Raw genomic sequence first — 121896 nt, forward strand, 5'->3', positions numbered from 1 at the left:
ACAAGACTCTGTGAGGCAGATGGGATAGATGCTCTTATTTCCATATTAACAAAGGAGAGAGGGACACCTGGGTGGCTCAGCGGTTGGGCATCTGCCTTTGGCTCAAGGCGTGATCCTGGGGTCCCGGGATCAAATCCCACATCGGGCTCCCTGCATGGAACCTGCTTCCCCTTCTGTCTATATCTCTCTCTACCATTCTTTCTGTGTCTCTCATCAGTAAATAAATAAAATCTTAAAAAAAAAATAAAGGAGAGAAATCAAAATTCAGTAACTCCTACAAGGTCACAAAGTGAGTCAACAGGTCTCTTGACTAACATTTTGCCCACCCTCCGCTGCATTCCCCCATCCTTCCGGTTTCTACCAGCTCCTAGGTGGCACCTGTAGGTCAATAGGTGGAGGGATGGCTGTGAGCAGATAAAACCTTCCAAGAATACCAACGGACATCAGGGCTCACATCCTGGAGATTACATGGTCCCACATGAGCCCATGTTCTTCCTGTCTCTCCCTCTTCCATTTGGCACAAACCAGCTCTTCACTTTAGGGTTACTGTTTAGTGTTATTTCCCAGAGATCGAGTTTCTATAGTTATTTTTAGCTGGAGTTTTAGTGCATACCTGGGACAGGTGAGGCATGAAAAGGAATGTGGGTGTGGATAACCCTTGAATCTCTAGTGCCAAGGTCTGGATCTCTTGTCATTCCAACTGAAGAGATGACTCACACCTTGATTTATTATCTGCCCTGAGGCTAGATTTCACTTTAAAAACTATATGGATCAAAACTTTTTGTATATTCTCTAATTTTGTATTCAAGTTCTTGGAACATACTTTCTGGATGTTATTTTGATACCTGCTTTTGATAACTTGGATGCCTTCATTTTCTGTGACCAATGCCACAGCCTGTAGTTCTTTCTGGTCCCCTTTCCCAGGCTTTGGAGGAGCTGGGGTAGACAGTCTCTGATTTACCTTTTTGGATATCTGCAGGTAGGAAGCTACCCAGAAAACACTTTGGCTGTAAGCCAGATGTTTTTATAGAGTCAGCCAAGTTCTAGGATATTCAGCACATCTTTAAGGGACTAAGAGTAATTGTAAACTAGTTGAATTGAGACCCCTCCTGGCAACTGCTGGAGTATGTTCAGAGTACCCTTAAGTTCCAGAGTACATGGATTTCTGGGCCTGCTTTAAGCCTGCAATGGTCGACCCAACTAAAACCCTATCACTAGGATCCCTGGACCCCTTCATGAGGTAGAGATATTTTCATCTCACTTCAGCTCTGGACAGAGGAAGTAAAACCAGGCTAGCTAGCATCATGAAGCCATGATACAATGACTATATAAAGTGGCTTCGTGACTCAGATGAGAAATAAGGGGAAAACCTTCTCTGGGCCAGCATTACATGACTATTATAAGCTACTTCCTTTATGAAGTCATGCAAGTTAGGTGTGGGAACTGTTTGCCATTGGGGGAAAGGGTGAGGTTGATTGGTTTTTCTTTTTTTGAGAGAGCAATGAGTGTGGGAGTGGTGGGGGGCAGGGAACACAGAGGTGGAGCGGGTGGTGTGCAGAGGGAGACAGAGTCTTAAAAAGGCTCACACCCCAGCGCGGAGTCCGACATGGGGCTCAATCTTACAAGATATCGTGAGATCATGACCTGAGCCAAAATCAAGAGTCAGATGCTCAACCAACCGAGCCACCAAGGTGCCCCAAAGCTCTGTTTCTTAAATCAGGAAAGCAGAACTAAGGAATTACACCAAGAAGGAAACAGAAGAAAGGCCAGTAACACCCTCCCTTCTCCTGAAACTAGTGCCTTTGGTACCTTGACTGCAAAGATAATTTATATTTCATTTAAGAGAATTATCATTTTAAGCTTCCTTAAGATTTTAAATAATCTCTACACCCAACATGGGGTTCAAACTTACAACCCTGAGATCAGGAGTTGCATGCTCTACCAACTGAGCCAGCCAGGTATCCTTCATTTTAAACTAGGCTTCTACCCATACTAGCCATTTCTAAATACCTACATTCTGTCTTTTCTCTACTTTCTTTGTTTTAAGATTTTTATTTTTATTTATTCATGAGAGACACAGAGAGAGAGGCAGAGACATAGGGAGAAGCAGGCTCCCTGCAGGGAGCCCAATTCGGGGACCCAATCCCAGGACCCTGGGATCAAGACCTGAGCCAAAGGCAGACACTCAACCACTGAGCCACCCAGGTGCCCTCTACTTTCTTTGTAATCAACTCTATCTCTACCACTTCTATTCCACAAGACAGTCTTAAATCCCAAACAACACAGTAGTTTAAAAAGATGGGTCTGTACTGAATTGAATAATCTCTCCCCAAAATTCATGTCTACCTGGAACTCCAGAATGTGACCTTATTTGGAAATAGAATCTTTGCAGATATAATTAGTTACGACGAGGTCATACTGGATTAGGATGCATCCTAAGTCCAATGACTAGAATCCTTAGAGGAAGGCTAGGTGAAGCCACAGACACATGAAGAAGTTATCTTTATGTAACTAAAGATGAAGGCAGAGGTTAGTTAAATAGCCACAAGCCAAGGAACACCAAGGATTGCTGGCAATCACCAGAAGCTAGGAAGAGGCAAGGAAGGAGACTTCTCTAGAGGTTTCAGATGGTGCCAGGCCCTGCTGACACCTTCATCTAAGACTTCTAGCTTCCAGAACCATGAGCCAATAAATTTGTTTTAAGCCACCCAATGTGTAGTACTTGGTTACGGCAGCCCTAGGAAACTCACACACACCTTGATTGGGGTTTTAGCGGCAAGATCTCCCAAGACCTTGCCTCAGAGGATAAGGGAACAAGGACACATCTGATTAATGGTACAAACCCACTGGTCTGTCCTTATTCACTAACAAATGACAATTATTTATTTCTGTGCCTCCTGTCCTTCACGGTAACATCTTTACTCATCCTATGTGGGACTCTAGCTTATGGTCCGGACCTACTAATATGCTTAAAGACACATCATTCATGTCTTTGCTTAGTGTCCTATCATCCCATCCTAGCAGAGCATAATTACCTATATGCTTTAGAGACAACGGCTAAACTTTAGAGCACTAGTTTTTAACCCTTGGTTTCCCCAGAAATAGGCATCACATAGGGGTCTACAGATCCTATGTGAGAGACCTATTTAGAAAGTTCAGACTCCTTCAGGATAATTCTAATCTCTCTTCCTTACCCACCACTCACCCTCCAATTCAATGTCAGCTTGTTTCTGAAGTCCTCCAATGAACTGAAACAGCAACCACCCATTCACTTTTATCCAAAGGCTCAGAGAGAGACAGTTGCTATTATCCTAAGCTACCCTGGAGAGTTTCATCAGGAAAAATACAACATTCAGGAAGAATTAGCTCCAGTGGTACACACAACTCAAAGTCACAACCATGGCCCCACTCATCTACTTTCCTCTCCTTTCCTTATTTCTTTGTGACTCCTGACTTCTCTAACTTAACCTTCGCTCCAATGTACCATAAGAAGAGCAATGAAACATGGAGCAAACTAAACAACAAAATAAGCCATGTGTTTATACAATTAATTACAAATGCCTTATTCACAGGCATTCCTCTTGGATGCATTTGTGGCAGAATGTACCCCTCACCTTATGTTTATAAAGATCTTCCTGCAGTCCACACCTGACTACCACAGAGAATTGTACTGATGGTTATTATTCACTTCTCACCACTCCGACTTAAGAAACACAATCATTGAAAAATGTGCTTTTCATTAAGATATATACAGAAAGTTTCTCTTCTGCCAAACTCATTCTCAATCTTTTTTTTTTTTTTTTTTTTTTTTATTTCTTGGGCAGCCTGGGTGGCTCAGCGGTTTAGCGCTCCCTTCGGTTCAGTGCGTGATCCTGGAGACCCGGGATCAGGCCCGTCAGACTCCCTGTGTGGAGCCTGCTTCTCCCTCTGCCTGTGTCTCTGCTTCTCTCTCTCTCTCTCTCTGTGTCTCTCTCATGAATAAATAAATAAAATCTTTAAAAAAAAAAAAGATTTTATTTCTTTGAGAGAAAGCACATGCATGATCAAGGGGAGGGGCAGAGGGAGAAGCAGGTTACCCCCCTGAGCAGGGAGCCTGACTCAACTTGGGGCTCAATCCCAGAACCCTGATATCATGACCTGAGCTAAAGGCAGATGCTTAACAAACTGAGCCACCCAGGCACCCCCTCATTCTCAATCTTGGATCACTAAATCTCTTCACCCTGGTTCTGCCACTGTTACATTTGACAAAAATGATTAGGTATCTTCTAGGAGTTAAAAGAACACAAGACTGTTCACAACCATGAAGCTCAGTTATTTCTGAATTCCGTCAACTCTCCCCTATCCCACCCAGTCCCTATAGAGCCATGCATGGTCTATTTTCTCTCCAGGAGCTGATGGTCCAGCTTTACTTCTTCTGAGTAGATGGAAATGAAAGAAAGGATATTAGCCAATGAGCTAATATTCTAGCTTCCAGAACCATGAGCCAATAAATTGGAAATGAAAGAAAGGATATTAGTCAATGAGCACTGATGACAATGTGGTGAAATTGGGTCTTGGAAATACCCTATATTTCTGATGCTTCTTGATTTTACTCTAGCTACTTGGGGATAAGTCTGTATAAGAAACCAGTCTTCCTACCTAAGTGCTTAGTCCAAGAAGCCAGGGGAGTAAATCTATTCAGTAATTTATCAGACTCTACAGTCCTACTTACGAACTTTGGTCCATCACCAAGAAAAACACAACCTCCTTTTAAGCAGGACTTCTCTTTCAAAACCATCCATCATCTTGTTCCTTTGTGGATTTTTTGAAACCATAAATAATGTTTATCTTAATTTAGGACAAGCAATGAATTTGCCACATAACTTGCAACTGCCAGTTTTTTATCTATCAGCAAGATCTCACTTAAATCCATAAAGTCCCTCAACCTATAAAGGTCTTCAAGGAGCCTGAATCTTTTAAAAATAGTATTTATTATTTCACATTAGATCTAATGAAGCATAAGCTGAGATTCTTTAAAGTACCACCATTTTACAGACATAATAGCTTCTTTTCTTTACAATAACAGGCCCAGTACTTCATCAACCTAGTCCTTGACTTACAGCTGAAAAATCAAAAGGTCTGTGTGAGCTGATAGAAGAGCACATCCTAGTCATGCCATGACCAAGGAACTAAAGCTGACATCAGCACTGTAAAAGCCAGTCTGCAGGAATGCTACTCTAAAGAAGGGGAATGAGTACTAAGTTAGAGGAGGTTCTGGCTTCATTCTGCCAGATTTCAGTCTAAGAAACTCTGCTGAAGAGGTTCATTCTCTTCTACAATCCCCTTTTATGGAACAGAAGGCTGAAATTGAATCTTTATAAAAGAAATTAACGGCCTTTTCGTTTTTTCTTCATTTTTCCTCCAGCCACCTTGTTCCTGACACCAATAGCACCCTCCGTGTCATCGTTGTCCCCAGCGTCCTCCCGCGTACGTTTCTTCTTTTCTCCATGCTCCCTTAACTCCTGCAAGAAAAGAAAAGGATGGGAGTGAACATTACTCTCACTGCAAGTAACAAACACATCCTGGTCTCCTCTCCTTAAAATCAAACTCTAAGTAACTCTCTAATACTTCATATTAGCAAAGGGCTAAGACCAAAATTCCAATACACAAAAATGTTTATATGAAAATTAAAACAATAAGCTATTATTTTCACATGACAGGCCAGCAAAAATTTAAGAGGATGGTAACACCTCATATTGGTCAAGGTATGGAGACATCCCCATATATTGTTGTTCACAGGGCAAACTGCTATATCTTTTCCGAGGGGAAGGGCAGGAAATCTGGCATTCTATATGAATTTGAATTTTAACTGTATTTACTCCTCTGTCCAACAATTCTACTTCAAGGAATTTATTCTAAAGAAACAAAAAGCTGTGCATGCTAGAATGCCCAACATGGTACCAGTTAAAATACAAAACACGTGAAAAAGTATAAATATGCACTAAGGTAAAATCATGTTATATATTCATAACGGAATTCTCTGTAGCCACTAAGAAGTGATCACATGACTCTCTATTTGTTAAAATAGAAAAATGTTAATCATATACAACTACGTAAAGATCTAAGTATGGCTGAAAAAAGAAAAATAGCCAAATGTTCTCTGTGCTGGGTGGCTTATATGCTTCATTTGTTATTTTAATCTTTTCTGTATTTTCTGAAATTCTTTCCAATGTACATGGAATACTTTTATAAACCAAAATACCAAAGAATTCCATGTGAGCAGAAAAATAAAACAAGCTCACACACCAGCTACTCAGAAAGCATCTCAGGGGCAGAGCTGCCTTATCCCTCAAACTGGAACTCTAGAGAACAGACAGTACTTGCTAGGGTTCTCTTCAGAATCTTCCCATCCATCCTACAACTATTATGACTACTACTTATTATTAGTAACTATGTAGTTCACATTAGCTTTATCTGGTGCCAAGAAAAAAACCCTTTTACAGTATCAATGTAATTATTATTCCCAATTTTCAGGCAAATAACTGATTCTGAGAGGTAGATGCATTGCCCAAACCTGCAATGTCCAATTCACAGTTGGGTCTTCTGATCTCAACTCCAAAGGTTTTCTTGCCACATGTGAAACATGAAGAGTGGCTAAGCATGTGGTCACTGTGGTCAGACTGAGTCCAAACCTTGACTCAAATTACCTACCATCTCCATATTTTAGTATGCTCATCCTAATTTTAGAATAAAATAATACTCAGTTCCTATGGTTCCTTCTGAGGATTAATACAACAGTGTCTAGGACACAGTTAACGTCATTTGCATTTAAGTTGATGAGAAAATAGGTTGCATACCATTCGGGCAAATCTCTGGGCTTCAGTCACACGTTCTGTCAGCATCATAACCTCATCATCCTGTGTTGGAAAGACAGGCAGTTTCTTCCCAATTAAGTGTTCTATGCGCTGAAAGAGTTCCACATCATACCTGAGGAAGGAAATGGCATGGCTTTGGTTGGCTGACAACGCAAATGTCTGTCCATTCCAAAAGTATACATTATGTGATATGATGCAACAAGAGCCAGTTTTAAACACTACTGAATTCATTATTACTCTTCAGAATACTGATTAGATGCAATCTTCTGTACACAGCCCACTAGATAATCACCCATCATATTCTTAGTCCCAGAAAAGTCCTGGTTACATAAAAATTTGTTCCTTTAGAAACAAAACCAAAATAATTACTCTAATACTTTTGAGTTGAGGGAAAGGTCACTGAGCTCCAGCTTCAGCAGCTGAAAGAAACAGCAGGGGGCTTCTTCCTCTGTTTCTATAATGCCAAATACTATACTAGATCCTTTACATATGGATCACCAATCTTCATTAAAACCCTGCTAGGTAGGTATTATTATTTCCATTTTACAAAAGATGAAAACAGCATGAAGGAGGTTAAATGTCTAGTAGAGATAATGGCAAAGTCAGGTGCCAAGTCAGAAGGCTCCAAAGCTGTTCTTTTCTCTCCATTGTTCTGCCCCTGAAGTCAACTCACTTACTGTGTGACAAAGGTGATAGCTTTTCCTGATCGCCCAGCTCGAGCAGTTCGACCCACTCGATGGATGTAATCCTGAAACAAAAAGCATAAATAAGTGTGAGTTATATAAAATACAAACAAAAAACTATGAACATAAAGTCTTATTGCAAACCTTTGAAAGAAAACAGATTCATGTTGAAACATGGAAAAATGGATTAGGCAATAGGTTGAGATAAATCTACTTCCTCTTCTCCTTGCAGCACCAAATTGGTTCTTTTTTCTTTTCTTTTACAAAAAGGCAAATCTAACGTGTATCTACATGGTCTAGAGAAAAACAGCAGTGGATCTAGAGGCAGACTTGGATCATGGCTCTGTCCTACTGTCTACACAACTGTCTGCAAGTCACACAGAGTCTCTGAACTGGTTTCTCTCTATAAAACAGGGCTAGAAATCCATGCCCAAACTCAGAGTCATTGTGAAAATCAAATGAGTTAAATACAAAGCCAATAGATATTAGTTGTTCTGAGGGCAATTCTGTCCTCCCCATGGAATATTTAGAAATGTCAACAAACCTACCTGGTTGACACAATGTCACCTGTGGGGAGAGGCCAGGAATGCCACTAAGCATTCTAAAATGCAAAAGACAGCCCAGCAAAGAATCTGCTGGCCCAAAATGTTAATGGTGCCAAGGCTGAAAAACCCTGAGATATGCTAAGAACCATAAGCTGATCATTCTAAAGAAATGAGACTGACAAAGAATAGCATATGCTGCACCTACCCCTTTGGCTATAAGCCCCCAATACCTCTCTTTGGCTACCTTCATTCACATTAATATCACATTCTCAGGCATGTGCAAGATAATGAGAATGAATAAATCAAGAATTTTCCCAGTTTTTGATAATTAATTGAGGGCAAAAATAAAATAAAATAATGTTGCAACTAAGGAGATATAAAAACATTCCATTAAGAAATACACTTTGGGGGTGCCCGGGTGGGTCAGTCGATTAAGCATCTGCCTTCAGCTCAGGTCATGATCCCAGAGTTCCCAGACTGAGCCCTGTGTCAGGCTCTCTGCTAAGTGGTGAATCTGCTTCTCCCTCTCCCTCTGCTCCTCTCCCAACTCACTCACTCTCTTTCAAATAAATAAATCTTTAAAAAAAAAAAAAAAAAAGAAAAAAGAAATACACTTTAGATACAATGGAGTATTATTCAGCTATAAAAAAAGAACTGAATCTTGCCATCTGCAACAAAAGATGGAGCCTATGGATATTATGCTAAGTGAAATAAGTCCAAGAAAGACAAATACTGCATGAGCTAATTTGTATGTACAATCTAAAAAGAAAACAACAACAAACTGAGCTCATGATACAGAGACTATATCTGATAGCTGCCAAAGGTGGGAATAATGGGGGTAGGGGATATAAAACTGGATGAAGGAAATCAAAAAACACAAACCTCAAGTGACAAAATAAGTCAGTCATGGGGCTGTAATGTATAGCATGGTGACTATAGTTAGTAACAGTCTATCACACACTTGAAAGCCACTAAGAGAGTACAGTTTAAAAGTTGTCATTCCGAGGGAAAAACAATTCGTACCCAAGTATAGTGACAGATATTAACTAAATTTGTAGCAATCAGTTTATGATATGTGCATATATCATATCATTATGGTATACAACTGAAACTAATGTTATATGTCAATTATACCTCAATTTAAGAAAAAGAAAGAAATACACTGAGACTAGAATGTCAGGTCAGCGACAGGACTCACCTTGGAATGGGTAGGAATGTCAAAGTTAACAACTACATCCACATGAGGTATGTCCAAACCTCGGCTTGCAACATCAGTTGCTAGAAGGATAGAACGAGCCTTTGCCTTAAACTTATTAAGGGATCCTAGGCGTTTGCTCTGAGATGATGAAAAGAAATGAAAAGAATTTTAATCTTGGAAAGTTAAGGAATCTTAGAATCTAAGTCATACACTCTAGGAACAATAAATTTAAGAACAGAGACACATTCACAGGTCAAAAGAAAACATAGAAGCAACAAAAAAATATTTAAGACTAAGGCTAGAAAAATACTAACATGAAATAATGAAAATTTAACATGATAAAGAGTAGAAACACCTGGGTGGCTCAGCAGTTGAGCAACTGCCTTTGGCTCAGGGTGTGATCCTGGGGTTCCAGAATTGAGTCCCACATCGGGCTACCTGCATGGAGCCTGCTTCTACCCCTGCCTATGTCTCTGCCTCTCTCTATGTATGTGTCTTTCATGAATAAATAAAATCTTAAAAAAAAAAAAAAGAAAAAAAAGCATGATAAAGAGTAAAAAATAATTTATTAAAAATCTTTTGAGACCAAAGAATCACTTATTACCACTAGGGCTGAATAAATCAACTCAAGAGCTTCCATATCAGACAAATAACTATGAAATCTTCTAATCTGGACCTTCTGCCGTCCTGAAAGGAGGAAGTGACCATCCAGAGCAACACTTTAAGGCCCATAAATCAAAATAATTCTAGGAGGATGCATTGACGTTGTTATTGTACAGACTTACTGCTCTATGTTTACTTTTCTCATGCCACCAGTCCACCACTAATGATGCCAAAGAATCTTTACCTGACTCATCTGTCCATGCAGGGGGATGGCAGTGAATCCAAGGTTTCGGAGTAGCAAAGCTGTTCTCTGAGTATTGTTACAGGTACTGCAGAATATCATAAAGGAGTTTCCAGCCAATTCATTAAGAATATAAACCAGGTAGGTATCCTAAGTTACAAAACAATGTGAGTGATTGAACCTGGAGGTCCTGGGCATATAAATTATGTAAGAGCCTAAGCCTATAGTTGTTTCCCAATTATCCAGACCCTAGCTGCCCATTTTGCATTCCTGAAGCAGTGTTATCATCTTTGTGAACCATGAATTTCACTTATAGCCTAAAGCCAAGCACAACTCCCTGTACCCAGCAACCAGGAAAAGCCTTTCCATCAAAGCACAAAACTAGGGTCCCAGGCCTATAAAAAAGGCACATCAGCAGCAGACAAAAGAAAAGCTACTTCAAGAATGGGTTGGAAAGGAATTACATCATTATTGTGGTTTAGCATGCTGTGAATTCCCGGAATGTTTGACTTTATCAGTGATAAATATAAGCACAGTATGTGCTCTAAAACAAACAGTAGCACAGCTCTTAGCTAATCATAAGTGGACACACTTTCAGATGCTTTGCTGAGGAAGGAGAGGGAGAGGCAGGAATGATCAAAGTAAACACTTCACCTTGAATTTAGAGGGAATAAAAAGATAATATTGCTGTAATTTCTCAACTGTCTGGTATTTGGAGGAAACAGCACACTTCACAGGATTCTTCAGTGCTGCTCGCTGAAGTTTTTGCACCTACAGAAAGAAAGCTTGGAATAGTACACAGATTCCTAAATGCTCTATTTTTATTATTGTTATTGTTTTTATTACTTAATAAAGAAGAAAATGTTAAGTCCTAGAAAATTTCACCTTCTTGGTCATGGTAGCAGAGAAGAGAAATGTTTTCCGATCTCGGGGAATCACCTTGAGGATCTTGTCAACCTAAGACACAAAGAGGAAAAGGACAGCAATGTAACATTTACACTGGACACTGGCAAATGCTCTTTGTGAAGGAGACTGAGTACAAAACTAAAAGTATCCCTGTGGGAACTCAAAAATTCAATTCAATTCAGCTAAAATTTACTGAATATTACTTAAGATAATAAGTACTTATATTAAGTACTTTTTGATACCATCCCAGATGCTATCTTTAAAAATGTTATTCAGAGAAAAGAAGTTTAAATTAGAGTAGAGCCAATCTAAAGGAAAAGTGAAGAATAAATGTTCATCAACTAAGACATGATGACTGGGTCAGCTATGACAGAAAATAAAGACTTTTCATGAGAAAGATATACATCAAATCAAATGGAAAGGAAATCTGTTGAAATTTCTCATGTCTGAAATCAAAATCAAACTACATTCTAGAGAGGATGCTGAGGCACTGACAATGTGAGGAGCACCAAGAATGAGAAAAGGTGGCAGAGATGTTTAGCTGATGCTGATACAGGATTCCAGATAAAGTAGGTGTGCAATGAACCAAATTTTGAAACAGGGCACTTGAGATGCCCAAAGAGGAAAAAAGAAATTGAATGCTCACTTCTGTCTCAAAATCCATATTCAATATTCGGTCTGCTTCATCCATGACCAAGTATTTGAGAGCTCTTAAGTTGAAACCTTTTGTATTTTCCAAGTGGTCAATCAATCGACCAGGAGTTGCTATCAAGAAATGTTGGGGAAAAAAAAAAAAGAAAGAAACGTTGGGGGAAAAGGTCAATATTTAAGGACAAGGACAAGAACAAAAAGAAAGTTACCAACCACCGCACTCCCCCAAACCCCAATTTTCAGAAATTAAAAAAATTAAACAGAATCGCAAAAATCCTTTCTTCAAAGTCTTTCCGCACAAATAAGTTACGCCCAACATCAGTAGATTTCCTCCAATTTATTATCACCAGTGCCTTTAACCTTTGTCAATTACTCACCTATTACTATGTGTGGTTTTTTGGCCAGGGCCAGAGACTGGGACATTGAATCAATTCCACCTACAATTACAGCTACAAAAACAAAAAAAAATTTATAGAAGAGAGATCCTTTATTTTTTCCATAGTTCACTGAACATCTTTTAAAGTCAGTGCTAGATTTCTACTTAAATTTTTCTTCCTATATAACTTTCCCCAAAGTTAAAATACCAAATTGGCTCTTAAGGTCAATGAACTCATGTTAATGATACTTCCTTCTATTCTCCTTTAACACTCATTCTAAACTTGTAAAGAAACTGTGATTCTTCTCCTCTTAGTCACTTACCACTTTGCACACCAATAGAAGACCCCAGGGCTTCAAATTGCTCTGAAATCTGAAAGGCCAACTCTCGAGTGGGCGTGAGAACTAAGGCAAACAGACGCTGGGGCGTCTCCAGCAGTGCATTCAGAATGGGCAAAGCAAAAGCCCCTGTTTTTCCGGATCCAGTTTCTGCCAGCCCGATGATATCACGACCTAGGAAGAAAAAGAAAACATCTAACAGCAAAGATATACTCTTTGCATTATTTCCATATTTTCTACAATGACCCAATGTGGGCACAAATAGACAACGAATAAACATTTGATGAAGTGGAGGGAGAGAGAGGCTGAGCAGGAAGAAGACATGGTCTCTGTCCTAGATAAGCTCAAAATCTGGGAGTGACATATACAAAGACTGTATGATGTGATAAGGGCTTTAAGATAAGCCCCTACAAAACAGAGTTAAAACACAAAGGAAGGAATAACTTAGAGCCCAGAGGAGTCAGGAAAGGCTAACAGAGGTGATGGGTAAATCAAATCTGGAAGTAAGCAAAGGAAAGGAAGGACATTCCTATACCAGGACAGGGGACGGAGGCTTTGAAGAACACAGCAGGTGCAGGGAGAGTGAGAAGTACAATGTAACCAGAACACAGAAGTGTTAAGGAGGGAAAGGGAGAAGAATGACTCTAGAAAGGAAACTCATAAGCCATGCTAGGGAGTTCTGATGTCTTCCTTTAAGAGGGAGGAACTGAAGAATTTTAAGCAGGGAACATCAAGATCAATGTTACTCCTCTGGAAGATAAACCCTAGGCCTGATGGCATAAGGAGCCAAGGAGCTCAACAGTACAGGCCATTTCCACTGCTTCTTCTGAGGGAAGAATGCCATAAGTAATCCCTTAAAAAGAGGTCCCTGGGGTTTGTTATCACCAATCAAGCTACAACTATAAAATTTGGAAATTAACTCCCAAAACAAGGCCCCCATATCTAGGCTGGTGGGCTGCAGCTCAAAACATAGTTGTGCACTGTAACAGCACCCACTGGGAATGCTTCCTACTGAAAATGCCCTCTCGTTGATGCTCACATTATTCCTTGATTGTATATAACTGCTTGGATTTCCTTACCTAGAGATTAATCCTAAAATAAACTCCTTCTCTCTGAGATTAGCTGAACATGACTCTTCCTTAAGATCTAAAATGACCTAAACAAACAGAAGGGGAAACACACAGGAAAATGAGAGCTCAGTTAGGATACTGGGGAGTTATGATGGTGGTCTGAACTAAGGGAAGGCCATGAGGACAGAAATAAGTGAGATGTAGAAAGTAATGCAAGAAAATGTAGTTGACACATGGGCTTCTAGATTGGGGAACTCAAAGGCCATAAATTGACATCAGGGATAAGGGCTTACAGAAAATTAGTTCTGGTGAGGAAAACAATGACTCTGGTCTGAACATAGGGAACTTGAGGTTTATGCAACAGGCTCAGAGAGAAATATCTAAAAACGAGTTGGACATACTTGTTTGGAGCACAGCAGAGAAGGTAGGCTAGAAACACAGACATGGGAGCCATGAGCATCCTAACAGTGGTACTACCCTAAGGGCAGATGCATTAGAATCATCTATAAGACTTTTATATGTATACACGCCAGGGTCACACATGTAGAAACTGTTTCAGTGGGTCTAGAAATCTCTATTGTTTTATTGTTTTACAAGTTCCACAGGTGATTCTGGTGACCACTGACTGAGATTCACTGATGCAGACAGTGTTAAAGATTCAGGATTGGATGAGAAATCTTACTAGTGTTTTAGAATGAGAAAAAGAGTAACGATAGAATTAACATTGCAAAGAAAAAGGAACCAGAAGAAACTGAGAACGAATAGTTAGAAAGACAAAGATACAGAGACAAAGACATAGAGACCTGTGTCTCTGCCTCTCTCTCTCTTTTTGTCTCTCATGAATAAATAAAATCTTTAAAAAAAAAAAGAAGAAGAAAATACTGACTTGATATTGAAAAGAGAGGAGAGTGAGTGATATCAAATAGAACAGACTCCTCAATATCCGTCTCTTAGACATTAATGACTTAAACTGGGATCAGTCACGCCAGATCAGTCACTGCATATTCTAGTGAATGCCACCCTTCACCCTTCTAAACAGCAACATCAATGCTTTCCATATAAAAGTACGGGTGTAGAGACACCTGGGTGGCTCAACAGTTGAGCATCTGCCTTTGGCTCAGGGCATGATCCCCGTCCAAGGACAGAGTCCTGCACTGGGCTCCCTGTGAGGAGCCTGTTTCTCCCTCTGCCTATGTCTCTGTCTCTCTCTGTGTCTCTCCTGAATAAATAAATAAAATCTTAAAAAAAAAATTACAGGTGTAGAGGTGAATTATAAGTCAGACCAGACAATCGAATAACTTTGTAAAGGTCACAGAAACAAATGACAATATAGGGATAAAATTTCTCCTTCATTTACTAACTTTAAGGTTCCTCTTGGTTGTAGGGTAAGTGACAATGGACTACAATAGCATACACCTACTTGTGAGCTAAGGGCTTCCAAAGCTTTTTATTCCCCAACTCTGGGGTTTCTGCCCTCCCTGCTGGGGTACAACAAGCCTTCTGGAACAGGGGGAAAAAAAAGAAAGAAAAAAAAATTAGAGGGATCTCTCCTCCTTTTCTGTCAAAAGAAATCTTAAAATTTCAGAAGAAAGGAGTATACAAGAAAGATTTAGGGAAGTAAGGGAGTTTAAGTCTCTCAATTCACATGGCTCTGAGCAATGCCCACTGCCAGCAGGTAAGGCCTGCACCTGTACTGCTTTTAGTTCTCTATAATCTCTTCAAAACAATATTCACTTTGTTGAGACTAATTTTTCTCTATTATTTCCTTTCTTCCTCTCACAACCCCTAAGCCTTTCCAGTGGTACTATCTGTGTAGAATACACACCCCATAAGGGCACAATAAATCCATTCACCTCGGCCACATTGCCAACGCCTAGCACACTGCATGGCATGTGGCAGCTTTTCAAAAAACTGTCTGAAATTCCTAGAGGACTGTGAATGATCTCTGAATTAGAAATAAACTTAATACATGAAACGGATGGGAAGAAAAGCATCCTCAAAAACAATCAAAAGGGGCACCTAGGTGGCTCAATCGGTTAAGCATCTGCCTTTGGCTCAGGTCATGATCTCGGGGTCCTAAGATCCAGCCCCACATGGGGCTCCCTGCTCAGCGGAGAGCCTGCTTCTCCCTCTCCCTCTGCCTGCCACTCCCCCCTCTCTCTCTCAAATAAATAAATAAATAAATAAATAAATAAATAAATAAATCTTGTTTAAAAAAAAATCAAAAGACTTTGTTCTCTCCATTGTAACACCGTGTTACAGGGCCAAGAACGCAAGCTTTTCTGCTAGGACATCCTATATTCAAATTCTAGCTCCACAAAATAGTTATGTGACTCTAGTCAAGGTACTTAATCTGCTGACCTTCAATTTCACCAATAAAATAATCATTCCTGCCTTTCAGAATCATTACAAGGCTTAAGAACAATGGATATACCCAGGACTCTGTAACTTTGTGGAAAGGGACACCTTTAATAGTACTCAAACTAAAATTTTAAAGCTCATTTAATAGAGAAAAGAAAAACTTTGTTAGATTATTTAAACCTCTTGCTTAGGGCCAGTGTGTATAGGTGTTTTTATTTATTTTTTTTAATTTTTATTTATTTATGATAGTCACATAGAGAGAGAGAGAGAGAGAGAGGCAGAGACATAGGCAGAGGGAGAAGCAGGCTCCATGCACCGGGAGCCCGACGTGGGACTCAATCCCGGGTCTCCAGGATCAGGCCCTGGGCCAAAGGCAGGCACTAAACCACTGCACCACCCAGGGATCCCTGTATAGGTGTTTTTAATGAAGCATTTGTAAATTGCTCATTAGAATGAGATAAGCTCAAGAATAAGAATAATGACATTTTGCATGATGATTATGTCAATCACAGTACTCAGTTCCTAGTAATCTTTCACTGACTCCTATCTTCTCTGCATTCAATACAAACTTTTTACTGAAAACATTATGAATAATTTCAGAATTACCACCACCTAATTTGGGTTCCTTCTGCAAACACATTCTATAGAGTAAGCAAGAAAATGCCAGAATGCGCCAACCCTTCTTTTTGCTCTTTGAAAGCAACTCCAGCAGTGCTGACAGCCAAAACATCTTCCTCGTTCGTGGCCCTTGTAGTCCTTATTCTCCTAGCTTCTCTAAACAAGTTCAAAGTGTTTACTATCACCTCCCTGAAACACTCTCCCTTACCTAATTTGTATGAAATTGTACTCTCACGATTTTCAACCCTCTACTGATCATCCACTTCTCCCCTCTCTCATCTCTTGACCTTACCTGGCAACCTCACCCATGTCCAGTTTCAGCTACAACTTCCCTTTGGACATGGTCTGTAGCCAGTTCTGGCCTCTTAAGCAAGCTCTAATCCCTAGATTCCAACTGTGCATTAGTCAATTCTATCTCTTTGATGCCTGAAATCAATTATTTCCAACCGAAATCTTCTTCCCTAAAATTATTCTTCCTCCTATGTTCCTTTTTACACCAGTAATATGTCCTAAACACACAGGCAATAATCTTAGATTTCCCTACCTCTTGCTTTCCATTAACAAATTCGTTATAAAACCATGATGATTCTTTTTCTATCATTTTCTCTTTTTCATTCTCACTACCACTATCCTATCCTTTATTTGTTGCCAAAACTACTGCAAGGCCATCCTAACTGGTCTCCCAGCCTCTGGTGCCTCATCTCTAAACTACCTTTCAAAGCTATGAGATTAATATTCCAAGAATACAACTCTAAGGATTTCATTCCCCTGCTAAAAAATAATCTCCCAAGGCACTCCACGGCCCATGGAACAAAGACCAAATTCCTTTACTCTGCATTTAAGTCTGGCATAATCTGGCCCCAATGATCTACTAATCTTTCTCTCCATTCTCTGTTAAGTACGCGCAGGCCTGCACATATGCCCATGTTTTCCAGCCTCCTTAGTTTTTTTTTTTTTTCCATGCTGTTCTCTATGCCTAGAAACTCCTCCCTGCCATCATACATGAATGTCTAAATTGTATCCAGTCTTCACAGTTCAGCTCAAATGTCTTTCCAACCCTCCCAGCCAAAAACTAAAGTTTTCTCTAATCCATTCCAATGAGTAATAAACTATTCTCCCTCAGTGCACTTGGAATATAACTTTATGTCCCTTGTAATAGATTTATAATTACCTCCTTACTAGTCTCCAAGTTCTTGGAGAGGGCTGAATCTTAACTTCTGTGCCTTACATTTACAACAGATACACACTATTTATGGAAGGACCAAGTGGAATTTCACAGAGTAAGTTTAATTACTTTTCCACATGACAGCTCTTCAAATCCTGAAGCCAATTATCAGATCCCACCCAGCTCCACTCTTCAGAACGCACTCAGCTCCTTTAGCTATTTAGGACTATTCTTTTTTTCTTTTTTAAGACTTCATTTATTTGAGAGAGACAGAGAGCATGCAAGCCCAATATCCAAAGGAGACACAACTACAAATGCCAGGCACTGCTTAAACATTCTACTGTCAATTTAAAAATTGAACAAGTCTTGTTGGTTTTATTTCCATGTTTCTCAAATCTGCAGTCACCTCTCCCTAGCTAAAATCCAAAACCTCTCTATCCCAGATTACAGGGAGATAAGTAAGATAAGTGGAGAACAGCAAAGGGAGAGAAAGAATCTGAAGCTGACTCTGCACTAAGCATGGAGTCACACAGGGCATGTAGTCCTACTTGGAGCTCAATCCCAGGACCACAGGATCATGACATGAGACAAAATCAAGAGTAGTAAGCTCAACCAACTGCCCCGTTTAGAACTATTCCTTTTTTCTTCTTCTTTTTTTTTTTTAAGATTTTATTTATCTAGTTGACAGAGGAAGAGAGAGAAGACAAGCAGGCAGAGTGGCAGGCAGAGGGAGAGGGAGAAGCAGGCTCCCCACTGGGCAGGGAGTCTGATGTGGGGCTCAATCCTAGGACCCTGAGATCATGACCTCAACCAAAGGCAGACACTTAACTGACTGAGCCACCCAAGCAACCCAGGACTATTCTTGATACTATACCACATCCAGTACCACTCAGTTGGTCCCTCAAAACTGATCCCCAGAACTAAGCATAATATTCTAGGTGTGTTCTAATCAGCACAAGGCACTTTTCTCTCTCTAGAGCTAGTTCAGAAGTTCCTAACATGGGATATGCGGGAGAGGAATTCAGGGTGAGGGGGTAAATTCTATGTAAAGATACATTTATACATTTTTTCCTGGGGAAAAAAACCTTAATGTAGCTATGATTATACTCATTTTCTCTAAGGATCTTAATGAATTTCAGTTAACACTGCTGGGCCTCTTTTACCACCAATCCTAATCCTGTGAAGCTGGACTTCGGGAATATAAAAGCAGCACTTTACCCTTACTCCTAGAAAGTTTATCCTGTTTCGATCCCACTAGTCATCAACCAATGTTAGCCATTCTTCTGAAAATTTGATAAATATGTCTCACAAAGCAAGATCTCTCAACTCCTCTAGATACCAACAGATATTCCAGGCACTCTTATGTAAATCTGCATTTATTAACTTATAATATCTTTTTTTTTTTAAGATTTTATGTATTTATTCATGAAACACACAGAGAGAGAAGCAGAGACATAGGCAGAGGGAAGCCCGGTGTGGGACTCCATTCCAGGACCCTGGGATCACAACCTGAGCCAAAGGCAGATGCTCAACCACTGAGCCTTCCAGGTTGCCCCTTGACTCATAATTTCTAACAGGTTTCTTGTTAGTACACTTTAATCCAGTGCTTCCTTAAAGTCAGCATCTATTGCAAACAACAAATCGCCTTGTAGAAAGTAACCTTAGAAGATAGAAGAGCATTACTTTTCCAAAGCCAATAAGCCACAAATTTTGTATCTTTAGAGATCATGTCTTTGTTTTTAATATTTTATTTATTTATTCACGAGACACACACAGAGAGAGAGAGAGAGAGACACAGGCAGGAGGAGGAGAAGTAGGCTTCCACGCAGGAGCCTGATGTGGGAATCGATCCTGAAATTCCAGAGACAAAGGCAGACGCTCAACTGCTGAGCCACCCAGGAGTCCCTAGTGATCATGTTTTTATATCACTTGAGCTACACAAGAATAGCTTTCAAAAGTAGTAAAGGATTTAATTGAGTGCAATTTCTTATTATACCTGTAGTAAGCCACATATTTCATTTCAGCCTACCTTGTAAGGCCAAAGGAATAGCTTCAATCTGGATCTTTGTGGGCTTTGTCCATCCCAACTGGTCACAAGCTTCACACAACACATCTGTCACACCCTTAGAATTCAGAAAAACACACTTAGGCAAAGAAGAACACACACACTTGCCTCCCTGCTAATTAAACGACTGTCAGAACCACCTTGCGGGTGACGTGGGCATCCCTTACCCTTTGATTCAAAGAGTACTGAGCCTGCTCGGTCTCCTCCTTTATTACGCGCACTAGGAGATCGCGCCTCAAGACGTGGCACTTTCCAGAGAAAAGCCAAGTTCTTCACATGTATTATTAGTTCATGCAATCCTTACAATTCTGTGAAGCACTTATTATTACCCCCAATCTACAGATGTGCAAAGTGAGGCACGGCGAGGTAACATCCCCTAGTAAGTGACTGGGTCGGAATCCAAACCCGTTTCATCTCACTCCGAAGCCCAAGACTTTGGCAGGAGTACAAGCTCCTCCGGGCAAATACAGACGTCGCCACAGCCAGATGGAGACAGACGCAAAGGGGGACCCTCAGGGATGGGCAGCCTCCCACCGTTCAAACCCGGGGGCCTAGGGGCAGCGTCCGAAACCCAAGCCAGGCCCAGCTGCTTTTGTACACCACCAGCCGGGATGCGAGGCAGCTGGACTCCGCCTGAGCCTGCTGCCAGCAAAACAAAGAGAAGCCGGCGCCATCCACGCTCACCAGATCTTTGAACGTTTTCGTTTCCTCCTCCTGCACCGCGGGCTGAGGCTCTTCAGCCGGAGAATCGTGCTCCTCGGGCGCCGCCATGTCTACCGCGGACTCCGGAAGTGCGTCGGCGGCGCGCGGGATGCTGGGAAATGTAGTTTTAGTCTCCCCGGCCAGCATGTTCTGGGCGCCCCCCTGCGGGCTCTCTGGGATTTGCCGGCCCGGGGTGGGGGGCGGGGCGGGGTGTGGCTTAGCGGAAACTTGTTTTTTGTTTTTTGTTTTAAAAAAGGGGACGGAGGGATCCCTGGGTGGCGCAGCGGTTTGGCGCCTGCCTTTGGCGCAGGGCGCGATCCTGGAGACCCTGGATTGAATCCCACGTCGGGCACCCGGTGCATGGAGCCTGCTTCTCCCTCTGCCTGTGTCTCTGTCTCTCTCTCTCTCTCTCTGTGTGACTATCATAAATAAAAAAAAATTAAAAAGGGGACGGGATAGCTATAAACGTGTGGACTTGTAAAATGTAGCCGAGTGCAGAAGGGGCTGATGCCGTGGGCCTCCTATCTGTCGTTTAGGACCCTTTATAGAAACTTTCTCCACCTCTCACACCTGTTATGTTCCTTGCTTTTCTAACCATAGAGCTTTGAACAGGTTGATACCACAATACTATTTATTATAATTGTTTCATTCATTTATTCAATAATATTTCTTTAGAGCCTACCATAGGCTAGGGCTACATTAGATGTCAAGTGAACAAGACAGCATCCCCTGCTGTCATGGAGAAGACAGACAATAAAATGATCACAGATAATGTCAAATGGTGAAAAATGCTATGATGTAACAAATAGAAATAAGAATGGTAGAGCGTAATGGGGAGAGTGGGTTGTGGGAATAACTGTGAGATCCAGCAAGGCCTCTGACAGGCAGTGATAGTTGAGCTGAGACCTCAGTGATGAGAAGAAGAAAGTCCCTTCAAGAGCCCAGGGGACAATATTTCAGACTTAAGGAATAGCAAGTGCAAAGGCCCTGAGGGAATATAGCCAATGAGGCTGTTCTGGAAAGCAATCTGCCACTACTAATGCAAATTAATTTATTTTATGTTGCATGCCCTATGTCCAGCAAGCACACTCTTATGGTCCAGCATGCAGGTTCACATGGGATCATGGTATTCACTGAATCATTATTCTGGAGGTGGGGAGTTGGAGGCAACTGGTGTCCATCCTTGCAAGAGTGGACAGTTAAAATGTGTTCACATGGGGCACCTGGGTGGCTCAGTCAGTAAAGCATCTGCCTTTGGCTCAGATCATGATCTCAGGGTCCTGGGATGCAGCCCCACATTAGGCTCCTTGCTTCTCCCTCTCCCTCTGTGCTCTCATTCTCTCTCAAATAAGTTAAAAAAAAAACTTTAATAAAAATAAAATATTAATTAATTAATTAATTAATTTAATAAAAATAAAATGTGCTCGCGGTATGACCAAATGTGCCTACAACAATATGGCTGGATCTCAAAAACCTAGTGCAGAGTGAGAAAAGCATAAAATATGTCATGTACTTTTATTTTAAGGATTTTATTTACTAATTCATGAGACACACAGAGAGAGAGGCAGAGATATAAGCAGAAGGAGAAGCAGGCTTCCTATGGGAAGTCCGATGCAGGACTTGATCCTAGGACCCCAGGATCATGACCTGAGTCAAAGTCAGATGTTCAACCACTGAGCCACCCAGGCGCCCCGTCATGTACATTTAAAATACATGCCCACAAAATATCACTTTCTGCTGCAGCACATACACAGGGAAAAATACACTTTAGACATTTGAGATTGGTGATCTGTGGAGCAAGCAGAATTGGAATAAAATTGGGAACTGGGGAACAGGGAATAAAGGAGAATACATATACAAAGCAAAAGAAGGGACTTCTGATGACAATGTGTCTCTATCTGAGAATTGTCAGCTCAATCCCCTGTGCCTGAGGTCCTTTCCACTGCCACGCTGCAAAAAGGTCCCAATTTAGGAATCATGTTGGTGTCTGCAACCACAAAAAGTCAGAAGGGTACAGTCAGAGGAGTAGGATTGGTAAGACCCTGCAGGGGCCCTGTAATAAATAAAATCTTGGGGTTGGATGTTATCCTGAATACAAAACGAAGCCACTGGAGGGTGCTGAGCAGAGAAGCAACATGATCTAACATATTTAAAATATCACTCTGACTCTTTATGAAGATAGATTGTAGAGAGGAAAGGATGGAAAGAAACTTTCTAAGAAGCCAGAGGTGATCTTCTTACCCTCAGCTCTAAGCATACTCCATGAATGCTACCTGGATGAATTATAGCTTAGCAAAGCATTGAGGTTGAGTATGATGGCAGATCAAAAAGGACTTCACTGGTTGTTTGCTGAGGAAGTGAAGTTGTTTCTAGCTTTGAAATTACATCCTGCAGAATATACTGGGGCCTTCAGTCTTTTTAGGAGAGAAGGAAAAAAATAGAGAAGACACACACTGCATAAAACAACAGGTCACCCTGAAATTGGTTCCATTTGCATGTGCTTGTGCCAACAGTCTGAGGCACTCCAGCTCTCCGTTCAGCTCCCTACTCCTGCATGCTCTCTGTTTTCCCAGGACTGGGGATTAGGCCACTCTAGGTGATTTCCCAAGTGGGTAATACTCTTTGGGATGAGAAGAAGTTTACTTATCCCAGAGAAAGTCTCCCAAACTGCTCTGGCTCTTCCTCTCTCTGTACTGTGCTCTGTAGACTTGCTAGAAATGTTGGATGCTTTGTTTGACAAATGAGAAACCCAAGTCCAGAGGGTGAAGAGAAATGTCACACAGCAAGGTAACAAGAAACAAAGAGTAGAACCCAGGCCTCCAGGACCCAGCCAGTGCTTTTACTGCAGAGAACATTGTCTTCCATGATCACAACAGCTTTCTCCTGTGGGGTCACGCTCAGAATTCCTCTGCCACCCCGAGTTTTCTGTAAGAACAACAACAGAGCAGCTAAGTACTTATTCAGCTTCCCTTAGACACATTTTCTGATTTCATTTAGGAGGGGAATAGGGAATGAAAAGTGCTGAGGGAAGCCGGAAGCACCCACTGGAAAAGAAGTGAAGCTAGAGGCCTGGAAAGGGACCCAGATGGGAACAATTGGAAGCACTATAAAATTGTATATCATATAGGGTCTAGAGTTACCCAAGTTTTGTTCAAATGTCTTACAGGAAAGAAAAAAAAATCACACAGAAGATTTCTGGGGATCTGGTGCTGCTCTGAAGGAGAATGGATTAAAACTACTATAAAATAAACTGTCCTCTTCAGCCAAGCAAAAACCTTTTCTGTTTGTTTTTGGATAACTCAGACATCAGCTATTTTTAAAACTTCTTCCCATGCCAGTGTCCCCAAGGTGCAAAGGGATGCCAAGAGGCCACTGCACAGTGGCGGTGGCAGCGACCTGGTGGCACCATTCCATGGTCCAGGGTGTGCCGGCAAGCTTTGGGCCTCAACCAGCACCCATCTCAGTGACAGGATTCATGTCACACTGGCAGGATGACCACAGAGGTTCCCACAGAGGAGAGCCTGCATCAGCTGCGAGAATCAGCTGCTTTTGACAATTCCTACCAGGTCTGGTGTCATTTGGGTATTTATATTCTAGTCGTAGATATAATAGAATCCATTCTAGTAACCGAGCAGTGTCATATCCTCTACTTTAGAACAATGAGGAAGGTTGAAGAGGAAATCTAAATAAACTCTCAAAATGATGAGAGGGAAAAGCAAGTCTGAAACAATATACTGGGTCCAGAAGGAGAGAGGGCAAAGTGACTGGCCCCACCTTACTCTCAAAGGTCTTCACAGGCCCTAGGCACTCCTGCCTTCATAGGCCTCTTTTTTCTGCACACAAAAAAGTTACTAAAAATTACATTTCAAGGCTGTGTTAGTATAAGGACAAATATATAAATATTACCATATTAAGATAGTTTCTTCGATGTGAAAGTTCTTTTTTTTTCCTTTTTTTTTTAAGATTTTATTTATTTATTCATGAGAGGCACAGAGAGAGAGGCAGAGACATAGGCAGCGGGAGAAGCAGGCTCCCTGTGGGGAGCCCAGTGCAGGGCTTGATCCCAGGACCCTGGGATCATGACGTGAGCCAAAGGCAGATGCTCAACCACTGAGCCACCCAGGTGCTCCCTTTATTTTCCTTTTGATTTTAGAAGAAGGTAAAACCTTTTTTAGGTGGGCCGCTGAAAGTATTGTTGGCTCCAGGCACGGTGGCCACTGCACTTGGCAGATAAGGGAAGTGGTGGTGACAAAGCTTTCAGCAGGTCAGGGACACTGGGCTGCTCTGGGATAGGAGCAAGTCAGGACAGCAGTGGATCCTGGACGAAATGTGAAGTGAGTCCCCAAACTTAGAAATAAGACTTCTGCAGAAGACACAACAGAGAATCCATTGTTCATCAGTTTCAGCTGAGAATCCTCCCAGAAGTCGCATTCCCTGTAGTCTATTGTGGAGAAAGCTCCCTTTCTGTTCTGAACTTGTCCTGTATTCATCAAGAAGGAACCAGTGCCACATTTAATCAGTCAGAAAATTATCTTTGGGGCCCCTGAGTGACTCAGTTGGCTAAGCGCCTGCCTTCGGCTCAGGTCCTGATCCTGGGGTCCTGATATCAAGCCCCATATCAGGCTCCCTGCTTGGTAAAGCCTGCTTCTCCCTCTGTGTGCTCTATCAAATAAAGAAATAAAATCTAGAAAGAAAGAAAAAAGAAAGAAAGAAAGAAAGAAAGAAAGAAAGAAAGAAAGAAAGAAAGAGAGAAAGGAGAAAGAAAATTATCTTTTAACTTACAAATCAAAATCTGCTATGAATGTATATGTTCAAGAGAAGAGGCACACAGATGATTGCTACAATGAGAGAAACAGAAGAGAACCATGTGTACCCAGCATCCAGAAGACAGAGAGTTAACAAATTAGTTACATAACCAATCCAAGCCTAGAGGAAGAAAGAAAGCTAGTCCCAGTTGTTTGCTAATGTCTTCTTTTTGCTTTGGTTTGAAAAGCTTCTTAAAATACAAAGGAATCTGTATTTGTTTTTGTTTGTTTGTTTGTTTAGTAAATAGTCTCAAACATTATGTCAGGATCCAGACATCAGGATCCAGGAGTAAGCACAAAACCTGTGCTCCAGTTGAGGAGACAGCCTGTTTAAAAAATAAGAAGAAAGAGGGGCTCCTGGGGGGGATCAGTCAGTTAAGCGTCCAACTCTTGATTTCAGCTCAGTACATGAGGTGAGTCCTGGGATGGAGCCCAGCGTCAGGCTCTGCTGGAGATTCCTCTCCCTCTGCCCCTCTCTCTTGCTCACTCACAAGCATGCTGTCTCTCTCAAATAAATAAATAAATCTTAAAAAAAAAATAAAAGAGAGAGAAAAAGAAGAAGAAAGAAAGAAGAAAGAAAGAAAGAAAGAAAGAAAGAAAGAAAGAAGAGAGAAAAAGAAAGAAAGAAAGAAAGAAAGAAAGAAGAAAGAAAGAAAGAAAGAAAGAAAGAAAGAGAAAAAGAAAGAAAGAAAGAAAGAAAGAAAGAAAGAAAGAAAGAAAGAAAGAAAGAAAGAAAGAAAGAAAGAAAGAAAGAAAGAAAGAAAGAGGGATCCCTGGGTGGCGCAGCGGTTTGGCGCCTGCCTTTGGCCCAGGGCGCGATCCTGGAGACCCAGGATCGAATCCCACGTCGGGCTCCCGGTGCATGGAGCCTGCTTCTCCCTCTGCCTATGTCTCTGCCTCTCTCTCTCTCTGTGTGACTATCATAAATAAATGGAAAAAAAAAAAAAGAAAGAAAGAATCCTCACAGTCAGGTGGGACTTGAAAACAGAACAGTTTTCACACAGTTTTAGACACAAAAAAGTAATCACAAGTGAGATGAATGGTTCTAAGGAGAAAAGCAAGGGGATGACTTAACCTTTATCTGTGAATCATGGATGTTTTCCCTGCAGAAGTGACTTTTAAACTGAGACCTGGAATTGACTAGTTGTGTGGGAATAAGGAATGGCTTTATTTATTTCTTTTTAAGATTTTATTTATTCATGAAAGACCCAGAGAGAGAGAGAGAGAGAGAGAGGCAGAGACACAGGCAGAGGGAGAAGCAGTCTCCAAGCAGGGAGACTGAGGTGGGACTCAATCCCGGGCTCCCTGCATGGAGCCTGCTTTTCCCTCCGCCTGTGCCTCTGCCTCTCTCTCTGTCTCCTCTCTGTGTATTCTCATGAATAAATAATAAAATAAAAAAAAGATGATGATTTAGGATAAAGCTGGCAGTATAGAGAGGGATCTGAATATCTGGGACCCTATAGGCCATGAAAAGGATCTGAGGATTTGAGACTTTATTCCAAGGGCAACAGGAAGCCTTTGAAGAGATTTGGGCAGAGTTGTATTTGAAAAAATGGCTCAGTCTCCTGCAATGGAGAACAGATCGGGTCAGAGGGAAGAGTAATATCACTTACTAGGTATTCAAGCTAAAGATGATGGTATTTTGGACCAGAGAAGAGCAGTGGAGGTGGAGAGAAATGGACAAAATCAAAGGGTGTGGAAAAACTGGATAAATCCTCATGAATGATTTAACATGGAGGAGGAAGGCCGGGGATGTGTTGATGATTCCCAGTGTCTGGCTTGAGCAAGAAGAAACCAGCTGGAACCTTTATATAGCTAGGAGACACTGGAAGAGAGGCAAATATGTGGGCAGATAAAGTGAGTGAGGTCATGGTCAGAAGAGAATGGTTATTGTAGGAACTGGGCCTTTAACCCAACCCAGATTGGCTCCAGAGCTCCAACTCTTACCACCATACTGAATTATGTATGTGTTATCCCTAGTACAGCTACAGGAGATAGGAATATAAATAATATGCCCTGAAATTTTTCAATTAGGGGGCAAGCCGGGTGGCTCGGCAGTTTAGTGTCGCTTTCAGCCCAGGCGTGATCCTAGAGACCCAGGATCGAGTCCCACATCGGGCTTCCTGCATGGAGCCTGCTTCTCCCTCTGCCTGTGTCTCTGCCTCTGTGTGTGTGTGTGTGTGTGTGTGTGTGTGTGTGTGTGTGTCTGTCTGTCTGTCATGAATAAATAAATAAAATATTTTTTTTAAAAAAGGACTTTCTAATTGTGTGATTTCCCACCCGACTATATGCTCTACAAGGGCAGTGATCACAACTGTGCTATGCCTCATTGCAATGCCCAGTGCCTATCATAGAATAAGCATTTAGCAAATAGTTGCCCAGTGAATAAATGAGACTGATTTGTAGATTAGGCTCCTATGAGTGAGGTTAGCATGAATAAATCCCCAGAGCCTACTTATTTACTAATTATATGGATCATAGGAGTTTCTGAAATTCAATTTAATAAGACTGCAAGCAGCCACTCCCATAATGGGCACCACCCCATAAGCAGTGGCTAGGAGCAGCTCACTCAGTGTGGCAGTAAAGCCAGCTGCTCAGCCAACCCTGCCATTTGGCCCCTTGGACGTTAGCCAGAACCCCTCGGTCTACTACCATCCTTGGGTCTTTCAGATAAGAGAATCCTATGTCCGGGACCTGAAAAAAAACTGGTGTCTCAGACTGAGAGTTACAGTGCAGAGGACAATATTCTAAGATGTAAATAAAATATATAAAGAATAGAATTGACCTGAAGTCAACAACAAGCAGGAAATTCAAATGTTATGCTATAATCCTTATGTAGAAAACCACAAAGGCTAAAGTTTCAAGGTCAGTTCACTCATACTATGGGATGGGTGATAAAGGAAAGGCAGCTATGTCTCATTTCCTGGTTTCCTGGTTGTTTCCTATGCCTTTTACATAAGTGTTTTATTTTTAATCATGCACAATTTTACTTTTTTTTTTAAAGTAGGCTCCACACTCTACATGGGGTTTGAACTCATAACCCTGAGATCAAGAGTCTCATGCTCTACTGATTGAGCCAGCCAGGCACCCCTGCATACACAATTTTTTAAAATTGTTAGAAATGGAGGTGTTTTTGTAATTCCTGGCAATCCAGGTACCATTGCCACGATGAATAGTAACACAGCAGCTTCCAGCCACACTTTCGAATAGAGGCCTGTTAATTTAAGTATAATGAGTTTGATGTCGAAATGTTTAAAATAAATAAACATAAAATAAAACATTAACTATTATCTGGGGCATTTCTCGTCCTTCATGATTGTCGAACTACTTTTCGACAACTGTCTGATGACTGACAATGTTCCCCCAGTACGATTTCTTTTCCTTAAGTAGAAACCAGAAACTCACTTGCCCACCCTCCCTTACACCTAAGGCACAAGTCTCTATCAAACAGAGACACCCATGCCAGGGCTTAGTTCAGAACAAAGTGATGTAAGGATGTGGATCGTGGCATTGGCAGAGGTGTCCAGCTACAGAGGGCAGCAGTGGCAAAGGTTCTGGTGTCCAGAGCCTGTATTGAACTTATAGATGCCACCTAAGGTGTCCTAGCTTAGTGACAGCAGCAGTGGAGTTTCTGCTGGTGTAGTGATGTCACAGAGTTTGGGTGTTGTTCCCAGCTGCATTACCCACAAGCCTTACTTGTACCTTCTTGGAGATTCTCTGATCTTCCTAAAATACTTTAATAAACTTCTCTGTTAAATTAGTTGGAAGAGCTTCTGTTGTTAGCATCTAGGAACTCTGTAGCAGAACTGCTAAGGAGAAGAAACCATGCTTCCCCGATTCTACATAATTAAAACACACTCTTCAGCTGCCCCTCTGTAAGTGACGCTGCACGCTGCCTGGTGAGCCTAACACATTTCCTGTGTCTGTCTGCTGTCTCCCCTGCTGCCCTAAACATCCTCTCAACCACCCAGTGCCGCCCCTCTCCCATTGTCATTCTTAACCCATGACCTTGCTTTCTATTTTGGGGAAAAATGAAGAGGACTTCCACAAGTTCCCACGCCAAATTTAACACTTGCCTGCCCCACTTCCCCTCTTGTTCTGAGGATCTACTTTCAGTGTCCCAGCAAGTGAAGGGCAACCCCCAACTTCTTACTTTCTCAAGAACACTCTTCCAAAGCCTCCATTTCCTGTCCCGCACCATCACCTTTTTCCCTCTCTCCTGGATCATATCCACTGCTGGACAAGATGAAGAGATGATTTCTCTTCATCTTATAGAATATTTTTCATGATCCTGTACACCACCCCCCCCCGCCGCTGCAGCTAGTGCCCACTTTTTTGTTCCCCTTGACAGCAAAACCCTTCAAGAGAGTTGTCTATACAGGCTGTCTCCAATCCTGTCTCTTAAAACCACTTCAGTAAAGTCCCCATTGTTTCTACAGATATTTCTCTTGTCAAGGTCATGGCCTTGCTCTTAAACCAAATGGCCAATTCTCATTCTTCATTTTACTTGATTCTCCAGCAGCCTTTGGCTCTCTCCTCTTTCAGAAATCCTTTTCATTGCCCTCCAAGTCACTGCAGACTCATGGTTTCTCTCCTGCTCTGTTGGCCACTCCTGCCTTCCTAGTTAGCTTCCCCTTATCCCCACCCACTCCTCACTCTGAATGTTGGCAGACCCAGGGCTGAGTCCTTGGAGCTATTCCCTGCCTTCTCTATGTCTACTCACTCCCAAAGTGTCATACCCAATTTCATGCCTCAAATACCACCCATTTGCTAAGAACCCTCACATTCACAACTCTTTTCTGACCCCTCATCAAGCTCCAGACTTATTTATTCAACCATCTACTCATCTTTCCTCCTGAATGTCTCTCGTGTATCAAACTCAATGTCTCTAAAATGGAACACTCCTGATTCCACTCCTCCCCAATTCGTGCCACCCACAGCTGTCCCCAGGTGAGGAAATGGCAATGTCCTCCATCTCAACCACTGAAGCCCGAAGTCCTCTCTTTCTCCCACCTCCCACAACCAACCCATAAGCAAATCCTGTTGGTCTACCTTCACAGTATATCTGTTATCTCATTTCTTTTCTCTACTGCCAGCTACCAACATCTCTCCCCTGCAGTATTGCAATAGCCTCCTAATTGGTCTTCTTGCCTCTACTCTCACCTCTCTGTAGAGAATTCTCCATGTAGCAGCAAAGGGATTCTTATAGAACATAAATCTGATCAGATCAGACTTATGATCAGACTCTGCTTGAAACCTTCCAATGACTCCATTTCACTCAGGGCAAAAGGCAAAGTCCTTATAACAGTCCACAAAGTCCAACCCATGTGGGCCCCACTGCCCTCTGAACTCATCTCCTGCCCAGCTCCCCTTACTTGCTCTGCTGCAGTCCTGCTGAGCTTCCAAGCTCTCTAAATCACATCCAGTATGCTTCTGCCTCAGAGACTTTGTCCTTTCTGGTCCCTCATCCTGGCATGTTCTTTCCTTGGGTACCTGCATGGCTCTCTCCCCCACACCAGCTTTAAGTCTTCACTCAAATGTCTCCTTGTCATTGAGGCCTTGCAACCCCTCTCTGCCTACACTCTCTCTCCTGTCCCTGCTTTGTTTTTCTCCATGGCACTTATTACCATAAGCAGAATAATGGCCCCCACAGATGTGCACATTTCTAATCTCCAGAATCTGTGCACACCTTCTGTTCAGGGGAACAAGGGGAATCAAATTGCAGATGGAGTTAAGGTTGCTAATCAGCTGATTTTAAAATAGGCAGATGATGGTAGATTGTCCAGGTGGGCCCAATGTAATCATAATGGTCCAGAAAAGTAGAAGAAAAGGCAGAAGAGGCCAGAATGATGCAATGGGAGAAGGACTCAACCCATCATTGCAGGCTTTGAAGAGGGAAGAAGAGTTTAAGAACACAGCTTAAGAACATAGCAGCCTCTAGAAGACAGAAAAGGCACGAAAACCATTCTCCCTTAGAGCCTCCAGAAAGGATCATAGCCCCATCAGCTACTTTATTTTAGTCCAGTGAGGCCCGTGTCAGACTTCTGACTGTAAGAAAATAAATGTGTGTCATTTTAAGCCACTGAGCTTTCAGTAATTTGTTACAGCAGCAATAGGAAACAAATACTATTTCACAAACTAGATATTTACTTCTTTACTTAGGTCTGTATTCCCTATCATCACAATCCATGATAGTAGAGATATTTGGCTATTTTGTCTACTACTCTGTGCTCACTGCCAGAAAAATACCTAGTATATAGTGGGTATTCAATAAATACTTTGTTGAATGAATGAATATCTACATATCTGTAGGTGTCTGATGTGTATGAGAGGGAATAAGGAAGAGGAAAGACAGAGCAGTGAATGTCACATGGAAAGGTTATATGCTCGTATGCAAAAGGAATAGTAAACTAGACTGAGATTCTGGAAACTGGGCCCAGATTGGTCATCCCTGGTAAAGAGAAGAGAAGCTCAACAGCTTTCCACATATAAGACAGGAGTGTGGGGACAAAGTCCAACTTGACTATGGTACACAAAGGAAAACTTTTTCCCTTACTAGCTCCTGTACACCAAAGGGAATGGTGTCTTCCCATCCTGTCCTGGGAGGGAAATGCAGATCACCAACTACATGAGAAACCTTACAGAGCTGGTCATGCTAGAGAGATAGAAAATGATAACCCAGACTTCCCCTCTTAGAAGATATCTCTTATTTAAAAAAAAAAAAAAAAGATACCTCTAATTAAGGAGGCCACTCTGGGGAGGAAAGCTTTCAGAGATCAGGAAGTTCACTGTCAGCATGACAGATTTATGATTCAGTGCTGACCTAGGGCTGGGTTTAGGTTTTTGATGCCAGAGCCTACGGAGATGAGGCATCAGGTTCAACATAGAACTGCCTTTTCTCTCTGCTCCTGCTTTTCATCACTAAAGGACTTGCAAACATTTGCACTGGTGGCACACAGTGATTCTTCTGATTCTTCTGCCCAGCTCATTCAAAACCACCAGGCCCAATGGATAAAGAAAATGTACTACATACATTTACAGTAGAATACTATTCACCCATAAAAAAGAAATCTGGCAATTTGTGACAGCATGGATGGATATTGAGAACATTATGATACGTGAAATAAGTCAGACAGTGGACCACAAATCCTGTATGATCTCACTTCCATGTGAAATTAAAAAAAAAAAAACTCATAGAAAAAAAGATCAGTTAGATTTGTGACCCCCACAGGCAGGGGCAGGAGAAGGGGGATTGGACTAAAGTAATCAAAGGGTACAAATGTCCAGTTATAAGAGAAATAAGTAGCAGGTCTAATGCACAACATGACAGCATGACAGCTAGAGCTAATACTGCTGTATAGTGGAAAAGTTGCTAAAAGAGTAGATCCTTAAAGTTCTCATCGCAATGAAAAAAATCTTTTTTCTTTTTCTTTTCTTTCTCTCTCTCTCTCTCTTTTTTTTTTTGCATCTATATGAGATGATGGAGGTTAACTAAACTTATTGTGGTAAGAATTTTGCGATATATTCAAGTCAGGTCATTAAACAGTGCTGTATGTCAATTCTATCTCAATAAAAGAAGAAAAATCCCACCAGACCTGCAGTTTCTTGGAAGATATCCACCTCATAATGGCCTGACCCTGCTTATTCCAGCTGCTCACCCTCTGATTTCCACCTTCCTCTCTCTCACAAGGCTTCCACCCACCACCACACTTGGGTCCTTGTTTTCCTGTCTCAGCCCTTCTTGTAAAATCCCCAAACTACATCATTGTTTTTTCATTAAAACCACAGAATCAAGTTCATCTTGGCCCTCACAGTCTCACCAATCATAACATCCTACTAAAACAACAACACAGGAACTCAGCACACTCAATTTGAGTTATGTACTCAAATTCAGAGTCAAGTTTTAGGTAAGGTTACATTCCATTAGACTGGAAAGTGGGGAAATCTGTAATTCATGTAAGTAAATCAAGGATTGGAGAGTAGCTTGAATTTGAGCAGAAAGGGCCTGAAATCAGGAGAACCAGATGGAAGATTGTTGCAGGTATTAGGGGTAAAAGCCCAGATAGGTCGTGGTAGCAATGGAATGGATCAAAATGGAAAGGCGATACCTTGGCAAAGGCTTATCAGAGAGATAAGGAGGGGGAAGATTTAGAAATGACAGGGAGATTTCAAGATAGGCATCAGGAATTCCAATGCTCCCTTTGATAGAAGTGTTGTGAAACTGCATCAGTTTTGCCAAGGAGAAGGAGAATATGTTTAGCTTTAGTCATGCTGGGAAGTAATGCCAGTATATCTCTGAGCAAAACAGCACTTGTTCATTTGTTCATTCATGCAACAGATGCTTACAGAGCATGTCCTGTGGTGGCAGCTGGAAAGACACTGTGGGGAGGCTTAACACTATCCTTGATATTGTTTCTGTTCATAAGAGCCTTGGGGTATGTACACATATCTCTAATAAAAGGCATCATGTGCTAAGTCTGTGTGAGACACAGAGTGCTCTTAGACATTCCGTTAAGTGCAAGACCATGGGATGCCTGGATGGGTCAGTGGTTGAATGTCTGCCTCCAGCTCAGGGTGTGGTCCCAGAGTCCCAGGATCAAGTCCCGCATCAAGCTCCCCCATGGGGAGCCTGCTTTTCCCAACTCTGACTGTCTCTGTCTCTCTCTGTGTGTCTCTCATGAATAAAAAAAAAAGCAAGAATGTTAAAAAATAAAACAGGGACACTTGGGTGGCTCAGTGGTTGAGCTTCTGCCTTTGGTTCAGCTTGATCCTAAAGTCCCGGAGTGGAGTCCCACGTCGGGCTTCCTGCATGGAGCCTGCTTCTCCCTCTGCCAATGTCTCTGCCTCTCTCTCTGTGTCTCTCACGAATAAATAAATAAAATATTTAAAACAAAAATGAAAACAAAAAACCCAGGTCATCCAGGGGTACCTGGTTGGCTCAGTCGGTAGAGCCCACGACTCTTGATCTTGAGGTTGTGAGTTGGAACCCCATGTTGGGTGTGGAGATACTTTTAAAAATAGTTTTTAAAACAACAAGGGGGTGCCTGAGTAGCTCAGTCAGTTAAGCATCTACCTTCGGCTCAGGTCATGATCTCCAGGTCCTGGGATGGAACCCCGCATTGGGCTCCCCACTGAGTAGGGAGTCTGCTTATCCTTCTCCCTCTGCACCTCCTCCCGCTCTTGCTCTCTCTCTCAAATAAATAAAATCTTTAAAAAAAAAAAAAACAAACAGGAACAACAGATTATCCACAAAGTGTTATTATTTTGAATAGTTTCATGATACCTAAGGTCTTACTTGTACTCACACCCATCAGCTTTCCCACAAGCTTCCAGCAGTTTGAGGCCATACCACCACAATGGAATTGAGTACACACCCCTAACGGGAAGAAAACTGACAAGCAGGTTCAGTGGTGGTTTCGATGGAATGACCCCCAGATGTTTCATTTTCAGAGGTTTTTATACAAGATCTGGAAAGGCCTGTTGAACCAGTCATTTATTTATGCATGTCAGTGTGACCTCTGACAATGCCTTCCCAGCCCATCAGTGGTTAGCAAAAAGTTCTTATTAAGCATGTCCTTACATTCAAAATGTTTTGTTCACAAGAATTTTGTCATGATTGAGACATCTGGGGCAGCATTACAAAATATCTGTGCACAACTTTTTATGATCTAAGCTGAAGTTTGATCACTTTCAAATCACATCCACATTGCGTTTTTTGTTTTCTGGGTTTTTGTTTTGTTTTGTTTTGTTTTCAAATACTCATCATTTGCAAAGCTACATTTTAGTTTCTTGTTGATTAGCCTACTGACATAAGATTACCCTGCCTAAAAAAAAAAAAAAAAAAAAAAAAAAAAGATTACCCTGCCTAGTTTACAGGATGGTTAGCACTGTGAGATCTAGAACACTATCTTGCTCACAGATGACAGTAGGTAGTAAAATTAGTATTCAATAAGTATTTTCCAGATGAATGAATGAATCTGTCAACCTATTATTAAAAATGTTGTCAAGATTGTGAGCTATCATTTTATATTACAAATATATGTACTCTCAGAAGAGCTAATGAGCATAATTCTGGAGTAGGACTGCCAGGATTCGAATCCTGAGACACCTCTAGCTAACTGAATGACCTCTTACTTCCTTACCTTCTTTATCTAACAGAATGGGGTAATCATATTGACCACCCCATAAGATTTTTGAAAGATAAATGTAATAATACATGTCAAACTGTACTTAGAACAAGTAAGTTTTCAATAAATGTTAGCTATTACTACTATCATTAAATATCCACACCTTTTATATTTATTATCTACATGTCATTTCATTTAAACACTGAGAAAAGTAATGTTCCTCAACAGTTCACCAGTACAATTTTACTAACAAGGGAGGGCAGGATAAATGTCTGCATGCCAACCAGGGAGCCTGGAAAAAGTCATTTTATCTAAAAGAAAGATTTGAGACATCATTACCCCTCCCCCACTCTATCTACAAAAATGTTGGTAAATTTAGCAACTTTATCCACACAAATGCTGGAACAAGCCATACCAAGGCTACTTCTGTGTATTTGGGAGGCAGAGGTCTTGGCTGTGACTCATTGCTAAAGTTCTGGGGCAAATCAGGTCACAAGCCTGCCTGCAGGCCCAGCCCTGGGATTATATTGGAAATACAAAATGGCATTAAACATCATCCTTTGCAGATGTAGCTTGGTAGAGCCAAGCTTTACCTGCGCAGGCAAGAGCATTTTGGAGGACCTTCTCCCCACAACTTAATTCTACTACCAGTCAGGATCAGGGGTGTGGATGGGGCCTTAATGTTCCTTTTTAGCCTCTGCAGTGGTCTTGCTTCAGCAGCATGACTTCCCCTCTCCTACCGATCCTCTGGTTGCTAAGGGATTATTTCCAGATCATGAGGCTCTCACTCTTTGTCCTCTTCCAGACCACAACAGGTTTACCTTCTATCATATGAGTTTGCAAAAAACACCATCCGAACCTCCTGTCAACTCAACAAGGAGAGATTTATTGCAATTAACTAAAAGGACACTTGTCATGACAGGAACACCATATGCTTCAGCAAAGATAGGATCCCAGCTTGTGGCTGACTTTTGCAAACAGTCCTTCCAATGCAGCCTTTCCTTCTTTGCTTCTCTTTTCTTTCTTCTTCTTCTTTCTTCTTCTTTCTTCTTCTTCTTCTATTTTTTTTCCTGGCTGCATAGTCATTAATAGTGCAACATTCAGACCCAGGGGAATTTCCAAGGTGGAGACTCAGAGGCTGGCACTCGGATAGTGAGATCACCTCTGGGACAGTTCTCAAAAGACAACCACTACAGACTCTTTGAATTGCTGTGCCTTCCACTCAATGTCCAAAATCCTTTTCTTCCTTACAAAAAGAATCCAAGGGTGCTGGCTTTGGCATATACTATATACATATACTAAAATTGGAATAAACAGAATCCTAGGTATAGTAAGAACAGCGAATTTGTGGCTAAAAATACTACATTTCCCAACAGGCCTTGCATGGTCAAGACAGTTACCTGCAAGGTAAAGTCTCCTGCAAATTTCTGGGACAGTTTTGCCTTCACCCTTACTTTCTGGCTCTCTCTAGTGTTTGGGTTTTGTGAAGGCTGATTTGGCGGATTCTAGGTTTCCTTTCAATTACTTCCTAGGTTGCAATTATGTCCAAAGATTTTGAAACTGCTGAGACTTCTAGATAATAAGAGAATTCCTGTAACAGGAGTTAATTATGTTTTTAAAAATTGATTTATACAATTCAACACTGAATATTCTAAGTGACCATGATTACACATCTGCCCCTTTTCAAAGTTACTAATTTATACGCAGGTGGACATAAGATTAGGTAATTAATTACAAAAAGGTCAGAAAGTTTGAGGAATGGCAATTTATTTCAATGAAAAGAAAGGACTTATTTTGCTACAGTGGGAAAAAATGTGCAGTTCAGAAACAGCTGCATTTAACTGTATCCCCATTTATCTCTGCACAATGTTTTATGCCCATGTCTCACTTCCCTCTACTTCCTTTTCACACTAAGGTATTGAATGAGAAAAATATCAAGTTGACTGATTGTTTGGCTTATCTGATCTAGGGTGGCTTCAACACCACTCTTCTCTTTTTTCTCCAAGTAACTACTTTCCACTTTGACATTTGCCTTCTTGGAAATGACAAGTGCCTGAGGGCAAATGCATCAAAGCAATGAAGATCAGAATGTTTGCTAAGGATCATTTTTTCATAGAGCAGAATGTCATTTTACTGAATCCTTGAAATGCAGAACCAGATAAACCTCGTTTTTGTGGAAAAAAACAATCCAAATGATTATAAACCCAAAAAACTAACAGAAGCACATAAATCTTAGTACAAAATTTTTATTTTTCAAACTTGGACATTTTCCTGGAGTGCATTTGTAATCTAAATATCCCTCTCTCTTCTTCCTTTTACAACATACCATTTCAATCTGTTTGTTTATAGAATGAAGTCCTTAAGGAAAAGCCTTATTTGCATTCCCGCAAAAGAAATAAATAAACATTTGTCTCTAGGACCCATTTAACTGAACTTGACTAAATCCTGGTTAGAAGGCTCCACAGAAAAGGATGGATAATATTTCATTACCGACAAATTCTTTTTAATATAGCTAAGCACTTCATTAAATTATCTAAATCCAAAAAAAAAAAATTATCTAAATCCATGTACTGAGCTCCTATAATGTTCCAAGTATTGTTGCAAAGTAGAAACTCTTCCTTAAGTGTAACAGGGGCCATTGAAATGATAAGTTTGGGAGTTTATGACTTTGATTCCCCCAGATACTCTAATGATAGGAAAAGTTTGCTGTTTGCTTCCTGAAATGCCAAGTTTATTTCTAGGGAACCACCGACCCATTGGAAAACTGTAACTCAAACCTCAGCATTAATAAAAGATGGCCTTAGGGAGTAGTTGTACCTTTGTGACATAACACAACCAACAATGCGAGGTACATTCTGATGATCTAAAATGCTGGTATCCGTGCACGGTAGTCTGAGAAATGACACCAGTTTAAAAAGAAACCAGTACCAACTTCAAAAGAAACCAGGATACAGATCAATTGCAATTTATAGGAAAAGCAAAAAATAGAACCGCTAAGCCGTCCTGCCCAGCACTGAAATTAAAGTTCCTCAGATACTCTTCCATCATCAGGAAACATGGGGGTAGAATGGGTCAATTTAAAGCATGTTAGATAATTAAATAACACAGCCTAGTTTTGCGTGCATGGTCCCAAAGCCTTTTCAACATATTTTTCGACATTATAGTTGTAGGAATGGAAATTGAAGAAACTATAAGCATTTTCTTACAGACAGCTTACAGATTCCTTACAGCTCCCAAAGTAAAAACATGACACCTCACACCGTGATACAAGCTATTTTTCTATCACCCATAACCTCACAGGACAGCAGGCTTCCCTGGTCTGAGTGCTTCCTTCACATGCCTCTAGTTGGGGTTCTTTCCCTGCACAAAATAGGTTTGCTTTTCAGGTCAAGTGTTACTTGTTGGTAAAGTACCTTCACGATAAATATGCTTGCATCATTTCTATAGCCCACAAGTCAAACCTCCATTGATAAGCTTAAATTCGGCCCTTGGTCTCTCTATTCAGAACTTCCCACATTTACCTAAAAGGACAGTTTAAATTACTGGGGAATAAAATATCCCTTGCCTGGAGAGAGACTTATTCAATAAGACCGTTGCCATTTCCAGTTCATGCCCCACCTTAGGGGGGAAATGAACTCAACCTCATCTCCTGAAAAGAGCCTCAGTAGTCTCCCATTCAGAAAATCGCTCTTCCTATTGTTTCCTAAATGTGATGTGGTGATTAAATACAACTAAATGCAAATAATAAACAGCAATTAAATAACAAACTTAAAATAAATTAAAAAAAAAAATACATGGCCTGGCAGTTTTCAGAGAAGGTAACAAAGGTCAATATGCTTTAAATTCACATTCCTTTGTGTATCAGTTCTTACAATGAGTGGGCAACACTGCCCTCTAGAGGAGTTATTATGTTATAGCCCTTATTTCAGTGGTGGGAAATTGCCCCAGTACCCACTAAAACATATCCCACACACATGCACATTCTTTCTTTTACTTTTGGGACCCTGTCTGTTCCTGACCTTCTGTGAACAACTCTGAAGACCATGGAGCCTCTGGAGAGGCCTTTGAGACTTTGTGAACGCTCACAAGGGGATCAGAAACAAACATGTGTGGCAGTGCTCTACAAAACTTGGTAGGTATCAGAATCACCCTGTGGGTTTACCAACACAGGTTGCTGGGCCCCACCTCCAGAGTTTCTGACTCGTTCAGTCAACAGTTGGGTCCGAGAATTTGCCTTTCTCACAAGTTCCCAGGTAATGCTAATGTTTCCAGTCCGGGGGCCACACTTCATGAGCCAGACACTGTGCTTGGCACTTTATCTCAATACCTCAATGACAGGGTGACATTTTAGCATCTGTTTCACAGACCAAGAAACTAAGCGTCAGAGAAATTAAGTGGCCAAGTTCACACAGCCGAGACGGCGCTTACAATAAACCCAGGACTGTCTAACTCAAAGCCACTGCTCTCTTCTGTATACTAGGCTGTCCGTAAATGCAATTGTTAGTCACTTCATCTCCCTTGGCCTCAGCATCTTGTTGCAAGGGGTGGGACTCAGATGACCGTTTAGCTGGTTTCCCTCCCAGAATATCTGGATATGATAAGGTCTGGATATGAAAGTCCTCAGGAATAACTCCTCTGCCCCGAGCTCGATTTGTGAGTGGGAGACACTGAGAGTGGTGCAAGGGCCAGTCGATGGGAGAGGCCCCTCTTGGGTACTAAACCCTGCTACATGGTGCAGAGGGTATCTGATGTGCTCTGGATTCTGGAGTTCTTTGTACTCAGAAACTCTGGAAGAGAAGTTTAAAAGCTAGTGTGTCTCCTCCCATAGGCATTCTGAGGCCCGCAATGCTGATGGAGCTTGGAGAGGCCCCAGAGGGTGGCTGCACCCACATCCTTCCCAACCTCTACCCAAACCACCGCGCCTGGGGCAGGGACCCTGAAACAGCTTTAATGCAGTAGTGCCCACCGCAGTGGAGCCTGAACGGTTCTGATAAAGGAAACATCATTTTCGGCTCACACAGCCCATAGGATTAGGCAAGAAAAAGAAAAAAAGAAAAAAAAAGCCCCTAGCCCTCAACCCCAGGCAGGCCGTCACAGTGATGGGAACAGAGGGGCTCTGAGGACTCCCCCCTTTCCCCGATTTCAAGAACAGTCGAGAACAGTTTTTCTCATCCTTTGCGTTCGGCTCCTAATCCAACTTGGAGTTGTTTTCCTGAGGGAGCTGCAAATCTGGAGCATCCCGTGGGGACGGCTTCTGGCCTCGGTCACCGGGGAAAGGGTGTTCTCAGAGAAACAGCGCTGCGGCCTGGTCAGCAGCGATCCTGGGGTCGCGGCCGCGGCCGCCCTTGGCGCAGAGCTGGACTCTGGCCTCCAGCTGCTCGCTGAGCTCGTCCAGGGCCCCGGTGCAGGACTCCAGGCTCTCGGCCAGTTTCTGAATCTTGGCCTTCAGCACGGCCTGGCTAACCCTGGTGGCCCCCTCCGCCCGCCTGGGGAGGAGGAAGCCGCGGGAGCCGAAGAAGACGACGCAGTAGACAGAGTTGTACAGCGCGACCGAGGCGTTCCGCCCGCACTGCAGCAGCTGGCGGTCCCCGCGGCCCTGGCAGCGGCAGAAGAACTCGAGGCAGCTCAGGATCTCGCGCATCTGGTCCTGGCAGGCGGCGGCGATCTCCTGCACCCTGCGCAGCTCCCGGGAATGGCAGAAGATCAGGGACAGGTCGGACGTGACGGTGACGGCGCCTCCGGCCGTGGCCACCCCCAGCCCGACGGCCGACGCCACCAGCGAGGCCCCCAGCGTCACGGGGCTGAGCGAGAGCCCCACGATCGCCGCCACGGCGCCCGCCGCGCTCAGCGAGCTCCCGGCCACGTTGGCCGCCAGGGAGCGCAGGCGGAGGCGCTCGAGGCGCCGGGCCACGTCGCGCAGGCGCAGTACGTGGCCGTGCAGGCGGCCGCGGCGGTCCAGCAGCAGCCCCTGGAAGCGGCGCAGCGCGTCGGCGCCCTGCAGCTCCCGCGCCGGCGGCTCCATGCCCTGCGGGGACACACACGCGCGTCAGCCCGGGTCTCCGCGCCCGCCCCCCGCCCGGCCCGCGGGCTCGCGCTCGCCGCGCCACGGGGCATCCCACGAGCTCGCTTTCCCGCCAGGCCTGTGCGTGTCCCGCTCGCAAAGACCAGCTCTGCAGGCTGCGCCCAACCACACCAGTTCTCGGGACCCTAAAAGGCACATGCACGCGGGGGGTGTAATGCTCTGCTCTGCTCTGCTTCCCTCCCCGGGAACGGGAACGGGAACGGGAACGCTAAGGGTGCGCTTGATTAACCGTTACCTAAGATGGGAGGTGCTCAGGGAGGAGGCAGTGGGGGCCTTGGAAGTCTACTGCAATTCCGAGGCCCCTGCTCCGTCACTTTACATCTGGTACATTGTACCCAGTTCGCAAAGCCTTTTCCTTACGTGAAGACTTGGATCCTGAGAGTTTTGCAATATGTTTTTTCCCTCCTGGTGAGTGAAAAAGACAAGTCACCCCCCCCCCAAAAAAAAAAAAACAAACTCAAAAATCGTATTGTCTTATCAAATGTAAGAAACTAATCTTTCTTAGATGCTTCCCTGAATTAACTCTTCTGCTTGTTTTTCCAGGTTCTTACCTTAGAGTCAAGCCTAAGATGTCCTTTGGGCTATTTTTTTTTTTTTCTAATTCTCACTCTTTGATGGGTGCACAGTTAAAACTAAATCACATTAAAATTAATGCCACTATGTTTTTTTACGAGGAAATCTTCCTTTAAAAAATGAGTAACGGCTGGATAAAACAAAGTGTCTGACATTTTTGTTTAACAACTCACGGAGGGCTACCTTGTACCAAGTTGAATTGAAGCCAGTTGAAGATGACAGAGAGAACTGTACATCTGGGGTAAAAGTACATCCTTCCTTGTTGCCAGAGATTCCCACCTTCATACCCACTGTACTCCTCGTTATAGGAACTTCTTAAAAGTCGCAAATAAACCTTAGAAATAGAGCATTTCAATACTGTGAGACATCAAAGCAGGATCATTATTCTCATCTGAAAGATGAGAAAAATTAAAATACAGACACGTTCTAGATGCAGCTGATTCTTCACAGAACCGTCTAGAATCTTGGTCTCCCGGCTCCTAGGCCTTAATTTTATTTGCACGCCCTCATTATTCCATCCACCAGTGATAAGTTTTCAGGCAAAGACACCTCTTAGTAAAATGAGGAAGAGTCACACAAAATATACAGTGGACCAAGGATACAACCCCAATATTACTATTCCAATGGCCATCCTTTAGACAGAATCCCTCTAGGCTCCCCCACTTACCATTCACTTCTGGCTACCTCCAGGAAAGAAAAAGCTGAGGCTGTTTCTGGATGAGCATGTTTTATAGTTCCAGAGAACCAATGGCTGCCCTGGGAAAGCCTTGTCTCATTCTGAGAATTTGCCATTTCCTGTCCTGGTCCCCTGCTGCCTTCAACCAGAAGGATGTGACATGGTGGAAAATGACCTGCCAGGCACACAGCACATCCCGTTTTTAGGAAACGAACATTGTGTGTTCGCTTTCCCCCCAAAGGCAGGAAAAGAACGACAGGCTCTTCCCCAACTTGAAACAACTGTTGTCATTCTCCCAGGGGGCATACCCTGCCTTTCCTCTCCTGAGAATAGCTAATGACGTCATCTGGGAGGACAACAAACGCATGCCAGGCTGACCAAGTAGACTGTTTCTTGAGAGGACGTCATGACAAAATCCTTTTTTCAAAAGAAAAAGAAAGGAGGGAACCCTCTTATGGCTGATATAGCCACCCACAGTCCACTCCCGGTATTTTTAACAGCATCGTGAATCTGCGCGGTTGCAACGCGACCCACTCAGCGCACGGTCTTAAGAGTGTAAGGCCACACCCACAGGAAGTGCTCCGTGCAGTTTTGGGAATCTCCAGCTGCGGAGAAGATCCTGGAGGTCCCAGAAAGGGCACACTGCAGGCCAAATGCGTCAGAAAAATCAGTGGGGTCAGGCTGCACAAGGAGCTAATTATACACTTTCAACAGCAGCTGGAATTTGGCTTCCTGGGTTTTCATTTGAAGTGGCAATTGTAGCCCTATACAATAGTTAAATGAATGGATTCTATTCCCAGGTTAGTGGAGCATGGGCTGAAGGGCAATTATCTGGATCATTCCGGAGGGAAAAACGTATGGCATCTGTGGATGCTTTCTGAAGCATTCAGATAGGTGGTTGGAGCTCAGCCTGGAAGCCCCAAATACATCATCCTTCTCATTCTTCCACCTTCAAATAAGGAAGGGCAAGTTGGTTTTTCACTTAAATAATGATTGTCTCAACTCTCTAGTTCATCTACAAAGTCTTTACAGCCATATCTTTCTGGAACAAAATTAAGTTCCCCACCTTTATGCTGGGAAAATTGGACAGCCACGTGCAGAAGAATGAAACTAGACCATTCTTTTACACCAGACACAAAGATAAACTCAAAATGGATGAAAGATCTAAATGGGAGACAAGAATCCATCAAAATCCTTAGAGGAGAACACAGGCAACACCCTTTTTGGACTTGGCCACAGCAACTTTTTGCAAGATACATCCATGAAGGCAAGGGAAACAAAAGCAAAAATGAATTATTGGGACTTAATCGAGATAAGAAGCTTCTGCACAGCAAAAGAAACAGTCGACAAAACTAAAAGACAACCTACAGAATGGGAGAAGATATTTGCAAATGATGTATCAGTTAAAGGGCTAGTATCTAAGATCTAGAAAGAACTTATTAAACTTAACAGCAAAGAAACAAACCAATCCTGAAATGGGCAAAAGACATGAACAGAAATTTCACAGAGGAAGACATAGACATGGCCAACAAGCACATGAGAAAATGCTCCACATCACTGGCCATCAAGGAAATACAAATCAAAACCACAATGAGACACCACCTCACACACCAATGAGAATGGGGAAAATTGACAAGACAGGAAACAACAAATGTTGGAGAGGATGCCGAGAAAGGGGAACCCTCTTGCATTCTTGGTGGGAATGTGAACTGCTGCAGCCACTCTGGAAAACTGTGTGGAGGTTCCCCAGAGAGTTAAAAATAGAACTGCCATGGGGATCCCTGGGTGGCTCAGCGGTTTAGCGCCTGCCTTTGGCCGAGGGCACGATCCTGGAGTCCCCAGATCGAGTCCCACGTCAGGCTCCCTGCATGGAGCTTGCTTCTCCCTCCTCCTGTGTCTCTGCCTCTCTCATTCTCTCTCTCTCTGTGTCATAAATAAATAAATCAAATAAATAAATAAATAAATAAATAAATAAATAAATAAAATCTTAAAAAAATTAAAAATAAAATTAAAAATTAAAAAAATAAAATAAACAAAAATGGAACTGCCCTACGACCCAGTAATTGCACTGCTGGGTATTTACCCCAAAGATACAGATGCAGTGAAACGCCGGGACACCTGCACCCCGATGTTTATAGCAGCAATGTCCACAATAGCCAAACTGTGGAAGGAGCTTCGGGGTCCATCGAAAGATGAATGGATAAAGAAGATGTGGTCTATGTATACAATGGAATATTCCTCAGCCATTAGAAACAACAAATACCCACCATTTGCTTCGACGTGGATGGAACTGGAGGGTATTATGTTGAATGAAATAAGTCAATCGGAGAAGGACAAACATATGGTCTCATTTATTTGGGGAATATAAAAAATAGTGAAAGGGAATAAAGGGGAAAGGAGAGAAAATGAGTTGGAAAAATCAGAGAGGGTGACAGAACATGAGAGACACCTAACTCTGGGAAACGAACAAAGGGTAGTGGAAAGGGAGGTGGGCGGGGGGTTGCGGTGACTGGGTGATGGGCACTGAGGGGGGCACTTGGCGGGATGAGCACTGGGTGTTATGCTGTATGTTGGGAAATTGAACTCCAATAAAAAATACATATAATAATACATAAAATAAAAGGAAAAAATAAATTCCCAACCTTTATAATTATGCTTTGTATTTATCAACACAACACTATTTGCTATACTACTCACAACCATAGTCCTTTGGAACTTGATTTTTCTGAGTTTTGTCCATGTCCAAGTATTTCAGTTACAGCTCCTCAGAGTATCAATACTCAAGATGACTTCAATATCTGCCTGCACTTTCCTGGTAAGAAGTAGGAACATATCTTCCTCTGTCCCCATGGATATAATCATCCCAAATGGAATGTAAGCCAGAGTGAATTGGGTCAGGGAGCAAAGTGGGACTGGTTCTTCAGTTCCCAACTTCCCTAGATATTTCCTTGTGTATTTGGGGTTTAGATGACTACGATTAAATTTTTATTTCTTGGATGAGGAATTTTACTGAGATACAGGAGGATCGTCTTCTTCAGAGCATCAGTAATCATAGCATAGACCTATAATTAAGAAATAGAAGAATGGTCAACATAATACCTTGAATTATTTATAATATTGGACCCTGGAGGGGCACCTGGGTGGCTCAGTGGTTGAGCATCTGCCTTTGGCTCAGGTCATGATCCCAAGGTCCTGGGATCAAGCTCCATGTCATGCCCTTTGCTCAGTGGGAGTCTACTTTGCTCTTTGCCCCTCCCCATGCTCATTCTCTCTCACACTTGTGCTCACTCTCTTGCTCTCTCTAATAAATAAAATCTTTAAAAAAAAAAGAATGGACACTTGAATATAACACTTTCATCTCAGCATTTACTTTCATATATTTAAATGCAATAAGAAATTTGAAGAATAATCGAAGGTATTTTGATTAAAAGTTTTATGTGAGCAGTGCCCCTAAAAAATCTGTGGACTGCATCCTCAAACTTCTACTCTAAATTATGCTTGTGGCACTTGTAACACATCGCCCCAGAAATACTACATTGAAAATGGTGGTTGACCCTCAGATTAGCCTTCAGATCTGTTAAACCTATGATGAAGCTAAACAGTACTAGCTTGAATTCCAAGTCCGGGAACCATAAGTAAATAGGGAAGGAAAAAAGAGAGGAAGAGAGCCTTTTAAGCATAGTCATCTACAGACTCCAGTCCTGGAGAATCTAAATCAGGAGGTCCAGAGTGGGATCTGGGGGAAAATGTAGGTGATTCTGATATGCAGCCAGGATTGTGAACCTCTGCTTTAGAAGCTGTGACTTTTCTGACTGCTGGTTACATGGCAGCAAAACAGTAGGGCTGGCTGACAGCAGTTAGTGAGTTAGGTGTTTATACAGTTATTAGTTTGGGGTCTCTTGTTAAAACTATCACATTTTAAAGATAAAGTGATGATTATGACCAAGATCTCCCAGAAATTCAGAGATGCCTGGACCACCTCCATTTTTCTAAGGATCTCAGTAAATTTTTTAAAATGAAACCTTTCTAAAAAAAAGATATTTAAAAAGGGTGGTTTCTTTTAATTGCAATGTAATGTATCTTGTAATGGCAATATTTTGCTATTTAAGGTAAGCATAGAATTTATAAAATATTAACTCACAGAGTACTACAGGGGTAAAGCAACAGAAGTTTAGAATTATATGATGATGACTTTTTCCTTTTAATCTTTACCAGTATATCTCAGCTACTACACATAGAACCTTTTTTTGGAGACAACATCAAAAGTATAAACCTGGGGCACCTGGGTGGCTCAGTTAGTTAAGTGTCTGCCTTCAGCTCAGGTCATGATCTCTGAGTCTTGGAATCAAGCCCTGCATCAGGCTCCCTGCTCAGCAGAGAGTCTGCTTCTCCCTCTTCCTCTTCCTCTGTGATCTCTCTTGCTCTCTCTCAAATAAATTTTAAAAAAATCTTAAAAAAAAAGAATTAAACTAAAGAAAATTATTTTGTTCTCTCAAAGAAATGTCATTATTTTCATAATAATTTTATGAGAATTTACCATAAAACTCTCTCTTGAAATATACAAGCTAGTAGGTTACATAGAGCATTTATCCTGCAGAGGACTTTTAGGATATCGATGTTGCAATAATATCTCAACTATTATTGTCATCAACCCATGAAATTCACAGGAAAAGGGATCCCTGGGTGGCGCAGCGGTTTAGCGCCTGCCTTTGGCCCAGGGTGCGATCCTGGAGACCCGGGATCGAATCCCACATCGGGCTCCAGGTGCATGGAGCCTGCTTCTCCTTCTGCCTGTGTCTCTGCCTCTCTCTCTCTCTGTGTGACTATCATAAATAAATTTTAAAAATTAAAAAAAAAAAAGAAATTCACAGGAAAAAAAAAAAAAAAGACCCAGTGAACTTTAGCCATCTTCATTTCTCCAAACTGGCCTCTGATCTTTGTTAAGGTACACACTCCTCATTAACCACTATTGTTTAAACACTGGTCTATGTTCTTTTTTCCACTTAACGTTCCTGCAGATACACACTTCTCTATGTTGACATAGTCCTCACCTCTATCATTTTTAATAGCTATGTAATAATCCCATTGTTTGCTTAGTCATTTCCCTATTAGACACTTGGATAGCTTCCAGGGTTTTTTTTTTTTTTTTCCCCTACTATTATAACTAGAGTTGCTGGGAACATCTGGGTACATTTTATCCATTTGGATTACTTCCTTGGGGAGTATTCACAAACGGGAAAATACCAAGTGAAGGAAAAAGAACATTTTCATAGTCTTTGTTACATGCTGCTATACTGCTTTCCAGAAGAACCAGGAATCCCGGCTGCAGAATTTAAGACGACTTAGTTTTCTTATATTAAAGGTTAATTTCATTGGTTTATTTCAGCTCTGTGAATGTGTATTGAGTACCTACTGTATGTCAGACATCATGCTAGATTTTGAGGATAAATAGCTGAATATGGGACGCCTGGGTGGCTCAGTCATAAGCATCTGCCTTCAGCTCAAGTCGTGATCCCAAAGGTCCTGGGATGGAATTCTGCATTGGGTTCCCTGTTCCATGGGGAGCCTGCTCTCCTTTTGTCTCTGCCTCCCTCTCTCTCTGTCTCTCATGAATAAATTTATTTATTTATTTATTTATTTATTTATTTATTTATTTATTTATTTATTATAGTCACACACAGAGAGAGAGAGAGAGAGGCAGAGACACAGGCGGAGGGAGAAGCAGGCTCCATGCACCAGGAGCCCGACGTGGGATTCGATCCCGGGTCTCCAGGATCGCACCCTGGGCCAAAGGCAGGCGCCAAACCGCTGCGCCACCCAGGGATCCCAATAAAATATTTTTAAATAAAAAATAAAATACAATAATAAATAAAAAGCTGAATAAGATACCATTCCTGCCCTCTAGGAAATGGCAATCTATTAGAGAGAAAGATACAGAGCAAATCATCAATTCAATGTGGAGGGTGCCAGATGTGTGTGCACTAAGGAAGCAGAGGGAAAGTGCATGCCTAGCTAGGAAGGACCAGGAAAGACTTTCTTTTTTTTTTTAATTTTTATTTATTTATGATAGTCACACAGAGAGAGAGAGGGAGGCAGAGACACAGGCAGAGGGAGGAGCAGGCTCCATGCACCGGGAGCCCGATGTGGGACTCGATCCCGGGTCTCCAGGATCGCGCCCTGGGCCAAAGACAGGCGCTAAACCGCTGCACCACCCAGGGATCCCCAGGAAAGATTTTCTGAAAGCAGTGATACCCACTTGAGAGTTGAACAGATGTTATTTGTATAAAATTAAGAGGGAGAGGAGGACAGAATAAAGGAACAGAATGGATGAAGGTACAGAGGAGTGTTTGGGATGCTTCAGGCAGTTTCATATTGATTAGCATAAAGTATGACCTGGGGAATGTCCAGAGATGAGGCTGAGAGGGTATGTAGAAATAAATCAGGATTGCTGTCAAATGCCATGTGAGGGAAAGGGAGAGATTGAAGGCTTTAATCTGTGGCTTTAAGGGGTTACATCTGACATCACTCACAGTTGTATGAAGGATAGTTTTCAGAGGTACACGGCTAAAAGGACAGAGATGATTAGAACGTTGTTGAACTAAACAAATGAGATTATCATGGATTTGGACAGTGTTGGCAAAATGGAATGGAGTAGATAAATATATATATACATACATACATACATACATACATACATATATAGGAAACAAAATTGAAAAATCATGCTTAAAGCTTCTGCTCAGACATGGTACTCATCATATCTACTTGCATTCTATTGGTCAATCAAGTCACATGACCAACCAAAAAATGGGAACAGAGAAGTACACTCCTGCCATAGTCAGAGGCAAGAGGAAGAAATGCAAACCATCAGGCCACCTACCAGGGTGCTTTTCTTGTGGAGGAGATACATATTCTATGGTGAACTGTGAAACCACCAAGCATCTCACACACTCTCTTCCTCCTCAGTTATTTCTTTGGAATTACAGGCTCTATATGAATATAGAAAGAATCTTGCTCTGGCTAGTATAATCAAACTATTGATATGAGTCTGTAGCAACATGCTTGAGAATGAACCAAGGAGCTCTGCCAAACCAAAGCTGAAAGGATAGCTGCTGTTTTATAGCTCGAATAGCCTGTTTGGATGCCACTGACCAACCACTGTTCTTTCCTGTACTGGCATAGGCTTAAACATCAAAATTCTAGGAGTGACCACCAGGTTGGCTGAGCTTAGGTCAAGTGCCCATCCCCTGGCCATACTGGATAGAGAGGAAAAGTGAACCATGTTAGCTTCCAAATGCAAATGGTAACAGACCTTCGCTAACACTACATATAGTCAAGGAGAAGAAATTTTACAGTAGGAAATTATGGTAGGTGTTGGGGGAGAGAGAAACCAATGCTTAAGGAAAAAAAAAGAAATAAGAAAAAGAAAGCATCCACCATAAACTCTTCATCTATTTTGAGCCACCTGGAGTTTATTATAGTACATGGTGGGAGTTAAGCTAATTCCTACCCAGATCAATATAAGAATTTTGATCAGTTTCATAAAAAAGTAGTATGCTTTCCTAAAAATGTGTTCTATAAAGGGACTAAATTTGTCTTGATTTGTTATTATTGTCTATATCTACTTCTAGAAATGCTATCCTGTTTCACTGATCAATTTCTCTGTTTTTGATTTAATATAATTTTGAAAATCACTGCTTCAGCCTGGGTGGCTCAGCGGTTTAGCGTCACCTTCAGCCCAAGGCGTGATCCTGGAGACTTGGGATCGAGTCCCATGTCAGGCTCCCTTCATGGAGCCTGTTTCTCCCTCTGCCTGTGTTCCTGCTTCTCTCTGTGTGTCTCTCATGAATAAATAAATAAAATATTTAAAAAAATAAAATAAAGTAAGGATCTATCATCACTGTCTTCTGGAAAAAAAATATAATCTTACTTGTTCTTCTGGACAAACCTGACACGAAGAGCTCTTCAATTGGCCGGTCTCCCTCGTGTAATCAACTAAAGCCAGTTTAATTTTGTTCCACTTTCTCCTCCATAAGTGTGCACACCTGCAGAGCACACCTGGGATCACGTGAGTGAAACATACATTACATCATTAACATAGAAGTATTTGCCCTATGAGCTCTATTACAGCATATCTTCTTTACCACATGCCTTTTCCTATGGTGCCCAAAAGACTGCAGCTGAATCCACACCCCGCCAGGAGCCATAAAGATTCTCTTATCTCCCAGGACAGGACACCAGGAAACTATTACCTTTGCCTCTCCCTTTCCTAAGCTTAGTCATTATCTCTCTGGTTCTCACACATATACAATAATCACTGCACCTTGGATTAGAACACCTGCTGGCTCTGTATGTACAGAGGCATAATAAATCTTAAGCTCTCCCTTAACCTTTAGACTCCTTGAAGAGTTTAATTTTCTGCATGTCTCTTATAGGCAAGAGAATGTTGGATATAGGTTTTCTTTTCTGACTTTGTTCAAAGCCTTTTTTTTAAAGAAGAATGTAATCATTCACATTAAACATTATAGTGAAGCAAGGATGTATCTTCCGATACACCAAAAGTTGATTGCTATTTTTCTGGTTACTTGCTTTAAAAAAAATAGTTTCTATAGTAGGGTTTTTTATCTATTTGCTTTTGAATTAGGTGAGAAAATAACTTATCAATCCATTTTTCCTAAAATTTAGCACTTCAGAAATTATTTCTGCCTTTACTTTGATGCTAAAAAATTTTTTATATTATCTTTGAGAAAGAAGGAAAGCATATTCAATAAGGTAAAGCTCAGCATGTAGAGTGAGAACACCAGGCTTGAGTCCTGAGTCTTTAGTTCCTGTATAACTTTGAGCAAATAACTTCTCTGATCCTTGGTTACCTTTATAAGGTTTTCTTAAATAAATTAGAAAATGAATGTAGAATCCTCTTGAGACCTATAAAATGTGTTATAAATTTTACTAGTACCTTTTTTCAAACCAGTGAGTGATTTCTTTTTTTTTTTTTTTTTCAGTGAGTGATTTCTGATTATCTGTAACTAACCTTTTAAATGGTTTTAAAAATGTACACTTTAAAAAGTACACTTTATTATTATTATAATAGTATAGTATGTGATTTACAACTGATTTATTTTATTTTGTAAAAGATTTTATTTTAAGTAATCTCTACACCCAACATGGGGCTTGAACTCACAATCCTGAGATCAGACATTGCATGTCCTACTGACTGAGCCAGCAAGGCATCCCACCAACTGATTTTGTTTTATATCAGTGTTTTACCATAACCTTTCTATGGTTCCCTCAGAATATCATTTTTACTCTTCAGCTATGGAACAATGCAAAAGTGATTTTTAACTCATTGATTTATAATGTTCTCTGCCTTATTGGGAACTGTAGTAGAACATATCCTCTACCCTTGATCTAACAATATCTCTTTATCTCCTTCCAGAGGATTCTAGGATCTGTGGTGGTATTATATTGCATGATCCTGCTCCATTGACCATAGCCAACTGGACCAGAGGTGCCAGCTGAACCAAACTTGGCCAATCAGATTCTTTCTCCTGGAAGTTTAGAACAAAAACTTAAAGAGATTATAGAAAGAACATAAACTTAAAGCACCTAAAGAGAGTTAAGTTAATCTTCTCAGGGGTTACAGCTGTAGTATGAAAGTCCAGATCTGTGAGACACCTGCATTTTGGCTATTATATTCCCCAAAGAGCAGAGAAGGTGTGTTTGCTGGGAGCAATAAAGAGACAAGGACCTGGAGACAAATAGAAAGTCTCTTTTTTTTTTTTTTTTTTTTTTTTTTTTGCCATCACTATGTTCCATGAACCATCTATATATCCCTAGTTTTTTTTAACTCCCCTTTTATTCCTTGAATGATATTGATTTGAGTTCTCATCTTTGCAACAGAGAACCCTAACCAACACTATATCATACAAAATCTACTCTTTGACTTTAGCATTAAAATAATTAACATGTAGTGCACCTGGGTGGCTCAGTCAGTTGAGTGTCCAACTCTTGGTTTTGGCTCAGGTCATGATCTCAGGGCTGTGGGATTGAGGCCCTCATCAGGCTTTGCACTCAGCATGGAGTTGCACTCAGCTGGAGATTCTCTCTCTCCCCCACTGTCTGTCCCCTCCCCCCCAAAATAAATAAATCCTTAAAATATAATAATAATAATAATAATAATAATAATAATTAATGTGGATTTTGGGGAATGTTTCTCTCTGCAGTGCCCATGAGTGAATCAACTATTTATTAATCACTTAGGGGTTCTTCTACTTGGTCTTCATCTTAGGTGTAGCAATGCTTTCTTTTCTTTTTTCTTTTTTTTAATATTTTATTTATTCATTCATGAGAGACACACAGAGAGAGGCAGAGACACAGGCAGAGGGAGAAGCAGGCTCCCTGCAAGGAACCCCATACAGGACTCAATCCCAGGCCCCCAGAATCAGATGCTCAACTACTGAACCACCCAGGCGCCCCCACTGCTTTCTTTTCATGGAAAATATAGTTTATCTTGATTTCCCTAACCACCAAAGAAATACTTTTTGTAACATGTTTATATAATATAAAAATGTAGAAAGTTAGAAAGTTTTGTCTCCATCTGTTTTCACCCTCTACAAGTAACACTGAGCTTCACAGTTTGCTCTATGTTCTTACATTATGTTTATGATTATATGAAATGTGTTGTGGTTTTCCTTTATGACAATAGCATATTGTTGTACATATTGCTATGCAACTTTTTTTCCACTTAGAAAATATAAACATTTTGCTAGTCCTTTCCCTATCCCCATATGTCATTTTTTTAGCTTTTCTCTCTGTCCTGCTCTGTGTCCCAGCGGGCTGACCCCTGTGGATGGTTTCACTCAGGCTCCCTTGCCAGATGCCTCTGACTGGGTTCAGCCAATGGGAGGCACCAGCAGGAGATCAGAGCATAGGAGGGAGGAAGTTAGAGTGTTCCTTCTCTACTTTCACCTGCTTCAGCTCTGTCTTTTGCAGTAGATGTATCTCTCTTTGACTATAGTTCTACTTGTGGCCCTGCCTCTATGGTTCCAAATGTCACTGGGCTCCTGTTTCGTCCTCTCCCTTTTACATTAAGCCCTAGGAATGGTAATAGCTTTCCACTAATTGCTAGTCTGTAGGTACTTCCCCATCTCTTCTTTGTTGGCCTAACACTGTTCAACTTTCATAAGCAAATCCTTCCTTAAGATCTCTTCATTTGAACCATGTGGGGTGAGTTCTTTTGCCTGCCAGGACCCTCTTGTATACATTTTTTTCCCAGGGTGATTTATTTACCCATTCCTTTATTGATGGGCATTTATCATATTTTCAATTGAATGCTTATTACAAACAATAGTAGAGTGAATATTCTTGGGTGCAGCCATGTGTATGTTTGCATATACTCTAGATGAGTATTTCTACAGGAGAGATTCCAAAAAGTGTAACTGCTGGAACAAAAGGCAAACATATTTTGAATTTGATGAATATTTTCTCTCCCTCCTGGGCAGAGAGTCAACAATTTCCTCTCCCTGGAACATACAAACAGTGAGTAACAAACAAGCTATAGCTACAATAAATAAAACAGTAAGATCCTAGTAAAACATGCCTGTTTAGACCATTAATCCAAAAGAAATCATGGATATTTTTAAATCTAAAAATAAAGTAAGTCTTTATAAAGGAGTTTCTGAATCCTCCAGCTATTCAGACAATGTAATCCTTCAATCAGCTTTATTTCAAGGAAAGAGAACAATTTCTGACTGTTTGCACTAATCTGACCAGAAAAAGTTCCAGTAGTCCCTAAGTGTATTAGATTAAGCACATGATTAAGAATAAAATCCAAAGAACATTCTGATGGTAAATTGCAGAGGACATTGACATTATATACAACTTCTGTTTGAGGCCCAGACCCCAAGATATCTGCTATCATGTTCTAGGTTTAAGCTTACAACTTTAATATCTCAAGAGCAGACATAGAGGGATGTCCGGGTGACTCAGTGGTTGAGCATCTGGCTTTGGCTCAGGTCGTGATCCCAGGGTCCTGGGATCGAGTCCCACATCAGGCTTCCCGCAGGGAGCCTGCTTCTCCCTCTGCCTATGTCTCTGCTTCTCTCTGTGTGTCTCTCATGAATAAATAAAATATTTTTTAAAAAAAGAAGCAGAAATAGATTCAAGGAGGCAAGATAGATGTCTGCTGAGCATTATATGTAGTAAATTAAAAAGAACGTAAATTCCCATCATATAGAGAAATGGTTAGTTACACTGCAATAAACTCACGCTATGGAATGTTATACTGTAATTTTAAAATGTACCTTCCTGATTGTGAGTGAAATTGAGCACCTTTGATATGTTTTGGTTTTTTCCCCTTTCTATATCCTCTTATGTTTCTTATATCCTTTCTTATCCTCTCTGTTCATATCCTTTGCCCATATTTCTATTGGGTTGCCTTTTTTCTTATCGCATATAGAAGGTTTACAATGACAGGGGTACTAATTCTTGTTATAGATGTCAGAAATGTTTACTTTCATCCAGTTGTTTGTCTTTTAATTTTATTCATGGTGTTTTGTAGTCCTAACATCATGTAACCAAATTATCAATCTATCAACATGGCTTTTTTACCTTTCTGTGTCTTCTAATAACAGACTCTTCTTCTAGGTTGTTAGTACCCCTTCATTTAATATATATGAATGGTAAGAAGTTGAAATTAAATACCTCCTTCCAAAAGGAAGGCAAATTATCCCCATGTCTTTCCTCAAAGACCCAGTGAATGTGTTCTTGTCTTCATGGATTCTGGTCATGTCCATATCTCTAGAATAGTCACTGTGAACAAGGTGACTGGATAGCCTGAGTGGCGTAAGTTCGTCAAGGCAGCAACTAGAGCTGATGATGCCATCAGTTCCTCTGAACACACTTCAGGAAGGCTGAATGAGTAAGGAATGATAGCCAAAATAAACTTTGGGAAACTCTTCCTAGTAAAAAATGCAATAAATGCTGGCAGCAAAAAATATGTCCACTGCATAACCTTACAACTTTATTCTTTATTAAAGAATATTGAATTTATGGAGTATCATACATGCATTCTTAACCCCCACCCCCCAATTATCTTCTATCTCAAAAAATAGTATGGAAAAATTCTTCTTGAAGGATTCAAATTAGGTGAGACCATAAAGGGGAAAAAGAACATAATTTTCCTAAAAATCTGATTCAAGTTCAATAATTCTTTACATTGTTAATCACAGCTGGTTTATAAATCCCAGTTTATTCTGTAATGCTACAAACCTTATAAAATCAAAATTAGTAAACTTCAGTTCTCAGTGATTATATTTTAATTAAAAAACAACATGTATAAAGTAAAAAAAAATATCTTGTAATAGCTGATTTTAAAGAAAATAAGTGATGAAAGAAAAGCACCTAATCTCTTTTATACCCTTACCTGGAATAATCATAAAGAACCCTCTTAAAAACTTAAGACTAGTAATATTGACATCATATATTTTAAACTATGCTTGGATTTTTACAAATAAATATAGGGTAAGCCATATTGCATAGGTGTGTGCTTTCTGTCTGTGACACTAAAGTGGCACTTGACATGTTTTCACAGTCATAGTAGGGATATCCATTTATGAAACAATTTCTCAGTAAACTTGCCACAACAATGGAAATTAATTTCACTTAAGTTTGAAAGACTATTTGTATGGGTGGTAGGTATGTAATTAATGCTTTTTATGCAGAAAAGTTGCAGTGTATGTCACTACTGCTGGCGGTACTAATTATGAAAATAGTTTATGGGGTAATCGGAGCCAGCCAATCACAGTGCAAATATTACTAGCAAATAGGACTGAGGAGGACTGTTTTGGTGTAAAAATTTCTCTGGAATTTCATAACCTTACAACTTACTAAGTCTCCATATTTCTATTAATTTGCTTGTTCCCACATCAATATCACACTGTTTAAATTACCAAACTCTCTGACATACTTTATAGAAGCTCATCATACCAGATATCAAGAAAGCTATCAAAGACAACTAGAGTTGTGTCAAAGGGACATAGGAGGCAACACTGGCCAAGGTGGGACCATTTGAGCTTCACTAATAATTTGCAATGGATTGAAACTCACCAAATATATTTAAAACCATGAGTGTACAATTGTTTTAAAAAACGAAAACAGGGGATCCCTGGGTGGCTCAGGGGTTTAGCACCTGCCTTCCGCCCAGGGCACAATCCTGGAGTCCCGAATCAAGTCCCAGGATCAAGTCCCGAATCGGGTTCCCTGCATGGAGAGCCTGCTTCTCCCTCTGCCTATGTCTCTGCCTCTCTCTTTCTGTGTGTGTGTGTGTGTGTGTGTGTGTGTGTGTGTGTGTGTCACGAATAAATAAATAAAATCTTTAAGAAAAAAACCCACAACGAAAAACAGAGACACCTTCCTGGCTTAGTCGGTAGAGCACACAACTATTGTTCTCAAGGTCACATGTTTAAGCTCCACATTGAGCATGGAGCCCACTTAAAAACAAACAAAACAAGACAATAACCACAACAACAAAATGCCCAAAAACAAAAGCATAAAAACCTCAACTAACCCAGTCACCTCTGAAGTATGTAAGAAAGTTAATATCTTGAAAACTGATAAATTAAGGGACAGAACAAACATTTATCCTGCCTTTCTTCTATATAGTGGGTATGAAGAAGTTCTATAAAAGTTAGGAGATGGTTGCACAACTCTGGGAATATACTAGAATCCATTTACTTCCACCCTTCAAATTCATGAACTGTATGGTATGTGAATTATACCTCAATAAAGTAGTTCCAAAAAAATCAAAAGAATGACTACTTGTGAGGGAATGCAGGGGATTGAGTTGGGGATGGGGCACATATAAGAATTTCTGGGGTGGCTGACAAGATTCTATTTCTTGACTCTGGTGGTGGTTATAATGATTTGTTTTGTGTCATATTCTAAACAGTTTTATTTTTCAGTAAAAAGTAAAGCAAATCATTAACGGGTTTGGGGTGGAGGGTGGGTTTTTTTTTGTTTTTTGTTTTTTGTTTTGCTTTTAAAGATTTTACTTATTTATTTATTTATTTATTTATTTATTTTTATTTATTTGTGAGAGAGAGCATGAGCAGTCAGGAGGTGTAGAAGGACAGGGAGAAACAGACTTCCCGCTGAGCAGGGAGCAGGATGCAGGGCTCAATCCCAGCATCCAGCAATCATGACCTGAGCTGAAGGCAGATGGTTAACCAACAGAGCCATGCAGGCACCCCATAAATTGTCAATGTTTCAAGTGTTGATGAGAAGAAGGAATGTAGAGTGAACTTGTCAGTGTGCCTCTCTGAACCCTGAGCCTGCTCCACTGACAGATGCCAGTGCAGGTCTGGCTCCAGCTGAAGGTTGTGGAGTGTTCTAGAAAGTGGGGAGGCGTCTGCTGTGGTGCAGCGGGCCAACAGCCACCACAACACAAGCTGGTCTGTGGTGAACGTGAACTCCACAAAGGGGCTACAGACTGCCTCAGAAATGAGTGTCAGGCTTCTCCTGGAGAAGCTTACAACTGTAGTCTGGTTGCCTGAAAACATGAGTCTAAGTTCTAATTTCTGAGTTTTTTTGGAGATGATGGTGTGGGCAAAAATTATTGGAAGATTTTGTGATTTTTTCACTTGGGAGAACTTTTCACTCAGCTAAAAAGCAACTGTAGAAAGGACAAGTATTGGGGGGCCCTGGGTGGCTCAGTTGGAAGAGCATACAACTCTTGATCTCAGGGTCATGAGTTCAAGCCCCATGTTGTATGTAGAGATTACAAAAAAAAAAAAAAAAAAGGATAAATATTGTATTATTCCACTTGTATAAAGTATGTCGACTAGGCAAATTTATTGAGAGAGAAAGTAGAATAGTGGTTACCAGGGGTTGGGAGGAGAGGGAAATAGGGAGTTTTGTTTTGTTTTGTTTTTTTTAATTTTTTATTTACTTATGATAGTCACACAGAGAGAGAGAGAGAGAGAGAGAGAGAGAGAGGCAGAGACATAGGCAGAGGGAGAAGCAGGCTCCATGCACCGGGAGCCCGACATGGGATTCGAACCCGGGTCTCCAGGATCGCACCCTGGGCCAAAGGCAGGCGCTAAACCACTGCGCCACCCAGGGATCCCCAAATAGGGAGTTTTTGCTTCGCAGATGCAGAGCTTCTGTTTGGGATGATGCAAAAGTTCTGGAAATGGATGGTGGTGATGGTTGCACAACACGACAAAGGCACTTAATGCCACTGAATGGCACACTTTAAAATGATTAAAATGGTAAAGTGTATTTTACAATTACAAACAAATACCAAAAAACAAAACAGAAAGCATTGTAGAGGAAGGAGGGAAGCTCACTATACAACTTGACAAACTAATTGGAGGAAAATGTAAAATTGTTGAAGAGATTAGTCATATTAAGAAATTAAGATGGTGTGGAGTTATCCTTACAAGATGCCAGCCTTTGTAAAGAGTCATGGGGAGAAGCAAATCTGGAGGCTACTTATGAAAAACCACACAGGTCCAGTTCTATATTCTATGATGAAGCAGATTTGATGGGAAAAAACTGATGAAAAGAAATATGGGAAGTTGGCTGCTGGCATAACAAGGAGGGTAAAAACACCAGAACATACTCAGCCTCCCTGCAATCACTCAGACCTTTCCATCTGACACACAGTATTGTCCAGTATAGTTCTTCAACACAGCCTCAGCTTCATTTAAGAGCAGATCTTTTCATTCCTCTCCGTTCAGTCTTTTCTTTGCTCGAAGAATGTGTTCTTCTGCCTTGTAGTAAAATTCTCCAGAGAAACAGAACCAACAGGATCTACACAGAGAGAAAGACTTATTTTAAAGAACTGGCTCACACAATTGTGGGGCAGGCAAGTCTGAACTTTGTGGAGCAGTCTGGCAGGCGAGAAATTCAGGGAAAAGTTGATGTTGCAATTTTGAGTGTGAAATCTGCAGACTGGAAAGTCAGGTGGTAGTAGACAGTGCAATCTGGAGGCAGATTTGCCTTTTTGAAAAACCTGTCTTTGCTTTTAAGGCCTTCTACTGATTGGACAACGCCCACCCACATTATTCAGAGTAATCTGCTTAACTCAGAGTCTATTGATATAAACGTAAATCACATCTAAAAAATGACCTTCGTAGCAACATCTTGACTGGTGCTTGACTAAACAACTGGGCACCACAACTTAGCAAACTGACCAATAAAATTAACTATGACACACCTCATTCTCTAATTCATAGTTCTATGTTGCCAGTGTGTCCAGGGGGACCTCTTCTTCCTCCTGCTTCTCCAGAAAGCATGTATGGACCACACCAATCCTTTGGCCCTAGCCTACCACATCCTTCAGAAACAAGAAGAAATACCGATTCGTCAAAATGTTTGCCTCCTTTTATTCCCTTATGTACTATTTTACTCTACCATCCTGTATCCTGCAGTAGTGAGTTCTTTTCAGGGTTGATTCAACTTTCAATCACACCCACTACTGAACCTTTTTTGGGGGGTTTTGTTTTTAAGAGAGAGAAAGAGAGATAACAGTGGGGAGGGGGGTAGAAGGAAAGGGAGAGAGAATCTAAAGCAGGCTTCACACCCAGCATTCAGCCTGATGCAGGAGCTTGATTTTAAGACTGAGATCATGACCTGAGCCGAAACCAAGAGTTTAGGTGCTTAAGCTTAACCGGACTGAGCTACCCAGGTGTCCCTGAACTGCAGTCTTGAAAAAAATCTTTCTTTATTTTATTTTATTTTATTTATTTATTCATGAGAGGCACAGAGAAGGAGAGGCAGAGACATAGGCAGAGGGAGAAGCAGGCTCCATGCAGGGAGCCTGATGTGGGACTTGATCCTGGGACTCCAGGATCACGCCCTGAGCTGAAGGCAGGCACTTAACTGCTGAGCCACCCAGGTGTCCCGAAAAAATCTCTTTTCTAAATTAATTTTGAATGGTTGCTCATTTTTAGTTTAGGAAATTACTATTACTTAAGTGACTGTATTTTTACTTAAATGAAAGATTTACAGAATTCTGATTGTTATGGTAGAGTTTTAGGCAGATACAGTTGAACATTTTTTTTTTTTTTTTTGGCTGTTGTTTTACCATTGTTTTTCCCCATTTCCTGTACAGCACCTAATAGGTAATAGGAACTCAATAAACCCCTGCTAAATGAATCTGTTAATGTGGTAAATTAGTTAACAATTTTAATTTAGATTATTCTTCCATTCTAAGATAAATTTTAATTAATCATGATGCATTATTCTTTCAGAACACATCCAAATTAGATTTGCTTATTGAGTCACTGATTCTTCTGTGTTCCTATATAGGACTGAGCCTTTCTTCTCTTGTGTTGTCCTTTTCATCAGGATTATAAAATGAATCACATAGCTTTCCATTTGATTCTGTGCTCTGAAATGGCTTGGATAGGATGCGAATCATCTGTTCTTTGACTGCTTGAGAGAATTCATTGTAAAACACGGGCCATGTTTGGACCATGTACCTTTTCAGTAGGTATTCTTATAACAATCATTTCAGTTTCTCTTGTGGTTATTGGCACATTCGGATTTTTCCCTTATTGTGGATCTAATTTTTGACATTTAGGTTATCTTCAATAATTGTCCATTTCATTAAATATATTGGCTTAAATTACATGTGGTATTCTCTAATAACTCTGAAAATCTCCTCTATATCTATAGTGTGTCTCTTTCTATCCCAAAATTAAGTTTATCTTTTCTTTGATTAAACTTTCTTTTTTTTTAATTTTTATTTATTTATGATAGTTACAGAGAGAGAGAGAGGCAGAGACACAGGCAGAGGGAGAAGCAGGCTCCATGCACCGGGAGCCTGATGTGGGATTCGATCCCGGGTCTCCAGAATCACACCCTGGGCCAAAGGCAGGCGCCAAACCGCTGAGCCACCCAGGGATCCCTGATTAAACTTTCTAAAAGTTTACCTAATTGCTTGTTTTCCCCCCCAAGAAAAAACCTACTTTCGTTTTCTATTTTCATTAATTTTAGGGTTGCCAGGTTAGCAAATAAAAATATAACATGGGACACCTGGTTGGCTCAGTCAGTGGAATATGCAACTCTTGATGTTGGGGCTATACATTCAAGTCCCAGGTTGGGTGTAGAGATTATTTTTTTTTTTTAAATCTTAAAAAAAAAGTAAGACATATGTTCCCTAGTTTCCCATTTTATCCTTATTATTTTCTTTACTTTACTTTCTTTGGGTTTGCTATTCTTCTAGCTTCTTGGGTTAAAAGCCTAGGCACTTATTTTCTGTCTTTCTTGTTTTCCAAAAAAGTGCATTTAAACCTACTGATTTGATTTCCAGGGCACCTGGCTGGCTCAGTTGATAGAGTATGTGACTATTGATCCAAGGTCTTGAGTTCAAGCCCCACACTGGGTGGAGGCGTTATGGAAAATGAATAAATAAATTTAAAATAAACAAACTACAGATTTCCTTCTTCGACCCCATTCCATAGTTCTTAATATATAGTGTTCTTTTTTTGTTCCATTCTGGGTAATTTGTTACTTCTATTTTGACTTTCATTTTAATCCAAGAGTTTTTTTTAATCCAAGAGTTTTTAAAATGTCTCTTATTATTTTTTAATTTAAAAAAATTTTAAGGGATCCCTGGGTGGCGCAGCGGTTTAGCGCCTGCATTTGGCCCAGGGCGCGATCCTGGAGACCCGGGATCGGATCCCACGTCGGGCTCCCAGTGCATGGAGCCTGCTTCTCTCTCTGCCTGTATCTCTGTCTCTCTCTATCTCTCTGTGTGACTATCATAAATAAAAAAAAATAAAATAAAATAAAAATAAAAAAATTTTAAGATTTTATTTATTCATGAGAGACAGAGAAAGAGGCAGAGACATAGGCAGAGGGAGAGGCAGAGACCCCTCTCTGGCTCGCCTTAGAGACCCTGATGTGGGATTCTATCCCAGGATCCCCAGATCACAACCTGAGCCAAAGGCAGATGCTCAACCACTGAGCCACCCAGGCATCCCTTAAATGTCTCTTCTTATTCTTAAATTTTTTTTAAGTGTATAGATTTGAGGATGGTTCCTTTTATCCTCAGTTTCTAACCTTATTACACTGTAATCACTGCATGCAGCTTGAAATTTGTTGAGCTTTTCTTTATGCTTCCCAAACTTTTTGGTGTTGTGGCAAATCTAGAAAATCACATTTGCATATCTTAGGAGGGCAAAAGAATGTAGAGACTCAGACTAGGATGCTAGTAGGAGTCAGGCTACAATCCTCAAACTCTGGCCCATGATATATAGGACCTACATAGTATACAGGTTGGGAAATGGGCTTACTACATTCATGCTCAATTTTTGTGCAAGTTTTATGTGAATTGAAGAAAATGCTATTTCTCTACCTGTTGGATATATATACCAACATATATGGGCTATATATGTTTCCAAAGTTTGATTAAGATTTTAATTGTCGGGATCCCTGGGTGGTGCAGCGGTTTAGCGCCTGCCTTTGGCCCAGGGCGCGATCCTGGAGACCCAGGATCGAATCCCACGTCGGGCTCCCGGTGCATGGAGCCTGCTTCTCCCTCTGCCTGTGTCTCTGCCTCTCTCTCTCTCTGTGTCACTATCATAAAAAAAAAAAAAAAAAAAAGATTTTAATTGTCTGGGACCCTGGGTAGCTCAGCAGTTAAGCGCCTGCCTTCGGCTCAGGGTGTGATCCTGGAGTTCCAGGATCAAGTTCCTCATCGGGCTCCCTGCATGGAACCTGCTTCTCTATGTCTCTGCCTCTGTCTCTCTCTGGGTCTCTCATGAATAAATAAATAAAATCTTTTTTGAAAAAAGATTTTGGGCAGCCCAGGTGGCTCAGCGGTTTAGCACCGCCTTCCGCCCAGGGCCTGATTCTGGAGATCGGGGATCAAGTCCCACGTCAGTCTCCCGGCATAGAGCTTGCTTTGCCCTCTGCCTGTGTCTCTGCCTCTCTCTCTCTCTCTCTCTCTCTCTCTCCCTTCTGGATCAACAAATAAAATCTTAAAAAAAAAAAAAAGATTTTAATTGTCTGATTCAAATCTTTTATAGTTACTTTTTTGATCTGCTGTTTTCTTAGTGATGACATTCTCCTCTTCTTCTAGTGGCAAACACTGTCCTGCTTATCAGGACATGCATTTTGTCAGGCTTTAACTACTCTGTATGTATCCTGAAACAATACATATTATTCTTTTGGTTTTAAATTTTATATAAATGATATCTTACTGAATGTATTTCTTTTTTTTTTTTAATTTTTATTTATTTATGATAGGAACACAGTGAGAGAGAGAGAGAGGCAGAGACATAGGCAGAGGGAGAAGCAGGCTCCATGCACCGGGAGCCTGATGTGGGATTCGATTCCGGGTCTCCAGGATCGCGCCTTGGGCCAAAGGCAGGCGCCAAACCACTGCGCCACCCAGGGATCCCCTGAATGTATTTCTTTTGGACAGTTTTTTTTTTTCATTCATTTTTTTACATTTGTAAAAGTCCTCCCTATTCTGAATCTGTAGCTCAAGTTTAATCACAATCTAAACAGATTCATTTATAGTAATCTTTTTATAAATAGAATCCAAGTTAACTACTCATTGCCATATATTTCTAATGTATGTTTCTCATTTTCCTATTTTAACAATGTCACTCTGAACTTTCTTGTCCGAGCGTTGCTGACTTTCTATGGCAAGATTTTCTCTAGAGTGAATGCCTCTGAGTGGAACTCTTCCAGACATTGCCAAATTGTTCTCCAAAGTGAACATACCAGTTAACTTCCCTCCAGAAGTACAGAGGAGGGATAGGTCCTATGACTCTATGCCCTCACCAACAATTGGTATCATATTTGTATTTATTTTTGCCAAAGTTCCTAAAGAATTGAGTCACGTTATCGTTTTTATTTGCATTTTTATGAATCTTAGTATAATGTCGATCATTCTATTTGTCATTTGATTTTCCTTTTCTGTGAATTTGTTTATATTTTTGTCTTTTTCTAACGGGTTATTTATATTTTATTGATTTGTAGGAGTTCTTTATCTAATCTGTATGCCAGTCTTTGTGGATTGTATCTGCTACAAGTCTCTTCTTTCAAGTGTAACTTCTCAATTTTTGTGACTTTTAATAAGCAGACATTATTTTCCTTTTAATGTTGTTGAAATTAGGATGCCTGGGTGGCTCAGTGGTGAGTGTCTGCCTTCGGCTCAGGTTGTGATCCTGGGGTCCTGGGATCAGGTCCCTCATCTGGCTCCCTGCAGGGAGCATACTCTCCCTCTGCCTATGTCTCTGCCTCTCTCTCTCTGTGTCTCTCATGAACAAATAAATAAAATCTTTTTAAAATGTTGTTGAAATGATCAATTTTGGGGGCACCTGTCTCAGTCCATTAAGTGACTGACTCTTGATTTTGGCTTACTCATCATGTCATGGTTGTGGGATCCAGCCCTGCTTTGGGCTCCACGCTCAGCAAGGAGTCTGCTTGAGATTCTCTCTCTCTCTCCCCCTTCCCTCCCCACTTGTTCATGCTCTCTCTATATATAAAGTAAATAAATAAACCTTTAAAAATAATTTATCAGTTTTTTCCTTTATGGTTTCTGTTTTTGGCTTTGTTTTATACTAAAAAGCAAGATCATAAACATATTCTCGTTTTCTCTTCTAAAATTTGCTTTTCACTCTGAATAGTTTTTAAAAAGATTTTATTTATTTATTCATGAGAAACACAGAGAGAAAGGCAGAGACACAGGCAGAGGGAGAAGCAGGCTCCCCACAGGGAGCCCAATGAGGGGACCTGATCCCAGGACCCCAGGATCATGACCTGAGCCGAAGGCAGACGCTCAACCACTGAACCACCCAGACATCATTTCACTTTGAATTCTTATCTAGAACTCATTTTTGGTATATCATGTGAGCTAGGTGTCTAACTATGTATAAGGGGTTATCCCAGCATCAGTAATATAACAGTTCATCCTTTCCCTATAGATCCAGAGTGTCCATTTTGAATAAATCAAGTTTTCATAAATGGATGGGTCTGTTCTGAGCCTATGTTTTGTTCCTAATTGCCTAATTGTCCATCCATGCACTATTATCACTCTTTTAATAACAAAAGCTTCATATAAAAAGTGGCTATCTGGTAGGAAAAGATCCCCATTCTTTTCTTCTGTTTTATTGAGTCTTATAGAATCCTAAATTAAAAAAAAAAAAAAGAATCCTAAATTAAAAGTTATTGTCTTGGGGCACCTGGGTGGCTCAGTCAGTTAAGTGTCTGACTTTGGCTCAGGTCATGGTCTTGGGGTCCTGGGATCCAGCCCCAGGACAGGCTCCTCATTCAGCAGGAAGTTTGCTTCTCCCTCGCCATCACCCCATTCCACCTGTGTTTTCTCTCTCTCCCTCTCAAATAAATAAAATATTTTTTTAAAAAACTTATTGTCTCGGGATCCCTGGGTGGCGCAGCAGTTTAGCACCTGCCTTTGGCCCAGGGCGCAATCCTGGAAACCCGGGATCGAATCCCACATCGGGCTCCCGGTGCATGGAGCCTGCTTCTCCCTCTGCCTGTGTCTCTGCCTCTCTCTCTCTCTCTCTCTGTGACTATCATAAATAAATAAAAATTTAAAAAATAAAAATAAAAAACTTATTGTCTCTTCTGAAAGGATGGTGGCTGCTAGGGGCTGGGGGAAGAAGGGAATGGAGAGTTAGTGATTAATACACATCGAATTTTAGTGCAGAATGATGAAGAGGTCTGGAGATGGATAGAAGTATTGGTTGCACAACAATGTGAAATACTCAATGCCTCTATGTACAATTAAAAATGGTCAAAATGCTAAAAGAAAAGTTATTGTCCCTTGAAATTATGAGGAATTATTGCATTGGTATTTTTTAATACAGTGCTATTGAGGACAAATCTGATGTTTTAGAGTCTCCCTCCTTTGCAGGCATTCTATTTGTTTTGTCCAAAAGATTTTAAGGCTTTTTTTCCTTATCTTTTCTATTCATAAATTTCATACTATTTGTAGGTCCCTTCTATCTGAGGAAGCAAGACTCTCTTGAATGACTTATTTAAATGCCTCTCTTCCCCTACTCTATATTCTTTTCTCTGTACTTTTTTTTTTTTAATTTTAGAGAGAGAAACAGAGCACACCTGCAAGTGGGGGGAAGGGGCAGAGTGAAAGAGAGAATCCTGAAGCAGACTCCCCACTGAGCATGGAGCCCAACGCAGAGCTTGATCCCAGGACCTGATCAGGACCTGAGCCAAAATCAGAAGTCAGTCACTTAACCGACTGAGCCGCCCAGGTGCCCCTGGAACTCTTATTAGATCAAAATTAGAATTCTGGATCTCTCACATATCTTGACTATATAGAGAATTTTATAGCTCTGTTTTCCATTTCATTTATCTGTTTTTCAGCAAACCTGACTTAGTCCATTTATTATTTCAACAATCAGATACCATAATCTCTAGTTTATTCATACTTATGTGTATTACGCCTTCACATTTATTTCACAACACAAATCGTAACTTATTATAAAGCCCTAACCCCAGGGATCCCTGGGTGGCTCTGCGTTTTAGCACCTGCCTTCAGCCTAGGGTGTGATCCTGGAGTCCCCGAATCGAGACCCATGTCAGGCTCCCTGCATGGAGCCTGCTTCTCCCTCTGCCTGTGTCTCCACCCCTCTGTTTCTCTCTGTGTGTGTCTCTCATGAATAAATAAATAAAATCTTTAAAAAATAAAATAAAATAAAGCCCTCTTGCTTTACAACCCTCTTGCTCTACTAACTCCATTTTCTCAAATGGAAGTTTAACCATCTGTTGCATATCCTCTCTCTTCCAAGGTGGCCTTCTTTCAAGTTAGGCATTCTTAATTTTTTGCTCATCTCTATAGAAGATAGCCCCTGTTAGACTTACATCATTGCATCATTTTTCTTTCTTTTTATTATTTTATTTATTCATGAGAGACACAGAGAGAAAGAGGCAGAGACATAGGGAGAGGGAGAAGCAGGCTCCCCATGGGGAGCCCAATGAGGAACTTGATCCCAGGATTCTGGGATCACCACTGCTGAAGGCTGACACCTAGCCACTGAGCCACCCAGGTACCCCATGCATCACTTTTCTTAGCCTGTTTTGAGGAAGGATGGAAGGTACCACTGGTTATACTTTGGTGGCAAGTGTTCTGATGTGGGTGCTCCTCATTCTTTCCAGATACCCCCAGACCCTGAAGGTGGGGCCCTGCTTTATCTTTCTTACTGTCACCATCCTTCCCATTTTTCTTCCCACTGGAAATGGACACCACCATTATTACATCATCTGGCTGAAGGGGTGGTAAAGAGGGATCAAACCATCTAGATATCCTTGGCTGTGGTACCTGAATTAGTCAATTTATTTGAACTTTGAACATTTTCCTGCTGCTAGCATCTACCACTTTGGGGTGATGAGCATTCAGGGCGTCTTTCCTATATTTTGCAGCAAAAAAAACACTATTCTAGTTTTATCTATAGTAGATCTTCTTCACCTGGTCCTATGTCATGCAGGCATTTTTGTCACAATTTCTGGTCCTTGGAAAGTTCCCCCTCTTGTTTCCCAGGCAGTTGTGATGCTCTTCACCTATCTTTTCCATTCCTCAACGAAATCTGGGGCTGGAAGAAAAGATTGTGTCATTTTTGTTCAATCTATTATCTTCAAGTTCACATTTTTACCATGCTTAAGTTATACACAGAGAGAAATAATCAAAGAAGTGATCCATAGGAACCAAAATATCACCTTTTCTGATAAAAGCCACTGGAGAATGTAGCTTAGCATGAAAGGCAAATGAGCTTACTACTACTGAACCACAGAATTATATAGACTTAACTAGCCGAACCTGGCAGCCCCAAGCGAACCTGGGTGGCCCTGCCCTGCAAGAAGCAGAGCTTGTGCTTTGTTGGGCTGACTGGCTCCCGAAGAAGAAGAAGAATGAAACCAAGCCCATGATGCTCAATTTATTATTCCAGAATTTACCAATCAGATTACATTACCCTCTCCAAGAACACAGATCTACTAAGTTAGGTTCCTTCACTATGGAAGGTGTATTCATTTCCTGTTGCCACTGTAACAAATTACAACATGCTTACTTACAACACAACTTTATTTTCTAGTAGTTCTGGAGGTCAAAAGTCCAAAATCCATTTCACTGAGGCAAAGTCAAGGTGCTGGCAGGTTTTTTGTTTCTGTTGTTGTTTGATTGTTTTTTGTCATTTGTGGCTGCCTGTGCTTGTTGGCTTGTGTCTCCTTCCTCCATTGCCAAAGCTCATCATTTCCATTCTGGTTTTGTCATCACATCACCTTCTTCTGACTCTTAACTCCTCCTGTGTAAGGACCCTTGTGATTACATCAGGCCAACCAGATAATCCAGGATAACCTCCCCACCTCAGGATCTTAATTTACATCTGAAAAGTCCTTTTACCCCATAAGGTAACATATTCATTGGTTCTGGGGATTAGGACATGGACATGTTTGGGAACCATTCAGCCTATGACAGAAGGTAATATCAAAAGTTGGGCAGCCCGGGTGGCTCAGCGGTTTAGCACCGCCTTCAGCCCAGGGCCTGATCCCACGTCGGGCTCCCTGAATGGAGCCTGCCTCTCCCTCTGCCTGTGTCTCTGCCTCTCTCTCTTTCTCTGTGTTCTCATGAATAAATAAATAAAATCTTAAAAAAAAAAACAAAAAGTTCGTTAAGAATTATTCCCCCACTAATATTCCCTTGAATTCTGTTCTCTTAAACCACTGGTATAGACATTAAATCTATGTCAACCAGAGGTGTATCTGACATTCTTAAGAGAGGATCCGAGCAGCCTATCAGAACTGTCCTGCCCCATCTTCCTCTTATATCGACCAACTTTTTCCCCTCCCAAGAACACTGATGGGAAAGAGATTTCACTCACAAAATGTTCCAAATAGTTCCTTATAATGCATTAATTAAATAGGCCAATGCCATTTTGTATCCAAAGCTGAAATTTTCATTTTTCTATCACCCATTTTTTATCCTGCTTGTCCATGCTGTCTGCAAAGCGTATCAGAGGATCAGGATGGAAATTAAATGACAAAACTACACTATTCCAATATTAATATGCACAACAAAACCTCAATAACAAAATGCCAATAGTATTGAGGGGAAACATTTTTTAACATAAACTTCTTCACTTGATCAAATGTCTACAGAAAAATTAAAGTCCAAGGAATGAAATCCAAATCATGAGGCATGAAAGTTCAAAGAAAGTAAGGTTCAAAATAAAATGAATCCTATTTTTGTGGGTTAAAATTCAAAGAAATTAAGGTCCAAAATTTGTCTGCCCCAACTTTTTATTCTGCTCTGTCTCAGCAGGAGGGGATTTCAATGTCTGGGTAGAGTCGGAGATCTTTAGCAACTACAGCTTAAGCTGGATCTCACTGGAATGGGGGCAGCTCCTACAGGGCCCAATTAGAGATTAGATTAATTACACCAGCAAGTCTGTAATGTGCTTTTTCCTAGAGTCTACAGATTTGGGAGAGGCAAAATGATCATAGCACCAGCTCTACATATACCATACCCAGATAAGTGATTTTTAGCAGGTATCTCAAGAAAAATACCCAGAATCAGTATTTTGGGTTGCCAGAGACTGTTGCAGAGACAGCAGCCTCACCAAGAAGCAAGTTGATTGAGACCAACAATCCAGAATCTATGGACTATCCATTAAAACCCAGTGGGATCCCTGGGTGGCGCAGCGGTTTAGCGCCTGCCTTTGGCCCAGGGCGCGATCCTGGAGACTCGGGATCGAATCCCACGTCGGGCTCCCGGTGCATGGAGCCTGCTTCGCCCTCTGCCTATGTCTCTGCCTCTCTCTCTCTCTCTCTGTGACTATCGTAAATAAATAAAAATAAAAATAAATAAATTTATAAAACCCAGTTAGGGCATGCCTGAGTGGCTCAGTCTGCTAAGGGTCTGCCTTCAACTCAGGTCATGATCCCAGGGTCCTGCCACTGAGTCCCACATCTGACTCCCTGCTCAGTGGGGAGTCTGCTTCTCCCTCTCCTTCAACCCCTCCCCCCCGCTCATGTTTTCTATTTCTTTCTTTCTCTCAAATAAATAATAATTTGGGATCCCTGGGTGGCGCAGCGGTTTAGCGCCTGCCTTTGGCCCAGGGCACGATCCTGGAGACCCGGAATCGAGTCCCACGTCGGGCTCCCAGTGCATGGAGCCTGCTTCTCCCTCTACCTGTGTCTCTGCTTCTCTCTGTGTCTCTCATGAATAAATAAATAAAATCTTTTAAAAATAATAATAATAATAATTTATTTATTTAATAATAATAAGTTTTTTAAAAAATAATAAAACCCAGTTAGAAAACTACTAGCTACAGGAAATTTCCCACAATGGTACCTTGCATTTACCATATCTAGGAAGCTCTACCCGCAGCAAGGCATTTGAGGGGATGTTGCCTTCTTGTAAAGGCAGAAATCTGCAGTGGCAATACCTTCCATCATTACACCTTATTTATGGAGCTGTTCTTTCCCATCCAGATACTTAAAACCTTTTAACTTCCATCCCCTTGTGAACTTTAGGTGCCTGCACTGTAGGGTTGCAATGAAGGTGAATTCCATCCAGTAACAGAGCTCCCACGATAACCAGGAAGCATTTTCTATTCCTCTGCTGCAATGGCTTTTTTTTTTTTTTTTAAGATTTTATATATTTATTCATGAGAAACACAGAGAGAAGCAGAGACATAGAAGGAGAAGCGGGCTCCCTCTGGGAAGCCTGATGTAGGACTCAACCCAGGGCCCAGGATCACGACCAATGCCAAAGGCAGATACTCAACCACTGAGCCACCCAGGCACCTGCAGCAATGGCTTTTTCCACCATCTCTTTCTATGAAATTCCTTAGGCCTAAGAAAACCATCACCTAGGGAGGATTTCTCCATCATATTTAAATAACCAGTTTCTAGCAAACTTCAAGACAAGTAGAAGGCATGGTTTTTAAGCCACAAAAACGCAAACTTAGCCTATCCACTTTTGCCCTTGAAGAAGTTCAAAGCAACATAAAAGAGGAATTAAAAAAAAAAAAAGAGGAATTAAAATCGGGGCTGTTTGTTTACATTACCCACCTAGACCTAGTACTAGCACATTGAAAACCAATCTCTCACTAGTGCTCTGTGGTCCAAAGGGAACCAAGCTGCCCCCACAGTTTAAAAACAGCAAATATTTTTCTACTCCTTTAATATCTAACAGGGCAGTATATGAAAAGACTTTCTTTCTCCCTACAATGAATCCTAGCCTCAGCTTGTAACTGCTTATTAAGGCCTCTTCAGCTTGCTGGCCCCTGCGCCCTTGCCAAGACCCTCTTACAGCTTCTGAGCGGCTCTTCCAGGGTCTTTTTTTCCCAGGCCCCCACTGTTAAGAGCCAACTGCACCACCATAAAAACCTACCTGGCTCAATAGAAGCCTATACAAACTGCCAAGATCGAAATGTCCTGCACACACACTAAATAACAAGACCCCAGGGCCAAAGCCAATCCCTTGCCACTCCAGAAGCCTCAGCCACTCCACGGGTATTCATTTGCTTCTCCCTAATTGTGCATATTATTTCTCACACATCAGTTTTCTGGCCAGTGCACGAAGTGTTGGAACACTGAAGCAGAACCCAATAAATACCACCCTTCCTCCTTTTCTGAGCTCAAAACAAATGAATTAAGATAAAGGAGTGGAAGAAGAAGGCCAAAGTATGACTTAGCTCCCGATAAAGCTGAGTTGAGTTAGAAGAGCTTCCCTACACCAAGAGCAAGAGCCAGCAGTTCTGGTTCAAAGCCGACTTGCCTCTCAGTGGGTGGGAGCGTCAGCCTGCCCCTGGAGCAGACCCCATGCCGGCAGGATTCCAAGGAGAAAAGTGGATGAGAATGAACTGCGCATGCCCACTCTATTTTCCCCAAATTTGCCAATCAAATCATGCCTTTTTCAGTTCAGGGCTGAGTTAAGAAAGGGCTGAGAAAAGCCTAGAGCAACCGCCTTCACTTGGAAGGCTGATTTTTGCTTGAATTTTTTTTTACTCGTCAAAATATATATATATGTTACTTGAATACTTAAACAACTTGACTTTTTTAAAAAACCAAAATGGTAGAAGCTCCCATCAGGTAGGACTGTGATGCTGTGGTTATAATCTGGAATTCTAAAGATAAGATTTCTGGGCATTGTCAACTAGCTTTAGGAAATGTTTCCCCAGTAGTTTTTTGTATGTCTTTATGAAAAAGAAATGTCATTTCATATATTTTTTTTTTCAGTCAATTCATATATTTATTAGCTTTCAAAACACGATTTATTGGGACACTTGAGTAACTCAGTCAGTTAAGCTTCGGACTCTTGATTTCTGCTCAGGTCATGATCTCGGGGTCATGAGATGGAGCCCCAACTCGGGCTCTGGGCATGGGGCCTGCTTAAGATTCTCCCTCTCTCCCTCTCCCTCTGCCCTTCCACCCTGAGCTCACTCTTTCTTTCTCTCTCAAAACACCAAAAAAAACACAATTCACAATTTGGAGCAAGATTTAAATAAAAGCTTTTCTCAGTTCTAGAGGCAAATGTTGTCAGCCTTCTCAGATTCCCTCCACTGCCTCTTCTGTTCTTTTCTTCCATCAGAGCCCCACCCATGCGAGTCACAGCACACTTCCAGACTGCAAGGAACCAGCCATGCAGCAATGTGTGAACTTAATTTCCAGAGGGGTCACAGAGGGGCCAGACCACACCACCTGGAAGTTTAGGGAGTTTGGCTCTGTATAGGGGGAACCTTGGCCAAGGGAAATGGAGACAGAAAAGGGCAGGTAAAGGTCCCCTTGTGTCTCTCTGTCTTGGACTGCTCTGAGGCATGGCTTCTCCCTGCAGCCTTTCTGAAGAAACCCTGAGGACTGAGCAAAACCCTGCTGAAAGGCCTGCCACTGGAAAGACCACCTCCTTCTCTCACCTCACTTGCCACCTGAAACTACTTGGGCTGTTTGGGGTCATCCCTCCCTTGCCTTAAGGCCACCCTCAGCACTTACCGCATCCAAACCCCCAAAGAGCCAGCGTTTATTGAGAGTTTCTTAGGGAAGCAAAGACAATAATAATACCTTACACATCATACAGGAAACCTTCCTTTTAAATATGCATCGAGTTTCTCTTTCCTCAAAAGTTCTACAGCTTATAGCTCACCCATCTCTTCTGCCTCTGCAACCTTCTCATAAAAGTTTCTTCCAAGGATCACCCTCAACCTGTGGTGGGTAGAGCAAATTGGTCTTCTCTCAGCATTTTAACTCCCTTCATTGATAGTCATCCCGCTTAATTCAACAAATTAAGAGTGAGCTAAACACACAAAGCATTCAGCCTTCCTGTGGACAAGAAGGGAGGTATTGCCAGTACATCATTATGATACATTTTCCCCCTCTGGCACACAGGCACAAAACAAAATTCCAAGCAGGCAAGAAGAAGAGGGAAGAAAAAGTTATGTCAGGGTTAAGCAAATGTGAGACCTAGGCAGACACAAGTTTGTAATGTAATGTGTAGGAAAAGCAGATCAGAACATGGACCTCGAGGCAGAGGCAGATATAGCATGCATCTGGGTTCAGAATGGGGTCAAGTCCCCTGTGCAAGAGGAGGTCAGGAGCTAGGAAAGTGTTTTTAGGAACACTAGTGTAGGCAACAGGACTGCAGTTGTTTTTGTGTTTTTAATATTTTATTTATTTATTTGAGAGAGAGAGAGCACAAGTGGGGGGGGGGTGCAGGGCAGAGGGACAGGGAGAAAGCAGACTCCCCACTGAGCAGGGAGCCAGATGTGAGATTCCATCCCAGGATCTCGGGATCATGACCTGAGCTGAAGGCAGACACTTAACCGACTGAGCCACCCAGGTGCCCCAGGAATGCAGTTTAATACTCAATCTTATTCTCAATAAATACCCCCATAAGTTTACTGCCAGGATCAGAACTGATACCATTGACAATGAGACTGATTCTAAAGTAGACAAATAGGGCAGCCCTGGTGGCTCAGTGGTTTAGTGCCGCCTTCAGCCCAGGGCCTGATCCTGGAAACCTGGGATCGAGTCCCATGTCGGGCTCCTTCCATGGAGTTTGCTTCTCTCCCTCTGCCTCTCTCTCTTTCTCTCTCTGTGCGTCTCTCATGAATAAAGAAATAAAATCTTTAAAAAAATATAAAGTAGACAAATAGATCACCTGCCTAGAGTTGAGAGATGAAGAACCAGGAAACCTGCTTAACATTAATATTTTCCCCCTATTGGGACACCTGGGTGACTCAGTGGTTGAGCGTCTGCCTTTGGCTCAGGGTGATCCTGGGGTCCTGGGATCGAGTCCTGCATCAGGCTCCTTGCGAGGAGTCTGCTTCTCCTCTGCCTGTTTTCTCTGCCTCTCTGTGTCTCTCATGAATAAATAAATAAAATCTTCAAAAAACTATTTTCCCCCTATTTAAAAGGAAAGTTTCCTATATGACATGTAATATATTCCTCTTATGTATTAGTTTCTATTGCTGCTATAACAAATTACCTCAAATTTAGTGGCTTGACACAACACAAACTTAATACCTTGCAGTATTGGCTAGAAGTCTGAGATGGGTCTCATGGGGCAGCAGTCCAGGTGTTAGCAGGGCTGCATTCCTTTCTGGAGCCTCTAAGGGAGAAGCCTTTTCCTTGCCTCTTCCAGCTTCTAGAAGCTGTGCATTCCTTGGCCCATTGTTCCTTCCTCCATCTTCAAAGCCAACCAGGGCAAGCTGAGTCCTCTTCTCCTCTCACTCTGATGCCTTCTGCCCTCCTCTTCTACTTTGCAGGATCCTTGTGACATTGGTCCACTTAGACAATTCAAAATAATCTCCCTGTTTGAAGTTCAGCAAATTAGCAAACATAATTCCATCGGCAAACGTCACTCACCATTAGCCGTGTAACATATATTCACAGATTCTGGGGATTAGGGTGTGTACCTCTTTGGGGATCCATGATTCTGCCTACTACATGGTAGTGAGTGCTATGGAGAAAAACAAATCAGGGATGAGGGAGAAGGAGTGACCAGTCTTCTATACTCATGGCTCCTTCTGGCCATACCTGTTTTTGCTTTGAAGGATTCATTTATTTAGATTGGGCCCACCCGGATGATCCAAGCTATTCTCCCCATTTCAAGATCCTTATCATAAATTGCATTTGGAAAGACTCTTTTGCCACTTCAGGTAATATTCACAGGTTCCAGGGACTAAGTGATAGATATCTTTGGGTAGCCATTATTCTGCCTACCAATCTTATCTATGATAGAATTTTCTAGAGACCTAGGCTTGTCATTGACTCTAAAATTTCCAGCTGGAGCTTTAACAAAAGCCCTTTCAGAGAATTCAACTAGTAGATATAATTACTCCAATTTAGTCAGAAAGCAAAAGATTTCTCATGTTAGCTCCCTAGATTGGAAAAAAAATATGTGTACTCTTCTCTTGGCTCAGAAATGAAGCAGCAGTATTATACCACCACCACCATTAAGATACAGAAGAGTTACATCAGCCCAAATAATCCCCTTATGCTGCCTCTTTATAATCAATACATCTCCTCACCCCAAGTCCCTGGTAACCAATGATCTCTGAGAATAGCAAATAAATGGAATCATACAATCAGTAGTCACTCAGATCTGCTTCTTTCACTTAGCAAAACGCATCTGAGATTTATCCATGTTGTTGTGTGTATAGTTTGTCTCTTTTTACTGCTAAGGAGTATTTCATGGTATGCATATACCACAGTTTGTTTATCCATCCCATTGTTGATGGACATTTTGGTTTCTAGTATCTGATGATTATGAATAAAGTTGCAACAAACATTCATTTATAGTTTTTTTGCGTGTGAACTTAAGTTTTTGTTTCTCTTGGGTAAATACCTAGGATTACTGGTAAGTGTGTGCTATCTTTATAAGAAACGCCCGCACTGTTTCGAAAGTGGCTGTGCCATTTTGCTTCCTAACAGCAATGTATGGGAGTTCTAGTGGCTCCACATCTTCACCAGTGTTTTATCATTTTCAGTTTTTGTTTTGTTTTAGTTTCAGTTGAGTTAGATAGGATTGGTTTGGGTTTTTAGCCATTCTAATAGGGGTATGGTATTGTCTTTTTTTTAAAGATTTTATTTATTTATTCATGAAAGACAGACACACACACAGAGAGAGAGAGAGAGGCAGAGATACAAGCAGAGGGAGAAGCAGGCTCCATGCAGGGAGCCGGATGTGGGACTCGATCCTGGGACTGCAGGATCACGCCCTGGGCAGAAGGCAGGCGCCAAACCGCTGAGCCACCCAGGCGTCCTGGGTATGGTATTATCTTATTGTGATTTGCAATTCTCTAATTACTAATGATGTTGGACATATATCATGAGTTTATTTGCCATCTGTATATCTCCTGTCATGAAGTATCCAGTCAAAATCTTTTGCCCATTTTTTTGAAGAACAAATATTGTTATAATGTTCATACAACCCAAAGCAATCTACAAATTTAATGGAATCTCTATCAAAATACCAAAAGCGGGACGCCTGGATGGCTCAGTGGTTGAGCATCTGCCTTCAGCTCAGGGCATGATCCCAGGACCCGGGATTGAGTCCCACATCGGGCTCCTTGCAGAGAGCCTGCTTCTCCCTCTGCCTGTGTCTCTGCCTCTCTCTCTGTCTCTCATAAATGAATAAATTTTTAAGAATCTTTTTAAAAAATACCAAATGTTCTTTTTTCACAGAACTAGAACAAATAATCCTAAAATTTGTATAGAACCACAAAAAGACCACAAATAGCCAAAGCAGTCTTGAAAAAGAATAAAACTGGAAGTATCACAATCCCAGATTTTGAGATATACTACAAAGCTATAGTAATCAAAACAGTATGATACCAGCACAAAAAGAGACACATAGATCAATAGAACATAGTAGAGAGCCCAGAAATAAACCCATGATTATATGGTCAATTCATCTTCAACAAAAGAGGGAAGAATATACAATGCAAAAAAGTCTCTTTAATAAATGATGTTGGGAATGCTGGACAGCTACATGCAAAAGAATGAAACTGGACCACTTTCTTACACCATATACAAAAATAAACTCAAAATGGACTAAAGACCTAAATGTGAGACCTGAAACCATAAATTCTTAGAAGAGAGCACAGGCAGTAATTTCTCAGACACACCCATAGCTACAATTTTCCAGATTTGTATACTAAGGCAAGGAAGAGGAAAACAGAAACAAAAATAAACTATTGGGATTACATCAAAATAAAAGGTTCTGCACAGTGAAGGAAACAATCAACAAAATTAAAAGATAACCTATTGAATGGGAGAAGATATTTGCAAATGATATATCCAATAAGGGTTTATATCCAAACTACATAAAGAATTTATACAACTCAACACCAAAAAAACCCCAAGTAGTCCAATTAAAAAGTGGGCAAAGACCTAAACAGACATTTCTCCAAAGAAGACATCCAGATGGCAAACAAACACATGAAAAGATGCTCAACCTCACTTATCATCAGGGAAATGCAAATCAAACTATAACAAGGTACCACCTCACACCTTCCAGAATGATTAAAATAAAAAACACAAGAAACAACAAGTGTTGATGAAGATGTAGAGAAAAAGGATCCCTTGTGCATTGTTGGTGGGAGTTCAAACAGTGCAGCCACTGTGGAAACTAATATGGAGGTTCCTCAAAAGATTAAAAATATAAATAAATAAATAATAAAATATATTTAAAATAATAAATATATTAGTATATAAATATATTATTTATATACATTTATTTATAAAATAAATTTAAATAATTTTAAAAAATTAAAAAAAAAAACCTCCAAGACATAGAAAAAAAAATAAATTAAGTAAATAATAGAAAAAATAAAAATAAAATCCATCACTGGGTATTTACCCAAAGAAAATGAAAACAACCAATTTGAAAAAATATATGCACCCCTATGCCTATTGCAGCATTATCTACAGTAGCCAAGCTACGGAATCAACCCAAGTGCCCATCCATAGACGAACAGGTAAAAAAGAGGTAGTACGTACAATAGAATATTACTCAGCCATAAAAAAGAATGAAATCTTGCCTTTTGAAACAACATGGGTGGATCTAGATAATATGCTGAGTGAAATAAGTCAGTCAGATAAAGACAAATATTCATATGTGGAATTTAAGAAACAAAACCAAGAAAGAAGAAAAGAGTCAAACCAAAAAACAGATTCTTAACTATAAAGAACAAACTGTGGTCACCAGAGAGGAGGTGGGTGGGTGAATGGGTGAAACAGGGGAAGGGGATTAAGAATACACTGGGCAGCCTGGGTGGCTCAGCGGTTTAGCGCCCCCTTCAGCCCAGGGCCTGATCCTGGAGACCCAGGATAGAGTCCCATGTCGGGCCCCCTGCATGGAGCCTGCTTCTCCCTCTGCCTGTCTCTCTCTCTGACTCTCATGAATAAATAAATAAATAAAATCTTAAAAAAAGAAAAGAAAAGAGAATAGAATTGTTGAAGCTATATACTGTGTGCCTGAAATTAATATAACACCATATGTTAACTATACTGGAATTAAAGTAAAACATTTTTAAAGATAAAACACACTTTTACAAATTATATCAAATAAGAAATGATGTAAAAATAACTCTGTAACAGTGAGATTTAATAGCAAGACAGAACCACTTTTTTTTTTTTTACTAAGCCGATGTTGATTACTTTTTTGGATTGCTTAGAAAAATATAATAAGTTTCAGAAAGGCAGAAAATCTATATATCCTATATTTTTGCTCTGTAATGTGATAAACAATAAAAGCAGCCTCTAAAATTGCTCAACTATGTGAAATTTTAAAAATTATCCCCTTAATGCCTATGTCATGCAAAAAAAATCCAGGTTATAATGATAAAGTATTATTTAAAGGATGTATATATATTTTTTAAAAAAGGGGGCACCTGGGTGGCTCAGTGGTTGAGTGTTTGCCTTCAGCTCAGGGCATGATCCCAGAGTCCCCAGATCGAGTTCCACATTGGGCTCCCTGCACAGAGCCTGCTTCTCCCTCTGCCTATATCCCTGCTTCTGTTGAAAGAAGAAAGAAAGAAAGAAAAGAAAGAAAGAAGAAAGAAAAGAAAGAAAGAAGAAAGAAGAAAGAAAGAAAGAAAGAAAGAAAGAAAGAAAGAAAGAAAGAAAGAAAGAAAGAAGAAAGAAAGAAAGAAAGAAAGAAAGAAAGAAAGAAAGAAAGAAAGAAAGAAAGAAAGAAAGAAAGAAAGAAAGAAAGGATATACATAGAGATGCCTAAGTGGCTCAGTCAGCTAAGCAACTGACTCTTGATTTCGGCTCAGGTCATGATCTCAGGGTTGTGGGATCATGCCCCACATCCGGTTCTGTGCTCAGCACAGAATCTGCTTGTCTCTTTCGCTGTGGCCCCTCCCCCTTTTTGCTTGCTCTTTCTCTCAAATAAATAAGTAAAATATTTTTTAAAATAAAGGATATATATAATTCATACATAGAATAATGAAAAGAATCTTGCGCATTTTTAATTGGGTGGTTTTCTCATTGATTAGTTTTGAAAATTCTTATATATTCTGTATACTAGTCCTTTGTCAGGTACATGATTCAAAACTATTTCTCCTTCTCTAGGGTTTGCCTTTTCATTCTCTTGACAGTGACTTTCACACAACCAAAGTTGTTAATTTTGATGAAGTCCAATGTACAATTTTTTTTCTTTCAGGATCATGCTTTTAGTGTCATAGCTAAGAAATCTTTCCCTCATCCAAATTCACAAACATTCTCTTCTATGTTTTCTTCTAGAAGCTTTATAGTTTTATATTTTACATTTAGGTCTATGATCCATTGTGAGATTTTTGCATAAGGTGAAAGGTATAGGTTGAGATTCTTTTTCTTTTTTCTTCCTTTTGGCTTTTTTTTTCTTTTCTTTTTTTTTTTTTTTTTTTTGTGTGTGTGTGTGTGTGGTCATTATTTGTTTCAACAGCATTTACTGAAAAGTCTATCCTTCCTACACTAAATTGGTTTTGTGCTTTTATTAAAAATTGGTTGACAGGGATGCTTGGGTGGCTCAGGGGTTGAGCGTCTGCCTTTGGCTCAGGGCACAATCCCAGAGTCCCCGGATCGAGTCCCACATCAGGTTCCTTGCACAGAGCCTGCTTCTCCCTCTGCCTATGTCTCTGCTTCTCTCTCTCTCTCTCTCTGTGTGTGTGTGTGTGTGTGCTTCTCATGAATAAATAAAATCTTTTTAAAAATTGGTTGACAACACATGGGTGTGTCTATTTCTGTATTCTGTATTCTGTTCCATTGTCTTTGTGTCTATCCTTTCAATAAATACCACCACTCTCAATTACTGTAGCTTTGGTGAATAGACAGATGTATTTATTTTGAATAATCTCTATATTCAATGTGAGAGTGAACTCACAACCCCAAAATCCAAAGTTGCATGCTCTACTGACTGAGCCAGCTAGCCATACCTATGTACATCTATTTTTAATCCAAAAAGTTTCATAACTCAAGATGTGTCATTTTGAGAAACTTATATAACTTCTCTTAACTTCAATTTTCTCAGCTGTAAAAAGAGGGTAGTAGTAGTACCTGTGTGAAAGAATAATTATAAGGACTGACAAGCCAAGACATGGAAGGCATGGTGGTAAATGTTGCTTATTTTGTTTCCAGTACTCCTCCTTTCTTCCCAGATCAGCAACTCCTTCTTTTGGGGAAAAAGCTCCTCTTACTCACTTCAAGCACATGGTCCTATTGTAGTTGCCAATCATACTACCATGTCCTCACCCTGGCCACAGGGAATGGTCAAGGGATGGACGCAGGAGCCAAGCATAGCTAATTGGAGATTTTCTCCCCTTGGTACTACAGAAGGTTGAATTACTGGCCCTAACTTTTCCTCCTCCCTCTATCCACACACTTTACCATGTAGTTTACAGCTTTTGTCACTCAGAAATTAGTATATTTCCTTGAATTTTGCCTTTGGAGTTGGCCATATAACTTGCTTTGGCAAATAGAATGAAGCAGAGAAGACAAGAATACCAGTTTTGTCTAGAATTTAAGAGGTCATAGGATCCTTCTTGTCCCTGTCAATAGATAAGAAGAAGAGTTTTTCATGTGAATGAAGACTGAATTTTGATTAAGCATCAAATTGGACAATTCTAGTTGCTGAATTGACACTGTGAGAGAGGATTTTTATTATACAAGAGTGAGCTAGTGAGCTAAAGAGGAAGCCTATGACTAAGACAATTAGAGACAAGTGAAGGCTATGCCCACTAAACATTCCTTAGGAGGGTGCTGTGCCACCACGTGGCATTTTGCATTTGGCCATTGAATTTTGAATACCCTTCCCCACATCACACTTGTTTAAATACTTTTTTTTTTTAAGATTTTATTTATTTATTCATGAGAGACACAGAGAGAGAAGCAGAGGCACAGAGAGAGGGAGAAGCAGGCTCCTCACAGGGAGCCTGATGTGGGACTTGATCCCAGGACCCAGGATCACGCCCTGAGCTGAAGGCAGATGGTCAAATGCTGAGTCACCCAGGTGTCCCTCAAATACTTTTAAATAGTTGTATCTCCCTATATCTCATTCCCTATTATCTCTATTTTATCTAATGTTAATCCTTTTCAAGAGCTTTCTCTTGACTTATTGACACATCTTTTGTTCTTTTCTTTTTAAATTTTTCTTTTGATCAAAGTCATACATTTTCCTACTGGCAAATCTCAGTAGTAAAGAATGTAGAGCTGAAAACAGCATTCCTTTGCCCTTTCTGTGCACTATTATTCCAGGTCCTCTGAGATGCAGCCACCAAGGTGGAATTAGACACACAAGAAATTTCCTAGGGGAAACATCTGCAGAGGAAGTGAGGAGGAGCCAAGAGAAGTTGGGGAAGCTGTCAAACTATGATGCGTATCTGACCTTGAGTGAAGGAGAGTGGGAAGGAAGGAAGGCTGAGTGAAAGTGTCTTGGATTGCAGTGCAGTTCTAAAGAAAGTTCAGCAAGGCCACTGGGAGTCCTTAAGCCAGTCACCTGAAACCCGCACTTGACTCTATGCTGGGGCCATGCTTCCCAAGGCTGCTGCCAGCCAATGATTGAACACAATCACGCTATTGAAGACCACACCTGGCAGCCATGAAACTCCTCTGGCTGCTCTTTCCCCCTGACCCAATCCATCATGGCTTTTCCTATCTTAGACCTGTCACTTTTCACACTCCCCTTCCATGCATAGTTAGATGGTCCAGGAGCTGCTTTCACTTATGGAGAAGGCACTGTTCTAGACACTCAGTAAGAATTAGATCAAAGTACAGGAGGGATCCCTGGGTGGCGCAGCGGTTTAGCGCCTGCCTTTGGCCCAGGGCGCGATCCTGGAGACCCGGGATCAAATCCCACATCGGGCTCTCAGTGCATGGAGCCTGCTTCTCCCTCCACCTATGTCTCTGCCTCTCTCTCTCTCTGTGTGACTATCATAAATAAATAAAAATTTAAAAAAAAAAAAAAAGCACAGGAGAAAAGAGATGGGAGGAAACCACTTAACCTTGATCCTGGTCTAGTAATAGGAGTTAGTGTGACTCTGGAAATCCAGCATTATTTACTAAAACAGGTAATTCAAATGATATAAGGTAATTTTATCATAGAACCTATGTGGTTGATTCAGGGTTCAGAATTTCACTCACATCTATCTCCACACAGAGAATTGATTCATAAGAGTTCTACTGATCGTCCATAATTCCACACCATGAAGTAGAGGGAAAATGATTTTGGCCTACAAAAAGTAGATTGTAGCAGATGATTACCACAGCCATGGGGCAATCTCAGAAGCAGATCCACAGAATGTCTAATTATTTGAACCATGCACCCATGCATTAGTAACACTGGAGTACAACATCATAATTCCCCAAGCTTAGCAATACCAGACTATGTATCATGTTTCAATCATGTTCATCCATGTCTCTGGGCCTTTGTAGATTCTGTTCAGCCAAATGGATGGCCCTTCTTTTACTCTTGTTTGTTGGGTTTTGGCCCAGCAAATTCCTATTTATCCTCCAATAGTTAATGTAACATCTGCTCTGCAAAGCCTTCCCAGATTTGCCTTCTCCCATGTGTGTACTCACAGAAGGTTGTTCAAACCTATCTCATTGTTCATACATAACTCATTGTACTGTGATCTCACATACACACACACACACACACACACATCTGAGCTCTTTAAGGACATCAGAGCAGGATGCTTTTTTTATATATACCTAATGCTTGGCATATAGTAGGTACTCAATACATTTTTATTGGAAAAAAGGAAAGAAGGAAAAAAGAAAACTGATACAGAAAAAAAAAAAGAAAGAAAACTGATATAGAACTGATATTTTTCTGAACTTTGTAGCAGCATCAAAACTACATTAGTAAGGCAGCCTGGGTGGCTCAGCGGTTTGGCGCCTGCCTTCACCCAGGGCGTGATCCTGGAGACCCAGGATCGAGTCCCACATCGGGGTCCCTGCGTGAAGCCTGCTTCTCCCTCTGCCTGTGTCTCTGCCTCTCTCTCTCTCTCTCTCTCTCTGTGTCTCTCTCTCATGAATAAATAAAGAAAATCTTTAAAAAAAAAAAAAACTACATTAGGTAATTCTTCCTCATACCAGGTGTGAGAACCACGGTTCATACAGTTATTTTAGCTATCTTGAATAATTCATTTAGGTGACCAAAGAAGAAATTATGCCAAGCACTAATGCAGTTATTTCATACCAACATGACCTGGTTCTCATTTGATTAATTAAGAAATATTGTGCTTGGTAATGAGGCACTGGCCCTAGGAAACAGGTATAAGACACCAGTCCTGAAGAAAACATACCTATTATTCCAAGTATGGGCCATGTTACATCATGTTATTAAGCAGTGTTACAACATGCCCTTGGCTTTGGATTGTCCTCACTGTTCCTGAAGTAAAGAATAATGTGTAGTCAATGTTTGCTTCACACAGAACAGAACAACTAAGGAAACCAAATCCACACTTTAGCTGCTAAAAATGAACAGAAGCATGCATTTGTATGAATATGTTATGCAAATTGGAGAGAGCCGGGAAGTGATGGGAATGGATGCTGAGGAATATCAATGAACAGGTAGAGTGAGGATATATTTTGAAAAGTTGCCACATATATGTATCAATCAACTTCCTCCAATTAGGCTTAATATTGAATTGCACTCCTATTAATAACTGACATTTTGTAGCACTACCATTAGCCACCATTTTCGCACATTATTATAATGTATTTATAAAGCACTTCCAGATACATTATTTCAGTGGCTCATGACAACAACCTTGTGGGGAGGTTATTAGTTTCCCTCATAAGCTAGGCATCCTACACAAAGATGATGACCTCACCTACAAGTCTGCGGTGGCCCAGCTGATGGAGACATTGCCAAGGCCCAGTGAGGAAGATTGCCTTAGATTTCAAATAGTCAGCTCTGCCTCCACCCACCCACTCCACTCCCATCCCCACCTGTGGGTGGATTCCCACCCAAAAAACAACTGGCCTTTCCAGGGCCTAACTGTCAGATTGAAAAGAAAACCTAAGGCTTAATTGTTCTTTACAAAATTACCTTCGAAACAGGACCTAAACTCAGATAAATGAGAAAACTTCCCAAGGATCTCTTTAGCCACACAAATAGGTGACCATTTTAATGAGATCCTTCACTAAATAAAGAAATTAGCAAACATCACTTGGCTCTTACCTTACCACATTTCCCCCAAAACAAGCTGGGTCCCCTCTCCCAGGCCAATGAAGTAGGACGTAGGAAACCTAACACAAACAAGGTTAGCAAAGATAGGACTAGGTCATCTTACCTAATTTGTAAGGTGATCTTGAAGAAACATCAGAATCTATATGGAGCTCAAAAGCAAAAGGAGCTTCTGAGGCAAACTCACATTTTTTTTTTAAACCCTCCCTTAGGCCTTCCAAGCTTTATCCCTTAAGAAGGGGTTTCCTGGGGCACTTGAGTGGCTCAGTTTAGCGCCTACCTTCAGCTGAAGTCATGGTATTGGGGTGCTGAGATTGAGCCCCATGTTGGGCTCCCTGCTCAGTGGGGAGCCTGCTTCTCCCAGTCGTCCCCACTCATGCTCTCTCTCACTATCTCTATCTCTCTCTCTCCCTAATAAATAAATAAAATCTTTAAAGAAAAAAGAAAGGGGGTTTCCTGACCTTAAAATGTCCTGTGGTAGTTGTAGCCACAAAAAGTATCTACTAATCATAACTCAGTAGCATCCTCTGTTTGTCTCCTTCCTAAAGCAACTTTGGAAAGTGATACTGTTCTTCCCATCTTGCCCCAGGAGAGACAGAGACAAAGGTGCAAATACTGAGATTTTCCTGTAGTCATTCCAAAGTTTAGCAGGCGCTTTGTTTTGGTTCTTAATAAAACAATTATTAAAGATTAGGGGGTATCATTTTTCCATAAATGGCAAGATATTGCTGGCCAGAAATATTTAATCACTAGACAGTCTTCCAATCTGGCAGAAAGTAAAAGAGAATGATTTGGGATCGAGTGTCACACTGAGCCAGTTGGCCTTGTTCTCATTGAGATTATTTACAGGAAAAACAGGACTGCCTCTAACCCAGGCAAAAAGTCAGTGAGACCTGGGTCCTGGTTCAGCTGCTTAATGTGACTGTGAGCAATAGTGCCAAGGCCCAGTTTCTTCATCGATACAGCGATTTTTCAGGATCTTCATCAGGATTTTAAAAAATGATATAAACAAGTGACTTGGCACATGCTGAGTGCTCCATAAATGTTAGTTCATGTTATTATCTATTCAACTATAGGAAGAGAACATCTGCTTATCAGACTACAGGGGATTCAACCCAGGCACTTCAGGGAGCTGTAAATCAAAACCTAATATTTGGAATCATTTTTTTTCTGTTTCTTCCCCTTGTAAATGAGGGACAATTATATATGCTATTAAAATTGAGCTGGTAGGGTGCCTGGGTGGCTCAGTTGGTTAAGTGTCTCCCTTTAGCTCAGGTCATGATCCCAGGGGCCTGAGATCAAGTGCCCTATTGGGCTCCCTGCTCAGTGGGGAGTCTGCTTCTCTCTCTTCCCTTACCCCCTGCTTGTGATCTTTTCTCTCTCATTCTCCCTCTTTCAAATAAATACATAAAATCTTTTTTAAAAATCTAAAAACTAAAATTGAGCTTGTAGAAAAGTATGGAGTTTGCAGCAGATAGTCCAGGTACAACTAATAAGTTGCTTGCATTCTTTTTTTTTTTAAGATTTTATTTATTTATTCATGAAAGACACACACACACAGAGAGAGAGAGACAGAGAGAGAGAGAGGCAGAGACACAGGCAAAAGGAGAAGCAGGCTCCATGCAGGGAGCCCAATGTGGGACTCGATCCTGGGACTCCAGGATCATGCTCTGAGCCAAAGGCAGGCGCTAAACCCCTGAGCCACCCAGGGATTCCTTTTCTTTTCTTTTTTTTTTTTTTTAAGTAGTCTCTACACCCAGCATGGAGACCAATGTGAGGTTAGAACTCACGTTCTTGAGATCAAAACCTGAGCTGAGATCAAGAGTCAGATGCTTAGCCAACTGAGCCACCCAGGCACCCCCAGTTGCCTGCATTCTAATGTATTTTTTTCCAAATGGAGGATAGAGTGGGGAGACATAATTAATGCAGGAGAATTTTCATGTAAGGGCACAGCATGTGAGAAGTATGCGGGCTGGCTATCACTGATCCAGGTAATTCTGATACCATTAGAAGAATGAAAGAACAGACTGGTGAAATGTAAATCACACAAAATTTTTCTTTAACTAGTCAGAGCTTGTGAAAGAAAGAAAGAAAGAAAGAAAGAAAGAAAGAAAGAAAGAAAGAAAGAAAGAAAGAAATACTGGGCCCATCTGCCTTCCTATGCACAGGGGGAGAAAGGCTGAAGGCCAGTGTCCAAAGGGACCTTGAAATTCATAGTAGGCTTCCAATTACCTGTTTGAGCCAGGCTTGGAAGGAACAGAGAGACCGAGATATTAAGTTAGCACATCTAATTCACAGGAAAGCTATTCTATATTATAGCTATACTGTTATATGTTTCTAACCTCTTTCAACAAGAATGAAATGTCTTCTGATCTAGGAGGTGTGACATTAACTGCCCAACCTCAAGAGGGAACGTTCACTGGGAAGATATGAAGCTTAAAGCTAGTTCATAAAGTAGTTTTTCCCCTTTGAGAGATTTTTTTTAGCTTATGAAATGTATCTTTACCCTGCAAGTTGCTCCAAGATATATTTTTAAAATATTATTTACAGTTGCTCTCTAGTAGAGGATACATTTCAAATGTATCTTGATTAGACAGTCCCATGTAACAAAAGTTCCTTTCCTTGAAAATGTCTGCAGGAGTTTGGAAAACATAGTAACTTCACTTGACTGTAACAGTGATACTCTTTTCCCGTGCCAGCTTTTGCCTGCTCCTTTTTAAGACACAAAGAATACCCATCTTCTCAATCTCCCTAGCTTTCGGGCCACAGGACAATAGCACAATGCAAATCACTCAGTAACTACATATTTAAGTAACCACCATATAATAGGAGTTTAGCAGAGGTGTCCTGGGGGAAAAGAAACAAAATCAATGACCCTGTGTGAGATGTGTATTCTCTTCATTCAAAGCCTACCCACCCCCCATCCGTCCACACCCGCCAAGCCAACTTTATCTCTCTATGGCCCGGAACACCCCCTCCCGGAATCTATCTCTTGTGTAGCTACCAATCAGAATCAGTCCCTTGCTCAAAAATCCTCAAGGACTTCTATATCAGTTAAGATTTGCATTTGGCAGCTAGTAACAGAGACCAGAAATAATAGTGGCTTAAATAAGATAAAAGTGTATTTTTCTTTTCTTTAAAGGAATTCTGGAGATAAGCAGTGCAGAGCTGGTGTAGCATCGCTTATAGTTTCTGCATCTTTGTGCTCTACAATGCACCTTCTATCCTCAGAAACAAAGGATGCCTCCTCAGGTTGCATCCATCTTATCCACCTTCCAGGCAGCCAGAAGGGGACAGATAGGCAGATGTCAAACTTTTTTTCAAATGTCTTCAAGGGCCTCAGTACACCATACTTTATGGGTTACTCCTTCAGTAACTGCCAGATCCATGAATGAATGAGTTCTGCACGAGTTCTGAAGCAGGAGGATTTATCACTTACAGAACTAATGAATGTGGGATGTCTGGGTGGCTCAGTGGTTGAGCATCTGTCTTCGGCTCAGGTCATGATCCCACAGGCCTGGGATCAAGTCCCGCATCGGGCTCCCTGCATGGAGCCTGCTTCTCCCTCTGCCTGCGTCTCTGCCTCTCTCTCTGAGTCTCTATGAATAAATAAAATCTTAAAAAAAAAAAAAAAATCCAAGGGCTCTGGGTTCCAGTTCTGCCTCAGCCACCCACTAGCTAGGTAACTCTTGGTAGCTGACAACCTCTTTGGGTCTCAGTTTTCTCAAAAGAGAGGTTTTGACTAGATCGTGTAAGGTCCCTTAACAGCATTAAAGTGACCATTACCTGATACTAATAGCTCCTGCATTAGCCAATGCTGAAAAAAGGTTGTTGGAACCTAGGAGAGGGGCTCAGCGGTTGAGTATCTGCCTTCGGCTTGGGTCATGATCCTGGGGTCCTGGGATGGAGTCCCAAATCAGGCTGCCCGCAGAGAGCCTGATTCTCCCTCTGCCTATGTCTCTGCGTCTCTATGTCTCTGTGTCTCTATATCTCTCATGAATAAATAAAATCTTTAAAAAGATGAAACCTAGGAGAATGTTTAAGGGGTAAGAGCAGGTTAGACAGGACATGGAACGATCATGTGGAAATAAAGTGCCACACTGAAGAGACCCTTCTGGTGCTCTCCACCACAGGCCCAGAGGTATTACCTTGGAAGTGAATTTAGGATTTACTCCAGGGAGCACAAGCACAGGGAAAGTCTCTTCTCATACGCAGGGTGGGTGTGGTATACTGCAGAGTCAAAAAATACTAATAAAATAGCAAACATACACATAGTTATTAGTTTTATGCAGGTTTTGTTCTAAATTCTTTACCTATTTTTAATTTTTTTTTCTAGAGAGAGACGGTTTTAAGATTGTAAAGACAGGGGTCCCTGTGTGGCTCAGCAGTTGACTGCCTTCTGCCCAGGGCGTGGTCCTGGAGTCCTGAGATTGAGTCCCACATCGGGTCCTGGCATGGAGCCTGCTTCTCCCTCTGCCTGTGTCTCTCTCTCTGTCTCTCTGTCTCTCATGAATAAATAAATAAATAAATCTTAAAAAAAATATAAAAAAGATTGTAAAGAGAGAGGCAAAGCAAGAAACAGAATTAAGGTATGTAAAGCACTTGGCCTTGGGCACTCATCATTGTCATCATTGCTGACAAACAAGAAGGCACAAGGAGACTTCTCCCTCCCTCCTCCCACATCACCACCCTCTGCCTTCTCCAGAGGAGCATCAGGTCTCTGGAGTCCCACTGCCTCATGCACAGGGTTCATGGTTCTGCTGGGGTGTATCACCCAACCCTGGCCCCCAGCCACCATAGTCAGTGGATCACTACAGATAAGCGGTTAGTTCCTCCCTCTCCCTTTCACCAGCACTAGCTCCCTTTTGAGTGAAGATTTGTTTTATTTTGTTTTCCCTGGCAGAAGGATGGCAAGGAGGCGATGGGCAGAAAAGAGGAAACAAAAGAGAAGATGTAGGAACTATTTCAGGCCTGGGTTTTCACCAGTTGTTGATATTTAGAGCTTTTGTTTTCTAGAAATATGCAAAGACTATCTGACGCTCTTCCTAGAGACTGGAACAGAAGCAAGATGGCCCGGCCTGGGAATTACTAGTGACTTAGATTCACTCCAAAAGCACTTGATTTGATTGCTGAGGAGATGAACAGTGAGCTGGGAATTTGCAAACACCTGTACCCACTGAACGGACAGCTTCTGCTTGGGTCACAGACCAAATGCAGGTCATTATCTCAGTTTAGCCAGCAGAGGTCTCTCTTTTCCTAAACTTCAGTTAAACACCACTCCCCACCACCACCACCCCACCCCCGCCAAAAAAAAAGAACTCCGGGTTTGCCCATTTTTCTCATCCCTCCTCTGAAGTCTCCCTCCAAAACCAAATAAATAGTGAATCCTTTGGCCAAAGTAGCTGTAAACATTCCAGCCAGTTGCCCAGTAAAAATGGAAGACAAAAACGTTGAGCTATTTGAAGAAAACGACGCAGTATTCACCCCTAAGCTGTTTGCCTGCTTAGAAGATTCACACCAACTCTCCTGGCAAAACATGGGTTGGCCCCTAAAATGACACAAGCAACCGGCTCATCATGGCAATGAGAAGAGAAGGCAAGCTGAACTGTTAGCAGGTGGAGCCCAAGTGGTGAGATTCACTCCTTCAGCTTTCATGGCTCAACAGAAGACACCAGGAGGTGGGACTTGCAGGGGGGGGGGTGCCCCCCCAACCCGTTGAACCTGCAATTATCAATTGTGGCCAGTATTCGCCCTGATGGTCCAAGGACTTCATGTCCCCTTCATTTACTGAAACCAGAATTTTATTTATTTTTAATATTTTATTTATTTGACAGCACAAGCAGGGGGAGCAGCAGGCAGAGGGAGAGGAAGAAGGCTGAGCAGGACCCCACTCCTCCCCCCCACTCCCCGCCCCATGCCGGGCTCCATGCTGAGCTCACTGGGTCCTGGGATCATGACCTGAGCCAAAGGCAGACGTGTAATCAACTGAGCCACCCAGGCGCCCCTTAAACCAGAGTTTTAAAACATATTTTCTGTTGTGTATTTTTTTTTAAGATTTTATTTATTTATTCATGATAGAGAGGGAGAGAGAGACAGAGACACAGGCAGAAGCAGGCTCCATGCAGGGAGCCTGACATGGGACTTGATCCTGGGACTCCAGGATCAATCAGGCCCTGGGCTGAAGGCGGTGCTAAACCGCTGGGCCACCAGGGCTGCCCTCTGTTGTGTATGTTAAACAGCATCACAAAGGAACATAAAGGTGCCAGCTTAAACATTCTTTCCCACATCCTATAGAAATGATCCTGATCAAGACTAAGGGCTTTGACTAGAATTAGATAATATGAGGAAATAAGCAAGTTTAATTGAACCTGCACAAGTCATTTGCTTAAGAAATGGCTCCCTGGGGCGCCTGGGTGGCTGAGTCCTTTATGCATCTGCCTTCAGCTCAGGTCAAGATCCTAGGGTCCTGGGCAGCCACGGTGGCGCAGCGGTTTAGCACTGCCTGCAGCCCAGGGTGTGATCCTGGAGACCCAGGATCGAGTCCCACATCAGGTTCCCTGCATGGAGCCTGCTTCTCCCTCTGCCTGTGTCTCTGCCTCTCTCTCTCTCTCTGTCTCTCATGAATAAATAAATAAAATCTTTAAAAAAAAAAAAAAAAAAAAAAAGATCCTAGGGTCCTGGGATCCAGACACATGTCAGCCTCCCTACTCAGCCAGAGAGTCTGCTTCTCCCTCTCCCTCTGCTCAAGTTCTCTCTCTCTCTCTCAGGTGAGAGAAAGGAAGGAGAGAAAAAAGAAAAAAAAGAAAGAAAGAAAGAAAGGAAGGAAGGAAGGAAGGAAGGAAGGAAGGAAGGAAGGAAGAAAGAAAGAAAGAAAGAAAGAAAGAAAGAAAGAAAGAAAGAAAGAAAGAAAGAAAGAAAGAGAAAGAAAGGAAAGGAAAGGAAGAAAGAAGAAAAGAAAGAAAGAAAGAAAGAAAGAAAGAAAGAAAGAAAGAAAGAAAGAAAGAAAGAAAGAAAGAAAGAAAGAAAGATGGTTTCCCATTGCTCTTAAGGTCAAGTTCAGAATTCCTAACATGGCTTGAAAACCCCCTCACGTCTGGACCTCACCACGGCTCCATCCGAGTACTTATTCCTGCTGGCCTTGTTCACTGCTCTAAGCCATAAGCACCTTCTTTCACTTCCTCAAAGTCCTTCTCCAACTTGGGGCCTTGGACCAGCTCAGCCTGTGTCACTCTCCTTCCCCTCCTCCCTTAGACAGGTTAATTCTCCTGCTCAGTCTCCAGATCTGAGCTGAAGGTCATTTCCTTAGGAGAGATTTCCAAGCTACCATCCCTAGGTTAGGCACCCTGTCTCAAACTCTCACAGCATCCTATAGGAGAACCCACTACAACCCGGGGAACTTTCAGCAGACTGCAGAAGGCCCCATGTGGAGAGATGGATTTTTAAAGGTTTGTTTCTTTTTGGCCAACACAGGGAGGCTTGAGGAAAGAGTCTGGATTTCAGCCCCTGCTTTATACCCTTAGCTAAACATCTTTTTATGGGGCCCAAACTATTGGAGCATAAAACAGAAGCTTTGAGATCCCTTCATAACATTTCCGAATGATCAAGTAAATTGCATTTAATAATGATGGCTCAGATTCCCTGTCCATCTCCTCCAACAGCCTGAAGAGGGCAATACTCCGGCTTGTCTCAGACACGGAGCCTGGCCCCTAGCAGGGGTTTCATGAGTACACATGCAACAGTGAAGAAGTACTGAGCAACCAGTAAGTTATCACATGCTTTTTTTCTAGTAAGATAATACATGTTCACTGTTCAGTCTACACTATTTTACTATCATCTTCCTTTGACTCCTGTGAGTATGTGGTTTTCAGCCAAAAATCAGGAATCTAGCTTCCCTGGAAAATAACCTGATCCACAGGGATGGACTACGTGATTCTGAGTAGGAAACAGAAATCACAGAATCATAAGCCAGAAGGAACCTATAAATCATCTTGTTTAACTTCCCCACTTTACAGGAAATCAAGGATCAAATATTTTTGCCTATGAGATGAACACTGGATGCAGTGATCTCCCACACCTGGTATTCTGAGATTCTAAGATTTGCCCCATGTCAGTCCCATGGAGAGTGACAGCTAAAGACGGTCTGCTAACTAGAAATTTAAAACAATCTCTGCAGCACTCCATCCTAAATAATAAAACTAAGACAGGGAGTTAATCTGTTGAATTCTGGGCAGCATCCCTGGGTGTGCCAAATGCCAAAGACCAAAGAATGTGAGGTTTGGGATAATGTTATCCACAGGATCTCTTGTGCCAAAAAGATGGAAGAGGCTCGATTTTCCATGGCTTGTTAAGATTAAGATATTCCTTAGTCAATGGGAATGATATTCATACCTCATTTATGTGTCCTGGAAGCAAAACCATATACCCAAACACATACACTCCTGGAAATTCATATATGGATTTAATGATATATAAAACTAAATAAAGGGCAGCCCGGGTGGCTCAGCAGTTTAGCGCTGCCTTCAGCCCAGGGCCTGATCCTTGGGGGGGGGGGGGGGGGGGGGGGAGATCGAGTCCCACGTCCGGCTCCCTGCATGGAGCCTGCTTCTCCCTCTGCCTGTGTCTCTGCCTCTCTCTCTCTCTCTCTCTCTCTCTGTCTCTCATGAATAAACAAAATCTTAAAAAAAAAAAGACTAGACAAAAATAGAGGGGAAATGAATTATAGAAATGCTTGTTCTCTGCTAATGTCTGAGAAAAGAGAATGTGAGACACAAAGAGAAACTTCTGCATTCAAGAATTATAAAGATAGGGGCACCTGGGTGGCTCAGTCAGTTAAGCGGTTAAGCGTCTGCCTTCAGCTCGGGTCATGATCCCAGAGGTCCGGGGATGAAGCACCATGTCCAGCTCTCTGCTCAGCGGGTAATCTGATTCTCTCTCTCTGCCCCTCCACCCACTTGTGCTTGCTCTCTCTCTCTCTCTCTCTCTCTCTCCCAAATAAATAAAAAATTAAAAAAAAAAAGAATTATAAGGATAATTATTTTTCAAATTTGAAATATCTTTGTGGTGGTTTTTTGTTAAAAATTTTTTACAAAAAATGGGGTCATACCAAAACATTGCTCTGCGCCTGCTTTAATATTATTGACAACTTTTCCTATTAATGTAGATGAAGCAACCCCAGGGTGTTTTAATGGCTGCAATCTGTGTAATTCTTGGATATACTGTAGTTGATTCAAATAATCCCGTATTCATATATCTAAGGAGTTATTGTTCAGTTGTTTACTTTTTTGTTTCTTTTTATAATCAAATATGTAACTTCACAAAGATCATTCTGGTGAATATATCTTTAGTCATACATCTAATTATTTCCCAAAAGTAAATTTGTAGAAGAGGAATTGTTAAATCAAAAAGTAAACCTGCAGTATATAATATAAAATACAATATGTGTATATATGTGTTTGTAGGAGAGATTTAACATTTTTCCCACATTGTTGGCTTTAGCCCTATAATCTAATGCCATTTATTCCATAACACGGTCTCTCTGCTGGTTCGACATTTTGTGTTTATCATATAATAAATTCTGCTTGAAGCTTTTAAGAAAATAGAGAACTTGTAAGAAAAACCAGGATAAGGTGGTGATTTTGGAGAGGCTCTGATTATCAGCCAATATGCAGGAATTAAAAGTGGAAATGGATGAAATGTGTCAAGAAAGATGGTTGTACTCACTTTAAGAGGCTGATTTGGGGGATTTCTATGGGGAAAAAAAAAGTGACACTAAGCCAAAGATTAGCTGGTTTGGATGAGAGGAATTTTACACTGAATTTGAAAGGTAGTCATGGCTTCCACACATGCAAACTCTTTGCTTCTCTGGTCACCAATGAAGCTGGTGAGTTGGGGGGGGGGGGGGGGCGGGGGGGGGCGGGGGGGCGCAGGGGGGGATCACTCAGCCTTGGACAGAAAGGAGGGAAGCAAAGCTTAAACTATCAAGGAAGGAAAATGACCGCCTTTGTATCTAAGTGAAATTGTGACTTTTTTTGCCTCGACTTATGTGTTGTGTATATAATTTATAACTCTTATAGTTTTAAACTACCAGTGGAGCATGTTTTCATATTTTAAGAGCCTTTAATATTTCCTTTTCTGAAAACTATGTTCATATCCTTTGCTTATTTTTCTGTCAGTTTGCTTTTTCTCATTGATTTGCAGAAATTTTATATTTATCAGAGAAATTAGCCCTTCAATATATGGGTTGTAAACATTTTTTCCAGTTTGCATTCTATCTGTTTGTGGGTGTGTTATTGATTTAGTTCCACAAACAAACATCTGTACCAGGTTCTTTCTGAGATAATTAGAGATGGCCCTAAACTCAGCAAATGCCTTATTTTTAAAGCTTTTTTAAAAAATTAGCGTTAAATATACATAACATAAAATTTACCATTTAGCCATTTTTTGCAATATATTGTGTTTATCAAATACTCAATAAAAATTGCCCTTCTTAAGGGTAATTATAGCAGTAATTAAAACAGAAACATATTTACAAGGTTAATATACTGCTGATTGTGGTTGGTTACTTGAGAATCCAAAATATGAAGTGGATGTTATACTGTTTATAAATATATATAACGATTAGTATTTATTATATAACAGGTACTGTGCTAAGTACTGCAATACATTATCCAACTGAATAGGTTAATAAACACTATGAGAGAGCTAAATGCATCCTTATTATACAAAGAAATAGAAACTTTAAAAGGTGAGGTAACTTGCAAAAGGTCATATAGGCAATGAATTAGGTAACCCAAGTAATCTGATTCAAGCCTGAAGTGCAACTAGTGTCTCAGAAACGAAGGGCCCCACAACACTGTGTGTGAGACTCTTTTAGAACATAGACAAACTTTAAAATTTTTCCAGTAGTGTGTGCATATATATATGAATGTATGTAAGTATGTATGTATTTATTATTAAATACACATATAATTTACCACTTTAACCATTTTTTAAATGTACAGCTCAGTGGCATCAAGTATAGTCACATTGTTCTGCAACTATCACCCCCATGTCATTGTGTCTAACTTTGCTATGATAGCTTTTGCCATGCAGAACATTTTCTTTGTCATTGAATTTAACATTTTAATAGATTCTGCTTTGTTTCATACCTAGCATGACCTTCCCAACTCTGAGATTATATTTTTTTAAAAATCTACTTGTTTCTTCTGGTAGATCTATAATTCCTTTTTTTTTTTTTTTTAAATTTCATTCTTTAATCCTCCAGGAATTGATCCTAGTGTAAAGTATGAGATAAGGATCCCACTCCATTTTTTTTAATGCCAATAAAAATTATATTTCCAACTAGACAAATTCATTTTAAATCTAAATGGGAAAAAAGCCAAGCAAAATGGGCCAGGAAAATTCTGGGGGGGGAAAAAAAAGAGTAAAGGGAATGGTTGGGTATGGAGAATTAGTGCTACCAGAAATTAAGACAAAATTCTAAATCTGCAGTAATTAAAGTAATATAGTCCTAAATACATAAACTGATAGAACAATGGAATAGGATAATCAGAACTTACCAGAATTTAGTGTAAAAGTATAATTTTTTAAAGTATAAATTTAACTGCCATCTTTATCACATTGAGTATTTCTATCCAAGAATATGGCACACAATTTCATTTGTTGAAGTCCTCTGCTAGAGATATATCCACAGAGAGAACATCGCTCTGTCTGCCCACTGCCTTCCTGTCCACTGAAGAGTGGTGGTGGTGAAAAGCTACTGGGGACACTTTGTTTGGAGTCTAAATTGTTTTCCAGGGTCATTTCTAACATATTGGACTCCTCTATTTACATAATGTGGAAAGCTGTTATCAAGTCTGATTTAATCAGACACATATCTGTACCATATTTCCATAGTCTGGGCTCAAACCCAATACCAAGTGTTAAAGATGAAATAGTAGGTGTTAGGTGTTGGCAGACTTCTTTTTAAAGTTTCCAGAGGCTGTTTGGGCCACGATTTCAGTTGGAAAGTTAGAATGGCAGCTGGAAGTTACCAGCTACTCCTCAGTATTATTAGTTACCACTCTCAAAGACAGTGCTTCAAGTTAGCAAAGGTGTTGGTCTAGAACATAGGTGTTCAATGTCCAATAGACATATAATGGGAGGGACGCCTGGGTGGCTCAGCAGTTGAGCATCTGCCTTTGGCCCAGGGTGTGATCCTGGAGACCCGGGATCGAGTCCCACATCGGGCTCCCTGCATGGAGCCTGCTTCCCCCTCTGCCTGTGTCTCTGCCTCTCTCTCTCTCTCTCTCTCATGAATAAATAAAATTTTTTAAAAAGAGAGAGAAATATAATGGGAGTCACATATGCAACTTAAAATTGTCCATTTAACCAGGCTAAAAAAAGTAAAAAGAAACAGATGAAATTAAACATTTTTATTTAATCCAATATACCAAAAATACTATCACTTCAACATGTAATCGATATAAACATTATTGAGATAGTTAACATTCTTTTTCATACTAATTCTTGGAAACCTGGTGTATATTTCAGTTACAGCACATTTCAACTTGGAATAGCCATACTCAAAAGCTCAAGAGCCACACACGGCTTCTGGCAGGCTACCATACCGGACAGTACAACTCTAGAAATGGTAATCACCAGGGAAAATTGCTTAATTTACTGGATATCCATAGCATTCAAGATTGGAAATACAATATCTCAAGGATTTAGAACGGACTTTGAAAGGGACTAGTTCTCACACTCACTTGATATATGGCCCTTGTCTACAATGTCCTTATCAAGGGGTCATCCAGTCTAGTGCCCGATTCACACTTCCAGGGATGAGGAACTCATTACTTCCCGAGACTGCCAGTCCATCTGGAGGACCTCACCGAGGGCACAGGTGGGTTGGTTTACGGTGGTCGCAGGAGCTTTGTTAGGTTGAGTAAGCACAGGGTTAGTTGGGTCAGGAAGGATTGGAGGAGTTAACTAAAAAAATGGCTGGGGAAGTTAGTAACTGTTAGGACTGGGCTGAAGGCTGGGCTGCACGTCTGCTTAAAATCGTTAGCTACACTGCAGGAAGAGTAACAGACCCCCAAAACATATGTATATATGCTGGCTTCACTAATCTGAAGATAGAGTGATTTGAAGAATACTTTGAATCATAAACTTCTGAGAATTTCACAGCATAGTAAAACCTAATTGGGTTACAATTAGTAAGGGATATCATTTCTATTAGACCTGTAATACAAATAACATTATCCTAAATCTTTTTTTTTTCATTATCCTAAATCTTAAAGGACTTTATCAAAAGATTGAACTTCCAGACGCAGAAATCAAAGGCACTTTAAAAAGTCATATTCCCTTTTTCCTCAATTTTATTTTCACATTTGCCTTAAGCAAAAAACCTCTGGGCATCAAAGACAGAAAACTTAAAAAAAAAAAAAATCCAATAAAAATGACAGCGACTGGCTGAATTATGATGGATTCTAGCTGAGTAGCGCTTGAAATAATAGACCTGAGCTATATTTACATCTCCCCAGCCAGTTTCTTTCCTCTTCCCACCCCCCCTTCCTTGGTTGTGAGGAGGTGTTCTTTTCCGGGCCACCTTCACCCGCAGCCCCAGCGCTCCCCAAGTCTACCTTTCCAAGGCAGGGGACGGTGCATCCTCCTCTCCCGGGCTCCTGTCAGCGCTTCCCTAGCACCTCTGGCCGGCAGCCGGGGAAACGGCGCGCCCTGGACATCCATTAACGTTTTATACTACATCTCTGCCCCCGCCGAAGCTTCTCGGTTTGTTTACCGCGGCCCCACGCTCCCCCCGCCCCCGCCCGCACAATGTCAACCGCACTTCGGGGCAAAATTTTTGCACAGATGCTCCGCCCACCCGCCTCTCCCCAAATCCAGCTAAAACACCCCACCTCGGGCCGCCAAAGTGGGTTCCGTTGTACGATGCGAGGGACTGTATTTTTTTTTTTTTTTTTTACGAGAAAACAAGCATCCAAAAAAAAAAAAAAATTCAAACTGCTCGGGCGGGCCAATGGGGAAGGAGCGGGAGGTGGGCGGAGGAAGAGCGCGGCGGGCGGGGCGGGCGCGCGGGCTGGTACCGCAGGGGATTCGTGCAAACGCGCCGGGCGCACGGTTTGGGGCTTTTTTTTTTTTTTTTTTTTTTTTTTTTTGCTTTTTTTTTTTTTTCTCCTCTTTCCTCCCTTTCCTCCCAAACCAGCCACAGCGCGAGACTCCGCCTGAAGCTGCAGCCTTTTGGATCCACCTTAAATCTTCGGTGGACTCGGCGCAGGGGTCAGTGGGCGCAGCCAATGCCAATCAAGTTTACAACCACCAGCACGGGAGGGAAAAAAGAGGAGAAAAAAAAATAATCTTCAAGTTCTCTAGTCCTACACACACTCAGACGGACGCACGCACTCACATACAGAGGCACACAAAAGGAGGGAGGGGTGGGGGGGCAGGCGCCCGGGGGAGGGGGAGGGGCAGGGGGGCAAGGTTTGCAAAACGCGCGTTTGGGGCTCGGTGCCCGCGGCCCGAGCGCTCGGGGAAGGCGCGCGGGAAGCGCGGCCCGACCCGAGCGCCATGATGGTCGCCGCGGTTCGGAGCCCATTTTCTGCAGGGGGAGCTGCAATGATGCAATCCCCCGGCCCCGCGTCCCCGCCGCGCGCCCGCTCCCTGCCTTTTCTTCGCGGCCCTTTGAGGCGCGTCGACGTTTCGCGCCCAACACGCACCCATTTATTTTTGCATTTTGCGCCTTCCGATAACTGCCCCCTGTATGTCCCCACGCGAGACGGGCCTGGGACGCGGACGGCCGCACGGGGACTTGGGTGTCGGTGCAAACGCTGCACTTTCGCTTCTGCAGGGTCTGCCTGAGGCTCACCCCACCCCACCCCACCCCACCCCACCCCCACGCGAGCCGAGATCCGGGAGGCGCTCTCCCCTCACCCCCAGGGTGGGGGCGGTGGGGGTCTCGCAGGACCGTGGGCGCGCCTTCCCTGCCCCCTCCCCAGTGCGTGTGCAGGATTTTACCTTCCTGTTGGCGGGGAGGGAGGGAGGGGAGCGGGCGCAGGGTGTGGCTCAGGTGAAAGAACTGGCACATTTAAAAAAGAAATGCACGCTCTGGAAACACTGACGATCCCAGATGTGCTTTTAGGACACCTTTTCGGTCCGAGGGAAGCTTGCGGACAGCAAGTGCGTACGCTCGCAAGGATGAAGATGAAATGGCGAAGGCAGCGTTGCGCGGCCGCGGAGGAAGGTCGCTCGGCGCGGCGGGGCGGTGGGCGCGCCCCTGTCCTGTGGATCCGCGGTCCCTTCCGTCCTCCAGTCACAGCCCCAGCCCCACGTTTGCCCATTTCTTCCCTGCCCCGGTGCCCCGCGCTCGACAGCGGGGATGCGATGGGGGGGGGGGGGGACTCCGCCGGGCGGCTCTAAGGTTGGAAGGGACCCCGCGGGCGGCGGTGGCGCTCGGCCCCTCCTGCGCGCCGCCGCGGTCCTCCCCGGCCGCCGGCGAGCCGGGCAGCCTTTCGAAATGCGCGGGGCTGCGGATCATTGGAGCCCAGGGTGGGGGTGGGAGCGGGCGGCTGCCCGGGAGGGCCCACGGACTCGGGAAGGTTCTCCCGTTCGCTCAGCTCCCCGGCCCGCCACCGCCCGAGAACTGGCAAGGTGCTGGTGTGCAGGGAATGCCTGTGGAAAGGAGCGGGGGCTTCCGCTTCTTCTGACCCCAGAGGAGAGGTGATGAGGGGGGACAGTTTGTGAGAAACCGCCCCGCGCCGCTGCGCGGGCCCGGGCGCAGCCGCCCTGCACGGCCTGCGGGCGCCCCGGGCGCGGGAACTGCGCGCACCGACCCCGCCGGCGCGGGCGCTGCCTGTGGCGGGCGGAGAGGCGAGACTCGAGGGGCTCCCGGTCCCGGGGGCGCCAGCCTGCCCGACCCCCGCAGCGGCCCGGGCGGGCGGGTGCGGGGCTTCGGGGCAGTTTGCGGAGCCGGCGGCGCACTGCCCCGGGCAGCGGGGTGGGGGCTGGGGCTGGGGCCGGGGCCGGGGCCGGCGGCCGCATCCCCGCCTAGGGACGCCCGCAGCCAGCCCCGCCGTCCGGGGCCGGGGAGAGGACGCCCGGGACTCGAGGACGCCCTTGGAGAGTTGACACCGACGTGTAAAGGATCGACCCGGTGACTCCGGGGGCTGCGTCCCTGTGAACGTGCCTGGCGCGGCGAGCATCCACTTCTTCGCCCAGCGCTCCTAACACGCAGTCTCTAAAAATTCACATCGAAGATGCCTCTTGAGGAAAGGAAAATGGGGTGCAGGCAGCAATTAAGAGGATTTTTTTCCCTCTGTTAGAAACACTTCTAGAAGTCCTCTTTGGTTCAGAGAAACTAATTTTATTTCATTATTTCCTGATCCTCATTCCTTCCCCCCCCCCATTTTGTTTTTCTTGCTTTTTCAGTATCTTCCTGAAAAACACCCCGTCTGCGTGTTTTGAATAGAATCACAAAAACACCTTTAGCCTTTAATTAAAATAATACCTACTTGGAAGATGTAGCCCCGTCACCAAATGATCTTCCTTTCCCTTCCCCGCAGCCGAAGAGTCACTTTTTTTTTTTTTTTTTTAAAGTAACTTCAGATCAAAATAAGCTGAAACTATCTTGTTTAGAGCCCCCTTTGGGGTGCAATAATGTAAATTCAGGTATTTGACGGAAACTGCTTAACCCAAATTCAGATTTTCGTGATTTAACCATCTGCAGATTCCTAGAAAAAAACAATTTACTTTTTACACCTCAGCTACATTTGTAAGAGTGTGAAGTAACTAATTGTTTTTTGGGTTTTTTTTTTTTTTTAAGAAAATTTGACTTGAAAATGCCTTGTTTAAATTTTTCTTAAGTAAAAAATATCTCTGCCATGTGGATGTGGGGCCCCAAACACTCAGATTTGGTTATTGACATTAACCAGTTTTAGGTGGTGTAGATTATAACCAGGAAATTTCGGAATTGAGTGATTTGTCATGACCAGTTTAATTTGGAGAATACCTGTTCTATCTAAATTAGTGTGTAATGCATGCAAATTTCTAAAGGACCTGTATATAAATATTTTGGACAAAGGTGTAGATTAGATGGTCTGAACAATTGCTCTAATTTCTCACAACACTTGCAGTGTGTAAATACAGAATTTAGAGAAGTCACCATGTTACTTTCATTTTCAATCCTGCAAATGTGTGATCAGCCTACACTTATGTAAAAATTTTTGGTTCTGATATATACCCTATAAGACCTAAATATTTGAACTATTGGAGATTTGACAAACTTTTATGAAAATGTGGCTTTTCCACTTTACACGTCTAAAGTTTTGTCCACTCAAAAGTAGCACTTTCCTAAGTGGAAAACAGTGACTACTATATTCAGAGCCACATAAACATCATCTCAGACGTGGGCCTAAATTATCAAGATATTTGCTACTTTGTGTTATATTTGTGCAAGTATGACTAGTATGCCAGGTCAAATACCCCAAGCTTAATAAAGCACATTACAGTTCAACTCAATGAATAGCTATGGAAGTTTTCTTTATTGATTGCTTGATGTGTAACAATAATTGGCATCTTTTTCACACATTACAAAAAATTATACTTGGCTCAGTATGCAACCTTTTAAGCATAGCCATATTATTTAACAGAAGAAAGGAAAAAAACTATTCTACCCAATACAGCATTTACAAATGCACAAAACATGCCACTTTGGCTTGTATATGGTCTAGATTAAAAAAAAAAAAAAATCTCTTTTTAACATAAATAAGTTAGTATAATTTCTCAGTGTCTTTACAGAGTTATGTACACAGGTACACTTCAACCGGTTTTGTTTCATACATACACAGGCAATGTAAAAATACTGTTTAAAGATGTAGTATCCATTTCAGTAATTCCACGTGTGCTTTATACACACTTTCTTTTAAAAACATTTCCTTTGGGCAAATTAACCAACAGAACGAGAAGCTTTAAATTAAAAATTATTTCATTATTTTTTTATGTGAAGTTACAGATCTTTAAAATTTTTCCCAAGATTTAAAATTATTTTGACTGTGTCTACATAGCCCAAAGTCCAAAGAAAATTTCTCAATAAACCTGATAAAAATTTGATGGTTGATTCTGAGCATTCAGAATTACCATCACCCCCCCCCACACACACACACACACACACACACATATACCCCAGAATTTTGCCCAGAATTACCTGGAATGATTACCTAACTGCTGAGTAATTAACTGGTAAATTCCGATTTTATGAAAAACCGGGGGGGGGGGGGGGGGGGGGTACTGAAGATAGTTTTTGCTGTTAAAGAAAAAAAGCCATTTATTACTATATAACGGAATCTTTGAGCTCCCAATAAGAAAAAGCTTCATGTAAAAATAATTAAAAATAATTAGCAATTATTTGCAACCAGTGTTCAAATTCGGATGATTTTTTAAAATGAATTATCAGTTTTCACTGAAAGAGACATTACATCTTTAAAGAAAACAATTCAAACCCTTCCCCAAAACTGCTTCTCTCCATGCAAGTCATATACTTTTCTCCTTGCTCTAAATGGAAGCAAGCTCTTCATAGCCCCCCATGCCAATTCCTCAGCCCCACCCTCCCCTCCCTTCCCCCAAAGTTTATGTGCTACATAAAAGGTAAAAACTATATACACAGGTAGTACAATGAAGCAAATAAGGAAAAACCTAATTGCACAATGCTACATCCAATGCTTTTAGAGGCAGATCATTTAAGAGTGCCTAAAATTTTAGTGTTACTGTGTTGGTTGTTTTTCAGTGCTTATTTAGGATGTCCATTCCATGGAGTCAGCGATATGTATTTAAAATTTTTAATTTATATCTTCCTTGCTTCATCGAGCAGTGATGTATCTGATAAACAAGGAAACATGCTCTTAATTCTGCAGAAGAAAAAAGAAGAAGGAATTAGGAGAAAAGCACCAGAATAACATTATCAATAAAGTACAGGAATTCTTTTGTTACTCTCTTAGTTGTGAAATACCTGAGCAATGGAAAAGAAAGTGTGTACTAAAAGTTGATGACTACAGTCTTCTCCATCCAATGTTTCCTTCACTGGATTTTTACTCTCCTCTGTGTGTGTGTATTCTTGTTGAGAGCAGTGGGTCTCAATAGTGGGCAGTTTTGTCCCCCAGGGGACATTTGGCAATGTTTGGAGACATTTTTGGTTGTCACACTGGGGGTGAGGAGGGTGCTACTGGCATCTAGTGGGTAGAGGCCAGGGATGCTGCCAAACATTCTACTAATGCACAGGATGGCGTCCCACACAAAGAATTATTCAGCCCAAAATGTCAATAGTGCAGAGGTTGAGAAACCCTCGTCTAGAGAATCGGGGTCAAAGATACTAAGAAAGAGAGGAGAATTAAGAAACTGTAATACTCAAGAGCATCTGAGTCTTCTAAATCTGAAAACTAATCGGAACTCTAACTCATAAATGTTCTCTAAAGAAAATTCTATTAATACTTCTTCAAAACATTCTAGTTTCTTAGTCATATGCAAAATATACAAATGAATGCTTCTTAATAGGTTCTTAACTACTATTTCTAGAATTCTCTGAACTGGCCATATTTACTAACAAATGCCTCTCTATGTCAGAATGGGGTCAGATCAAAATCCAGTAGGTGTGATTCACAGTGGCTCATCTGATGAGCTAAGCTACAGGTCAAAAACCACAAGTCCCAAGCTGCAGGTTGCTTCAGAAATTTTTTTTCATACACTTTTCCCATTTCATATACAACTGTAATATAGACATTCTACAGAGTGATGTTTTGTATAAGCTTTGAAAACCGTCAGATGTGGGTGAAGAAGTTCATATATATGTTACTATGGTCTAAAAACACAGCAAACTGGAATCTCGCCTTAAACTCTATGTTCTTTATTCTTACCTTTTTATAAATGAGGATTTTGAAAATTAGTATCAACATCTACTAAAATCTCTACATGCGAAGCTGTGAGTGTGTTTTCTGGAGGAAAAAAGAGGTCATGGTCCTTGTTGGTAAGTTTTCAAACTATTAACATATGCACTTTGATCACTATGGCTAGCCAATCTATGAAAAGTTGAGTGCTGAATTATTCAAATTAGCTGTTCATACTGATCAGATTTTAGTAGATGGAAAAAAATCTCCACTTCTCCAGTGTGGGGTAGACCTACCCTCGCCAGCCCGTGTATCTATTATACATTTCCCTACTAATATACAAATGATCCTTTTGTAGCACAATTAGCATACACATGGTGACGTGTTCCTGGACTGCTTACTCCAGCAGAGTTAATTTAACTTCTGCTTTGCAACTTCAGTGTTACCAGAAATTCTGTAGGAACCTTAGTATTTTTCCATACTATAGCTTTCCTTTAAAAAAAAAAAAAAATACACAGGGTTCCTTTCCTGTTCCCCAAATTTGTAAGCAAACAGGGAAAGTGACAATTTAAGAAAATGATAAAGATCATGTGACGTACCTCACTATTCACACTACTAACCATAGGATCAACCAAATATGAGCCATCTGCACCCTTTCCCTCAAATTTTAACTTTTATCATTTATTTGCCTTCTTCCCATGTATGGCTCAAAATCTGTTACTGACTCAACTTGAAACCTCTGGGAAAAGAATTCTTATGAAGTGGGACTGAAGCATATCCCAGTTCTTGCTCAGATGGGGGGAAAGAACCTATTGTTCCCAACGGTTTTGGTGGGATTCACAGGGAATTGACCTTCCCACTCATCATCCAGCCTCGGTCACAAGTACTTTGGCTAGGACACTTGCTCTGGTTATTCCGTGTTTTCAAGGAAAAATGACCTCAGGACGTAGACAGTGTGAAAAAAATTACAGGATCCCCACCAGCGATTCCCAGCCTTCCCCATTCCTACTTTTCCACCTCACAAAATAGAAACAAAAACCCACAAGCTCCATTCTGCCAGCAACCACCAAGATTGGGTATCTCGGGGTGTGAAAGCCCATTTCGGAGTGTCAGTTTCTTGCTCCTAGTCATCAACCCACCGAGCAGTTTACGTTTGACGTCTTCTGAGGCCCGGCTTCTTGGGCGTCTGCTCCACTGAACCCGCGTTCGGGGAACCGTCTGAGACGTTTTCTTCTGTTCTGTTGGCTCTTTTGTTTTGAGGAGAGGAATCTAAGGGCAGGAGGGAATTTTAAAAAGAACACACACAATCTTTATTAGAAAAACAATGGCTGACACAAGTTGGCACAATAGTCAGGGGATGAAAAACCCACACCTCCACCCACCATCCTGGATCCGTCATTCCCGGTGGCCTTTAAGGGCACAGAATGAGGTTGTTTTCACATAACAGAAAGTGTATTCTATGCCCCTAGAGCTGTCTCGCTGTCTCTCTCTCTCTCTCTCTCTCCCCACTGCAAAGAGGGAGGCCGTTGATAAACATCCCAACGTAGTCACAGACCCAGCGCTGGCCAGCCGGGAGGAACTGCGATGTTTTCGGTTGGAGCAATGATCAGATAACAGCATCTCACTGACTTAAAAACAGGCTCCTGACTTAAAAATCATAAGCAGCCAGGCAGCCAGGCGGACAAGCATTTAAAACCCAAGAGGAGGGCAGTTCGCTCCCCCCACCCACCTCCACTACATCGGAATACTCTGGAAAAGCAAGCTGCGGTTAGGGTCCTGGGCACCCAGACCTTCTCTGCTTGGGGAGGGGTCGTTACCGTCGGTCGCGGGTCGCTTCCTGATCCCAGTGCACTGCTCCGCTAGCCCCGTCTGGCTGTCGGGCGCATCAGTCTTTTGGTCTACCAAGTGTGTGTCCTCTGAGTTGGCCTGAGACCCCAGTAAAGGCCCCGCCTGGCGGGTCCCGCTGACGTCCTGGCTCTCCTGCGCCGGCACCTTGCAGGCGCCTTTGGGTGGCCGCGGGGGTCTGTAGTAGAACTCGGGCAAGCTGCCCTTCTCCACCTCCTGCCACTCGTATTTGCCCTCCAGGGGCTTGTGATTCTGGAAATCAAAATTCCACTTGCGCTGGCTCGCCTCTTCCATGTCTCTGCAGTGCTTCTCCAAGTCCCGGGTCAACTCTTCGTGGTTGACCGGGCCGAAGAGGTTCCTGCAGGCGGAGGGCTTGGGGTACTCGGCCTGTCTGGCGTCCATCCGCTCGAGGCTCGGGCTCCCGTTAGACACTCGCACGTTTGACATCCTCCTCCCCGGTCTTCACGACCGCCGCGAGCGCGCGCGCTCTCTCCCTCTCTCGGAAAACAAAACTGAACAAAACAAAACGCCCCGACCCAGCCCGAACCGCCCCCTAGAAAGCCCTGCGATCGCGCTCGGAGCCAAGAGAAACAAACACGCGCAAGTAACTGCCCGAGCGTCAGGGGCGCGCTGGCCCGGGGGAGGCGGGAGGCGGGAGGGGCAGGGGTGAGGGGTGAGGGGAAGCCCCGGCCCGGCAGCCGAGAGCCGCCGCCGCTCTAGCGGACCGGCGAGCGGGAGGGCGGGGCGGGGAGGGGAGAGGAGAGGAGAGCAGAGCAGAGGCGAGCAGAGGCGAGCAGAGGAGGGCAGAGGAGGGGAGGGGAGGGGCGGCAGAGCCAGTCCAAGCCCGGGCTGCCGCGAGCCCGCGGGTCCCGCCAACCGAGCGGCTCTCCAAACCTTGCGGACGTCGGCGTCGCGGAGCGGCGAGGCAGTGGGGACAGGGGAAGGGGAGAAAAACACCCCGAAAGGACGAGCCCCCTTTTTTTTAGTTGCCCAATATGGCGGTGGAAGGGAGGCTGACGAAGAAGAAAATGATTGACACCGCAAGTCTATTTAAACAGAGGAGGAGATCCATTGGTTGCGGCGCCGGGAGCCGCCCCGCCGAGGCTGGCGAGCGCGGCCTTAAGGTGGCCCCGGCGGCCGCGACGCCTCCCGCTCGCCCCGCCCCGCCCCGCCCCGCCCCGCCCCGCCCCGCCTCCCCGGGCGCGCGCCCGCCTCCGACTGCGCCGCCCGGAGCCTGGCTGGTCGCGTGACTCCGGAGGTGCGCGGCTGCCAGCAAACCTGCTCCGGCTGGCCTCGGAGAAATTAAAAACGAGACAAACAAACTAGCCAACCGGCCGGGAAGCCGGGGAGGGCGGGGGCGGGGGCGGGGGCGGCGGGGCCGCGGGTTCAGGTCCCCGCGCTGCGCTGCCTGGCGCGCCCGCTCCGCGCGCGGGGAGACGGAGGGGGCAGGATCAGATGACCTCCTAGGTGGCCCGGTGGCGAGCTCGTCTTCCCCGCGCTCGCCGAGCCGGGGGTGCGGGCCGCGGGGGGCGGAGGCTGGCCGTGGGAGCTCTGCGCCCCCAGCTGCGCTCTCCCCGCCCCCCCCCCCCCCCCGGCTCCGGCGCTGCGGGGAGGCTGGGCGGCCTTTGGCGCTCGCGGAGGGGCCGGGAGCCGCGCCCCCGCCCCCGCCCCCGCCCCCACCCCGACCTGGGTGCCTCTGCTAGCGGGGAGCAGTGGTTAGCTCCCTCTGAACCTAGGAGGCTCTGCTGTTCTGGGGGAGGCGGGAGCTCTGGGAAGACGCCAAGGCGAACGTAGGCGCAGCACTTCTCATGTATTCTGAACCCAAGCTCTCCCCGCAATAAAAATAAGAATTTCAAGATCAAAAACTCCACTGGCCTCCCAAGTCCCTAATAAACTTTTGTAGCTGCCTCAGACACACTTGGGTTTCAAAAGCGAGGTTACACCCTGACCCGGGTTCTTGCTTCCCGAGCACAGCGAAAGCCATTGACCTGGGCTGCGTGTGGGAACCCGTCCCCTCTTTATAGTTTTCAATTCTTTCCCGGGTTGTAGCAGTTTCCTCTACCTGAGTCCTGCCGCCAAATACAACAGCTCCTTCCTTCCTCCACCTTTCTCTCCCACCAGATTCACTGCTCCAACCCTCCCACAACAAAATTTAGATGCAAGGGAATGCCTTTAGAGGGCTACAAGTCTCTGAAGGGTGAAAGTAATCGGAAAGTCCAGATTATGAAATGATTCATAAACCCACCACGACCGTGTCCTCACGTCTGATATTCTTAACTTGGGCGTTTCTGTACTCCACTTTGCAACTTGAAAGGACCTACCGATTTGATCCTGAGCAGGATGATAGATAGGACTTAACACGGTAGGGGGAGGGGGGAGGGCTGTCCTATCCGAGACACAGCTCAAAGGGTCTTGTACTGTCTCCCCACACCACCCCATCCCACCCCCATTCATATAATCTTGGTCTGGGCCAAAGTTAATACATTTTACTGGAAACTGCTCTCCTTCTGTTCTAATAGTGCACAGCACAGCAATGTTTTCTTATGCATCTGTGCTACAGATGACTTTGATTCTTAACCTGTTTTCTTAACCGCGTATTGTGTGTTCCATTCTGTGTGCGTGCCTCACCTCAGCACTCCAGAATGTAAGAGCTGGCATGGCCCTTCTGAACCCTGTGGCTCAACCCTCTCTTTTTACCACTGAGGAAATTGAGAGCAGGAGAGGTTTCCTGTCCAGGGACACACATCCAGTGGATAGCAGAGCCAGGGCTAGAGGCGGGTCTCCTTAACTCTCAGGCAGGTTCTTTTTCTCTTTCTTTCTTTCCTAATGGTTCAGGTTTTGTCTGGATTGGCCTGTGCTGCAGTCTGGCTGGTCCTCCTCTCTTACAAGGGATTCAAAATGGCCCCTGCTCATTCCCTGGGCTGCCTGCAGATGTTTCCTTGATGTGGCCTGTGGTCACTGATATTTATATGCAGCTGTCACTGGCCTTTTGTATCACTATGCACTAGGTTCAACTAAAATGCAGATTCCAAACGGACAAGGGTGATACCCAGAGAGCAGAGAGAGAGAGAGGCAGTGTCCAAAACTTGTTTCTAAGTCAGGACTTCCTACGTAATTGACAAAGATATTTCACCTGTGATCCAAGTAACACCTCTCATCTTTTTCTAACAGGGAACATGCTATTTAACTTATTGGACTGGAGGAGGGGGGAGAAGGACAGGAAAATGAGGGTAGGCCTCCATACCATGATTTATACTCTATTTCTGAAATTAGATTCCTGTTGACATTTTTACACAACTGCTAGACTACACAGGAATTCTATGTTATATATAAGAATAAATTCAGATGTCTAAATGCAGAGACCATTTACATATTATGTAAATGGAGATATTCTAGAGTATCACAACATACAACAAACCTTTTATTCGTGGAATTAATATCTCAAGTAATAATAGGAAATTAATATTTCTGTCCCCTACACACCTTGAATCTTTCTGCAAGTAACATGTAGGAACACCATTTTGTTGCTTTGTTAATCTTGCAAAGTAAACGAGTCACAGTCACGCCACCTTAAGACGACTGGCTGCCAGCAGAAAGGCTGTGCTTACATCGACCTTGCTATGATCTAAAGTGTTTTGTTTACAGTCCGGGCACCGGAGATCGGAGATCGGTAGGGCAAATAATGAGAAGGCAGGCGTCTGCAGCGGTAGCGTCGAAGCGTGAAAAAAAAAAAAAAAAAATGCTATGGAGCCCCCAAGGGAAGAGGGAATGTGCAGATCGGAGCGCCATCCCCCTGCGGAAAGTGGGCCGCTGCCGAAGAGTAATAAGCCAGGGAGAACATTTTCAGAAAAACAGTGTGAAGGCGGAGCTTGGGTCGCAAAGGCAGAAAGTTCCACTCCCGCTGCTCTAAAATGGGCTCTGCTTCCCCAAACCCCAGTATCGAGTCCGGAGCGGTGTTTTTGTTGTCGTTTACACTCGGGCTAGTTTCCTACCTAGAACTGAGAGGTGTCACGAAAGCCAATCAAGGTTTCCGTGTCCTTCGCAAACCGAAAGAGGCAGACCCTAAAATAACTTCAAACACCTGTGTGATCGACTAGCGTCCAAATGGGGAGGTAGGGCGAGCTGGCCTCCCAGATGCAGTCCCCGGGGGGTGGGGGGAGGAGTTATGCACCCCCCAGCGTTTCTGCGAAGGTACTGGATTCCCGGCCCAGTTGCCGCTCCCACAAGTACCCAATTTTAATCCTTCCTGGAGGTTGTTTATAATGACAGCTTTCGCTCAATTTCACTGTTTTCCTCAACCCACATACTTTCAGAATTTGATGATTTCACAGTCAAGTGTTTGTGACGTTTTCATTCAATTTAAGAAATATTTATTGGGCACCTCTATTAACTTGCTTATCCCCCCCCCCTCCCCCGCTTTCAACAAATGTTTACTGACAGCCTTCAGTATATCAGGCATTATCTCTCTGGAGCTAAGGACGTAAACCAACAGATTTAAACTAGGATGACAGAAAATAAGCACAAAAATAGACGAATGAAAGATATACTGTGTAAGGAAGTGATAGCAGGGCCAAGGAAAAGAGAAGGCTGTGAGGTCCCAAGTGACCAGAGTGGCCGAGAAATGTCTCACTGAGGGGAACCCTGGGTGGCGCAGCAGTTTAGCGCCTGCCTTTGGCCCAGGGCGCGATCCTGGAGACCTGGGATCGAATCCCACGTCGGGCTCCCGGTGCATGGAGCCTGCTTCTCCCTCTGCCTATGTCTCTACCCCTCTCTCTCTCTCTCTCTCTCTCTCTCTCTCTCTCTCTGTGTGTGTGTGTGACTATCATAAATAAATAAAAATTAAAAAAAAAAAAAAAAAGAAATGTCTCACTGAGAAAGTGGCCTTGGAGAGAAGCCCTGAGGACTGTAGAAAGCAAGTCATGCTAAGAGCTGGGGAAAAGGTATCCCAATAAAGGGAACAGTCAATGTAGTACCTTTGAAGTGAAATCTTGTGTGATGTGTTCCAGGAACAGTAAGGAGCAAAAAGAGTGGTAGCAAGAACTCCCATCATCAAAGACCAATTAGGCCTATGTGGAGTTTTTATCACGGACCCAGTGGTATGGGAAGCCACTGGGACATTAGGAGGTTTTAAGCAGCAGAATGATGTGATCTTACCACGTGTGAGATACTCCCCACAGCATTGTTCTCAGTGGCGTGGTGCTTAAAAGGATGACTTAAATCACAGTCCCTGCCTTTAGGGAGTATACATCAGGTGTGAGGGAAGCCACCATGTACATAAAAAACTACAGGGGTAAGGGACATCTGAGTGGCTGAGTGGTTGAGTGTCTGCCTTCAGCTCAGGTTGTGATCCTGGGGTCCTGGGATGGAGTCCTGCATTCAGGCTCCCCACAGGGAGCCTGCTTCTCCCTCTGCCTATGTCTCTGCCTCTCTCCCTGTGTCTCTCATGAATAAATAAATGAAATCTTAAAAAAAAAAAAAAAACACTAGAGAGGTAGAAAGCAATACATGGAAGAACAGGGCATGAAGATGAACTACAAAAGAGGGAGAAAGAAGAAGCCTTCAAGGAAGTGATATATATGTCAGATCTTGAAGAATGAAAAAAATGGCAAGATTATCAGGCTGCATTGGTAGGGGTGGTAATTGGGGAATGGGATCTGACAGTTGGCAGGCCATGGATGGTATGCTGAAAAAAAATTTTTTTTTCCTTCAGAAAACAGTGGGAACTGATAGAGCTTTTGGTAAGTAAATAACATGATCACTGTCCAGGTTTGTCTCTTGAAGAAGAGCAAGCCTGGGCCCTGAGAGACAGTGGCAAATGGAAAGAACAAAATGGAAAGCTAGGTAGACAGTCCCATTACTGTGTTAATCCAAAGGAAGCTGGTTGTTAGATGAAGTATGGATGTGAGGCAAGAGAGTAGAAGCATGGGTCACGAGACCAGGATGAGAGGATTTGGAACAGAGGGTAAGAGGCGATCTGGCATGACCACCTGAGCTACAAAGTAGCTGCAGATGTTTTGTATGTGGTGATTGCGGCCTTGATGGTAGGTGGAGAGGTAACTGGTAAGGGGTCTAGATTGTCTTGGAAAACTGGATCTTTGTATTAGGAAGTGGCATCTGGGGATGCCTAAGTGGCTCAGCTGTTAAGCGTCTGCCTTCAGCTCAGGGCATGATCCCCTGCATGGGGCTCCCTTTGAAGAGTGCTTCTCCCTCCGTCTATGTCTCTGCCATTCTCTCTGTCTCTCATGAATAAATAAATAAATAAATCTTTTTTTTTTTTTTTTAATGGAAGTAACATCTAACAACAGAGTAAAAGATGGGTGATAAGCCTAGAGAGGCTGACTCAGGGAGGTAATTTTGGTTATTTTGGAGGTTGGTTGCAGTTATTCAAGCAAGGGATACAACAGCATTAAGCAGTGCTGTGGAGGAGGGAATGAAAAGCACAGAACAAATGTAGGATTGCTTAGGTAGTTAGAAGAGCTAAGGAGGGGGTGCCTGGGTGTCTCAGTTGGTTAAGCATCCACCTTCCACTCAGGTCATGATCTCAGGGTCCCCGCTCAGCAGGGAATCTGCTTCTCCCTCTCCTTCTGCCCCTCTCCCTCACTTGTGTGCTCTCTCTCTCTCTCTCCCTCCCTCCTCCCTCCCTCAAATAAAGTCTTTAACAACAATAACAACAAAAAGAGCTAACGGGATTGAGGAAAAATGGAGAAATGGAGGAGGACTTTAAGGACTCACACTTGGATATTTCAGAGAGTAATGCCGTTAAGGAAGAGCAGTAACACAGAGGCAGGATGTTACAGAGACTGCTAGCTGTCCCCCCAAATCCATTCTTGGTTTCTCCCTTAGGCTCATAATTATAACTGGGTTTACAGCTGCCCAGCCACACTAAATTTCCCAGCCCCTGCAGATAGATGTGACCTTGTGATTAGGTATTTTCCAACAGAATATAAGGAAAAGTGATATGTGTCTTCCAGGTCCAGTGCATATAACCTGTCACATCAGCCTCCTGCTTCTGCCTCTCTTTCCCCTTTCCCATGGGCTATAAGGGTGAATACTATTGCAACTTTGGAAGCCACATATTTTTCATTTTGTTTCTGTTTTAAGCTCTACACCCAACGTAGGGCTTGCAGTCATGACCCCAAGATCAAGAGTCCCATGCTCTACAAAACAGAGCCAGCCAGGTGCCCTTGGAAGCCACATGTTAAAGGTGATAGAACGACGTCAACCAGAGATCCCTGGGTGGCTCAGCGGTTTGGTGTCTGCCTTCGGCTCAGGTCATGATCCTGGAGTCCTGGGATCGGGTCCCGTGTCGGGCTCCCTGTGTGGAGCCTGCTTCTCCCTCTGCCTGTGTCTCTGCCTCTCTCTCTCTCTGTGTGCCTCTCATGAGTAAATAAATAAAATCTTTAAAAAGAAGAAAGAAAGAAAGAAAGAAAGAAAGAAAGAAAGAAAGAAAGAAAGAAAGAAAGAAAGACGTCAACCTGGGTCCCTGACCTGACTTGAGAGAAAAAACACATTTCTATTTCATTGAACCATTATGTTTAGGTCTATTTGCTATAGCATTTTACAGTCAATTGTAATTAATATAGAGGGGGAAATTGAGGAGATAAAGAACAGGGAAGATCAAGAATTTGATACAGTCAGTATACACATTGAGACTGGATCCAAGAAAAGAAAGAGAGTCAATGTTCGTTAAGAGGGCAAAAGACATAGTATTAGAAACATGAATCTGAACCATTATGTGAAGGGACGTCACGGTTAGTGGGGCTCTGTGAGGCCTGTCCGTATTTATAAATGTGCCATTAATCATACAGCCACATCAGATACTTAGTAAAGTTTACAAAGGCATGGAAATAAGGATGTACATAGTGTTTTCAATCCTTTTATGTTTATGTTGTGTGCTCTAGGTATGCAAATTCATTGTTTCTTCACCATCCCATGCTCTCTTCTCAGAGAGTCTGTTCCCTTAACCTCTTTTGCTGAGGGACAGTAGAGTAGATGACACTGTTCCCATTCTGTTCCTGAAGTTGACCAGATTAGGGAAGAAGGGTATCCTCTCTGACCTAAATTTGGCCAACCAAATTCTCTCTCCTGAAAATTTGGAACCAGGTTTCAGAGTCCTTCAGTTCATAAATTGGAAGTTAAAGATTAATAAGGTAATGCAGATTTGGAATTGAAAGAGCTGTTTTAAGAAAGGTCTCTTTGGCCCATATGTGTTGGATTTGCAGATAAAGATTGCAAAACTTTATCTGTAGAGTGTCAGCAGAAAGAAATGGACATGCAAAGAAGGGCAGAGAAGAGAAACTATGGGTTTTAGAAAGACAGACAACACTTAGCAACCAAAGACTCCCCAGTTTCTGGATCCTGCACCTCAACTCCCTGGACTTAAGTTTTTTTGGGACAGCACTGTGTTTATAAAACAGTCTCCCCTGCTTTTTTCCCAGCTAGTTTCTTATGGGTTTCTGTTAGCTGAATCCAAGATGTTCCTGATGAACACAATAGTTTACATATTTGAAAGCAGCTTTTCTGATGTCATCACATTTGGCCCTCATAAGACCACAATTATGAGATGAATGCTATTATGTACTCCTGCAGATGAAGCCCTGAGACAGAAGGCTGAGTGTTCCAAAGCCACGGAGGAAAGCGGAAAAGGCATGAAGACTAGTGTGCCTGCGCTTGTGAAGCACAGTCCAGAGTCCATGGTGAGGACACTTGAAGAAGATACAATGATGTAGTGGATTTGTAAATTTTATGATTGAGGCATCATTGCCTTAATTTATGTACAATGCACTCTTCATAAAAAGTTTCGTTGGTGGGATGGGGCAACGCCTGGGTGTCTAGGTCAGTTGAGCCTCTGACTCTTGGTTTGGGCTCAGGTCATGATCTCGTGGGTCTGGGATCCAGCCCAGAGCCGAGCTCGGTGCTCAGTGGGAAGTCTGCTTGAAATTTTTCCCTCTGCCCCTCCCCCCACACCCTCAAGTGCTAGCTCTCTCTCTCTCTCTCCTTCTCTTTCAAATTAATTAATTAATTAATTAAAGAAGAAGAAGAAGAAGAAGAAGAAGAAGAAGAAGAAGAAGAAGAAGAAGAAGGAGGAGGAGGAGGAGGAGGAGGGGGGAGGAGGGGGGAGGAGGGGGGAGGAGGGGGGAGGAGGAGGAGGAGGAGACTTTTTGTGGGGGGGTATCGAGAAATGAGATTTAAATTCCTGGGAAGAAAATTAGTATCTTTGAAAGAAACTGAATTCAAGGGTTTCAAATTGATAAGTGGGGTCATGCTTTAAAGAAAAAAAAATCCCTCAAGCATTTCTACTAAGAGAAAAATCATCATTTTCAAGTAAATATAGTAAGCAAATGCAGATTTACTAGTATTGCTGGTTTCATAAGAATGGGAAATAAACAGAAAAACTTGGATTCATAACCACATGCTTGATTTATGTGATTTATTTACCCAATTTATTCAATTTCCAAGATTGAAATGTAAGTGGACAAACTTGGTGACTAGAATGTGGAATTTGGGACAATAAACATGTTCACTACCAATTCACTGTTTTCCACGACATTCTATTCTTTAAATTGAGAAAACATGAAGGAGAAAACCTCCCTTGATTAGGATCTCAGTCTTCAGTTTATGCAAACTTACACCTAAAAGACAGAGAGAGAGAGAGAGAGAGAGAAAGTGCTCATTTTCTACTCCTGACCACTCTCTGAATAACTGTTCACATGAATATTTGTTCATTCCTTTATTCATTAAATTTTTAATGAGCCCTTACCAGATGCCAGCCTTTCTGGGGACACAGTAGAAAACAAAGATAGCCAAAGTCCTGCTTTCATGGAATGGAGCTTACACTCAAGTGTGGAAGGCAGACAATACACAAACAAATAAGCATAGTATGTCATGTTGTTACAAGTACTAAAAAGAAAAATAAACTACTTCAGGGTACCGAGAGTAATGATGGCAGATGCTATATTAACAGGAAAGGATTCGTTGATAAAGTGACATTTGAATAGGACCTCAATGAAATGAGGGCATTGACTATGTAATTTTGTATGTTCCAGGCAGAGGAAATAGCAAATCCCAGGGCCCTGAGGTAGGAATGTGCCTGGAATGGCTGAAGAATAGTAAGGGAACTAGAAAGCCAGAAATAAAGTAGGGGCTGGGAGGTAGGAAATGAAATCAGACAAGTAGGGGCCCAGATTATGTATCCTTTATAGGTCATGCTAAAGACTTTGGATTTTATTCCAGTTGAGATAAGCTGTCTTTGAGCAGAGAGTTTTGAATGAACTTTGGCTAACTTTGATCACTTTACTGAGTGGGAAGTACTTCAAAGAAGCAAGAGAGAAGCAGAAAGACCAGTTAGCAGGTCACTGAAGTAATCCAAAAGGAGATCATGTCGGCTCAGACCAGGATGGTAGCAATGTAAGCAGAAAAAGGATAGAATTGATAGATGTGTTTTTAAAGACATAGCCAATGGGATTTGCTGAAGGATTGGAAATGTGTGCATGAGAGGGAGGAGTCCATAATGACTCCAAAGCTTTTTGGCCTAAGCAATTGAAGAAAAGTTTGGCCATTTACAGAGATGGGGTTGGCTGGGAGATGGACAAATTTTGCTTTGACTGTGTTAAGCTTGAGATATCCATAGACATCCAAATGGAGATGTTGAGAAAGCAGATGGATATATGAGTCTGGAATTCAGGGGAGAGAGATTTGCACTGCAGACACAAATTTGGAGATTGTCAGCATTTAGGTGATGGGACTAGAAGCTATGGGACCAGATAAGTTCACTAAGGAAGTAAGTTTAGACAGAGAAGAAAAGAGGCCTGCGAACCCTCTTGCACTGTTGGCCAGAATGCAAGCTGGTGCAGCCACTCTGGAAAACCGTATGGAGGTTGCTCAAGAAGTTAAAAATAGAGCTACCCAATGACCCAAAAATTCCACTACTGGGTATTTACCCCAAAGATACAGATGTAGTGAAACGATGGGACACCTGGATCCCAATGTTCATAGCAACAATGTCCACAATAGCCAAACTGTGAAAGGAGCCATAATGTCCTTTGACCGATGAATGGATAAAGAAGATGTGGTCTAGGGATCCCTGGGTGGCGCAGTGGTTTGGCGCCTGCCTTTGGCCCAGGGTGCGATCCTGGAGACCCGGGATCGAATCCCACGTCGGGCTCCCAGTGCATGGAGCCTGCTTCTCCCTCTGCCTGTGTCTCTGCCTCTCTCTCTCTCTCTCTCTCTCTGTGACTATCATAAATAAATAAAAATTAAAAAAAAAAAGGAAAGGATGAATACCTACCATTTACATCCACGTGGATGGAACTGGATGGTATTACATTGAGTGAAATAAGTCATTTGGAGAAAGACAATTATATGGTTTCACTCATATGTGGAACCTGAGGGAAACTGAGTGGGGAAAAATTAGAGAGGAAGACAAACCATGAGAGACTCCTAACTCTGAGAAACAAAGGGTTGCAGAAGGGGAGGAGGATGGGAGGATGGGATAACTGGGTGATGGGCACTAAGGAGGGCACATGATGAGATGAGCACTGGTGTTAAACTATATATTGGCAAATTGAATTTAAATAAAATTGAATTAAATAAAATATTTTTTGAAAAAAAAAAAAGAAAAGAGGCCTATGCAGTAAGCCAACTTTTTTTTGCATTACAACTTTTAGAAATCAAGAACATGGGAAGGATCTAGGAAAAAGAGACTGGAAAGGAGCCATTGATTGGATTGGAATAGAGCCTAGAGAGAGATGACCAAGAGACCAAGCTAAAGAGTTTCAAGGAGAGAAAAGTCATGGTTCAAGTGCTGCTGATAAGAAATATGAAGACTGAAGACCTACCATTGGATTCTATCACGGAGGTCACTGGTATCTTGATAAGAATAGTTTTGGTAGACTGGAAGATATGAAAACCTGACTGCTATGTACCCACATGAATAAAATATGCACACATGTACCTATTGTAAGCAGAGGGTGGGAAGGTTCTAATATCAGGCAACCAGTCTGGAAGCAGGCCAGGGTTAAGGTCTGAGCATTGGCAGATGGGGAGTAAACACATTAAAAAGGTGCCTCCCACTGATTACCTTCTCTACTTGTTTCTTTGTATGGTTTCACAATGCTTCTTTCAATATCTTTTCTGAACTTTCCTAAAAATTGTCATGTCAACAAACTTCCTTAAACCTCTTTGAAAGGAATCACTTTTGGAGAATGTGCTAAGAGAATTAGCACAGAATTAGCTTTCCTTGTGAGTCTCATATTTCAACTAGCTAATGTTCTACTTAGAAATTCATTGTAGAACAGCATCTTCTGTTCCCACCATAACAGTCTGATTTACCAAATAAACAGTGTAAGGCTCTATTATAAATTCTTAGTGTATTAAAAGGGCAATTAGTTGCATTTTTATTTATTCTTGATAAAAAGCCTTTCCTTACTCTGTCAGGATGGTATTCTTCTACAAACCTCAAAAGTCTGTTTAGGATCTTCCTATGACAGTGGAACAGTTAGATCTCCAGCATCAAATGCAATTTGTAGCCTTTTTCCTTAACGCGGGATTAGATTTTCTGACCTAGAATGTTTCAGAGTAGTTTTCCATCTCTTCCTTTACTAAAGAAACAGGAACATCCAGAAAAGTTAGGCCCTCTGTGGCCACATGAGGACAGAAGAGGGTTAGTAATAAGATAGAATTCCCCGCCAGAGCATTCATCAGGCAGGAATGTATCTGACCTGCTGAGTTGTTTAAACAGCACAGGAGGGCAGCACGAGGCCAGAACAGTCCACCCTAATCCCGCAACTAAGTCAAACCACAACCATATTTGTAACCTACTTTTTAAAATGCATACATAAGAGTTTTAATCCCCTCCAAATGTATATGAACTCTAAATTTGCATAGATTCTACCTATTAAACATTTCCAGATTGTCTTATACATTAATGTACATTAGTACATTACTCATATACTAATCTGAATTTAAAATTCATTTGATCATAGCAGAGTGTTTTAATAACTGTGCATTCAAGGTATTATTATAACCCTTAACAAGTAAGGAAGTAGAAATACAGATAAAAAGTGATTTGTCCATAGTCACACACAATTAGGTGTAAAGTCAAGGTAACAACTTCAACCTGATTCTTTTCTTCTTTTGTTTTTTTTTAAAGATTTATTTATTTATTTATTCAGATAGACAGAGAGAGAGAGAGAGAGGCAGAGACACAGGCAGAGGGAGAAACAGGCTCCATGCTGGGAGCCCGACAAGGGACACGATCCAATCGATCGCGCCCTGGGCCAAAGTCAGGTGCTAAACCACTGAGCCACCCAGGGATCCCCAACCTGATTCTTTTCTACTAAACTTTTTTTCTACTATCTTTCAGAAAGATAACCCCTCACCCACACAAACACATATACTGCCTCCGTGACATATTCACCTTGACTTCAGATATAAATCTACTACAGTCTTTAGTGTTTTTTGTATCTCCAATGAGGCCAATTCCAACCCTCTAAACAAAATAAATGCAAAGTATGTAGCACCCAATAGATATTAGCGGCCAATATATATAGTTACGGAATAGCTAAGAGATAATTCCCATTGCATTCTATTATGGGGTCTTAGATATGGCAGTCAGAGAACCCATCAAGTCTACAGCCCCTTTCAAGACAAAGTGCTTTACCTACAGGCTATGGCATTGGCTCCTGTCCAAGAGCTGTGGTTTATGATGAGGTCTGATACAGAGGGCCCTGTACAAAAGCAAGATGGTTATTAGCTAATTCAATCTTATATACTGACTCAAGATTTAGAACAGGGAAGTATAGTAAGAATCAGAAGGTCATTGTGAAAAGAGAACAGACAGATACAGAGAGAAGACATGCAGGCACCCTATAGTCATTATGTGCTAGAATGACAGGCCATGGACTTCCATGGCAAAAGTGTCTGGAACTCCCAACATCCCAAATGAATGTTTGATTCCTGTTTACCTGGGACTCTTTCAAGGCTCTATCATTTGGCTTTCTATTTTCTTTCTTCCTTTTTTTTTTTTTAAGATATTATTTATTTATTCATGAGAGACACAGAAAGAGAGAGGCAGACATAGGCAGAGGGAGAAACAGGCTCCCACGCAGGGAGCCTGTTATGGAACTCGATCCTGGGACTCCAGGATCATGCCCTGGGCCGAAGGCAGGCACTCAACCGCTGAGCCACCCAGGCTTTCTATTTTCTAAGGACTTGGCAGTATGGCTGAGATTCCTATAACACATGTGAGCATACATGCACACATATTCCACACATTACTCAAAGTAACAAATGAGATTGTTCCTTACAATCATCACCCACAGATATGTTCCATAACCAGAATAAACACACAATTCATCCCAACCAAACTCACATAGAGCCATATGCTTATATGATCAGAGCTGTACTTCATTTACTCAGTATCTATTAGTTACTCATCACGTCAGGCATTATATGAATGCTAGCTAGAGTCAGAGAAACAAATAAGCAACAGAGGCAAATAAGACAAGATCTCTGTACTTGGGGGGCTCTCTCAACTCAGTGGGAAAGGCATAGGAACATTATATAAGAAACAAATTATAGAAAATTTAGAAAAACTTTATACTGATTGCCTAAATGGTATTCTCTTTTGCTTGTACGTCATTCTGATAGAGCTTGTGTCTCCAAGTCCAGTTTATCAGTTGACATGAGATTTGTGTCAGCATACTGTATAACCAAGTGAAAAGATGAGAGCAGAATTAAATCATCATCCTTGAGTATCTTGATCACTCGGGTATAAAATGGTGTAATTAGATGAGCAGGGTTAATAATTACTAATTTCATCATGACCATTATTTAATATGAATGCTAGCTTCTCAGGATTTTAAATAT

At 42.1% G+C, this 121896-nt stretch overlaps 3 protein-coding genes and 2 long non-coding RNA genes across 9 annotated transcripts; 1 reads left to right on the top strand and 4 right to left on the bottom strand.

Moving 5' to 3' along the window:
• Nucleotides 1-4951: 4951 nt before the first annotated feature.
• DDX47 (DEAD-box helicase 47) lies at nucleotides 4952-42661 on the bottom strand. Of its 2 annotated transcripts, none has more exons than XM_025455142.3 (13): nucleotides 42631-42661; nucleotides 20359-23301; nucleotides 19639-19732; nucleotides 12381-12569; nucleotides 12059-12130; nucleotides 11677-11795; nucleotides 11010-11081; nucleotides 10779-10895; nucleotides 10128-10274; nucleotides 9281-9418; nucleotides 7532-7602; nucleotides 6837-6966; nucleotides 4952-5501 (listed from the first exon to the last, which is right to left on the bottom strand). In XM_025455142.3, exons 2-13 carry the CDS (start codon nucleotides 20800-20802, stop codon nucleotides 5367-5369), a joined length of 1728 nt encoding a protein of 575 aa, XP_025310927.3. In that variant the 5' UTR covers nucleotides 20803-23301; nucleotides 42631-42661; the 3' UTR covers nucleotides 4952-5366. The 2 variants fall into 2 exon arrangements, with proteins under 2 accessions (XP_025310927.3, XP_048958351.1); XM_049102394.1 differs by lacking the exon at nucleotides 42631-42661 and adding an exon at nucleotides 25159-25209.
• Nucleotides 37539-42770, bottom strand: APOLD1 (apolipoprotein L domain containing 1). 3 transcript variants are annotated; one of them, XM_025455137.3, is made up of 3 exons: nucleotides 42631-42770; nucleotides 42147-42297; nucleotides 37539-41333 (listed from the first exon to the last, which is right to left on the bottom strand). In XM_025455137.3, the coding sequence occupies exons 2-3, from the start codon at nucleotides 42246-42248 to the stop codon at nucleotides 40593-40595; spliced, it is 843 nt and encodes a 280-aa protein (XP_025310922.3). In that variant the 5' UTR covers nucleotides 42249-42297; nucleotides 42631-42770; the 3' UTR covers nucleotides 37539-40592. The 3 variants fall into 3 exon arrangements, with proteins under 3 accessions (XP_025310922.3, XP_025310926.3, XP_035562920.2); XM_025455141.3 differs by lacking the exon at nucleotides 42631-42770 and adding an exon at nucleotides 41626-41795 and having other exon boundaries at nucleotides 42147-42285; XM_035707027.2 differs by lacking the exon at nucleotides 42631-42770 and having other exon boundaries at nucleotides 42137-42284.
• A 16126-nt stretch (nucleotides 42771-58896) lies between these two features.
• LOC112665409 (uncharacterized) lies at nucleotides 58897-99276 on the bottom strand. 2 transcript variants are annotated; one of them, XR_007406365.1, is made up of 5 exons: nucleotides 99214-99276; nucleotides 75160-75446; nucleotides 68710-68939; nucleotides 68108-68231; nucleotides 58897-59451 (listed from the first exon to the last, which is right to left on the bottom strand). It is a non-coding gene; the product is annotated as an uncharacterized LOC112665409 (long non-coding RNA). The 2 variants fall into 2 exon arrangements; XR_003140357.3 differs by lacking the exon at nucleotides 99214-99276 and adding an exon at nucleotides 98938-99132.
• Nucleotides 99277-102830: 3554 nt separating this feature from the next.
• On the bottom strand, nucleotides 102831-107475 carry CDKN1B (cyclin dependent kinase inhibitor 1B). The gene is made up of 3 exons (XM_025455135.3): nucleotides 107001-107475; nucleotides 106323-106452; nucleotides 102831-104211 (listed from the first exon to the last, which is right to left on the bottom strand). The coding sequence occupies exons 1-2, from the start codon at nucleotides 107473-107475 to the stop codon at nucleotides 106331-106333; spliced, it is 597 nt and encodes a 198-aa protein (XP_025310920.1). The 3' UTR covers nucleotides 102831-104211; nucleotides 106323-106330.
• A 16-nt stretch (nucleotides 107476-107491) lies between these two features.
• LOC112665408 (uncharacterized) lies at nucleotides 107492-119103 on the top strand. The gene is made up of 3 exons (XR_003140356.3): nucleotides 107492-107632; nucleotides 115618-115724; nucleotides 118695-119103. It is a non-coding gene; the product is annotated as an uncharacterized LOC112665408 (long non-coding RNA).
• Nucleotides 119104-121896: the final 2793 nt, after the last annotated feature.

This window comes from Canis lupus, chromosome 27, assembly GCF_003254725.2.
Source record: "Canis lupus dingo isolate Sandy chromosome 27, ASM325472v2, whole genome shotgun sequence".
NCBI classification, from domain to species: domain Eukaryota; kingdom Metazoa; phylum Chordata; class Mammalia; order Carnivora; family Canidae; genus Canis; species Canis lupus.

What these genes read in the sequence shown, in the direction of transcription:
- DDX47 (XM_025455142.3), bottom strand. Translation starts at nt 20,802, where the DNA reads ATGATAGTCACACAGAGAGAGAGAGAGAGAGACAGAGACACAGGCAGA. An exon ending in TTCTATTGGTGTGCAAAGTG is followed by an intron (nt 12,131 to 12,380) that starts GTAAGTGACTAA and finishes TTGTTTTTGTAG; the next exon opens with CTGTAATTGTAGGTGGAATT. An exon ending in CCCAGAGATTTGCCCGAATG is followed by an intron (nt 5,502 to 6,836) that starts GTATGCAACCTA and finishes CTTTTCTTGCAG; the next exon opens with GAGTTAAGGGAGCATGGAGA.
- APOLD1 (XM_025455137.3), bottom strand. Translation starts at nt 42,248, where the DNA reads ATGAAGGTGGGAATCTCTGGCAACAAGGAAGGATGTACTTTTACCCCA. An exon ending in TCAATTCAACTTGGTACAAG is followed by an intron (nt 41,334 to 42,146) that starts GTAGCCCTCCGT and finishes GTGTCCCCGCAG; the next exon opens with GGCATGGAGCCGCCGGCGCG.
- CDKN1B (XM_025455135.3), bottom strand. Translation starts at nt 107,475, where the DNA reads ATGTCAAACGTGCGAGTGTCTAACGGGAGCCCGAGCCTCGAGCGGATG. An exon ending in GAAGCGACCCGCGACCGACG is followed by an intron (nt 106,453 to 107,000) that starts GTAACGACCCCT and finishes TCCTGCCCTTAG; the next exon opens with ATTCCTCTCCTCAAAACAAA.